Source organism: Bos mutus, chromosome 23 (assembly GCF_027580195.1).
Source record: "Bos mutus isolate GX-2022 chromosome 23, NWIPB_WYAK_1.1, whole genome shotgun sequence".
NCBI lineage: Eukaryota > Metazoa > Chordata > Mammalia > Artiodactyla > Bovidae > Bos > Bos mutus.
Genome location: NC_091639.1, coordinates 1657486 through 1787761, shown reverse-complemented (window position 1 = coordinate 1787761; position 130276 = coordinate 1657486). Strand labels below are relative to the sequence as shown.

The 130276-nt window shown below is 48.9% G+C and overlaps 4 protein-coding genes and 2 non-coding genes across 10 annotated transcripts; 2 read left to right on the top strand and 4 right to left on the bottom strand.

The window, feature by feature from the left end:
• Positions 1 to 26369: 26369 nt before the first annotated feature.
• NQO2 (N-ribosyldihydronicotinamide:quinone dehydrogenase 2) lies at positions 26370 to 42156 on the bottom strand. Of its 4 annotated transcripts, XM_070361186.1 has the most exons (8): positions 41987 to 42156; positions 41156 to 41342; positions 40754 to 40862; positions 38802 to 38966; positions 34336 to 34466; positions 33621 to 33734; positions 32726 to 32827; positions 26370 to 29375 (listed from the first exon to the last, which is right to left on the bottom strand). In XM_070361186.1, the coding sequence occupies exons 3-8, from the start codon at positions 40758 to 40760 to the stop codon at positions 29043 to 29045; spliced, it is 852 nt and encodes a 283-aa protein (XP_070217287.1). In that variant the 5' UTR covers positions 40761 to 40862; positions 41156 to 41342; positions 41987 to 42156; the 3' UTR covers positions 26370 to 29042. The 4 variants fall into 4 exon arrangements, with proteins under 4 accessions (XP_070217287.1, XP_070217286.1, XP_070217288.1 ...); XM_070361185.1 differs by lacking the exon at positions 41156 to 41342 and having other exon boundaries at positions 41987 to 42155; XM_070361187.1 differs by lacking the exons at positions 26370 to 29375; positions 41156 to 41342 and adding an exon at positions 31239 to 31458 and having other exon boundaries at positions 41987 to 42151.
• A 16011-nt stretch (positions 42157 to 58167) lies between these two features.
• LOC102280345 (serpin B6) lies at positions 58168 to 72858 on the bottom strand. Of its 2 annotated transcripts, none has more exons than XM_070360658.1 (6): positions 72686 to 72858; positions 72364 to 72513; positions 61514 to 61631; positions 60404 to 60556; positions 58851 to 58993; positions 58168 to 58668 (listed from the first exon to the last, which is right to left on the bottom strand). In XM_070360658.1, the coding sequence occupies exons 1-6, from the start codon at positions 72848 to 72850 to the stop codon at positions 58264 to 58266; spliced, it is 1134 nt and encodes a 377-aa protein (XP_070216759.1). In that variant the 5' UTR covers positions 72851 to 72858; the 3' UTR covers positions 58168 to 58263. The 2 variants fall into 2 exon arrangements, with proteins under 2 accessions (XP_070216759.1, XP_070216758.1); XM_070360657.1 differs by having other exon boundaries at positions 58851 to 59006; positions 60414 to 60556.
• Positions 62736 to 62840, top strand: LOC138985137 (U6 spliceosomal RNA). Its single transcript, XR_011462396.1, has one exon. It is a non-coding gene; the product is annotated as a U6 spliceosomal RNA (small nuclear RNA).
• Positions 72859 to 89203: 16345 nt separating the features above from the next.
• On the bottom strand, positions 89204 to 97653 carry LOC102288365 (serpin B6). The gene is given in 7 exon segments (XM_070360919.1): positions 89204 to 89451; positions 89454 to 89610; positions 89797 to 89952; positions 91357 to 91499; positions 92433 to 92550; positions 97165 to 97314; positions 97481 to 97653. Coding segments are annotated over 7 exon segments (1137 nt in total). The 5' UTR covers positions 97646 to 97653.
• On the top strand, positions 93654 to 93759 carry LOC138985138 (U6 spliceosomal RNA). The gene has a single exon (XR_011462397.1). It is a non-coding gene; the product is annotated as a U6 spliceosomal RNA (small nuclear RNA).
• Positions 97654 to 112205: 14552 nt separating the features above from the next.
• On the bottom strand, positions 112206 to 120343 carry LOC102275112 (serpin B6-like). The gene is made up of 6 exons (XM_070360920.1): positions 120171 to 120343; positions 118277 to 118426; positions 115457 to 115574; positions 114354 to 114496; positions 112895 to 113050; positions 112206 to 112708 (listed from the first exon to the last, which is right to left on the bottom strand). The coding sequence occupies exons 1-6, from the start codon at positions 120333 to 120335 to the stop codon at positions 112307 to 112309; spliced, it is 1134 nt and encodes a 377-aa protein (XP_070217021.1). The 5' UTR covers positions 120336 to 120343; the 3' UTR covers positions 112206 to 112306.
• Positions 120344 to 130276: the final 9933 nt, after the last annotated feature.

Sequence of the window (130276 nt, the reverse complement as noted above, 5' to 3'; positions counted from 1 at the left end):
GGGCCTAGGTTTGATCCCTTGTCAGGGGAACTAAGATGCTGCAGGCCATGGTGTAGTCAAAAGAAATAATAAGGGATGGATCTAAGATTCAGAAGGACCAGTGACAGTGCTCTTAGCCAAAGTACGTGGAGGACCTCTGCAAAGTTTCCTAATTGAGCCTTAATAGCACCATCAGTGCTTTCAACTTAACCAAAGGATTGAGGGCGGTAAGTGCAGTCAAAGTGTAAAACTGGCCATAGAGTGCACACTTGTTGGAAGTACCTCACCAGTAAAATGGGCTCCTTGATCACTTTGACATTTGAGAATTGTTTCCCAGATAGGAATAATGTTTTCCAAAAGAACTTTTACCACAAAATGGGGTAGTAGCCTCTCTGCAAGGGAAAGTTTCAGTCCAGTGAGAAAACATGCAGACCATAAACAAAATACATCCTTGAGAAGGAAGAAGTTTTTTTTTGCAAGAACTGGAATAGTTCATTAGGCAGTTAAAAATATCACTGAAGATGGTGTGGACACTAGAAAGGCAGGTTAGAAGGCTCAGTTCATTCGTGTCCAACTCTTTGTGACCCCATGAACTGCAGCACGCCAGGTTTCCCTGTCCATCACCAACTCCCAGAGCTTGCTCTAACTCATGTCCGTTGATTCAGTGATGCTATCCAACCATCTCAACCTCTCTCGTCCCTTTCTCCTGCTGTCTTCAATCTTTCCAAGCATTGGGTTCTTTTCCAGTGAGTCAGTTCTTCACATCAGGTGGTCAGAGTATTGGAGTTTCAGCTTCAGCATCAGTCCTTCCAATGAATATTCAGGACTGATTTCCTTTAGGATTGACTAGCTGGATCTCCTTGTAGTCCAAAGGACTCTGAAGAGTCTTCTCCAACACCATAGTTCAAAAACAATTCTTTGGCGCTCAGCTTTCTTTATAGTCCAACTCTCAGATCCCTGCATGACCATTGGAAAAACCATAGCTTTGACTAGATGGACCTTTGTTGGCAAAATAATGTCTCTGCTTTTTAATATGCTGTCTACGTTGGTCCATAGCTTTTCTTCCAAGGAGCAAGCGTCTTTTAACTTCATGGCTGCAGTCACATCTGCAGTGATTTTGGAGCCCCCAAAATAAAGTCTGTCACTGTTTCCATTGTTTTCCCATCTATTTGCCATGAAGTGATGGGACCAGATGCCATGATCTTAGTTTTCTGAATGTTGTTTTAAACCAGCTTTTTCACTCTCCTCTTTCACTTTCTTCAAGATGCTCTTTAGTTCTTTGCTTTCTGCCATAAGGGTGGTGTCATCTGCATATCTGAGGTTATTGATATTTCTCCCGGCAATCTTAGGTTAGCACGCAGAAGGTACCTAAAGCATTTGAAGTTGTAATAACCTGTTTTCTAACAACTTGACTGTTTGCAAGAATGGCAGAAACTAGGAGGGTTTTGGTTTTATTTAGGAGCCTTCCACGGAGAAGGCAATGACAACCTGCTCCAGTGTTCTTGCCTGGAGAATCCCAGGGATGAGGGAGCCTGGTGGGCTGCAGTCTTATGGGGTTGCACAGATTCGGACATGACTGAAGCGACTTAGCAGCAGCAGGAGCCTTCCGTTACTGCAGTTGAAGGTAAGAAATCTGGTAGTCTGCCTTCGTTGTGCCTCATCTAGAGTGTGAGACAGAAGAGTAACTAGATCTGGAGTGGATACAGTTTTCTAGTCTGTTGTGGTCCTTTTTAATAGAAGGGACAGATTCCAGTTCTGCCCATTGATAAACAGAGTTAAAAGCTACCTCAATGGAATCAACGTGTGCAGAAAGATTAGAATTTTCTTTAAAAATAATCTAGAATGGATTCTAATAGTCATGAACTGGTTCATCAGATTTTTGTGTGAAAGTGTGAATTTTGTTCTAATCAACAGGCTTTGGAAAAGCACAGGAATTGGCTGGTTAAGTCACTGAGTGACTGCCAAAGCTTGATCATATAAGTTAGTGGTCAGGTGCTGTTCTGTTCTAACTTGCCTCAATTGTGTCCAACTCTTTGCAACTCTATGGACAGTATCCCACCAGGCTCCTTTGTCCATGGGGATTCTACAGGCAAGAATACCGAAGTGGGTTGCCATGTCCTCCTCCAGGGACTGGCCAAGTGTTGCAGTAGCAATCCTAGGTACCCTTCAGGATTTTGTCAGTTAGTGGTAAACCCAGTGCTGGGCCTGGCTTCACTGACAAGCATATGAACTAGTTGGTATAAGCCAGAGAAACCAGGTTAATAGGTTTGAGTGTCTGTATGAAATTCTTCAGCAAATATGTGAAGGTCTTAAGTTACTTTAGGAAAATCTTTGATTATGGCTTACAGTTCAGCTTTAGTCCATGGACTATAGGAAATTAAGAGTTTAGTCTGTGGATCCACAGAGGCTTAATTTTTAAGGGACAGGTTGTGATAAGTTCAGAAGAAAAGGGGAAGTTTGGTGAGAGAATTAGTATGGGGAAGCTGAGAGTATGGAGAAGATGAAGGTGGCATAGAAGGGAAGGAGGAAGATGGTACTGGTGGTAGGCCCTGGGCAGGAGGAGCAGAAGGAGAAAGACAAGATGGTGCCAGGGGTTGAGTCTGATACAAAGAAGCCAAGGAAGAACTTGAGGTGTTGGGAACTATTTTGTCTTTCTTTTAATTGCCTGCCTCAGTTAAAATCTTATTTTGCAGAAAGGCAATTTTAGGCTCCTGATAATGTTTGGAAGTCTCAAAATAGAACTACTGTTGTGGAATTAAGTAAATTAAATTTGGGGACTTCAAAAATTCCCCATAATGGCCATTGGTATTCTAAATTGCCCTTGCTTGGGTCATTCCGTTTAGTTATAAATGCACATGAGGAAGGATCAAGCAATGTTAACCTAAAGATAGAAGAAAAAGAGAAATAATAAAAATTAGAGGTAAACCTAATGACATTGAAATAAAAAATCAGAGAAAATCAATGAAATAAAAAGTTGTCCTTTGAAAAGATCATTAATCAGTAAACCACCAACCAAGGGGGAAAAAAGAGAAATCACAAATTAATTTCAGAATTCAACAAGAGGTTATCACAACTGATTTTGTGTGTGTGAAAAGTGTAGTAGATCAGTTCAGTCGCTCAGTCGCGTCCAACTCTTTGTGACTCCATGGACCGCAGCACGCCAGGCTTCCCTGTCCATCGCCAACTCCTGAGCTTGCTCAAACTCATGTCCATCGAAAAGTGCAGTAAACAAAGACTAAAAAACCCTATGCCTGCAAACTTAATCACTCAGATGACATGGACCAATTTCTTGAAAAACAAAACTATTGAAACACAAAAATTTAAATAATCTGAGTAGGCATATATTAATTCTCCATAATCTCCAGAAAACAGAAGCAAAGAGATTACTTCTTATCATTTTAAGATGTCAGCATTACTCTAACACCAAAATCAGCTGAAGACATTACAAGAAAAAACTATATCTTTTAAACATAAATACAAAGTAACTCAAAAAATATTTGCAAATCTCAATCCAAAAATGTATACAAAAAATTATACATCATGATCAATTGGAATTTATTCCAGGCATGCATGGGTTATTCAAATTAGAAAATCAATTAAGTAATCTATCACATCCATAAGCTAAAGAAGAAAAATGATATATAATTGATGCAGGATAGCATTTGAGAAAATCCAACACCCAATCATGATAAAGTCTCAGCAAACTATGAATACAGAAGAACTTCCTTAACTTGACATGGACAGAGGAACCTGGTGGGCTGCAGTCCACAGGGTTGCAAAGAGTTGGACACAACTGAAGCAACTAAACACACACACAAAATCTTCAGATAACATCATATTTAATTGTAAGAAACTGGATGCTTTTCCCCTAAGAACAAAAGCAGGGCAAGTTTCCTCTCACCACTCTAGTCAACACTGTACTGCAAGTCTTAGCAAGTGCAGTAGGACAAGAAAAAGAATGAACAACTGAAACTTAATATCATTTATATTAGCATCAAAGAATGAAATAGGTATAAATCTAAGAAAATACGGATAAAGTTTGAACATGGAAAATGACAAAATTCTGATGAATGAAATCAAAGATATAAATAAATGGAAAGATATTCCAAATTCATGGATTGGAAGAATAAATATTCTTAAAATGTCAGTTCTTCTAACTGATCTACAGATTTAATGTAGTACCAACAAAAGCCTAGGAAGTTATTCTGTTGAAATTGACTAATTCTATATGAAAACTATGTTATGAAAATGCAGAAAACCTCAGAGTAGCCAACACAATACTGTAGAAGGAGAATAAAGTTGGAAGACAGACATCACTGGACCTCAAAACTCCACAGAGGTACAAAGGTCAGGACAGTATTGTGCTGATGAAAGAAAACACACATACATCACTGGAACAGAATAGAACACCCAGGAAAAGACCCACCCATTTATAGTCAACTAATCTTTGACAATGAAGCAAAGGTAATTCCATAGAGAAATGGTACTCTTTTCAACAAATGGTCTTGGAATAATTAGAATGATATTCCCCCCAAAATGTAGACACAGACCTTATTCCTTTCACAAAACTAAACAACCAGTCATACGTTTGAAATGCAAAACTACAAAACTTCTAGAGAAAACAGGAAATCTAGGTGACCCTGGGTTTGGCAATGAATTTTTAGGTATAATACCAAAAATATGACCTATGATAGAGAAATTGATAAATTAGACTTTCTTAAAATGAAAAACTTCTGCTCTGGAAACAGACTATTAAGAAAATGAAGAGGTTTTACATATTGTGAGAAAATATTTGCAAAGCATGTATCTGATAGAGGATTTCTATTCAAATATTCTTTAAAAACTCTTAAAACTCAACAGTACAAAATCAAACTACCATATTAAAAATGTACAAAATATCTGGAAAGCCCACTGAGAAAATATGGACCTGGCAAAAAAATATGAAAAGGTGCTTAGTATCATTTGTCATAAAGGAATTAAAGCAGCAATGAGCTGTTTATTATAGCCATCACTATATGCCTTTTAGAATGGCTAAAATTAAAACCATAAAATGTAACAATACCAGTTACTGAAGAGGATATGGAAAATAAGTAACTTTTTCATTGCTGCTGGAAATGTAAAATGGTACAGCTCCTGTGGAAAAAGTTTGGCAGTTTCTTAAAAAGCTAAACACGGTCTTAGCATCAATTATATGCCTACTTGTTTACCCAAATGAATTGAAAAGTCAAGTCTACACAAAAACCTGAACACATGTTTATAGCAGCTTTATTCATAATTTCCCAAAACTGGAAGCAACCAAGATGTCCTTTAATAGGTGAAGGATAAACTGTGGTACATCCATGCAATGGATTATTCAGCAATAGGAAGAAATGAGCTATCAAGCCACAGAAACACATGGATGAAGCTTAAATGACTATTTCTCAGTAAAAGGCCAGTCTGAAAAGGCCACATACTGTTTGATTCCATTCTATGACATTTTGGAAAAGGCAAACTACACATGCAATAAGAAGATCAGTGGTTAAAAAAAAAAAAAAAAAATCAGTGGTTGCCAGAAGTGTGGGCATAGAAGGGGAGGAATGAACAGGTGAAGCACAGGGAATTTCAGTCGAGTGAAACTATTCTATATGACACTATCACGATGAGTACATAAGATCAGACATGTCAAAACCCACAGAACTTGACTACACCAAGAATGAACTTTATGCTCCTAATAATTTAAGAGGTCTGGAGATTAAAAAAAAAAAAAAGACTGTGACAAGACAGCCTAACTATCACAAAAGTACAAAATGACCACACCAAGGAGAGCTGGGGGTGGGGAAGTGCTGATCTCGGTCTCTGTGGAAAGGAGAGGAGTCCCTAAGACTAAAGCAGAAGGAACTGCACACAGGACAGCGCTTCAGGGGATAAAGTCAGTTCCAACGGTGCACCAGTTCACACAGAACAGCCCTTCAGGGGACAAAGTTGGTTACCACGGTGCACTGGTTCACACAGGACAGTGCTTCAGTGGATAAAGTCAGTTCCCATGATGCACCAGTGCACACAGAACAGCGCTTCAAGGGACAAAGTTGGTTCCTATGGTGCACCAGTTCATACAGGACTGCACTTCAGAGGACACAGTTGGTTACCACGGTGCACCGGTTCACACAGGACAGCCCTTCGGTGGATAAAGTCAGTTCCCATGATGCACCAGTGCACACAGGACAGCGCTTCAGGGACAAAGTCAGTTCCCACGGTGTACCGGTTCACACAGGACAGCGCTTCAGGGGACAAAGTCGGTTCCTACGGTGTACCAGTTCACACAGGACAGCACTTCAGGGAATAAAGTTGGTTTCCATGATGCACCGGTTCACACAGGACAGCCCTTCAGTGGATAAAGTTGGTTCCCATGGTGCATCAGTTTACACAGGACAGCTCTTCAGTGGATAAAGTCGGTTCCCATGGTGCACCGGTTCACACAGGTCAGTGCTTCAGTGGATAAAGTCAGTTCCCACTGTGAACCGATACACCAGACAGCGCTTCAGGGGACAAAGTCAGTTCCCATAGTGCACTGGTTCACACAGGACAGCCCTTCAGTGGATAAAGTCAGTTCCCATGGTCCACCAGTTCACACAGGACAGTACTTCAGGGGATAAAGTCAGTTCCCATGGTGCACCAGTTCACACAGGTCAGCACTTCAGTTGATAAAGTCAGTTCCCGCGGTATACCAATTTCACAGTTCTGACGCCATTATACATGTTTGCTGGGTCTGAACAATTGAGCAGATGGATGGTGGATGGTGGAAGCCAGTTTTCTTGTCAGAGAATTTACAGATAAGAAAGGGGGGGAAGCTAGAATAATCCACATGGAAGGGACAGAGTAGACGATGGTAAGAACTTAATGTGGATACAGATGGCTGCACAGAGAAATACTTACAGATACAGACATACACATACGTTGGCTGCACACATACATTTCTTTACTCTGCCAGCTGAGGGAGCCTGAAAGAGCAACCAGCAGGCCCAGTGACCAGAACTTGTTTCCAAAATGGTTCTCAGTGGCCAAAGCTGGAAGACATTGAGCAAGATAACTTAAAAGTTGCGTCAGAGCTTCCCTGGTAGCTCAGTTGTAAAGAACCCAACTGCCAATGCAGGGACATGGGTTCCATCCCTGGTTGGGGAAGATTGCACATGCCAAGGAGCAACCCAGCCTGTGCTTCACAACTACTGAGTCTGGGCTTGGCAGCCTGGGAGCAGCAACTACTGAAGCCCACACTCCCTACGGTCTGTGCTCCACAACAAGAGGAGCCACCACAAGGAGAAGCCCGTGCACTGCAACAGAGAGTACCCCTGCTCTCTGCAGCCAGAGAAAAGCCCGCATGGCAATGAAAATCCAGCAGCCAAAAATAAGTAAATAAATAAAATTATTTTTTTTAAAGTAGCATTGGATTATAACCTAAAGTAGAAAATAACATCCATGAATGCATACTGATACAAATAAATTACTAAATAAATAGGGAAGAAATAAATCTCCTATGCAGAAGAATTCCAAATAAATTATAAATGTATTTATAACTATATAAATCCAAATAAATTATTTACAAACTTACTGTATTTACATACATTAGCCCCCTAGGCTAGCCAAGGGGGAGCATGACTCCCACTCTTCAAGTGTGTCATCCACAAGGTGACTTCTTTCCAAAGCACACACCATGGAAAGGTGGCATACAGAATACAATGGCTTCAGCCAGCTGATCAGATCAGGTTCAATACCAGTCATCATAAATCCTATTGTGAGTATGTACCCTCGACATGATGAGATGAAAATGGCATTCTCCCTCTGATCTTCGTCAAACCATAACTCCAGCCTAGTGACGAAAAAGAAAAAAAAAAAAAAATCAGGCACATTTGATTAGAGGGACATCCAATATAGCTGACCAACATTCTTCAAAACCCTTAAGGTCATTGAAAGTGAGAATCTCAGCATTCTCACAGATAAAAGAAGCCTAAGAAGACATGACAACTAAATACAACATGGTATCATGAACGGAACCCTCGAACAGAAGAAGAGACATTAGATAAAAACCAAGATCATCTGGATAAACTATGGACTTTTAAAAATAATAAGGTATCACTGTTAGTTCATTAATTGTAACAAGCATGCCATATTAAAGTAAGATAATAAAGGCGAGAGTGCCAGGCTGCGATGGCGCAGGAGCTGCCGAGAGGACCTATCCCACGTGCAAGGTCAGGGGCAGTGCCCAAGAGGAGCTACCCCATGTCTGAGGTCAGGGGCAGTGCCCAAGAGGAGCTACCCCATGTCTGAGGTCAGGGGCGGTGCCCAAGAGGAGCTACCCCACGTCCAAGGTCAGGGGCAATGGCTGAGAAGAGCAACCCCACGTCCAAGGTCAGGGACAGCTGCTGAGAGGAGCAACTCCATGTCCAAGGAGTGCGGGCGCAGGAGGGCCAAGAGGACCTACTCCACATTCAAGGTCAGGAGGGGAGACTTGTCCTAGGTAGGGAGCAGTGGCTGCGCTTAGCTGAAGCAGCCATGAAGAGTTACCCCACATCCAAGGTAAGAGAAACCCAAGTAAGACGGTAGGTGTTTTGAGGGCATCAGAGGGCAGACACACTGAAACCATAATCACAGAAAACTAGACAGTTTGATCAAACGGACACAGCCTTGTCTAACTCAATGAAACTAAGCCATGCCATGTGAGGCCACCCAAGACGGATGGGTCATGGTGGAGAGGTCTGACAGAATGTGGTCCACTGGAGAAGGGAATGGCAAACTATTTCAGTACCCTTGCCTTGAGAACCCCATGAACAGTATGAAAAGGCAAAATGATAGGATACTGAAAGAGGAACTCCCCAGGTCGGTAACTGCCCAATATGCTACTGGAGATCAGTGGAGAAATAACTCCAGAAAGAATGAAGGGATGGAGCCAAAGCAAAAACAATACCCAGTTGTGTATGTGACTGGTGATAGAAGCAAAGTCTGATGCTGTAAAGAGCAGTATTGCATAGGAACCTGGAATGTTAGGTCCATTAATCAAGGCAAATTGGAAGTGGTCAAACAGGAGATGGCAAGAGTGAACGTCGACATACTAGGAATCAGTGAACTAAAATGGACTGGAATGGGTGAATTTAATTCACATGACCATTATATCTACTACTGTGGGCAGGAATCCCTTAGAAGAAATGGAGTAGCCATCACTGTCAACAAAAGAGTCTGAAATGCAGTACTTGGTTGCAATCTCAAAAATGACAGAATGGTCTCTGTTCATTTCCAAGGCAAACCATTCAGTCTCACGGTAATCCAAGCCTATGCCCCAACCAGTAACACTGAAGAAGCTGAAGTTGAACGATTCTATGAAGACCTAGAAGACCTTTTAGAACTAACACCCAAAAAAGATGTCCTTTTCATTATAGGGGACTGGAATGCAAAGGTAGGAAGTCAAAAAACACCTGGAGTAATGGGCAAATTTGGCTTTGTAGTATGGAATGAAGCAGGGCAAAGGCTAATAGAGTTTTGCCAAGAGAACACACTGGTCATAGCAAACACCCTCTTCCAACAACACAAGAGAAGATTCTACACATGGACATCACCAGATGGTCAACACCGAAATCAGACTGATTATATTCTTTGCAGCCAACGATGGAGAAGTTTATGCAGTCAGCAAAAACAAGACCAGGAGCTGACTGTGGCTCAGATCATGAACTCCTTATTGCCAAATTCAGACTGAAATTGAAGAAAGTAGGGAAAACCACTAGACCATTCAGGTATGACCTAAATCAAACCCCTTATGATTATACAGTGGAAGTGAGAAATAGATTTAAGGGCCTAGATCTTAGATAGAGTGTTTGATGAACTATGGATGGAGGTTCATGACATTGTACAGGAGACAGGGATCAAGACCATCCCCATGGGAAAAAAATGCAAAACAGCAAAATGGCTGGCTGGAGAGGCCTTACAAATAGCCGTGAAAAGAAGAGAAGCAAACAGCAAAGGAGAAAAGGAGCTATTCCCATTTGAATGCAGAGTTCCAAAGAATACCAAGGAGAGATAAGAAGCCTTCCTCAGTGTTCAATGCAAAGAAATAGAGGAAAACAACAGAATGGGAAAGACTAGAGATCTCTTCAAGAAATTTACAGATACCAAGGGAACATTTCATGCTAGGATGGGCTCGATAAAGGACAGAAATGGTATGGACCTAACAGAAGCAGAAGATATTAAGAAGAGGTGGCAAGAATACACAGAAGAACTGTACAAAAAAGAGCTTCATGATCCAGATAATCACGATGGTGTGATCACTCACCTAGAGCCAGACATCCTGGAATGTGAAGTCAACTGGGCCTTAGAAAGCATCACTACGAACAAAGCTAGTGGAGGTGATGGAATTCCAGTTGAGCTATTTCAAATCCTGAAAGATGATGCTGTGAAAGTGCTGCACTCAATATGCCAGCAAATTTGGAAGACTCAGCAGTGGCCACAGGACTGGAAAAGGCCAGTTTTTATTCCAATCCCAAAGAAAGGCAATGCCAATGAATGCTCAAACTACCGCACAATTGCATTCATCTCACACGCTAGTAAAGTAATGCTCAAAATTCTCCAAGCCAGGCTTCAGCAATACATGAACTGTGAACTTCCAGATGTTCAAGCTGGTTTTAGAAAAGGTAGAGGAACCAGAGATCAAACTGCCAACATCCGCTGGATCATCGAAAAAGCAGGAGAGTTCCAGAAAAACATCTATTTCTGCTTTATTGACTATGCTAAAGCCTTTGACTGTGTGGATCACAATAAACTCTGGAAAATTCTGAAAGAGATGGGAATACCAGACCACCTGACCTGCCTCTTGAGAAAACTATGTGCAGGTCAGGAAGCAACAGAACTGGACGTGGAACAACAGACTGGTTCCAAATAGGAAAAGGAGTACATCAAGGCTGTATATTGTCACCCTGCTTATTTAACTTATATGCAGAGTACATCATGAGAAACGCTGGGCCGGAAGCAGCACAAGCTGAATCAAAATTGCTGGGAGAAATATCAATAACCTCAGATATGCAGATGACACCACCCTTGTGGCAGAAAGTGAAGAAGAACTAAAGAGCCTCTTGATGAAAGTGAAAGAGGAGAGTGAAAAAGTTGGCTTAAAGCTCAACATTCAGAAAACGAAGATCATGGCATCTGGTCCCATCACTTCATGGAAATAGATGGGGAAACAGTGGAAACAGTGTCAGACTTCATTTTTCTGGGCTCCAAAATCACTGCAGATGGTGACTGCAGCCATGGAATTAAAAGACGCTTACTCCTTGGAAGGAAAGTTATGACCAACATAGACAGCATATTCAAAAGCAGAGACATTACTTTGCCAACAAAGGTTCGTCTAGTCAAGGCTATGGTTTTTCCTGTGGTCATGTATGGATGTGAGAGTTGGACTGTGAAGAAACCTGGGTGCTGAAGAATTGATGCTTTTGAACTGTGGTGTTGGAGAAGACTCTTGAGAGTCCCTTGGACTGCAAGGAGATCCAAATAGTCCATCCTAAAGGAGATCAGTCCTTCGTGTTCATTGGAAGGACTGATGCTAAAGCTGAAACTCCAAAATTTTGGCCACCTCATGCGAAGAGTTGATTCATTTGAAAAGACCCTGATGCTGGGAGGGACTGGGGGCAGGATGAGAAGGGGATGACAGAGGATGAGATGGCTGGATGGCATCACCGACTCAATGCACATGAGTTTGGGTAAACTCCGGGAGTTTGTGATGAACAGGGAGGCCTGGCGTGCTGTGATTCATGGGGTTGCAAAGATTCAGACACGACTGAGCGACTGAACTGAACTGAACTGAATAAAGGGGAAACTGTATCCATGGGCGTGCAGAAATTCTGCCCTATCTTTCAATTAGTCTATAAATCTAAACTGTTCTTTTAAATGGTCTATTAATTTTTAAAATGCTAAAAAAGATCAGTCGGCTGTACTTGTGTGGGTGTATCCCTCTCTCTTTAGTTGATCTTGTGTTCATTACTGCAGCTTTAGGGTAAGTCTTCAAGCTGGGCAGTTGGATCCAAATGTATGCTTTCTCAAAACTGTTTTAACTATTCCAGCTTCTTTGCCTTTTTCTATACATTTGAGCATCAACTTCTCTGTATTTACCAAAAATCTAGGATTTTGACTGGAACTGTATTAAATGGATGTATAAGGGAATGTGTAAGGGGGTGGCTGGGGAGAATTGACTTACTATTGATTCTTCCAATCCACAATTACAGTGTGTTTCTATATTTAAGGATCTACTCTAATTTTTTGTTATCAGTGTATAGTTTTCAGCATAGAGACAGTGTTCATGTTTTGTTACATTATTTCATTTTTCTCTCATAAATATTTTAGTTTCAGTTTCCAACTGTACATTGCTATTATATAGAAATACAGCTTGCTATTGTATCTTGTGACCTCACTAAACTCTCTAATTTGTTCTGGAAGTTTTTTTTGTATATTCTTCAAAATTTTTTATGTAAGCAATCATATAATCTGCAAACAGGGACAGTTTTAGTTTTTCCTTTGCTGTGTGTGTAACTTCCATGTCTTTTCCTTGTTGCCCTGACTAGGTCTTCTAGGGTGATATGGAATAGGAGTGGTGGGTGGACATCTTTGCCCTAGTCTTTATCAGAAAAAGTTTAACATTAGCTGTAGGTTTTTGTGAAAGTGAAAGTCACCCAGTCGTGTCCACCTCTTTGTGACCCCATGGACTATACATATACAGTCCATGGAATTCTCCAGGCCAGAATACTGGAGTGGGTAGCCTTTCCCTTCTCCATGGGATCTTCCCAAACCAGGGATTGAACCCAGGTCTCCCAAATGCTCCGTATCAGCTTGCTGCTGCTGCTGCTAAGTCGCTTCAGTCGTGTCCAACTCTGTGCAACCCCATAGACGGCAGCCCACCAGGCTCCCCCATCCCTGGGATTCTCCAGGCAAGAACACTGGAGTGGGTTGCCATTTCCTTCTCCAATGCATGAAAGTGAAGAGTGAAAATGAAGTCGCTCAGTCATGTCTGACTCTTCTCGACCCCATGGACTGCAGCCCACCAGGCTCCTCCGTCCATGGGATTTTCCAGACAAGAGTACTGGAGTGGGGTGCCATTGCCTTCTCTGCTGTATCAGCTTAGGGACATTTCTTTCTATCCACGTTTGCTGAGAAAGTTTTGTTTTTGTTTGTCATGAAGGATTCTACTGTGCTAATTAACGTAATCATTTACTTTTTCTGCATTAATGTATAATGGATTGCATTGATTTTTAATTACTGGACTGCCTTGCATGCCTGAGATATATACCCACATTGTCATGCCATTTATAAATTTGACCTTGGAGTACAAAATGAAGCAGTTCAAAGGCTAACAGAGTTTTGCAAAGAGAATGCACTGCTCATAGCAAACACCCTCTTCCAACACAAGAGAAGACTACACATGGACATCACCAGATGGTCAACACCAAAATCAGATTGATTATATTCTTTGCAGCCAAAGATGGAGAAGCTCTATACAGTTAACAAAAACAAAACTGGGAGCTGACTATGGCTCAGATCATGAACTCCTTATTGCCAAATTCATACTTCATTGAAGAAAGTAGGGAAAACCACTAGACCATTCAGGTATGACCTAAATTAAATCCCTTATGATTATACAATGGAAGTGACAAATAGATTCACGGGATTAGATCTGATAAACAGAGTGCCCGAAGAACTATGGATGGAGGTTCGTGACACTGTACAGGAGGCCAGGATCAAGAAGAAAAAGAAATCCAAAGAAAAAGAAATCCAAAAAGGCAAAATGGTTGTCCGAGGAGGCCTTACAAATAGCTGAGAAAATAAGAGATGTGAAAGGCAAAGGAGAAAAGGAAAGATAAACCCATTTGAATGCAGGGTTCCAAAGAATACCAAGAAGAGATAAGAAAGCCTTCCTCAGTCATCAATGCAAAGAAATAGAGGAAATCAATAGAATAGGAAAGACTAGAAATCTCTTCAAGAAAATTAGAGATACCAAGGGAACATTTCATGCAAAGATGAGCACAATAAAGGACAGAAATGGTATGGACCTAACAGAAGCAGAAGATATTAAGAAGTGGCAAGAATACACGGAAGAAATATACAAAAAAGATCTTCATGACCCAGATAACCATGATCGTGTAATCACTCACCTAGAGCCAGACATCCTGGAATGCGAAGTCAAGTGGGCCTTAGGAAGCATCACTACCAACAAAGCTAGTGGAGGTGATGGAATTCCAGTTGAGCTATTTCAAATCCTAAAAGATGATGCTGTGAAAGTGCTGCACTCAATGCCAGCAAATCTAGAAAACTCAGCAGTGGCCACAGGACTGGAAAAGGTCAGTTTTCATTTAAATCCCAAAGAAAGGCAATGCTAAAGAATATTCAGAGTATCACACAACTGCACTCATCTCACATGCTAGCAAAGTAATGCTCAAAATTCTCCAAGCCAGACTTCAACAGTATGTGAACTGTGATCTTCCCAGATGTTCAAGCTGGATTTAGAAAAGGCAGAGGAACCAGAGATCAAATTGCTAACATCCATTGGGTCATTGAAAAAGCAAGAGTTCCAGAAAAACATCAACTTCTGCTTTATTGACTATGTCAAAGCCTTTGACTGTGTGGATCACAACAAACTGGAAAATTCTTCAAGAGATGGGAATACCAGACCACCTGACCTGCCTCTTAAGAAATCTGTATGCAGGTCAAGAAGCAACAGTTAGAATTGGACATGAAACAACAGACTGGTTCCAAATAGGAGAAGGAGTACGTCAAGGTTATATATTGTCACCCTGTTTATTTAACTTATATGCAGAGTACATCATGAGAAACACTGGGCTGGATGAAACAAGCTGGAATCAGGATTGCTGGAAGAAACAGCAATAACCTCAGATATGCCAGGAGAAGTAAATGGCCACTCCATTATTCTTGCCTGGAGAATCCCATGGGCAGAGGAGCCTGGTAGGCCATGGTCCATAGGGTCACAGAGAGTCAGACACTACTGAAGCGACTAAGCACGCCCGCAGATATGCAGATGACAGCACCCTTATGGCAGAAAGCAAAGAAGAACTAAGTCTCTTAATGAACGTGAAAGAGGAGAATGAAAAAGTTGGCTTAAAACTCAACATTCAGAAAACTAAGATCATGACATCCGGTCCCATCACTTCATGGCAAATAGATGCGGAAACAATGGTGAACAGTGACAGACTTTATTTTTTGGGCTCCAAAATCACTGCAGATGGTGACTGCAGCCATGAAATTAAAAGACACTTGCTCCTTGGAAGGAAAGTTATGACCAACCTAGACGGCATATTGAAAAGCAGAGACATTACTTTGCTAACAAAGGTCAGTCTAATCAAAGCTATGATTTTCCCAGTAGTCATGTATGGATGTGAGAGTTGGACTACAAAAAAGCTGAGCACTGAAGAACTGATGCTTTTGAACTGTGGTGTTGGAGAAGACTCTCAAGAGTCCCTTGGACTGCAAGGAGATCCAACCAGTCCATCTTAAAGGAAATCTGTCTTGAATATTCATTGGAAGGACTGATGCTGAAGCTGAAACTCCAATACTTTGGCTTCCTGATGCGAAGAGCTCACTCATTTGAAAAGATCCTGATGCAAAAAATGGGCCAAAGAACTAAATAGACATTTCTCCAAAAAAGACATACAGATGGCTAACAAACACATGAAAAGATGCTCAACATCACTTATTATCAGAGAAATGCAAATCAAAACCACTATGAGGTACCATTTCACACCAGTCAGAATGGCTGCGATCCAAAAGACTACAAATAATAAATGCTGGAGAGGGTGTGGAGAAAAGGGAACCCTCTTACACTGTTGGTGGGAATGCAAACTAGTACAGCCACTATGGAGAACAGTGTGGAGATTCCTTAAAAAACTGGAAATAGAACTGCCTTATGATCCAGCAATCCCACTGCTGGGCATACACACTGAGGAAACCAGAAGGGAAAGAGACACGTGTACCCCAATGTTCATCGCAGCACTGTTTATAATAGCCAGGACATGGAAGCAACCTAGATGTCCATCAGCAGATGAATGGATAAGAAAGCTGTGGTACATATACACAATGGAGTATTACTCAGCCATTAAAAAGAATACATTTGAATCAGTTCTAATGAGGTGGATGAAACTGGAGCCTATTATACAGAGTGAAGTAAGCCAGAAGGAAAAAACATAAATACAGTATACTAACGCATATATATGGAATTTAGAAAGATGGTAACAATAACCCTGTGTACGAGACAGCAAAAGAGACACTGATGTATAGAACAGTCTTATGGACTCTGTGGGAGAGGGAGAGGGTGGGAAGATTTGGGAGAATGACATTGAAACATGTAAAATATCATGTATGAAACGAGTTGCCAGTCCAGGTTCGATGCGATACTGGATGCTTGGGGCTAGTGCACTGGGACGACCCAGAGGGATGGTATGGGGGGAGGGAGGAGGAGGAGGGTTCAGGATGGGGAACACAGGTATACCTGTGGCGGATTCATTTTGATATTTGGCAAAACTAATACAATTATGTAAAGTTTAAAAATAAAATAAAATTAGAAAAAAAAAAAAAAAGATCCTGATGCTGGGAAAGATTGAAGGCAGGAGGAGAAGGGGACGACAGAGGATGAGATGGCTGGATGGCATCACTGACTCGATGGACATGAGTTTGAGTAAGCTCCAGGAGTTGGTGATGGACAGGGAAGCCTGGTGTGCTACAGTCCATGAGGTCGCAAAGAGTTGGACATTACTGAAAGACTGAACTGATAAGTCACTGGGTCTGATTTGCAAACTTTTTGCTGAGAATTTTTGCTTTTATGTTAAAAACACACAGTGGTATAGTGATATGCCACAGGTATAGTGAGAAAGAATTATTTACTTAATTGCTGTTATGGTAATGTTAGCTTTGTAAAAGGAGTTGGGAAATATTCTCTCTTTTATTTTCTGGATCAGATTGTGTAGAGTTGATTTTTTCCTCATTTAAATAGTTGGTAGAACTCACCAGCAAAACTATATGGAGTTAGAGACTTCGTTTTTGAAAGGTTATAAATTCAGTTTCTTCAGTAATCCTAGGACTATTAATTCTGTCTATTGCAACTTGGGCACATTTTAGTGGTTTGTAGTTTTCAAGGAATTGGTCCATTTCATCTAAAGTTTATGTGTGTAAAAATGTTTATAGTATTATTGGCATCTTAGTTTTTTTATTGTCTGCAGGTTTGTAGTGACATCCTGTCTTTAATAATTGTATCAATAATCTGTGTCTTTTCCTTTGTTGCTTTCTCAGTCTTTCTAGAGATTTATCAATCTCACTATTGTTTTAGAGAACCAGCTTTGAATTTAATTGATTTTCTCCATTGTTTTTTTTTTAATGTCACTTCTACTCCTATCTTTATTATTTCCTTACTTTTGTTTCTGTTGGGTGTATGTAGCTCTTTTTATTTTTACTTCTTAAGGTGGATGCTTAGATTGATTCAAGACCTTCTTTTCTAATATAAGCACTGAGTGCTATAAATTTCTCTCTGCTGCTGCTACTGCTGCTAAGTCGCTTCAGTCGTGTCCAACTCTGTGGGACCCCATAGATGGCAGCCCACCAGGCCCCTCCGTCCCTGGGATTCTCCAGGCAAGAACACTGGAGTGGGTTGCCATTTCCTTCTCCAATGCATGAAAGTGAAAAGTGAAAGTGAAGTCGCTCAGTCGTGCCCGACTCTTAGCGACCCCATGGACTGCAGCCCACCAGGCTCCTCCATCCATGGGATTTTCCAGGCAAGAGTACTGGAGTGGGGTGCCATTGCCTTCTCTGAAATTTCTCTCTAGGCACTTCTCTAGCCGCATCTCACAAATTTTCATGTTGTATTTTCATTTTCACTTAGTTCAAAATATTAAAAAAAAAAATTCTAATTTCTCTCAAGACTTCCTCTTTGACCCATGAATTATTACCGTACTTATTATTTTGGGCTGTTCTGGGTCTCTTGCTTTGCACGGGCTTTCTCTAGTTGTATCAAGCGGGGCCTGCTCTCCCCTGCAGTCAGCAGGCTTCCCATCGTGGTGGCTTCTTACTGTGGAGCACAGGCTCCAGGGCTGGGGGCTCCAGTGCCGCGGCACCCGGGCTCCAGAGCAGGGGCTCAGTAGTTGTGGCACGTGGGTTTGGTTGCCCTGCAGCATGTGGGCTCTTCCCCAAGTGAAGTCTCTGTGTCAGCTCATCCTCACATCTGTGTCCTCTTGGTGTTAGCATCTCTTGATTTTCTTTTCCATGCAATTTGAGATCTTCCTGGTTCTTTGAACTCCAAGCAGTTAGTTTTGAACTGTGTTCTAGCTGAGTTTCATATTATGTCATGAAACCCTGGGTCTTACTGAAATCCCATGGAGAATTCTGTTAGTTTTTTTTTTTTAAGCAGGTAACCAACCTGCAATGAGGGAGACCTGGGTTTGACCCCTGGATTGGGAAGATCCCCTGGAGAAGGGAAAGGCTACCCACTCCAGTATTCTCACCTGGAGAAGTCCGTGGACTGTGTAGTCCATGGGGTTGCAAAGAGTCAGACACGACTGAGCGACTTTTACTTTCCCTTTAAACCTGGTTAGGTTCAGCCCGGTAGTCCCAGAGGCCATCAGTGGGCTGTGGTTCCAGGCCGTGCAGGTCTTAAAACCTCGGCCGGGCTGTTCCGACCCAGCTCGTGTGTGCCACCTAGTGTCCAGTGTGGAACCTGAGCTGTGCTCTGCTCTCAGTCCTGGGTCAGGGGACGGGAGTCAGAGCTACATGGTGGTAGCTTGCAGGTGAGCCCAGGAGTTCACAGGCAACTTGAGGCTATGAATTTCCTGTGCTCCTGTCTCTGCCTCTCCATGGTCTCCCCAGTACTCTGTGGTACTATGGGACCTTATTTCCAGTGTGCAGAGAGAAAGCTGGGACTTTAATTTTCACAGACTCTGACACATGCCCCACTAAGTGCACCCCTGTCTGGGGTCAAGAGATGGGAGGAGACAAATGGAAAGAGTCACGGGGTCTGATCCCAGGGTCTTGGGGCCATGGTGTCACTGACTGGAGAGGAAGGCTTTGGGATATCCCAGGCTTCATTAATTGCCATGGCAGGATTACTTGCAAGCTGGATTGCTAAAGAAAAAGAATGGAATATTTCACACTTCCCTGAAAAGGAGCAATTCTCATTCTTGCCATTCAACCCAGAACCAGAGGGCTTCTCCTGGAGATGTTCTGTCCTTCAACCTATGCCTACTTCAGGGTCTGGGGCTGTGCTGAGTTCAGGGGGATTCCCATTGCCAGGCTGGTAGGACTTCAAGCACTGGCCGTCCCCAATCTGTCTGCAATTTCACTTGCTACACTCCTGTAATAGCTTCTCAAAGCATCTCTCCCTGGTGGCTCAGAGGTTAAAGCATCTGCCTGCAATGTGGGAGACCTGGGTTCGATTCCTGGGTCAGGAAGATCCCCTGGAGAAGGAAATGGCAACCCACTCCAGTATTCTTGCCTGGAGAATCCCATGGACGGAAGAGCCTGGTGAGCTACAGTCCACGGGGTTGCAAAGAGCCGGACACGACTGAGCGACTTCACTTCACTTTACTTCAAGCATCTCTCCAGGCTTTACAGCCGCACTCAGCAGGAGAGACTAGGTAGAAGACTGTGCCTTTCTTACCTAATTCAGAACCATAAAATCAAGCCAGAACTTCACATCCAGATGGTTCTACAGGACAGTTCTACCAAACATTCAAGGAACAAACAATTTCACTCTTAATCAAGTTAATCCAGGATACAGAGAAAGAGGCTGCACTCCCAACTCATTTTTTGCGGTTAAGTTTCATATTAAAATCTGACAAGGAAAGAGGAAAGAAAATTACAGGCTAATCTTAACTCATCAACATAAATGCAAAATCCTCTATTAGCAAACAATTCATAGAGATATAAAAAAGATAATACACAATGGCCCAAGTAGGTTTCCCAAGAAAGCATGGTTAGTTTATAATCAGGAAAGCAATCACTAAAATTTACTGAGTCAAGAGATTGAAGTTTAAAACATGCTTACCTGAATACATTTATACAAATAATGGAGAAATTCATCAATGATTTTTCATACTAATGGTGAATCCTTAAAAGCATTCACATTAAGATTAGTAATAAGACAAGGATGTCCAGCTATGGTATAGGAAGTTTCCCTAAAAACACAAGAAGGCAAAAGTGGACAAGAGTTGGAAAAGAAGAAACGAAGCGATCCTGTCCATGGATGAATGATGCCTCTGGTGGGGGTGGGGGCAGCTCAGAGCTGGCGCTCACAGGGTACCCCCGGGAGGTGCAGAGCTGTGCACCACGGGGACGTGGGGAGATGACGTGTCCTCCCGGTGCCCGGCAGCGAGGACAGTGACAAGCTGCGTGCACCTCTGGCAGAGGAGAGGCAGAGGCGGCACTGGCAGGAAGAGCTCTCTTGCTTGGTTTTCTGAAAACAGACGGACAGTGCTTGTTGCCCAGTCCTCGTACACAAATATGCTTACACACACATGTACACACACATGTACACATTGCACACAGAACAATGCCAAAGCAAACAGGACCACGTCAACAAAACTAGTTTTTCATGCCTTTTTCCTTCTGTCTCCGCGCTTCATGCCTACTTTACATTCTGCTGTTGGGAAGGGCGAGGCCCCAAGGGCACTGAGCCTGCTGAGTGTTCCCCGAGCTCCAGTCCTGTCCCTTCACCCAGGGGCTTCCCAGGGCCGTGTCTGCAGTGGGCGGCTGCCAGGGAGGTGCTAGCATCCCTGTTCAGGAAACAGCAGGCTCGCCTTGGCTTCCTCTAAATGCAGTGACTTCTCTTTTTTTTTTTCCCCCCTGTTTAGGAAGCATAAGCTAGGGTTCTGCTTCTGTAGAGCTGCCCTCTGCCGGTGAAGGCACCCTCGGGAGGGTCTTGGGGAAGGGAGGGGAGGGGGACCCACCACAAAAGAAGGATAAGCTCTAGCACCGCTCTCGCTGTGGGTCACAGCATCCTGTGTCTTGCCCAGAGTCTCACGACTTCTGCCGAAATAGGATGTGACAGGCTGGCTTGTCAGCCCTAGGAGCTGCCCCTTCTTTGGTAAAAAAAGAAAATAGTAAAAGTGTTAGTCACTCAGTTGTGTCTGACTCTCTGTAATCCCATGGACTGTAGCCCCTCAGGATTCTCTGTCTGTGGAATTTTCCAGGGAAGAATACTTGAGTGGGGTGCCATTCCTTTACGCCAGGGGATCTTCCTGACCCAGGGATTGAACCTGGGTCTCCTGCATTGTAGGCAGATTCTTTACTGTCTGAGCCACCAGGGAAGCTCATTCTTCTTCATCTTTTTTTATTTTGATGTATTTCTTTTTCACTGAAGGATAATTGCTTTACAATATTGTGTTGGTTCCTACATCAACATGAAGCCCATTCTTAATGATTGCATAATCCTGCTTCACCTGATTCCAACTCACAGTGAGCAGGTTTCTAGGCCATGAGTAACACCATGTATTTTTCCTCTCAGTTTGTGCCATTATGTCAGTGTGATACAGTGAAACTTGCTTCATCAAATAATACTTAGAATTTTCTTCATTAAAAAAAAAGTAACTTGGTGATTTTTAAACAATGTTCTTCAGATAAGTCCTCAAGAATGAACTTAAGACTCTGATGCTGGGAGGGATTGGGGGCAGGAGGAGAAGGGGATGACAGAGGATGAGATGGCTGGATGGCATGACCGACTCAATGGACATGAGTTTGAGTGAACTCTGGGAGATGGTGATGGACAGGGAGGCCTGGTGTGCTGCGATTCATGGGGTCACAGAGAGTCGGACACGACTGAGCGACTGAACTGAACTGAACGGAATGTTTTCTTCATAAATTCTCATTACTTCCAGAAAGGAGAAACAGCAAGGGTAGAAGAAGACACGGCTCCGCACACGTATCTGTGGTGAGAAATCACCGTAGTGGAGAATGAGGTCCATGAGAGCACCAGACAGCGTCATGGGACGTGAACCCAGGGGCTCCGCACACGTATCTGTGGTGAGAAATCACCGTGGTGGAGAATGAGGTCCATGAGAGCACCAGACAGCGTCATGGGACGTGAACCCAGGGGCTCCGCACACGTATCTGTGGTGAGAAATCACCGTGGTGGAGAATGAGGTCCATGAGAGCACCAGACAGCGTCATGGGACGTGAACCCAGGGGCTCCGCACACGTATCTGTGGTGAGAAATCACCGTGGTGGAGAATGAGGTCCATGAGAGCACCAGACAGCATCATGGGACGTGAACCCAGGGGTCTCTGGAACAGCCTTTGAAGATGTGGAAAGGCTCGACTTGACTGGAAGATATCAATCACCCTAATTCATGGAAGTTTCTGACCATATGGGTTATTGATCATGAAGCCTTTATGTGCAACATGAAATGGAGCTGTCCCAGTGCTATCAGGAGAGTTGGACCATAAAGAAGGCTGAGCGCCGAAGAATTGATGCTTTTGAACTGTGGTGTTGGAGAAGACTTGAGAGTCCCTTGGATCCAACCAGTCCATCCTAAAGGAAATCACTCCTGAATATTCATTGGAAGGACTGATGCTGACGCTGAAACTCCAATACTTTGGCCACCTGATGTGAAGAGCTGACTCATTAGAAAAGACCCTGATTCTGGAAAAGATTGAAGGCAGGAAAAGGAGGTGACAGAGGATGAGATGGTTGGATGGCATCACTGACTCAATGGACATGGGTTTGAGTAAACTCCGGGAGTTGGTGAAGGACAGGGGATCTGGCGTCCTGCAGTCCATAGAGTCACAAAGAGTTGGACGCGACTGAGCAACTGAACTGAACTGAGGAGGTAGAAGGCACATAGGAGGTTAAATAGGAGTTTAACATGAGGAATGTATCAGAGGAGCAATGAAAGAGCGCATGGAAGCCCTCAGCAACTCTCCAGGCGCCCCCGGGCCGAGGGACACAGCCCGCCAGAGCACAGCTGGCGGGGGGTTCAGGCCCAGTGGAGAAGGTGCGCCTCAGGCTGGCGTGGCTCTGGAGCTGCTGGGCGAGCAAGAGGCCACCCTGGGGAGCAGCCCCGAAACCCCAAGTGAGCAGGGCCGAGGCCTCCATGCACGGGCTGCATAGACCCTCCCTCCCAGCCGCAGGTGGCTGGGTGCGACCGGGGGTCTGGTTCCCCTGCGGAGGGGGCCGTGCTGGTGGCATGTTCAGCTCCCTGCTGGGTAGGATCCAGTGGGCGTCCTGACACTGTGCCGTGGACCCCTGGCCTCCCTGGAGACTGCCCCAGAGCCAGTGGCCCCCTCTGTGGGCTGAGTGCCCGGCTGGTTACTGCCCAGGTTATTGGTTATTGTCCTCAGAGGACTGCCAGCCCCGGGGCCACAGTGCCCGTCACTTTCCTTTCTCTGAGGCGGCCTCGGGAGCAAAACTCATGTGACGGCAAGGACCTCAGACGTACAAATGTGCAGCCCACAGCACGGACATCACACAGGACTGTCAGCTGGAACCCCCCCCCCCGCCTCCCCCGCCACGTTCACTCAGAGAAATGAGCATCCCAAAGCCCCTTCAAGACAGGCTGAATGCCCCTAAGCTCAAAGCAGACGCCCTAATGCAGCCTCGCCAAGCAGACCGAGCGGGGTCAGGCCCAGTGCACAGGATGTCCTGGAGTGACGCCTGTGGTTTTTCTGCCTTCTGCCTGCGGCTGAGACCAGCTACGGTCCAGGTCCCATGGAGCAAGAAGGCAGTTTCCCATGGTGGCCATCACACTTCAGAATTCCACTCTCAGAGCCTCCAGCCACCCCCTTTCTGAGCAGACACGCTTCCTCCTGGAGACGGTCTTCTCTTCGGCCTTTGCTCCACGTAGACGTCCTGCATCCTGCAGGGAGCAGCATGAGGTGGCTGCGCTTGGTTCCAGATGCCCTGGGGGCACCATGCTGGCATGTGTCATCCTGCTGCAGCCTCAGCCTGGGGGTGCCTGGTGCACCGCACGTCAGAGAACGCACCCAGAAGGGCTGCCCTGGGCTCCGTCCCGAGGATTCAGGGGGTCAGTGCTCAGCGGGCATCGCTGGAAGGTGCTGTCCTTTATTAGCACAGTGGTCCCCAACCTTGCTGGCACCAGGGACTGCTTTCGTGGAAGACAACTTTTCCCTGGATGGTGTGGGTGGGGGATGGTTTCTGGATGATTCACGTGTATTACATTTATTGTGCAGTTATTACTACATCAGCTCCACCTCCGATCATCAGGCATTGGACCCCGGAGGTTGGGGACCCTTGCTTCAGCACAAAGCTTCACACAGCGCCAGAGAGGAGGCCACGAGGGCAAGGTAGGCGATCACGTCCCAACTGGAGTTTCGTCTTTATGTTCAGATTCAGCTCTTCAAGCTGATGACTGATTGTCCAGGCTGACTGTCAGGGCTGATGGGGGAGGGCCGGCTCACACCCCTGCCGCAGGGAGCAGGGCCGGGAGGAGGTGAGCTCAGTGGGACCTGCTTGGGCTGGGGTGTCTGTCGTGCTGCACCCCTGGGAATGAAGGAGGGAGGGAACAGTTGGGGGAAGAGCCGTGGTGACACCCAGCACAGGGTGTTCATGATAGACTGGGATGGGAGGAACCCAGGGGACGGGGGAGAGTCACGGAGCCCCTCCAGGGAGGCCACCTGGTCCCTGCTCCCTCCAGCACCCGCCACCAGAGGGAAGCAAACGCCCAGCCAAGCCCGTCCCCCTCGGTGCTGGGGAGTGGGTCAGAGGCCCAGGCTCGGGGCTTCCTTCCCTCTGAGTCACTGGAGACCCAGACACCCTGGGGCTCATCTGCTCTTCCACAGGCCCAAGGCCAGGACGTACGGTAGGGGGCTTGCCACAGGGGGCTCCATGGCTTAGGGTGGCCGCACCTCAGATGAGAATTGGTATGTGGGCAGGTGTTGACTCTCTCAGGCCAGTGTCCATGTGTGAAGATCACGAGCAGGGGACAAGCGTCAGGGTGCACAGAGACAAGGGGACTCTCCTCCAATCCTCCAGCCTTGTCGGGCAGGAGTCCTGGGATCCCAGGGACCAGGACAGCGGTGGCAAGGCCAGGTCCAAGCTGGCCACAGCCGGGCGGAAGGAATGCGGCTGACTGAGAAGCCTCAGCTGCGTTTGGCTTGGAGACTCAGAACATCAACTTTGTGGTCCTTGCGGTTCTGACTGTGTCCCCAGGACCACCCTCCCGTGGACTCGGACATCAATAACAACTAAGTGTGGACGCGTGTGAAGTACTAGATGGTGTACGACACGGAATGCCTGCTGCATAGAGACATTCTTTTCTGTAAAATACACAAGCTTGAAGCTTGTCATCTCCATCCTACAGACGCTGACACCAAGCTGCTGAGAAGATGACCTGCTCAACATCCCAGACTCAGCATCTGGCAGGACCAGGATGGCAGAGTCGGAGATCAGAACCATTAGCGGTGGAGCACGTGCCTAAGAGTTTATGAGCATGCTTTGTCTTGAGTGGGCAAAGTCCGAACCTGTTCTGATATCCTAAGTTTAAAACTCTGCTGTCCTTTTTTTTTTTTTTTGGACCTGTTATTTGGATAGGAAAGAGAGAGGGAGAATGACGGAGCATGAGGTCTTGTATTTATGAGAAAACCTGCCCTTATGAGAGCTTCCAGTCACTTGTGACCTACAGGCTCGAGGTATCAGGTAGTGCTGTGTTAATGAACAATGTCGTGTGCGTACACATACTTCATGCAAACGTCTGTGCTAGATGCTCCATCTTTTGAGGACAGCAAACAGAACCAGTACAAGCTGTCGGGTCAGATGAGACTGGTCTAGTCCAGCAGCGCTGAAAGCCCATCTCAGGCCCATGAGCTTGGTCAGTCGGTAGCTCAAAGGGCTCATTTGTCTGCACTTGGACTGGAAACGGATGTTCATGGCTTTGAAATGTAAGGGGGTACCACCAGCTCCTCTCCCTAAACCCCACTCCTGGATCTTGTTTTGCCATTCAACACATGGTCACAGCTGGATAATTTCTTATGAAGAAAAAGAAGGGAAACCTTTAGAGAATGGGTGTAAATATCAACTGTAAACACCAGAGGCATCTTCCCTGCAGCCCTCAGCTCCGCGTCCACCACACAGAGATGGCACGGTACAGCCGCGGCCCTGCCGGCTCAGCTCAGCCACCTCCGGGGCACTTCAGGGATCCACTGAAAGACACGGACAGTGACCACCTTCTTACCTAAATCTGGAAAGAAATCCTCCCGGGAAAAAATTCCTCTCGGTGGTAATTCAAGGAAGAAGAAAAGCATCAGCAGCCTTACTGCGGCCCAGCTGAGCAGGAAGGCTTGCTCAGTGCACACTCTTTAACACAGAGATCGTTCACACTCAGCGGTAACTTGCACTGTTCACTGTCACTCGATTTCACAACACATACACCTGGAAAATAGGACAGCCTAAGTCACATCCTCTCATGATGAAACAAGCAAACCATTAGAAATCTTGTCTAACTTTGTTATTTTAGGTGATCAGTTTTGTGCTCTTCTGAAGATAAAAGAAGTTCACGTTGTAGACCCAGGCTGATGGGGCACTGATTCTGCCCTCAGCCACAGCCACACCCCGACAAGTATCGACCTGATTGTATTGTCTTCTCCTCCAGTCCTGGACTCAACCCACAGTGGGAAGGACTGGCCTAAGCTCCCCGAGACTGAGACCCATTACACTCAGATGGCAGGGTGACCACAGAGGCACAGGACCTGGGAAGGCCTGCAGGCTCGCTTGTCCTGTGCCTCGCTGTCCCAGGCCAGGGGCTCTGGACTCTCGGATGCCCCTGTGAGGATGTTCGTCCTCCCAGGAGGTGGAATGGGAAATACCCCCATGCCAGGGGGCAGCACCAAAGGCCAAACGCTGGGCTGGGGGACAGAGCGATGCAATTACATCATCAATTCTTGTTCTGCATCAGACCTTAAAAAGATAATACATACATAACCCAAAAATGTTTTAGGTCATTCTTCCAAGGAGTTTGAAATTCAAGTAAAATTCTTGTCAAGGCTTTTCATCCTCATCTCCAATAGCCCATGCTTCTAAACCTGCCACCTCTTGGAAAGATGGTTTTCTTCTTCCTGAAGAATTTATTCAGGGTTCCCAAATGGATGTTGCCAAAGGGGCCCTCTGTGAGCTCTGGCTTGTCTGCCAGCCCCAAACCCAGGGCCGTGGGCTGGGAGAGGACGGTCTTCAGAGGAGGGGTGGACAGAAAGGCCTGGGCTGGCAGGGCCCTGCTCCAGCAGCAGCTCAGGCCACCTGCGGCACCAGCTTCGGGCACAAATCCTTCGTGTTCCTCCAGTCAATCCCATGGGTCCTTAAATGCCCTTATTCACTGGGCTCCCCACTTCTACCCAAACTGCACAAAATTCTTGTTTGTTTTCTAGGGGTTTTCACTTATAACCCCTAAGAGGTGAAGGGCTTAGAAGTCTGAACTGCCCGCCAGCACTGTGTCTCTGACCCGGCCATCTGGGGGTCACAGTCAGGTTTGGACTGAGCACAGCCTCTGGACTTAGTCCACTGAGACAGTCACGTCTTAGATGGTTCAGAGCCCACCCAGCCCCTGGGGCTCCCACGGTAGGCTCTGAAAAAGCAACTCTCTCAGCTCATTCCCTCAGAAGGCTTTACAACAGTAAATACCTAGACTGACTCTTGTTACTTTTGCAAATGATTTTGAATGTATAGCTGTCATAGCTGGTTTCTCAAACGTCAGTAAAGACCTTTGTGCCCCTCCCATCACACTCCTATTCTGAATATTTCATTTTCATTCTACCACCTCAGTAGAATCTCCAGATGAGTTTGTGTCTGGCGTGTTTGTACACTTGGTCATGCGATCTTCTGTGACACTCGACATTATGCCTGAAGTGCGTACATCCACTCTCTCTCTATCCGTGTCTAACCAACTGCTTCACCTAGTCACTATTTTTTCAAACCCATTTGGTCACTTTTGAGTGTCTCTTGTTTGCTGCTCAGGTTTGATTCCATTTCCATTTCTTTAAATACCTTATACGCTGTTACTATGTGTTATCTATCTCATAGCACTGATATCTGAAGCTCCTGCGTGGTAAAATCTACCACCTGGTGTTTCTGCTGATTTTCATCTCGTGCAGTCTCTGCATGTATTTGGCCATTTGGGGGTTTCTGTGAGGCTGACTTGCTCAGGGAGCATCCTCACAGGCGTAAGATGATGTTTTTCTCTGGAGCAAATCTGTTGACTTCTTCCTCTACTGAGGACATTGTGAAGTGAAAGTCACTCAGTCGTGTCTCTTTGTGAGCCCATTTGATTATACAGTCCATGGAATTCTCCAGACCAGAATACTGAAGTGGGTAGCCTTTCCCTTTTCCAGTGGATCTTCCCAACCCAGGAATCGAATCAGGGTCTCCTGCATTGCAGGCAGATTCTTTACCAATTAAGTGGGCCCACTTAATTTCTTTAGATTTCCCCTTGCTCTGTAGATGCGGGCAGAATTAGTCCCACTCCAGGACCCCACAGTGCAGGAGAGAGACTCTTCTACCCAGAGCTGAGACGGAGACAGCTCAGCGTCCTGTCTTACTGTGAGAAGGGCCTCCTTCTCAGGTGGGCAGCCCTCTCTATGCGAGGTCTCAGCTGAGCTGCCCCCAGTGCACACACCCAGGGCCTGGTCTCTCGCTTCTTTCTGTGCTGGAATACTGGTACCGTAGAGCACTGCTAGTAGAGAGTACTCATAACACAGGGTATTGGTGTCAGCACGTGACCCGGAAGGTCCGTATTTCTGTCCATTCTGCCGCCAGCAGCTCGTTAGGTGTTGTTATGGGACAAGGCTGCTGTGTGTGTTGTGGGGGGAGGGTGGACAGAGCTGGGACATTTCCCCGTTTCCTAAGATGTGTTTTTAGAAGTGTGGTTCTTGCATTTAAATGGGCTGTGGGGGCAGTGCTGCAGGAGGCCTTTTGAGAAATCTCATATGCCATCTGCCAGGAGAAGGAACTGGAAGTCTCAGTAGGATTTCAGTCTCAGTAGGATTTCAGTCTCAACCAGAAACTCTGTGGAAGCACCCGTATGACCCACAAACATGGGGCCCTTGCTGGGCTGGGCACTTGGCTCAGATTTCCTCTTTCCCCACGATGAACTCGCCATGGGGTCTCTGTACACCATTTCTCAAAAAGGGCCTCTGTTCAGTGCTGCCCCAACCTCTGCCAGGTTTCTGAACCTGAGTGGCTGTGAGCCCAGGTGCCCTGCTGTGAGCCCAGGAGATCCCAGCAGAGAAATCCATCTCCTGGGCAGCAGCCAATGACACCCCCGGAAAGAAGGCTGGTTCCCCGACACTGCTGAAGACATCAGCTCCATACATCAGGCTACCTGGCTTCTCCGTGATGGCGCGTCGGTCAGGTTCCTCTGCAGACACACACGATGGTGTAGCAAAGCCGAGACACCTCTGCAGAGAAAACCCAAACCCCCAACCTCAGGAGCAGGGGAGCAGGGGAGAAAGGCCTTGGGCTGATGGCTGGCTTGTCCCCAGACATCGCAGCAAAGCCTTCCACGCCCTTTCTAGCCAACGCAGCATGACCACCAAGGAGATGATCTTAACAGGAGATGGCGCTGCCGTTTTCTGAAGAGTGAATCACATGTGAACAGCTCCGCATGGAGAAGAAATCAAGTGAGGGCCTGGATACTGAAGGGCAGAACAAGGCTCAGGAGAGGTGCAAGCTCCCCAGGAAGTGGTCTCTCAATAAAAGCCGCAGGACTGTCCCGAGCAAGCTGTGACTGAGCTGTGACCGAGCCAACATCATCAAAGATGCTTTGTTGTGTGGATTCTGAGGATGGTCCACACGTGCTGAAGGGGGCAGAGGAAACCTCCGAGGAGTGTGTCCAAGGTCTGGGCCAGTTAGGAAGCTCCTCCTCTTGGACAGATGTCCAGATACAACCTGTGTCCCAAGGGCACAGAGGAGACTGGTGGCTAGATTCAAACCCTCCATGGGAAGGACATTTGGTGATTCTCACACCTTTGTCCCAGGATGGGACCAGGCTGAGGAGACCCCAAGAGAACGAGGGTCGCTTCAGTGTCCTGAGGCCACAAGGGCAGTCAGTGTTCAAACCCCATCTTTGCTTGAAAGCACAGGGTCTCCTATGTAAGGTCCTGCCTGAACATCCCAGCACACCAGGATGAAGGCTGAAGAAGCTGCAGCAAGCACGGCATTTAAAGAATTGACACATGAAAGATAGAAAACGCAGAAGACGGGAGGTTTTGAAGAAGATGCGTCTGAAAAAGTTGCTCAAAAAGAGGGCCCAAAGAGTGTCTGAAGAAGCCAGTTCCAACGGTTTGAAAAGAACGATCTCGAGAGAACCGAGGCTCAAAAGAGATGATGAAGACAGTCTGGAGGGGACCCTGAGCAGGCACCTGGGGGGACAGCCCCAGAGAGGGTCTGGGATGGTGGCGCTGAAAGAAAACGCGGGGACGCTCTGAAAAAGCCTGAAGAAAATGGTGTCAAGAAAGGCAGAAAGAAATGATCCTGAAAAATCAATCTGATTCGAAGATAACAGCTCTGAGAGAGGGATGAAGATGTGAAGGGAAGCTAAGAACACGGAACACCGTCTGGTGGTGGATCAGGTGAAGAGGAGAAAGAAAATGAGGGTGGAGGAGGGTCTGAAGACACCTGTGGGGCCAGGGGGGTGGACAGGGAGGAGGCAGGTGAGGGCGTGTGACCAGGAGGTGCAGCTGGGAGTGTGATGGGGGTGGTGGTGGGGCTGCTGAGGAGAAGGGCCCCGTCCTGGGCAGTGATGACGACCATGAAGAGGAGGGGCGGGGGGCGGGGAGACACTCTGGCTACATGTGCCCGCACCTCGGGGCCACGGCCAGTCCCATTCCCGGGACTCGTGCACACTGACAGACGCCTTCTCACTAAGGCCGGTGCCCTCACTTAGTAACCGGCCCTCAGGAATTGTAAAGAGATGCTGAGTAGTGCTCAATTAAAACTTAACACTCATGATATAAAAAGAAAAATGCACAAGAAGTTTAAACAGAGCACTACGACACAAGCTGTGAACAGATTACATTTTCCTCTGAAAACAGAAATTCAAGTCAGTTGCAGAATAAAACAAATATCTAACAAATCCAGTTTCGTGCCAAAACTACAGACAAACACTACCTGCGAAGGCTGAATAAAGGAGAAGGAAAGGTATTAGAAACAAAAAGCGAGCCTGGGAGAAGGACCTGCCACCCCTCAGCAGAGAATCTGGGACAGCCAGCGGGGGGTGGGAGCCAGCCCGCAGGACCCTGGAGACACAGTCACACCCTGGCTATCGTGACATCCTTTATTACATGCGCCTGAGTGGCATTACACACGTCACAGCTCCCGTGTGGCCCCCGCAGTGTGGCGTGGCCTCCGTCACTGCCCAAAGTACCACGGGGGCGAGCACTGGATGGGCTCCTCCTCCCAGAGGGTCTTCAGCCTCTGCGCCCAGGAGGCCACCATCCCCTTTCTTTCTTCTTCGGACGCCATTTCAGGACCAAAACTGATCTGAGGGGCAAGGACTTTAAATCCGCAGAAGTGCAGTGTGCCGTGCTACAGCGCAAAGATGGGAGCGCGGTGAGAAGCCGCCCGCCGCTCAGTCACCGGGGGAACGTGCACAGCTGGCCTCCAGGGAGCTCAGAGAACCTCCCACCACCAGGGAGCCGAGAATGCGGGCGCTGCCCTGCAGCCTCAGGGCCTGGCCGCTCCTGGGGGGCAGCGAGTGCTGGGTGGCTCCGACACAGCTGTCTAATCTCTGCTGCTGAGTCGCACACTAAGTTTTATTGTTTTGATTGCTTAGGTAAATTATGGCAACTCATGAAAGGGAAAGTTGCTCAGTCATGCCGGACTGTGCAACCCCATGGACTATACAGGCCAGAATACTGTAGGGTAGAATAGGGTAGCCTATTCCTTATCCAGGGGATCTTCCCGACCCAGGAATCAAACTAGGGTCTCCGGCATTGCAGGTGGATTGTTTACCAACTGAGCCACCAGGGAGCCCTGAATGAGGCTATTCCAGCTAAATGTGCCACCACGGAAGGCTGCTCAAGACACGTGTTAGGTGTAACAACAAGAAATGTGAAGCAGTACTTGCGGTGCACTGTTCATGTAAGAAAAGAAAGAAATATGATAGGCTGAGTCATCAAATGGACATGTGTAAGAACACAGGGCCCTCCCTGGTCCAGCCAGCCCAGTGGCCGGCACTCCATGCTCCCCATGCAGGCGCCTGGATCCCATGTGCTGCAGCTGAGGGTGAGCATGCCACAGCTGAGGAGTCTGCATGCCCTGGTGGAGACCTGGCTCAGCCAAATAAATACGTGGATAAATGTTTTTTAAAAAGAATATACGTGGGCTGTAAGGAAATACATTAAATCATTGAAAGTGATTGTTTTCAAAGGCATTAAGAGAACTGAATTTCTCTTTTTCACAGTCTCTTTGTTCCCATATGTACTTTTGCAAACTGAAACAAATGTGAAGAGTTTTAAAGCAGGAAGAATTGAAGCTCATGACACACGGAGCCACCTCAGGGCTCCTGTTTACCCAGAGTGGATACCAGCCAACCGGGCTCGGCTTGGCCTCTGGCCAAATAGCATCAAAGGTTCTCATGATCACAGAGTTTTCTCCATCAGGCAACCTTTTCAGGGCTGCCAAGTAAAACATCCAAAAGGCTAAGAGGTTATGATATCCTGCTTCCAGGGGAGTCAGCATGGCCTGGCCTTCAGGCCCCCCTCTCACCCGGGAGGAGCTAGGAGAGCTGTGTGTGGGGGGCGCATACCTGGAGGGGCCACAGGAAGTACCGGAAGTCTCCGTTCACCCCAGTCTTGGAGAACATGCTGGCCGTGCCGCCTGTGGTTAAGGACAGGATGGCCAGCTTCCCCTGTGGAGGACAGCACGGGATTGGGCGTGGACCCAGGGACGGTCATCTATAGTGACTGGAGGGAAACCGAGGCCAGCTCCCCCGCCCCACCTTCCCTAATGGACGGACACACACTCCCATCTCTGTCCGGCCCAGCGGCAGGCGACAGCGACATCTGACAGGGCGGGGGAGGGGCAGCCAGAGGGAGTGGGCTGGATGGACAGCGCTAACAGGCCTGAGGCTGGGGGAGTGGGCTTCGGGGGTGTGGGTGCGGGGGTTGGCTGGGAGGGTGCATGACGCCTGCGGCCAGCGGGGCCAGGCTCCCGGGGCTGGTCAGCAAAGGGCTGAGTCTCTTCACGGCCTGAGACGCCTCTCACGTCTCAGCGCTCTGTTTGTGCACACTTGTTTTCTGAGGCTTTTGGAACTTGAACATCATCTGCTTACACAGGAAATCCACAGCTACCACATCCTGTGCAGCGGCTGGGTCCACCATCCACTCGGGTTATCCTACTTTCAAGGTGGGTCCAGGTGCTGAGAGGCGAACAGGTGCATGGCCAGGCACGAGTCCACGCTGCAGGGCAGGTGCCCCAGACCCCTGGCCGAGCACGCCGCCGGACGTGGACACCCTGCACCCTTTGCTGGAGGAAAGGGCTGTGACCCCAGGAACCGTGCTTTCTCACCCGTGTAAGCCCTGCACACAGATGGTGCTCCGTGGGACTTTGGTTAACAAAGGCAAACCAGAGGTGACTTGCTGAGATGCCCCGTCCTTCTCTGATGGACAAGGGTCCCTCATCCCGGTGGGTAGGGGTCATACCTTGAGGAAGCCGTCATCGTAGGAGCCGGGGAAGTCGAAGGCAAAGCCCTGGCAGAGCACCCTGTCCATCCAGCCCTTCAGCACGGCGGGCACGCTGAACCAGTACAGCGGGAACTGCGGGGGAGCAGGAGGGGGTGCTGGGGTGTCTGTCCGCCTGGGGCTTCGGGGGTGCCGCCCCCCCCGGCCTGGGCAGACAGGTGCCCCCTGGGGCCACACGCGTGGGCAGCTCTTCCCCCTGCTCTGAGGTGTGTAGGGTGGCGGCGGCGGCGGGCTGGGCGGGCAGGGCTGACAGTGTTTTGGTGGCTGCCGCAGGTGGCTCTGGGTCCCCCTGACGTCGCGACTGCGGGCCCCTGACTGAGCCTGCTCTGGGGCAGCAGAACCATGATCCCAACCACGGGGCCAGGGGGAGGGTGCGGGAAGGAGCCTGCCCCCTCTCCGCCTGGGGTGAGACGTGGCGTCTGGGAGTTGGGCCCAGAGGTTCTGAGGAGCTGAGCCTGACTCCACACTGCAGCAGGGAGGTCTCCCTGGAGCCACTGTGGTCCCCACAGAAGCCCCAACACCGCGTCCAATGACAGGGAAAAGAGACGAACACAGGCAACAATCCGTTCCCAGAGGGGGAAGGGAACCCGCGCTGGGGGCCGTACACTGTGGCCAGCAGCGTCTCTGGACAGAGTCTGCACACAGAGCCGGTACAGCAACGAAAGGGAAAACCAACCTGGAATATCACCAGGTCGGCCTCCTGAAGCTTCTTCTGCTCCTCAATGATGTCACTGCTCAGAGACTGCTTCTTGTAGGCCTTGTGGGCCTCCACGCCATAGTTGAAGAAGCCAGGGTTGGAGAGGGTGCCTGGGAAGCAGGACAAAGGCTCCCACTCAGCGGGACATCCACGGCCCGCCAGCCCCACAGTGACACTGCTGCCTGGATGCCCCCCAGCAAGGTCACTGAGACCTGACCGGGGGGTGGGCCCTGGGGTCAGACTGTGGACACAGAGGAACAGCTAGGGTCCTCACCTTCGAGGGGCCAGAGTCCAGGAGGGACAAATAACCACATGATTAACACGGAGCACGACAGGGCAGTGAGCTCAGGGCAGCCCCATGGCACACGGACCTCACTGCCCAGACGCGGGGGCCTCGCCCATGTGGGCAGCAGGTGAGCAAAGCGTGACGGGGATTTGACGATGGAGCAGGAGTTCTGCAGGCGGTGTGGAGGACCGGAGGGGAGGGGGCTCCAGTGCGTGATACATAGGGGACCGCAGCGCTGGCCAGAGGCAGGCCTCGGGGAGCTGCCGGGCCAGGGCGGGAGGCCGGGGGCCGCGGGTGGCCTGGCTGCAGGGCTGCAGCTCGGCCACGGGGGCTCAGCTCTGCGTGCACATGGGTTGCAGAGGGGGCCCATGGTTTATGCAGGAAACAGCCATTTTCTCGATTCAGCTCTGAAAAAGCTGTGGCCTCAGCAATTCTGGAGCAGGCCTGGTTGCAGGGGTGGGCTCAGGCAGCAGCAGGGCTGGGCCCTGAGGCAGGACCCCCACAGTTAAACGGAAAGACGAGGCCTCGGTGGGTTCCTGTCCAGCAGCACGACTCGCCTAAGCACTGCCCAGTGTTAACTGGTGGTTGAGGGTCTCCTCATACCTCACTGGGCTCTAACCTCATCATAACAGGCTGTTTCTACCTTTCATAACAACACGAGGGGCCAGGTAATTCCCAAGCGACCAGAGAGGAGTGGGGGGCTCAGGGTGGCCCCCCAGCACACAGGCCTTCAGGGTGGCCTGAGTAGAGCCGGCCCCACCTTTGGGCACCACGGCCGAGAGCATCCCAGGGCCCAGACTCCCCGGGCCTCACCTTCACTCAAAAGCTTGGCTGGGACCCTTCTATGCATGAGGTTGTGTGCTGACCAGAGCCCCCAAGGAGGAGAGCCTGTGTCTCAGGCAGGCTGCCACCCCCAGGTGTGGAGCCCACCGCGGCCTCTGTGTGCTGCTGAGAGTGGTAAACAGATAACACGTGTGTGGGCCACATGTACTCCAGGTAGAGTTTAAAGGTGAGAGCAGAGCAGAGGTGTGCAAGCGTCGGGGAAATGGGGATGTTTTATATGTGTGGGTGTGGATGCACTTTTTAGTAAGGCAGGAAATCCAGAGTCATGCAGACATATTGACTCACAGATTGAAACCAAAGATGGAGACAAAGCTAAATCAACATGGGAACTGGTAAGTTATAACATGTACCCTGAAGTGACACGGTCGTTAATAAGACTCCTGAAAGCTCCTCTGAAGGAGTAAATCCCTGTTTGTACCTGTATCTACAGAGCTCCTAAGCTCTACAGGAATGTGCGCTTTGTTAACATCTGGAGTAAGATCTACAATGAGCCACACCAAAGAGTTCTGCCTGCTTGACCTTGGGGCCGCGGGACAAGGAGGGTGTGTGAAGGGGCTGCTAGTGTTCACCCTCTGCCCACTGTTTACCACACTTAAAATGCTGTTTCTGCAGAGCCCATGTCTTACCTGATTCCCTGAAACGCCAGTGGCCCCAGCACACAATACTCTGTGCCTCCCCAGCCCCTGCTCTGTTGCTTTTCAGTGAAAAGAGCTGTTTGGTTTATTAAAAGGGAAGGAAGACAAGGAGAGGCAAGGGTACAACCATTACCACCAGTACTAAATGCTAAATCTGGAGTCTTGTTAACACAATTGCAAACAGGAGGGACCTAAAGGTATTTAATTTACTGGGAATTACTGGAAAGGCACGGGTGAAATTATTACTTGCAGATGGTTTGACTGTGTATCAGGAAAGACCCAGAGAATTGGCTTAAAACTACAAACAGTGAGAAAGTCGTAGCAGCCGCATGCACGCACGCACACAGACATGCACAGATCAGTCCTCTTCATGTAGAGGAACAAAACCCAGTAAGTAAGATTTATGCAAGATCTGCGTGAAGAGAACTCATAAATACACCTGGAGGGTTGTAAAAGAACGTGATCACATGAGGAACCACGCCTGTTGCTGGAACAGAAAGAAGTGGCACTGAAGTTCCGCTGTAAACAATCCGTTACCTTTAGAATCTTGCCAACTAAAGGCTGGAGCTTGCCATCTGCTCTATAGGGATTAAGTCACAAGCTGCTGTAGCCATTGATCTCCAACACCCCCCTGGAAGGAGTTCAGGGTGGAGATCAGGAATGAGGCGCTCTGTGCTCCGGGAAAAAGTAGAAAAACATGCCTTCAGATAGGTGTTTTCAGAAGATTTTCTGAGCCCAATTCTTGTAAGTCCTCATGTCTTTAAAGCACTAAAATCATTAACGGTGGCATCTGCTCCTCATGGCTAGCAGCAATCTTCTGCCAAAATGAGCGCCTGATGACTGCATGACCCCTCTTCACCAAATCCCACACATCCTGACCTTCCCTCCACCTCTCTGGAGCAGTTTCAGAGATAGCCGAGAGGCCATCTCCCGGGCCATAGTCCTCACTTTACCCCACACAAAACTTAACTCACAGCTGTCTTTCCTGGTGGTTCAGACAGTGAAGAATCTGCCCACAATGCGGGAGGCCTGGGTTTGATCCCTGGGTTGGGGGCGCCCCCTGGAGGAGGGCATGGCAACCCACTCCAGTCTTCTTGCTTGGCGAACCCCATGAACAGAGGAGCCTGGTGGGGTACAGTCCACGGGGTCACAAAGAGTCGGACATGACTGAGTGACTAAGCAGAGCACAGCTGGCATGGTGTGCTTTTTATTTTTTCAGTCAACAATCTGGAAAGATAATTCAAAAAATCTTTATGGAAAAGTCAAAGTAGCTGTAAAAAAAGGTAAGACAAATGAAGGTGACCTAACTCTATGAGATAGTAAATGATTTGCCAAAATAATGAAAGTCACATGGTGCTGAGTCATGGACAGGAAAACAAACCAGCGCACAAAGGCAGAAGACGCCAAAACATGGGAATTCACGTCACAACAAGGGCGGCTTTTAAGTCAAGGCAAACAGCTAGATAATGTAATAAATGGGGATGAGAGCTGAGTACGTACTTGGGAAAAACTGAATCCACACCTCACATCACACATTGAGAGAAATTCTGAGTAGAGAAAGTATTTAACTTTAAAAAGTGGAACCTGCCAAATACTATAGCACCTTAAAAAAAATAAGCTTAGAGTTTATATAACACAAAATGCACCGGTCTAAATTAAAAGAGAAGCCACCACAGCAAAGCCAAAACAAAAATTAGGTATAAATGTATTTACAATTCATATTTCAAACCCTATACCAGAGACCATTTTCCACCTGTCTGATTGGCAGTTATCAAAAACTCGGTAAAACAAGGAAACGAGCACTTGCGAGCACTGTGGGCTGGAGAGTGAGCTGGTACAGCACTCACGGAAAGCAGTTTGATATTTTCTATGAACATTCGAGACACACATTCCCCCTGCCCAGCAGCTCCGTCTACTCGCACATGCAGGAAAGCGCCGGCCACCGTTCTTGCCGCAGTCCTGCTATCACAGCCAAGAAGAGAAGCGCCAACACGGCCTGAGTGCGCACTACGGAAACCGCGGTGCCTCCAGACAACGGGGGTTCTAAGGCAGAAAGAGAGAGCAACACGCAAAACAACTCGTGGGAACGCATGTTCCCATTTTTAAAAAGCGGAGAGAAAAGCCGTTATACTGTGAATTGCTTTAGGCACACCCAGAGACAGCACAAACTCGCCCCAGAAAGATGCAGAGGCGGTGGGAGACCCTGGTTCCTGTGGGAGCAGAGAAGCTGGCTGGCTGGGCGTGCGGGAAAAGCCACGCACTGCAGACCTTTTCCACATGAGAGTTGTACATCACGTCCAATGATGAGTTTTGTTTACAAACTTTTTTTTTAATTAAAAAAATAATTCAAAGAAGGCAAAAAAACTCCTAACAATCTTATTTAAAAACAGGCAGAGGATTTGAACAGGTATCTTTCTGAAGAAAACACAGATGGCCAACAGGCATGTGAAAAGACGCTCAACATCACTGATTATCAGGGACACAAAGCAAAACCACGGCGAGATACCACCTCTTGCCGGTCAGAATGGCCGTCAGCAAGACAAGACACACCCAGCGCTGCTGAGGACGTGGAGGACGGCGGACCCTCGTGCGGCTGGCGTAAAGTGAAGCCACCGTGCGGGACAGTGTGGAGATTCCCCAAGAAAGTTAAAAAAAAAAAACCCAGAGCATTTATGACTCACCAGTGATATCCTTCCCTGTGGCCCTGGGCTCAAAGTTCATGGCATAGAGGTCCGAAACGATGACGCTGCAGCCCTGCTGGCTCAGCTCAGCCACCGCCACGTCCTTCAGGGACCCGTTCAAAGACCTGGGCTCTTGGTGTGCGTAGACGATGAGCACTTTCTTACCTAAACCCAGACAAGAAACCATTTGTCTTGAAGAATAATTCCTCTCTGTCAAAGCTCCACAAGGACCAAGCTGACGAGAGGGCGCACACAACGGTTGAAGCTTAAGTATGGAAGACCAACGCTTTTTACGGGAGACGGCTGTAAAACAAGGAGCATTTTAGGAACCTGGTTGTATCAGCTCACTTGAGTTTACTTGAGTTTACTACTTGAGTTTACTAACACAGGAGTCCAGTTACGACTCCCCAAGAATGACATGACTACATTCTTTCAAAGCCCAATCTACTCTGGTTATCCACCAGGAGACGCTTTAGCCACGTTGCCTAAGCTCAGAATAAGAAACCACTGTGACTAATCTTTTGTGCTAACCCCTTGTTGGCAGGCCAGTCGCTGACACACAGCTCTGCTTCCTTCGTCTCCGCTGAAAACTGACACATAAGGTATTTTTAAAAAAAATCAGATCCTGAGTCCCATGGGAAGGCAGGGCCTGTATGAAGCCCGGCTTCAGTGGACAGCCTAACAACAGAGGCTCCATCCACTGCCTGGCGGTGTCATTCATACCAACAATCTCTGAAGCTGCACGGAGAAGGCAATGGCACCCCCCTCCAGTACTCTTGCCTGGAAAATCCCACGGACAGAAGAGCCTAGGAGGCTGCAGTCCACGGGGTCACAAAGAGTCAGACACAACTGAGTGACTTCACTTTCACGCATTGGAGAAGGAAATGGCAACCCACTCCAGTGTTCTTGCCTGGAGAACCCCAGGGACGGCGGAGCCTGGTGGGCTGCCGTCTGTGGGGTCGCACAGAGTCGGACACGACTGAAGCGGCTTAGCAGCAGCAGCAGCTGAAGCCGCACTGTCCTCCTTCAGGACATTCTCCAAGGTCATGTACCAGTTCCTTCTAGAAGGCAGCTGTGGGGATGTGTTTAAATTTTCTGTGGGAACCTCTTAAGACTAAGATATTTAAACTCTTGATCCACATTATTCTGTTTAGGCCCTTAAGGAGAAAATATAAATGTTAGTTTGAAGCAAAGAGCTTTGGGGCACTCAGCAGAGTGTAAAGGCTGAACTGCACGAGTGAAATTAATGATTAACAGTTTTAACTTCTCAGACTCATTTGTTATAAAGGAACTTGGGGGCTTAACAGGAAACAGGATACAAATGAAATATCCACACTGATGGTTCTCAGCCAGGGAGTGCTACCTCCCAGGGAGTGTTTCACAACATCTGGAGACATTTCTTGGCTGTGGCATCTGGAGGGAGGCGCTGCTGGGTCGTGGAAGACAGAGAGCAAGGCTGCTGCGGAACGCAGCTGGGGACAGGCCCCCGACAGAGCGCTGATGCCAGCAGCGCCGCAGGTGAGAAACCCTAATGTACAACATATGCGTAAAATAACGTGAATTTTTATGTTATGAAATGCAAGGATTTTCATGCTATGGTGTTGAACAAAAAGATGTCACAATGGGATGCCTGAGTCATGCGGTATTTCTAACCATGGTCACTCTTGGGGCTCAGTCACTCCATATCTATTGACTGAGCGGCTATGATGTCCCAAGGGGTCATCCCAGAGGCTGGAGGCAAAGCAAAGACAAGGTAAGCATTCTATTTTGGTGGGGCTGAAATGAACAATAAAACAAGTAAGAAAATACAAAACAAGATAATTCCAGGTAGCAGTCCACATTATAAACAAGTTTTATACACCAGTGTTGTCTGGAGTTTTTATAACAAAGTATTCAATTTCTAATAAATTTTTCTTTTAACAAAGTTTAACTCCCCCATAGCTAATAGTCACCTGCCATGTCCCAGGAAGATGGGTATTTTCTCTCTGAATCCTGCCGAGAGGAGGGTGTGCAGGGGGCCCTGAGCTCTCAGGCACGGTCACGCTCAGTGATGCCAATGACCTAGAAGAGGAAACAAATGCTGAGGGAGGTGGGGAGACACGGTGGGCAGCTGAGCATGCAGCCGTGGGCAGGCTGAGGCAGGGGAACAGCAAGCGTGAGGCAGCGTTGGGACTGGCCTGGGGTGCTCAGAGAGCCTACACGGTGGACATGTGGTTACAACAGAGCTGGGTGGTGGGAGATTCCGTCCAAGGGCTGGGTGGGTCAGTAGTGCAGGGGTGAGGACTTTATCCTGAGCCTAGCAGAAGCCCCCGGAACATGTCCAGAGAGTGATGGGCTGCAGACTCAGGGAGTACCTGGTCCTGAATTCCCCGGGGTCAGGGCCCAAAGACAGTCTGGTTTAGGAAGAAAAGCTTGCATTTCAGTGCTGACAGCAGGGGAGGCATCCCCTTATCGCGCTGCCTGGTCCAGTGTACCTAGTCACGTCACCTGCCAGGCCGCTGGAGGCCTTGGAGTTCTGACTCCTCGTGGGGTCCAATTCTCCTAGTTGTACAGAATGAGAAACTGAGGCTCAAGAAGCAGGCCACTTGCCCAGCACTTCCCCACTGACCTTGCGCCACAGCAGGGAGAGCCTTCTCCTTCCGTGGAGAGGGTGCCCTTATCAGGCCGACAGGAAAACAGAAGCGTGCGGCTGCTAAACTACGTACATCAGGCCACACCAAACGCGCTGACACCTTTTATGCACTCTATTTCGTTCCAGCCTCCTCGATCGCTCCTCTCGTGTTCCCTCCATCCCCCCTAGAACCATAAACATCGGCGCAGGAAGCACACACCACATACATGTCCCACTTCTTGGATTTTCTGGCTGAGATTCTCAGGGACTAAGGTTGGAGAAGCTGAGTTTCGGGTCCTGGCACCCGGGGCAAAGGCCGAGCCGGAACCCCGAGGGCCCAGGCCTGGTCTCCGCGCCGCCCGCTCGCCGACCCCAGGCGGCCCCGCGCCGTCCGCGCGTGGGGTCAGCGCGGGCCGAGTCCAGGGCGGAGGGCAGCGGCTGGGGGCAGTGACGGGCCTGCGCACACCTGCGCCCCAGGCCTCGCAAGTGCAGGGGGAAGCTTGGGCACGCGGGGGTGGAAGCCCGCGGAGACCCAGGTCCCGGGAAGCGGCCCCCGGAGAGCGCGGACACTCACCTCGGCCAAAACGCCCGAGACGACCGGCAGGACGAGACTTCCCTCTGGGAGAACGTCCGGCGTCCACGCCACGATCCGGCCGCGCGGACTACGCACTCGCAGGCGTCGCGAGCGGACAATGCAGACGCTCTCCTCTGGGCAGGACGCGGGGGCAAGGCCGGCGGGGCCCCGCCCGTGCCCCGCCCACGAGCGCCGAGGCCACGCCCCTCCCCTCCTCTCTCCGGAGCGCAGCCCCGCCCCCGACCTGTCTGGACCTCTCCTCGCGCTCGGCGTCCCGCCCCGGCATAAGCCCCGCCCACACGCCCTTCGCTCCGCCCCTGCCCTGTCCTAGCCCCTGGGACCCGGACCGGGTGGCTCCGCGCCGCGGCGGCTGAAGGGATGGCAGTTTTAGTTCTGGGAAGGGGGGGCGCCGTGTCTGCCCCTCCCGCCGCCTCCGCCCCTAGGCCCACTCAGGGTCAAAACACTCAGCCGTAAAAAGGATGAACGATCGGGGCCCCAGCAGCTGGGGCGAATCTGCAGAGAAATACGCTGCATGAAAATCGCCAATCCCTGAGGGTCACCTCTGAACGATCACGTTTATGTAACATGCTTGAGATGAGATTCTAGAAACGGAGAACAGGTTAGTGGTTGCCGGGTTTCTGGTGGGCAGGTGTGATTCTAAGAGGGACCTTGTCGTGTCCCTCTTAGTCGTGTGCTGATGGGAATGTGCGGTGTGTGATCGTTCAGGCGGTGGCGTTGTTCTGTGGTCTGGCCTGACGTTCTTATTGCGGAGTCTGGGGGTAAAGGGCACACAGGCTGGTTCAAGGCCAAGGAGATGCCCGGAAGGCAGAGAGGCACCGAACTGGAGCCTGCAGACATGTGTGGGAGGGCTGCTGGTGGGCACTTTGGGCCAACTGTCTCTTTTCTCTCTTTCCAGCACTTTCTGGCCTGCACCACCTCATTTGTAGACCCCCCTGCCATTGGGACTCACTCGAGGACCCTCCCAAACTCTGCCTTGATTTCTGGTGTCCCGGGATGGCCCTGGGGGCTCTCCTGGTGGCTCAGACGGTAAAGAATCTGCTTGCAATTCAGGAGACCCAGGTTTGATCCCTGGGTCAGGAAGATACTCTGGAGATGTTCATGGCAACCCACTCCAGTACGCTTACCTGGAGAATTCCATGGACAGAGGGTCCATGGGGCTGCAAAGAGTTGGACACCACTGAGCGACTAACTCTTTCACCTTCAGGATGGGCCTAGAGAGCGAAGGCTGGTTCCCCTTGGAGCATAACCTTCCTGATGCAAATAGCTGCAGCGTCCGCAGCGTCTGGGTGGTCTGTCCGAGGCTGCTGTCTTTCTTGGGTTCAGAGTGAGGATGTGGCCTCTATGCGTGACATGCCCTCATGCCAGCAGTGGACAGGCCACCTTGTCTTGTGAGCCTGGGAGGTGCTGGAGGCCGCTTTCATTTTAGAATGACCTTCACCTGAGGGAAAAGTTGTGGAGGCATTTCCAAATGTTCCAGAATGTCCTCAAAGATGAGATCTGGCTTAGTTTTCTTCCCTCTTTCTTGTCAGACTGAGATGATGTCCGCAAATCATCTTTGAGTCACGTGAAATGATTGCGACTAAGAAAGGCGGATGCAGGGACTCTGGGGCGACCTTCCAAGGGGGGTGACTGACGCTGTTGTCCCTTGGGAGGGGGGTTGTTCACGTCTTTGGTGCCGTGAGGTTGTGGTTGTTTATGCAAAGTCGTGTTCAACTCTTGCGACCTCATGGGCTGTAGCCTGCCAGCCTCCTCTGGGATTTCCCAGACAAGAATACTGGATTGGTTTGCCATTTCCTCCTCCAGGGCATCTTCCCAACCCAGGGATGGAACCTGCATCTCCCACTTGACAGGCAGATTCTTAACCACTGAGCCACCAGGGTGGTGTGAGGAAAACAGCCAGATCTCCCGGTGACCGTGGAGCCGCAGGCAACCAGCCCGGGAGCCGTCTAGACCCTGGTGTGTGGGTGGAAGTGCTGGGCCGGAAAGGAGACCAACGTGCGACCCCGCCTCTGAAAACTCGCAGGTGCAGGGAGCTTCTGGGTCCAGCCGCGCTTTGGTCCTAGTCCGCGACGAGGCAGCACCATCTGGCGGCCGCACGCGGGAATCGCAGGTGCGGAGGGGACGTCGCCCTCCGGACAAGGTCAGCTGGCCAGCCGGCAGGCCCTCGCCTGGGTCTTCAGGATGGTGAAAGCGCCAGCGGTGGATTGGATAGGGGCCCGTCTGACGAAGAGAAACATGATTCCCTGCTAATCTGGCATTTACTGCAAACAAGACATTCCTACCGTGAGACTAAGGAGGAGGCGGTGCTATTAAAATGTAGATGTAGCAAGCATGACCTCTAAGGGTCACGAGTGGACTGTTCGTTTCACCTCTTGCGGTGGAGAAATAGGCTTAGGCTTTCCGGCAGGTTGGGGGCGGGGGAGGCAGTTAAGCCAGCTGCATACTTCTTTCCCTCAGCTGCCCCTTATTTTGTGTTTCAGATGAAAATTAATACCGAGGGTTACCTTAAGACTAATCGAAGTAGCTTGAACGTTTTCCTAGAGAAGTAGTTCCTTTTGGTTTTATTTAATAGCTTTTCTTTCCTCTACGAACAGCATCTGCCTTCTTTTGGGAAACAAACTTCCTGAGAACTCAGGTTGTGTTTATAAATATATTTATCCATCTCTCTGCCTGGCCGCACTGGGTCTTGGCTGGGCGTGTGGGATCTAATTCTCCCACCAGGGATCAAACCCCGGGCCCCTGCATTGGGAATGTGGCATCCTATCTCCCGATCACCAGGGAAGTCCCTCTAGTTAATCTTTTTTTTTTATGGTGGTAAAATCTCTGTAACAAAGATCTGTCATTTCAACCATTGTAAGTACACAATGGCATTAATTCTATCCAGTGGCATTAATTACACTCATAATGCTATGCAATGTCACTGTAAGTACACAATGGCATTAATTCTATCCAGTGGCATTAATTACATTCATAATGCTATGCAATGTCACTATTTTTATTTCTGAAAATTTTTCTTCACCCCGAACAGAAACTCAGTAATCCTTAGGCAGTACCTCCAAACTCCCCACTCCCCACCCAGGTTCTGCACCGATAATCTTTCTGCTTTCTGTGAATTTGCCTTTTCTAGGTATTTCATACAAGTGGAATCATACAACAGGCAGCCTTTTGTGACTGGGTTCCTTCACTTAGCCTAATGTTTTCAAGGTTCATCCATATCGTAACACGTATCAGAACTTCACTCCCTTTTACTGCTGACTAATATTTTATTTTATGCATATACCACGTTTTATCCGTTCATGTTGTTTTAACCTTTCACAGGTTGGTGGACACTTGGGTCATTTGGCTGTTGTGAATAATGCTGAAATAATTATTGGTGCACAAGTGTCTGAGCCCCTTTTAAACATCTTTTGGGTGTATGCCAAGGAGCAACATTGCAGTGTCATGTAGTAACGATTTTGCTTTTTAAGGAGCTGCCAAACCGGCTTTCACAGTGGTTCCACTGTTTTGGAGTAGGATCTGGCAATCCACTCCAGTTTCTTGCCTGGAGAATTCCATGGACTGGCTACAGTCCATGAAGTTGCAAAGAGTCAGACACGACCGGGAGACTAACACGTCACGTCCACGGCTTTACATTCCGATTGACTTCACTACATTTCTCATCAGCATTTGTTATGTTGCTTTTTTTATTGTTGTTGTAGCTGCCCTAGTGGTTTTCGTACTGTCTCACTGTGGTTTTGTTCTGCTTTTCCCTGGTGACTAATGATGTTCAGAAGCTTTTCTTGTGCTCACTGGCCATTTGTTTACCTTTGATGAAATAGCTATACAAATCCTTTGTCTATTATGTAATTGGGTTGTTTGTCTATTTGTTGTTGAATAATAGGAGCTCTGTATATATTCTGGATGTTATCAGATTTATAATCTGCATTTTCTCCCATTCTGTAGGTTGTCTTTCACTTTTGGGGGGAGGGTCCTATTCCTCTAAAAGCAATTAACCAGGCTTTTTCTTAGTTCCCTCTTATAGTTACTTCTCTTGATGAAAGTGAAAGAGGAGAGTGAAAAAGTTGGCTTAAAGCTCAACATTCAGAAAACGAAGATCATGGCATCTGGTCCCATCACTTCATAAGAAATAGATGGGGAAACAGTGGAAACAGTGACAGACTTTATTTTGGGGGGGCTCCAAAATCACTGCAGATGGTGAATGAAGCCATGAAATTAAAAGACGCTTACTCCTTGGAAGGAAAGTTATGACCAACCTAGATAGCCTATTCAAAAGCAGAGACATTACTTTGCCAACAAAGGTCAGTCTCGTCAAGGCTACGGTTTTTCCTGTGGTCAGGTATGGATGTGAGAGTTGGACTGTGAAGAAAGCTGAGCGCCGAAGAATTGATGCTTTTGACCTGCGGTGTTGGAGAAGACTCTTGAGAGTCCCTTGGGCTGCAAGGAGATCCAACCAGTCCATTCTAAAGGAGATCAGCCCTGGGTGTTCATTGGAAGGACTGATGCTAAAGCTGAAACTCCAGTACTTTGGCATGATGCGAAGAGTTGACTCATTGGAAAAGACTGATGCTGGGAGGGATTGGGGGCAGGAGGAGAAGGGGATGACAGAGGATAAGATGGCTGGATGGCATCACTGACTCGTTGGACGTGAGTTTGAGTGAACTCTGGGAGATGGTGATGAACAGGGAGGCCTGGCGTGCTGCGATTCATGGGGTCACAAAGAGTCGGACACGACTGAGCGATTGACCTGAACTGAACTGATAGTTGCTTCTAGCTTGCTGCTGAGTTCCCCAGGATAAGACTTGGAAGATGGTTGGAGGCATTGTCTTTGCTCAGGGAACAGGCTGGTTGTCTGAATCTCTTCAGGTTTCTTTGGATATTTCAGGATTAGCAGATGTCTTGTGTTTTCAGGGTGTCCCTTGTCTCCCTTTGAAGATCATCCAAACCCGGAAATTTCAAGAAGCAACATAGTGGCTTTTCTCAAATGTAACTAGAAGACATCGACCTGGCCAGTTTCGTTAGGAAATTAGCTATTATGATGATTCCCTTACAAAACCCCTGGTTTCTGAGAACTTTCACTTCCTGTGGTATTTTGGGAAGACCTGCTGCTTGTCAAGAGTGATCCATCTTGATTCCTCAAATGCTATGGCTGGGATTCTAATGGCAACATGTCATGAACTGGCTTTTTCATTAATAAGTTGTACGTGGATAATGTCCTAACAAAATGGTAATCTGGAGACCAGATTCAAGTAAAAAACTCTGTGACTAACTAGGTTTTTGATGTTAAATGGCCAGTCATGCCATGAATAATTGACTCATTAAAAACGAGAACACAGGCATCTCATATTTTAACTTATTTTAAATCATCGGCTCAATGGACATGAGTTTGAGCAAACTCCAGGAGATAGTGAAGGACAGGGAAGCCTGGCATGCTGCAGTCCATGGGGTCGCAAAGAGTGGGGCATGACTGAGCGACTGAACAATTCAGCAGTTAGTTGACAATCAAATACTGGCAAATTCAACATGCTTTTTGAAATTACTTTTGCATGTGCTTGGACCCAAGCAAACCTATAACTCCATGTTTTTACCCCAAACCAATCGTGTTTTGGCAACTGTAGGAATAGAGATATTAGGCTCTCACGGTACACAGTGATCTATGGTGAGTGAGAGTTTGACTGAAAATTAAAAGTAAAGGGTACTTTCAAGCGTACTACTGGAATTGCAAAGATATTCGAGCAGAATTCTGTTCTATGACTTGTCTTCCTACTTCATGACTCAGTGATGAGTGTTGGATGAGAGGATGTGAATTGAATAAGTCCCTCTGCTATTCAAGGACAAGCTAGAATGGCACTTGATATTTCTGAGTAATTACTAGAAATAAGAACAGTGGGTTCGTGCCATTAGCATCAACACAGCGCTTACTGAATGCCCGCAGTGTGCTGCGTTCTTTATGTGGATTAGCTGACTTAGTCCCAACAGCAGCACCCAATGCAGTTTCTATTGTTATTTCCATTTCACAGATGAGAAAACTGAGGTCCAAAGAGTCTAGTAAAGGTGCAAAGCACCCTAGCTCGAGAGCCCACCTTAAACTATGATACTGAATTAAAGATAAGTGTCCCCAGTGATAGGGCTGAAAGGGGGTGCAGGGACGTAGGAGGTTGTTCATTTCTCATAAGGTTAAAAAAAAGAACATCAGCCCAAACCACATTCCCTGCAACAGTAGAGGCTCGTAGGGGCGGGAGCAGCCTCTGACGTGCATGAACGTGACTCAGAGCACTGAGCGCGCAGCACTCCTGTGCCTGTGTGCATCGTGGGTGGCCCTTAATTCAAGCTTGGTTTCCGGCGTCCCTTACTTTCTTGATAATGTCCTTAGACACATGCAGCTTTTCAATTTTGATGAAATCCAATATATCTATTTTTGTGTGTTTATCTTGAATTTTTGGTGTCATATCTAAGAGCCCATTGCCAAGTCCAAAGGTCCTGGACATTCACTCCTGTGTTTTCTTCTAACAGTTTTATAGTTTAGTTCTTATATTTAGGTTTTTGATCAATTTTGAGTTTTTTTTGTATGGGGAGAACTTCATCCTTGAGTATGGAAATCCAGTTGTTCAGAATCACCTACGGAAGAGAACACCCGTCCCCCATTGAATGAAATCAGTTGACCATAGATGTTTTAAACGAGGTTTCTCTTATTTGTTTTCACAAAATGATCGTGTGTGTTTTTTCCCCTCTTCATACTATTCCTGTGACGTGTGGCAGTGATAGCCTCTCTTATGTTGAGTCACCATTGTGTCCTGGACTAAGTCCCTCGTGGTCATGATGTGTAGTCCTTTTAATATCTTGTTGGATGCGATTTGCTAGTGTCTTGCTGAGGCTTTTGCATCAATATTCATACGGAATATTGTCCTGTAATTGTACTTTCCCCTGGCGTCTGTGTCTTACTTTGGTGTTGGCCTGTGAGTTCACAAGTCCTCCCCACCCGGTTTCCTGTAAGAATTTGGGAAGGGTTAGTGTGAGAATTTGCCAGTGGGCTACTGGTCCTGGAATCTGTTGGGAGGTTTTCCTTTTCCTTTTTAAAAAAACTTAACATTGAAGTGAGATATTTGGTTTGTGGGGAGTCAGTGAGGGAACTTGAGGAGTCAAGAATTATGTGTAATTTAATTCAGGCCCATACGACCTCATAATGATGTAACAGTTTCTTAATTTATTTCCTGTGATAGACTTGCCCATATTCTGGTCGTTCCAAATATTATGGTAATTATGTTTCCTAAATCATTGCTTTTCCTTGTCACACAATACTCAAAAAGCGCGAATGTCTTCCTGTTGCTTGTAGAATTATTCATAATTTTTAAAATTTCATGAATTTTAAACAGATAACTTATTAATTCAAATTAATAATTTTAAAAGTGTAAATAATTGTAGAATTATTAATAATTTCAAAAAATTTTAGCATTCTACTCAATCTTCCTTTTGACTCTTTCTCACCTAACCTCTAAATAAGCTGCTTCTCCTGCCCTTATGGGAACTGTGTTCCAGGGAGACTGGTTCATTCATTCTCACTTCCATAACTACTTCTTTCTGGTTAAACCTGAAATAAGGAAGTGTTTAAGAGCAAAGCCCTACCAATTATAAGCCATGATCTTGAGCAGTCATCCCAAAGATACATATGTGTGCATTTTTAATTCACATTGGGCTTTTTAAATAAAGAGGCTTTAAGTGGAGACTCTTATGCTGATGTTACGTGTTCTGCCTCAGTGCAAATGTACATTGCCTGTGTTTTTCCCAGACCTTAGGAACAGAAGCTAATGATCAGGCTCTGCGAACGCCTTTTGTTCCCAGGGAGAAGTGAAACGAGTTTAGTGTAATGTCTCCGCCATTCATCTGCCCGTGTGTTGGCAGTCTGAAAGTCCCGCTGGAGCCTCCTTCCCCTCCCTCCTTCCAGCAACTCCGGGCCTGACCAGGTTGCCCTCATCAGCTCTTCCTTCCAGGCCCCAGGCCCCAGGCACGGCCCTGCTCACCGCCTGCCGCCTTTCCTCTGAAGCATCGCTGCACGGACACCCCGCGCCCAGGGAGCAAACCTCCGCCTCCCCACCCCGCGCTGCTGCAGAGCCATCTTCCCGATGCACCTCTCTGCTGTGTGACCCCAGCGCTCGGAATCCTCCAGGGACTCCCGCTGCCCGTCAGACAAAATACACACGTGTAGGCTGACAGACGAGGCCCTTTGTAGGTGTCCGGCCCGAACTGCCTCATATTTGTGGCCCAGCAGTAGTGACTTGTGTGTCTCCCCAGCCACGTGCACTTTTCCGTTTTCCCATCGCTGGTTTGGAAGCCCCTCCTCCTGTGCGGGCCTCTGGGCTCATCCTCCTCTTCGCATCTCCACTGAGGGCAGTGGGTTCAGGACCCCTCGCTGAGTCTCCAGCCAGGCTTCTTGCTGTGTCTACTCACGCTGCCCCTCAAACGCAGCGTCATCACAGCACTGTGGTTTAGTTGCTAAGCCACACCACGTCAAATGCCGTTTATTTGCATGTCTGTGAGAGGAAAAACCTCAGTTCAGTCTTTCCCTAAATGGGGAAGAACCCAGTTCCTCCCTCCCAGGGTCTCTCTTCCTTATTCCTCACACAAAGCACTTCCCTGCTGACTCTTCTGGTGACCAAATGCGTGGAAGGCTTTCCCATACCAGTCAGTTCTCACGACACCAGCTGGGTGTCCTACAGTTTAAGTCGATTCCGACACTTTGTACCTGGAGACAGGGTCAGATCCCAGAGGCTAAGGGCTCAGCCCCGCAAGGCCGCTCGCTTGTCCCCCAAGTACCAGTCTGTCGCAGGTGACCCAGGGCTCCTGTCTGATATGACAACAAATCAGAGGTTCCCACGGCCCCCTCCTGAGGCTTGATTAACTTGCTAGAATGGCTCCTAGAACTCAGTGAAAGGCTTACTCATCTTTACCTGTTTACTAAAGCATGTGATAAAGGACACTAATAAAGAGCCACCCACGGTGAGGTCTGGGTGGGTCCCAAGAGTCTGTGTCCCCATGGACTTAGGGTGCGTCCCCTCCCCATGTGAATGTGTTCATCCATCTGGAAGCTCTCCAGGCCCCACACTATTCGGATTTTATGTGCAGAGGCTTGATCAATTATTAACTCCATTTTCAGACCTTCTCCCTTCTCAAGAGAATGTGGGGGTGAGGCTGAAGTTTCCAAGCTTCTCATCATGGCTTGGTCTTTCTGGGGAGCAGCCCTCATGCAGGAGCTCCACCCAGAGTCATCTCATGAGAACTGAAGACACTCCCATCAACCAGGAAATTACACGGGTTCCAGGAGCTCCATGTCAGCAGCTGGGGTCAGAGACCAAGACACTCCCAGTGTTCTTATCACTTAGAAAATTACCAGAGTTTCAGGGACTCTGTGCCAGGGGCTGGTGGCAGACACAAATCACGTATTTTTCTACTATCTCACAATATCTATCTGGTATCCTGAGGCCGGGACTATGTCTCTTACCATGGCGTCCCCAGACCCCAGGGCAGCTCCTGGCCTACAGCGGGTACTCAATAGCAGGCTGTGGAAGGGGGCCTTCCCTGGGGGTCCCGTGGTGAAGAATCTGCCTTTCAACGCAGAGAACTCGGGTTCAATCCCTGGTTGGGGAACTAAGATCCCACCCACCTCGGGGGCAACCCTGCACACAGCAACTAAGACTCCATGTGGCAGAATAAATAAAATGAAAAAGAATAAAAGAGAAGTTCTGTAAGTTACACATTAAAAAAAAAAAGTTTGTGGGATGAATGAAATAATTAGTTGTCGCACCGGCTGGTGTTGTCACCGTGGGCATTTCATGAATTCTGGGTGTTCAGGTAAAAAGTCATTGAGGGCGACGCAGTCACGCGTCATCTGAGAATAGTCTGTAGACGAGCCCAGGGCTGGCCGCGGCCCAGACGGCTCACAGGAGGAGCGGCCCCAGGTCCTCGCGCAGGTCCGCGCTGCCTTTGGAGTCGGGGAGCCCCGGAAGCGGGGGCAGTGCGTGCGCTGCTGCGACTTGGCGGGGAGGGGAGGGCGGCCCCGAGGCCAAGGCAGAGCACTTCCCGCCCGCGTTGCGCTCTGTCCCCTCCTGACGAGGGGCTGGCGGGTGGGCGACCTACGGGCGCATGGGCACCTGGAATGTGCTGAAAGTGCTTGCTTTCTTTAGAAAGAAGGAAAATGTTCTGAGCACCCTCCCCAAGCAGGAATAAGGAAAAATGCGTATCTCATGTCCCTTTTGGCTTCCGTCCGGACGCCTGTGAAACTTTAATGAATGGAAACCCTGGGTAGACAGACAGGGGTCCAGCAGGGGGCGCTCTCGCCCTGCAGCCACAGCGGAGCCCCACAGTGGAAGGGACAGTCCCCTTCCTCCCCGCCAGGACTCCACCGTGAGAAGCCCAGGCTCTGTTTACCCAGCCGGCCCGGCCCGTGTCCCCTCTATGAAAGCTGCTCCTTCCCTTGCCGGGTGGGGTCTTGCATGTGGCCGCCACGGCAGAGAGCCTTAAGTGCAATTCCCTGCTGATCCCGAATTGAATAAACCCAACTTTGCTGCAGAAACACCTGCGGTCTGTTTGCTTCAGGTCAACAGACGCAAGCTTGCATTTTGGAATGTAACCTCCTGCCCTTTGTGGGAAACCCAGCAAGTCTTCAAGGCCATCCCGCTCCCGGAGCACTAGGCCTGGCCAAGAAGGCACCCCCCTGAACCTCCAAGCCCATGCCCTACAGAGCAGGTCCCATTTCAGGCCCCGTCCCCAGGGCACCACCTGCTGGGGTGGCAGCATCTGGGCGGTCTTGGCGGAAATTGGCCTAGTAACAGCTGAGCCCTGCTTGCCACAGCTTTTGTTCGTTTAGTTTTGGCAGATTCGTTGCTGCAGGGCCCGGTGAGGACTGCTCTGATCAAACCACTAGGTCTCTCTTGGCATTTGAGGAGGCAGTTCTTGGAGCTTCTCACGAAGATTCACCCAGCTCCCTTCCGTGACGCTGCCCGGTGGCGGGCCCCATCCTGGACAGCGGGCCCTGGCTCATCTTGCTCTTCACTTCTTGTGACATGAGTCACCCAGGTGATTCCAGAGAAAGTGAGTGTCTCTAGATAAGAAAAGGAAAGAGAAAAAAGTAAGGGTGGGGGACCTTCTATTCAGTTATTTCACTATTTCTTAAAATTTTATGATCAGCAATGTTAAAAAATCTTGAGTAACAAGATTCCCTTAATTTAACTCAGATTTTAAGTGAGAGCATAACTGCAAAATAGATGACAAGTGAATAACTGGATCCAGTAAAATGGTGAGACCCAGATTCTGAAGGACCTCTTCCAGGTTTCAGGTGATTCAAGCCCAGGTAAAGCCCCTCTGTGCCTCACAGACCTTGCTGTGGGCACCTGTCTTTCAGATGCTGGGTTGACATGTACAGCTGGAAAGTACAAGTTTCATCTGAGCCACTAGATTAAGGACCTAAAATAATGACAAATACTTACCAAGCTAGAAAAAGCAGGGTTACTTTGCTTTGCTCTTGTGAAAGTGGAAGTTGCTCAGTTGTGTCTAACTCTTTGTGACCCCAGGCACCATAGCCAGCCAGGTTCCTCTGTCCGTGGAATTCTGCAGGCCAGAATACTGCAGTGGGTAGCCATTCCCTTCTCCAGGGGATCTTCCCAACCCAGGGATGGAACCCAGGTCTCCCGTATTGCAGGTGGATTCTTTACCAGCTGAGCCACCAGGGAAGCCCAAGAATACTGGAGTGGGTAGCCATTCCCTTCTCCAGCGGATCTTCCCAATCCAGGAATCAAATCAGGGTCTGCTGCATTGCAGGCAGATTCTTTACCAGCTAAACTACCAGGGAACCCTGGCTCTTGTACTCTTGACAAAATAATCATTTTCCGGTTTAGATTTTCCTAATTTCCTAATATTTTACAGTTGTTTCTGATTGTCACCATTCAGAAGGCAAGCGACACGCTCCTCTCCATTCTGTCCTTAGAACACAACCTTCCTTCCAGTTCCTGCGGCTCCGGCCAGCATGCTCCCTCTCCCTCCTCCCTCTCCCTCCTCCCTCTCCCTCGGATTCCCCGATTCTGGGGCTTGTAGGGCAGTGTTGATCTGTGGTGAGGAGCAGCCCCTCACCCTCCTAACTCTCCACTTCCTCCTCAATTAAAGCAGACAGTACCGGCCCCTTCTGGACACTACAGTCCAGCTTCCACCTGCCCTTCTCCTCCTCAGTCTTCCTGGCTAGGTGCCCTTTCCGCTTTTTAACTGCTGATTAGCTCAGCTGAAAAAGAATCTGCCTGCAGTTCGGGAGACCTGGGTTCAATCCCTGGGTTGGGAAGATTCCCCTGTAGAAGGGAAAGACTACCCACTCCAGCATTCTGGCCTGCAGAATACTATACATGACCACACAGTCCATGGGGTCGCAGAGTCGGACATGACTCAGTGACTTTCACTCGCACTCTGGCGGAGCCTCAGCTTCTGTCCTCAGCTATGACTCTGACACACAGGCGCAGCTGGGCCGGTGAATCCCACACGGGGCTCCTGCACCTACGTTCCATATCCTGTTCTGTTCCTACTTGTCTCCTGGACACCTTCACCTAATGCTCCGCAAGCACCACGAGTCCTCTTTGACAGAAGATGCGGGTTTGATCCCTGGGTCAGAATTCCCTGGAGCAGGAAATGAAAATCCTACGGGTGGATTTTCAGGCCATGGTGGGCGACAGTCCACAGGGTCTCAAGGAGTCCGCTGACGACTGACGACTGACGACTGACGACTGAGCACAGCAATGCTATGTTACACCCCTGACCCTCCCCTTCCCCGGGAGGCTCTCTTTCAGTTAATCACATCACAATGAGTACAGATACCTGAGTTACACTAGTAACTGGCACCTGCATCTCCACTCCTTTCCTGGCCCCTTGCCCCCAGTCCACCTGGTTCTCACATCCTGTGATGCCCGCCCTCATCAGCTCTGGGCAGCATCCCGTCACTGCTGCACTGCCCAGGCTCAGGCCCGCCTGGCTGTGCCCTGGTCCCCAGAGCCGAGTCCTAGGGGTCCCTGGGTCCTCTCCCCTGCACCCAGTCCATCCTGAGGGCCGGTGCTGGAGTCAGAAAGGAAACGGGAGGGAAGGAGGGGAGGATATGGATGAATGAAGGAATCACATTACTCGTCCAGTTTCAATCTTACAATGGTTCCCAATGTTCTTGTTCAGTCCCTCAGTCGTGTCTGACTCTTTACAACTCCGTGGTCTGCAGCACGCTAGGCTTCCCTGTCCATCACCATCTCCCGGAGCTTGCTCAAACTCATGTCCATTGAGTCAATGATGAATCCAACCATCTCATCCTCTGTCGTCCCCTTCTTCTCCTGCCTGCAATCTTTCCCAGCATCAGGGTCTTTGCCAATGAGTCAACTCTTCACATCAGGTGACTAAAGTATTAGAGCTTCAGCTTCAGCCTCAGTCCTTCCAATGAATATTCAGGATTTACTTCCTTCAGGATTATCTGGGTGATTGCCTTGCAGTTCAAGGACTCTCAAGAGTCTTTTCCGACACCACAGCGCCATGACTGACGGATAAAACCCCAATTCCTCAGAACGGCCTCCAGGTTCTTTCCAGTCCAGCCCTGCTCAATCCTTCCAGCCCGCCTGCCTCACCTTGGGCGCTCCCCGGCCCACACCCTCTGCCCGGTACTGAGTGTAGCTCCTGGGAGCGGGAGCCCTTTCCCATCAATGACTTCGCCTGGTTGTTCCTCCTCCAGCCGCCCCTGGACCTCACCCCTCCCCCGGGCTCGGCTCCTCTGTCACCCGGGGAGCCCAGCCCACGCCCCACCGCATCACTAGCTCTGACCCTCTGGCCCCTTCGGGCCGGGTACATGCCCATCAGAGCCTCCACCCGCTGCACAGAGACACAACCTCTTTCCTGTCCCTCTGAACCCACAGAAGAGGAAGAGCGTGTTTGATCAGTTCTATCCCTCACCTCCTTTGTGACCAGACAGAGTCTTCCATACAATCAGCTTCCAACCCATAGAGCGTGGGGATTTCCAGCTCTGCTACCTAGTGGGGCTTCGGGGGTAGGAAGATCTGTTGCTCCCGGTGCAGGTCTGTCTGTTGCCCCGCCCTCCTACATGGCCCGGCCCGCCACGCCCCTCCCGCTCTGCCCCGCCCTCCTACATGGCCCAGTCCTCCCCGCCCCTCCCGCTCTGCCCCGCCCCCCGGTCCTCCCGGCCCGCCCCGCCCCTCTGGTCGCGATATTTGGGCCCCCGCCCAGCCCGCTCCTGTCGCACTCCAGCATATGTGTGGGGCGGTGGGGCCGCGGCAACTGCCTGTGCGAGGCGGAAGGCGGGCGGACCGGGCGGGAACTCGCACTGGGCTGGGTTTCCTTTCGGACCCGGGTGGCCGCGACAGACGTCGCGACGCTGTGAGTGTGGATCCTGGACCCCCGTGCCCGCTCGGGATCCTGGTGCAACGTGTATGGTTCTTACTGGCATGTGCATGCAATGCAGAAGAGCTGTCCCTGAATGTAAAAGTCCCACTAGATGGTTTATCGGGTTTTTTTGATATCTGCAATGTCTTTATGATAAACTGCTTAAATTTGGTCCCAAGTTTTTTTCTTTTTTAGGATAAGACTTCTTTAATCTTTTTATGATTGACTAACCCTAACCCTAACCCACTCCAGTACTCTTGCCTGGAGAATCCCATGGACGGAGGAGCCTGGTAGGCTGCAGTCCATGGTGTCGCTAAGAGTTGGACACGACTGAGCGACTTCACTTTCACTTTTCACTTTCATGCATTGGAGAAGGAAATGGCAACCCACGACTGAAGCGACTTAGCAGCAGCAGCAGCAGTAAGGATTTTTATGTTATTACAAAGTGATCATGAAAGTCAGCTTATGATTATGTGACAGGTTATTTTCAAATTCACGGCTCAGGACAAACAAGAAGGATCTTAGTAAGTGGTACTCAGTGTTTGGAGATTTATTTCACAGTTGACAGAGGAACTAGGTAATGAACGAAGAAGTGGTTTTTAAACGTGAAAGTATTGTTTTCCTCTGCTCATAAAAGTAGTTTGTAGATGTGTGACCATGTGTTTAGCTTCTGTCTCTCGTGTTGTTCAGTCGCTCAGTCATATCCGACTCTTTGTGACCCCATGGACTCCAGCCCGCCATGCCTCCCTGTCCTTCACACACTCCCGGAGTTCATCCAAACCCAAGTCCATTGAGTCAGTGATGCCATCCAACCATCTGATCCTCTGTTGTCCCCTTCTCCTCCCGACTTCAATCTTTCCCAGCATCAGGGTCTTTTCAAATGAATCAGTTCTTCGCATCAGGTGGCCAAAGTATTGGAGCTTCAGCTTCACCATCAGTCCTTCCAATGAATATTTAGGTCTGATCTCCTTTAGAATGAACTGGTTGAAACCTTAGCTGCCTCTTTATCTCCAGTACCAGCAGCAGGATGGAAAGTCACCCGGTGTACATCCATGACGTGGTCAGAACCGACCCCATCTCGTGAACAGGACCTGTCTGCTCATCTCTGACCCCGGGGGCAACTGAACATGCTCAGGGAGTGTGCACGGTCAAGCACTTGAACACGCCTCTGACCACAGATCCTCCAGTGCAGACACAGTGGCTCATTGATGGACATCTCCCGGTCTGGGTTCATGGCCCTCCCCTCTTCTGCTGCTTTATGGAGGGCTCACATTTGGTCTCCCCTCGGCTGCCATAGCCTCTGCTTCGCTCTGGTCTCAGGAGCAGGGCCACTGAGCAGAGGAGAAAGGGAAGCCCCGCTCATCCTTCCAGGCCTGGAGCAGACAGCGCTCTCCCCGAAGGCCTGGACGGGGCGGGCGGAGGGAGGACCCAGAGAGCAGGCAGCCAGTGCTCCCCACCGGCATGACCACCAACCACCCACCTCCGATGGCATCTGCAGTTCTGAGAAGGCACGGGACACGAGAACACATGGGCACACGCACACGCACACAGACACACACAGGCGCGCCCACACACACACATACAGACACATACATACACAGACACAGACACACAGACGTACACACACACACAAGTCACACACACAGACACACACAAAGACACACACACACAGACACACACACAGACACACACAGGCACACGCGCACACACACACACACAGACACACAACACAGACAAACTCACAGGCGGTCTCAATCAGCCCTTTATTTGTGGACCTTCACCAAGGTCACCGGGGTTCCAGCTCTTCGCAGAGATCGGGGAGAGCGGTGAGGGGCACCGGGGGCCCCAACACCTCGTCACGGCGAGCAGAAGCGGCCGCAGAACAGGATGGCCCCGGTCCTGCTGTGCTGGATGAAGAAGAGGAAGGGGTGGTCGGCACAGAACCGGGGCACGATCCTCAGGATTCTCGGGGTGATCCTGGCCACTGTGGCGGCTGCGGCCTCTGTGCCCTCTTCAGTGACCTCCACGAAGGACTTGTGCACGATCTTGGACAGATGCAAGTCTTGCTGGCACGACATCCCGCTGAAGTCAGCCTGGGCCGCCTCGAAGGCGTCGGTCACGCCCAGGTCTCGGAGGACGCACTCCATGTCGTAACTCTCCTCCAGCGTGAAGCGGGGCAGGAACACCTCCACCTCGTCCTCGTCCATCACATCCAGCTTCGTCCAAGTGACGAATTTCTCATAGGTCAGGGCCTTCTCCACCTGGAGGAGAAGGTAGAAGATCTCAGGGTCTGCAGCAGCGCTGCCCCGGGCACCTTCCACTGTGACCCGCACACTGTGCCTTGCGGGCCCGGGGCAGCCTGCCGGCTGCACACGAGTTCCCAGAGCCCAGTGCCCAGCATGGATCCCAATGAGACCCCACGGGGCCACGGCTGGCTGGTTACCGTGTTCAAGTCTGTGCTCTCACTGGGCAGCAGGATGACCATGTTCAGTTCTTTGCCTACGTAGGGAAGCACCAGAATCTGGGTGCTTATTTCTCCAATGTAGGTTGATTTAAAGGTGGACTTCTTGAACATCATTTGCACAGGTTTCTCCATGTTCTGTAAAAGGAATAGATAAATGTTAAGTTGAAACAAGACCTGTGGACACGCTGGACGAGTCATCAGAGCCGTCCACCTGAGCCCACACATTCTGTCCTGTCTTCCAGACCCACCCCAGCTCCGTGTCGTCAGCTCGTCTGCACGGCTCCAGCTCCCACCCCTGGTTCCCAGCACTCAGGCCTCAGGCTGCTGTTCTCCTGCTGACCCAGGAGGGCTCCACACAGACTTACCCAGCAGGACCTCTTCCCCGGCACCTGCCCACCTGACATCTGCATCTGGACACAAAGGAGCCTCCAGGTCGGCTCCCACACTGGCGGCTCGTGTTCCCCTCCACCTGCTCCATCTACACCTTCCCATCTCTGCTCGTGCCGACACCACTCATCCCGCCGTCAAACCCTGGAGAGTCCTGGGCCCCTGTCCTTCTCACCTGATAGCTGACCCATGAACAACCATGTTGGCTCTACTTTTAAACACAACAGGGCTGCCCTGGTGGCTCAGGGGTAAATAATCTGCCTTCCAATGCAGGAGACACAGGCTCCATCCCTGGTCTGGGAACACCCCACAGCCCAGGGGCTTCTAAGCCCACGGGCCACAACTACTGAGCCTGGGCTGAGAGCCCGGGAGCCGCAGCTCCTGAAGTCACGGGCCTGGAGCCTGAGCTCTGCACCAACAGAAGCACCGGCAGGAGAAGCCCGAGCACCGAGCCAAGAGGGTCTCTGCCACGGCAGCTGCAAGAAAGGCTCTGCGGCAACAAGACCCTGCACAGCCAAATAAATAGATACAATTATTAAAAAACAAAACAAAACAATCTGACTTGTGCTTCCTACCCCCACCACTCTCAGCCCAGCCATGGTCATCAGGAAAACTTCCAAGTAACCTCCCTGGTCCTGCACACGGGCCCGCAGGGCTCTGGGGGATCAGAGCCACTGTGAGAGGCCATGGGCTCTGTGAGAGCTCAGAGGAGGGACACAGGAACCAGGAACCTGGGCTGCGGAGACCGCTAGGAAGGTTTCTGGACAGCCCTGCAGAGAAAGGCGTCTGTGTAGGTAGCTCCTGACGGGAGGGGGACAGACGGTAGGATCCAGGCCCATGGAGCGTCACAGCCACGGTCTGAAGTTTGAACTGGATCTCAGGGGTTCTAGGACGCCCAGAGAGACCTGCGAGCTGCCCCGTGGGATGTGTGATACAAGATGGAACACCGGCCGCATGGACCTCCCCTGATGATACAGCAGAGGAGGAGCAGGGGGCGAGGAAGCCAGGGTTTGCCCAGGTCTACATCTGGGCTGCCAAGGCCACAAGAGGCACACGTTCCTTGAGGTCGGCCTCCTGGCAGGCTCCGTAAACCAAGGGGTTCCCAGGGACCGTTTCCAAGAACCTCCTCCCTTATTATGACACATTCTTGTTCACCTTGCTGACTCTGAAAGGCCTTTCCTTGGTGTGCTCTTTGTTAAACTGTGTGTCCCAGTTCCCTTTGAAGTAGATGGCATTCACGAGAATGAGACGTGTCATGGGGTTAACTGAATTTGCAGGGAGCAAGTCTCTAATTTTACCTGCAAAGAAGATTTAAAGACACAGTTAGCTAACAGGGTTTCCTGGTGGAGGTGCTGGGCACAGTACTTACTGGTCCGTCCCCTGGAGGAGTCAGTGCACAGACCAGAGGGTTCCCTGTCCCCCATACAACCACGTACAGGGAGTTGTCTGTTTACTCGTTAAGTTGGGTCCCACTATTTGTGACCCCATGGACTGTAGCCCACCAGGCTCCTGCGTCCATGGGATTCCCTAGGCAAGAATACTGGAGCAGGTTTCCATTTCCTTCTCCAGGGGATCTTTTGACCCAGGGATCCAACCCGCCTCTCCTGCATTGGCAGGTGTATCTTTACCATCCGAACCACCAGGGAAACCCATGCAGGGAGCCTGGCCCCTAAAGCTAAATCAGCGACAAAAACCTTAAAGTCTCTGCTCAGTAAAATACCATGAGTTGCATAAAACACATACAATGAACAAATAATAGGGCAGGATAATTCACAGTGACAGAAAAAGGAATGTTTGGTCTACAACGTGAGGGGACTGTCCTGAAGGGGAGAGGCCGAAGCCAGCGTGCAGAGCACGAAAACGAAGAAGCGCAGGTGGACGAGGGCTTGACCGAGTGTCCTGCAGTGATGCTCAGCGACCCGCAGAGCACGCGCTCTGCTGCACAGGCAGGGAGGTGGAGCCCAATCCAGAGTCTTCCTTCCGCCCTTTTTGAAAAGGCAGACTATATGAACATTAACTGCAACAGCCAAAAGTCAAAGTGTGATTGCTCTGGAAGAGGTGCACCAAATATTGATGAGGAGGGGGGAAGCTAGAGAAATTGATTACTGATTAAATTTCAGAAGTGGATTTGAAAGTTTCCAGTTCTTTAGAGAAAAAAGCCATTTCTGTTTACATTTGATGGTCTTGGGAAGGAACTTGTGGAAAATAAGACTGATTCAAATACTGTGTGAACAGAAGTCGTGACACGTCCTCACCTTCTGTCTTTTCGGCTACCCAGGTGTTTATGTGCTTCCTGGACTCCTCCGTAGCGCAGACAAAGTCCAGCTCTTCCATCTCTGCTTGGTAGAATATGCGGCAGGAATCTTTGAAAGACTAGGAGAGACGGGATGACAGAATCACATGGCTACAGAAACAGACAACACCAACAGCTTACTTCTTCACCGCGCCGACCTCAACACCGATCATTTGACGGTTACTTGTGTAGTGTACAAACGAATGTGCAGAATTAACCTTCAATCTGGTTTCTCAGTTTTCAGCTACATTGAATAAATAACTGAGTAAAATCACAGGCTTCCCAGGTGGCACAGTGGTAAAGAATTCGCCTGCAAACGTTGGAGACAAGGGTTTGATCTCGTGCGCAAGATCCCCTGGAGAAGGAAATGGGAACGCACTCCAGTATTCTTGCCTGGACAGTCCCACGCACAGAGGAGCCTGGAGGGCTACAGTCCATGGGATCGCAAGGAGTCAGACACGACTTAGCGACTAAACAACAACAACACAGCCGTTCAAGAGAGGCGATGCGGCAACGCTGCCGCCAGCACACGTTCCGGGCGTCACTGCCGCGTGACCCTGGAAAGGTGCAGCGTCTCTCTGGCTTCCTCGCCCCCTGGAAGCAAGGACGCAGCAGTAGCTACGCCTCAGAGGTGCTCTGAGGACCAGGAGGACTTGGCTCTGCCAATGTCACGTGGCTGAGTTCTCCGCACACTGTGGATCCTGCATTTCGTGGTCCGGGTGCCTCATTTCATAGAACCCTCACATCATTCAGGCTCTGCCAACCTACTGCTCCACTTCTTAATCAGGGCTTTTGGAAAAGATGTCAGTCTCCCAGTCTAAGAAAATAGTCTGGAAGCAAAGTGGTCACCTACAAGTCGATACCTCATCATACCCTTGGTGATTTCAACAGCTTTTAAACACATCTGAAAATAAGTGCCTGCTTCTTAAAATACTATTTAGTAAGTAATGAGCAGTCAAAACCAAACTAAAGCAATATCTAATCAAACATTGTGATTGGTATTGGATTCTTGGATACTTGATCAGTATGAAATAACTGACAAATATTTCTCATCTTTTGATTTTATATTCCATACCAAAATAATGTTCTAAATATCAGTGCTTTTCTTGGGATTTCCTAAGAAGGCAGAGGAATAGGATGGGGAGACCACTTTCTCCCCCACAAATTCATCAAAAGAACAATGAGTGCTCACTTCGGCAGCACATATAGTAAATGGAACGATACAGAGAAGATTAGCATGGCCCCTGAGCAAGGATGACACTCAAATTCGTGAAATGTTCCATATGTTTACCCAAAGCAATCTATAGGTTCAATGCAATCCCTATCAAACTACCAACGGTATTCTTCACAGAGCTAGAACAAATAATTTCACAATTTGTATGGAAATACAAAAAAGCTCAAATAGCCAAAGCAATCTTGAGAAAGAAGAATGGAACTGGAGGAATCAACCTGCCTGACTTCAGGCTCTACTACAAAGCCACAGTCATCAAGACAGTATGGTACTGGCACAAAGACAGAGATCTAGATCAATGCCACAAAATAGAAAGCCCAGAGATAAATCCACACACTTATGGACACCTTATCTTTGACAAAGGAGGCAAGAATATACAATGGAGAAAAGACAATCTCTTTAACAAGTGGTGCTGGGAAAACTGGTCAACCACTTGTAAAAGAATGAAACTAGAACACTTTCTAACACCATACACAAAAATAAACTCAAAATGGATTAAAGATCTAAACGTAAGACCAGAAACTATAAAACTCCTAGAGGAGAACATAGGCAAAACACTCTCTGACATACATCACAGCAGGATCCTCTATGACCCACCTCCCAGAATCTTGGAAATAAAAGCAAAAATAAACAAATGGGACCTAATTAAAATGAAAAGCTTCTGCACAACAAAGGACACTCTAAGCAAGGTGAAAAGACAGCCTGCAGAATGGGAGAAAATAATAGCAAATGAAGCAATGGACAAAGAACTAATCTCAAAAATATACAAGCAACTGCTGCAGCTCAATTCCAGAAAAATAAATGACCCAATCAAAAAATGGGCCAATGAACTAAACAGACATTTCTCCAAAGAAGACATACAGATGGCTAACAAACACATGAAAAGATGCTCAACATCACTCATTATCAGAGAAATGCAAATCAAAACACAATGAGATACCATTTCACGCCAGTCAGAATGGCTGCGATCCAAAAGTCTACAAGCAATAAATGATGGAGAGGGTGTGGAGAAAAGGGAACCCTCTTCAACTGTTGGTGGGAATGCAAACTAGTACAGCCACTATGGAGAACAGTGTGGAGATTCCTTAAAAAACTGGAAATAGAACTGCCTTATGATCCAGCAATCCCACTGCTGGGCATACACACTGAGGAAACCAGAATTGAAAGAGATGCCTGTACCCCAGTGTTCATCGCAGCACTGTTTATAATAGCCAGGACATGGAAGCAACCTAGATGTCCATCAGCAGACGAATGGATAAGAAAGCTGTGGTACATATACACAATGGAGTATTACTCAGCCATTAAAAAGAATACATTTGAATCAGTTCTAATGAGGTGGATGAAACTGGAGCCTATTATACAGAGTGAAGTAAGCCAGAAAGAAAAACACCAATACAGTATACTAACGCATATATATGGAAGTTAGAAAGATGGTACTGATAACCCTGTATGTGAGACAGCAAAAGAGACACAGATATATAGAACAGACTTTTGGACTCTGTGGGAGAGGGTGAGGGTGGGATGATTTGGCAGAATGGCATTGAAACATGTATAATATCATATATGAAAGGAATCGCCAGTGCAGGTTTGATGTAGGATACAGGAAGCTTTGGGCTGGTGCACTGGGATGACCCAAAGGGATGGTATGGGGAGGGAGGTGGGTTGGGGATTCAGGATGGGGAACGTGTGAACACCCATGGCGGATTCATGTTGATGTATGGAAAAACCAATACAATATTGTAAAGTAATTAGCCTCCAATTAAAATAAATAAATTTATATTAAAAACAACACAAAACAGAAGAACAATGAATACTGAGTAAATTCCACAAAATAACTTCTGAATGCTGGCAGAGGACATCAGGCACCCAGAAGAGTAGCCTATTGTCTTTGAAAGGAGGTCGGAAAAAAATACAAAAGATAAAAAGAGAGACAAATGAGGTAGGTACGGAGATCCATCCCAGGAAGGGAGTCTTAAAAGAGAAGTTTCCAAACACCAGGAAACACTCTCACTGGAGAGTCTGTGGCAAGCTTTGGAACTTCAGAGGGCAACATAACTGGGAGGAAGAATAAATAAATAATTAAAACTCACAGATTACGTGCCCAATGGTAACTGCAAGCGGAGGAGCAGCGCAGACGCCTGCATCGCCACTAGCAAGTGGGGGCTGGGCAGGGAGGTGCGGGCTGCATTGATTAGAGTAAGGACCGGGCCTGAATGCCCCGAGGACAATCTGAGGCAACTAGCTTGAGATAGCAAACCAGACTGTGGGATAGCTACCCCGCGAAAAGCTCTCACCTAAGACACCGCCAGGCCCGCTCACAGGAACAAAGGAGTGACTAGAGCTAGCCGGCTGCGGACCAGCCCATCCCCCGTGGAGACAGGCAGGTGAGGGCAGCCAGACCCAGACGGGGGCAATCATGGCCCCAGAGAGGCATCATCTACCAAAATGCAAGCAGGCCTCGTCGCTAACCAAGACTTCTTGGGATTCTGGACGGTCGACATCTGCTGGGAGGGTCGCAGCCAGAGATCAGCTCCCCAGAAGAGACACATGGCACACCTGAGAAGGCACACCTACTGTACACCCAGAAAACAGAGCAGCAGGGATGGGGGAGGCAATAAGTCGCAGCCTTCAACTGGGGGCGACTGCTCGCCAAGCACCTGGTCACCTGAGCTGCTTGGACCTGGGAAGGGCACAAAACACAGGCCCAACCAAGTCTGTGCCTTTGAAGAGTATCCAAGTACCCAAATCTGAGCGGCTTAGACCTGGGAGGTGCATGCAGCCCAGGGCCAGCCTCAGACAGTTCCCGGCAGAGCAACCTAGAGCCTAAGCAGCATAGACAGGGAAAGCACACATGCCGTGAGCGGTGGCAAACCCAGTGTGGCCGAGACACGGCGAGCACTCCCCACACACGCCAGTGATATTTGATTTCAGCGTCCCTCCCTCCCCACAGCACGACTGAACCAGTGAACCTAAAAAAGTGTCCACTACCGTCCCCTTGTGTCAGGGCAGAAATTAGACACTGAAGGGACCAGCAAATAGAAGAAGCTAAAACAGAGGGAACCGCCTTGGAAGTGACAGCTGCAATAGATTAAAACCCTGTAGTTAGCACTGACTACATAGGAAGGGGCCTATAGATCTTGAGAAATATAAGCTGGATCAAGGAACTATCTGAAAATGAACTGACCCCACACGTCCACAACAACACCAGAGAAAGTCCTAGATATATTTTTACTATTATCATCCTTTAAATTAAAAAAAAAATTGTTTTTAAGTCCTCTATTACTCCTTTAATTTTCATTTTTATAACCTACTATTACTTTGCAACAAAAAAGGCCATATTTTTTAAAGGAAACTTCATATATATCTATTTTATAATTTTTGTGACTTTTTTGTCCTTTAATATTGTATTTTTGAGAATCCAACCTCTACTCTTGATTTTAATCTTTGCTTTTTGGTATTTGTTATCAATTTTGTACCTTTAAGAACCCAATCTTCAATACCCATTTTTACCTAGGAGCAAGATTACTGGCTTGACTGCTCTCTCCCTTTGGATGCTCCTTTTTCTCCACCAGGTCGCCTCTATCTCCTCCCTCCCCCTTCTCTTCTCTACCCAACTCTGTGAATCTCTCTGTGTGTTCCGGATGGTGGAGAACATTTAGGGAACCGATTACTGGCTGGATCTGTCTCTCTCCTTTTGATTCCCCCATTTATCCTCCTGGCCACGACTGTCTCCTTCCTCCCTCTTCTCTTCTCTGTGTAAATCTGTGAACATCTCTGAGGGATCCAGACTGTGGAGAGCACGTAGGGATGTGATTACTGGCTAGCTTGCTCTCACCTCTTTTGATTCCCCTTCTCCTACTGGCCACCTCTGTCTCCTTCCTCCCTCTTCCATTCTCTGTATAACTCCATGAACATCTCTGAGCAGTCCAGACGGTGGAGAGCACATAGGGACGTGATTACCAGCTAGCTTGGTCTCTCCCCTTTTGATTCCCCCTCTTCTTCTCCTGCTCACCTCTATCTCCCTCCACCCTCTTCCCTTCTCCATGTAACTCTGTGAACCTCTCTGGGTGTCCCTCACCATGGAGAAACTTTTCATCATTAACCTAGATGTTTTATCATCGGTGCTGTATGGATGGAGAAGTCTGAGGCTACTGTAAGAATAAGACTGAAAATCAGAGGCAGGAGGCTTAAGTCCAAATCCTGAGCACACCAGAGAACTCCTGACTCCAGGGAACATTAATTGATAGGACCTCATCAAACGCTTCTGTAACTACACTGAAACCAAGCACCCGCCAAGGGCCAACAAGTTCCAGAGCAAGACTTACCACGCAAATTCTCCAGCAACACAGGAACATAGCCCTGAGCTTCAATATACAGGCTGCCCAAAGTCACTCCAAACCCAGTGACATCTCATAACTCATTACTGGACACTTCATTGCACTCCAGAGAGAAGAAATCCAGCTCCACCCACCAGAACACCGACACAAGCTTCCCTAACCAGGAAACCTTGACAAGCCACCCGTCCAACTCCACCCACAGTGAGGAAACTCCACAATAAAGAGAACTCCACAAACTGCCAGAATATGGAAAGGCCACCCCAAACACAGCAATATAAACAAAATGAAGAGGCAGAGAAATACCCAGCAGGTAAAGTAACAGGATAAATGCCCACCAAACCAAACAAAAGAGGAAGAGATAGGGAATTTACCTGGTAAAGAATTACAAATAATGATAGTGAAAATGATCCAAAATCTTGAAAACAAAATGGAGTTACAGATAAATAGCCTGGAGACAAGGATTGAGAAGATGCAAGAAACGTTTAACAAGGATCTAGAAGAAATAAAAAAGAGTCAATATATAATGAATAATGCAATACATGAGCTCAAAAACGCTCTGGAGGGAACCAACAGTAGAGTAACAGAGGCATAAGATAGGATAAGTGAGGTAGAAGATAGAATGATAGAAATAAGTGAAACAGAGAGGAAAAAAGAAAAACGAATTAAAAGAAATGAGGACAATCTCAGAGACCTCTGGGATAATGTTAAACACCCCAACATTCAAATCATAGGAGTCCCAGAAGAAGAAGACAAAATGAAAGACCATGAGAAAATACTTAAGGAGATAATAGTTAAAAACCTCCCTAAAATGGGGAAGGAAATAATCACTCAAGTCCAAGAAACCCAGAGAGTCCCAAACAGGATAAACCCAAGGCAAAACACCCCAAGACACATATTAATCAAATTAACAAAGATCAAACACAAAGAACAATATTAAAAGCAGCAAGGGAAAAACAACAAATAACACACAAGGGGATTTCCATAAGGATAACAGCTGATCTTTCAATAGAAACTCTTCAGGCCATAAGGGAATGGCAAGACATACTTAAAGTGATGAAAGAAAATAGCCTACAGTCCAGATTACTGTACCCAGCAAGGATCTTATTCAAATATGAAGGAGAAGTCAAAAGCTTTATAGACAAGCAAAAGCTGAGAGAATTCAGCACTACCATACCAGCTCTCCAACAAATGCTAAAGGATCTTCTCTAGACAGGAAACACAGAAAGGGTATATAAACTCAAACCCAAAACAATAAAATAAATGGCAATGGGGTCATACTTATCAATAATTACCTTAAATGTAAATGGGTTGAATGCCCCAACCAAAAGACAAAGACTGGCTGAATGGATACAAAGACAAGACCCCTATATATGTTGTCTACAAGAGACCCACCTCAAAACAAGGACACATACAGACTGAAAGTGAAGGGCTGGAAAAAGATATTCCATGCAAATAGAGACCAAAAAAAAAAAAAAAGGAGTAGCAATACTTATATCAGATAAAATAGACTTTAAAACAAAGGCTGTGAAAAGAGACAAAGAAGGACACTACATAATGATCAAAGGATCAATCCAAGAAGAAGATATAACAATTATAAATATATATGCATCCAACATAGAAGCACAGCAATATGTAAGACAAATGCTAACAAGTATCAAAGGGGAAATTAACAATAACACAATAATAGTGGGAGACTTTAATACCCCATTCATACTTATTGATAGATCAACTAAACAGAAAATTAACAAAGAAACACAAACGTTAAATGATACAATAGACCAGTTAGACCTAATTGATATCTATAGGACATTTCACCCCAAAACAATGAATTTCACCTTTTTCTCAAGCACACATGGAACCTTCTCCAGGATAGATCACATCCTGGGCCATAAATCTAGCCTTGGTAAATTAAAAAAAAATTGAAATCATTCCAAGCATCTTTTCTGACCACAATGCAGTAAGATTAGATCTCAATTACAGGAGAAAAACTATTAAAAATTCCAACATATGGAGGCTGAACAACACGCTGCTGAATAACCAACAAATTACAGAAGATATAAAAAAAGAAATCAAAATACGTGTAGAAACGAATGAAAATGAAAACACAACAACCCAAAACCTCTCGGACACTGTAAAAGCAGTGCTAAGGGGAAGGTTCATAGCAATACAGGCATACCTAAAGAAACAAGAAAAAAGTCAAATAAATGACCTAACTCTACACCTAAAGCAACTAGAAAAGGAAGAAATGAAGAACCCCAGGGTTAGTAGAAAGAAAGACATCTTAAAAATTAAGGCAGAAATAAATGCAAAAGAAACAAAAGAGGCCATAGCAAAAATCAACAAAGCCAAAAGCTGGTTCTTTGAAAGGATAAATAAAATTGACAAACCATTAGCCAGACTCATCAAGAAACAAAGGGAGAAAAATCAAATCAATAAAATTAGAAATGAAAATGGAGAGATCACAACAGACAACACAGAAATACAAAGGATCATAAGACACTACTATCAGCAATTATATGCCAATAAAATGGAAACTTGGAAGAAATGGACAAATTCTTAGAAAAGTACAACTTTCCAAAACTGGACCAGGAAGAAACAGAAAATCTTAACAGACCCATCACAAGCACGGAAATTGAAGCTGTAATCAGAAATCTTCCAGCAAACAAAAGCCCAGGTCCAGATGGCTTCACAGCTGAATTCTACCAAAAATTTAGAGAAGAGCTAACATCTATCCTGCTCAAACTCTTCCAGAAAATTGCAGAGGAAGGTAAACTTCCAAACTCATTCTATGAGGCCACCATCACCCTAATACCAAAACCTGACAAAGATGCCACAAAAAAAGAAAACTACAGGCCAATATCACTGATGAACATAGATGCAAAAATCCTTAACAAAATTCTAGCAATCAGAATCCAACAATATATTAAAAAGATCATACATCATGACCAAGTGGGCTTTATCCCAGGGATGCAAGGATTCTTCAATATCCACAAATTAATCAATGTAATACACCACATTAACAAATTGAAAAACAAAAGCCATATGATTATCTCAATAGATGCAGAGAAAGCCTTTGACAAAATTCAACATTCATTTAAGATAAAAACCCTCCAGAAAGCAGGAATAGAAGGAACATACCTCAACATATAAAAGCTATATATGACAAACCCACAGCAAACATTATCCTCAATGGTGAAAAATTGAAAGCATTTCCCCTAAAGTCAGGAACAAGACAAGGGTGCCCACTCTCACCACTACTATTCAACATAGTTTTGGAAGTTTTGGCCACAGCAATCAGAACAGAAAAAGAAATAAAAGGAATCCAACTTGGAAAAGAAGTAAAACTCTCACTGTTTGCAGATGACAAGATCCTCTACATAGAAAACCCGAAAGACTCCACCGGAAAACTACTAGAGATAATCAATGAATATAGTAAAGTTGCAGGATATAAAGTCAACACACAGAAATCCCTTGCGTTCCTATACACGAATAATGAGAAAATAGAAAGAGAAATTAAGGAAACAATTCCATTCACCATTGCAATGAAAAGAATGAAATACTTAGGAATATATCTACCTAAAGAACAAAAGACCTATATATAGAAAACTATAAAACACTGGTGAAAGAAATTAAAGAGGACACTAATAGATGGAGAAATACACCGTGTTCATGGATCGGAAGAATCAATATAGTGAAAATGAGTATATAACCCAAAGCAATCTATAGGTTCAATGCAATCCCTATCAAACTACCAACGGTATTTTTCACAGAGCTAGAACAAATAATTTCACAATTTGTATGGAAATACAAAAAAGCTCAAATAGCCAAAGCAATCTTGAGAAAGAAGAATGGAACTGGAGGAATCAACCTGCCTGACTCCAGGCTCTACTACAAAGCCACAGTCATCAAGACAGTATGGTACTGGCACAAAGACAGAGATCTAGATCAATGCCACAAAATAGAAAGCCCAGAGATAAATCCACGCACCTATGGACACCTTATCTTTGACAAAGGAGGCAAGAATATACAATGGAGAAAAGACAATCTCTTTAACAAGTGGTGCTGGGAAAACTGGTCAACCACTTGTAAAAGAATGAAACTAGAACACTTTCTAACACCATACACAAAAATAAACTCAAAATGGATTAAAGATCTAAACGTAAGACCAGAAACTATAAAACTCCTAGAGGAGAACATAGGCAAAACACTCTCTGACATACATCACAGCAGGATCCTCTATGACCCACCTCCCAGAATCTTGGAAATAAAAGCAAAAATAAACAAATGGGACCTAATTAAAATGAAAAGCTTCTGCACAACAAAGGACACTCTAAGCAAGGTGAAAAGACAGCCTGCAGAATGGGAGAAAATAATAGCAAATGAAGCAATGGACAAAGAACTAATCTCAAAAATATACAAGCAACTGCTGCAGCTCAAATCCAGAAAAATAAATGACCCAATCAAAAAATGGGCCAATGAACTAAACAGACATTTCTCCAAAGAAGACATACAGATGGCTAACAAACACATGAAGAGATGCTCAACATCACTCATTATCAGAGAAATGCAAATCAAAACACAATGAGATACCATTTCACGCCAGTCAGAATGGCTGCTATCCAAAAGTCTACAAACAATAAATGATGGAGAGGGTGTGGAGAAAAGGGAACCCTCTTCAACTGTTGGTGGGAATGCAAATTAGTACAGCCACTATGGAGAACAGTGTGGAGATTCCTTAAAAAACTGGAAATAGAACTGCCATACGACCCAGCAATCCCACTGCTGGACATACACACTGAGGAAACCAGAATTGAAAGAGACACCTGTACCTCAATGTTCATCGCAGCCCTGTTTATAATAGCCAGGACATGGAAGCAACCTAGATGTCCATCAGCAGACGAATGGATAAGAAAGCTGTGGTACATATACACAATGGAGTATTACTCAGCCATTAAAAAGAATACATATGAATCAGTTCTAATGAGGTGGATGAAACTGGAGCCTATTATATAGAGTGAAGTAAGCCAGAAAGAAAAACACCAATACAGTATACTAACGCATATATATGGTCCTACAGGCAATGACCAAACGGTTCCAGGAAGCGTGAGGTCGTGACTGGGGTCCCACACCCCACCCTCCGTGTGGGTCTCAGCCCACAAGGCCAGTCTGCAACACAAGGCCCGCCTCCCGTCTCCACACGACCTCGGTCTCTATCTGCTTCGGGCAATCAGGAGTATGACTTACCGAGAGGAAATCGTAAGTCTTCTCTCCAAAAAGCCTGTTCGCGGTTCTGAGCAAGTACTGTGTGTCCGTCCTATTAACTTCCGTGAGAAGGTTCTGGAAACCCTGGTGGACATCTTCACCTCCCCCACTGCTCTTGTTTAGAGAAAGCGTCTGAAAAAAAAAAAAAAAAACAGATAAAAAAGCACAAGTGCAGTACGCCCTGACTACAGGAGAGCGAGGCCTGTCTGCTGAGCAAGGCCTTTGGGATTCGGATCACGGACACCGGCTCACGGGCCAAGGAAAGAGCATCGGCCGCCGCCCAGAACTGGCTTCCCGAACGTACCTGGCACATCTGGGCTGCGGTGTTGCCCCTGGCTCCCATGAGGACCATGGCCAGGGCAGAGGAGATGCTTAGGGGCGAGATAAACACATTTTCCGAGCTGCCCTCACCCAGCTTTTTCAGAAGGGTCAAGGCGAAGGTGCCGTTTGCTTCTGACAGCGCATCCATGGTGGCGAGGCTGAAAGGATGGATTTAAAATCAGTGTCACGCAAATTCAGGCCACAGGTCGGCCACGTCTCACTCAGCTCTTAACTGTTGTTAGCACTGACCCTCTGCTTGGACGAGCAAACAGGTACATGCACAAAACTCGGTTTCCTCGGGGCCTCAGACCCCCCTGTGGGCTTCTAACACGTGAACACGGCTGAGACATGCTGCTGACACACAGAGTGTGCTGGGACACGGCCTGGGAGGGTCGGGAAGGAGCTGTGGGCTTTTGCTCCCATTTCTAGATTGTTCGGTGTGTTTGGGGCCTATAGGTACGATTTTATAACAAGAATCATTCAAAATGATCAATCAAAATGCACAGTTACACAAGTTGGACATTATGTAAAGAGAGAGAAAGACCCCAGCCTTGAGATAAAAGAAGTAAATCCCGTACAAAGAAGCATGAAAGCCTCAAAGACAAACCTCCTGACGCCCATGTCTCCTCCTATGGGACCTCCACCTGTGCCAAAGCCTGAATCCAGGGCCCTGTGCCCAGGCCCAGGGTCTGCTCACCCTGCTTGGGACAAGGGCTTGGGATGCCCCCATGTCCCCCTCCAGGGCCCGGCCTCAGAGGTCAACAGCCCCGCCACGGAGGGCGTTTGGTCCAGAACAGGACACTGGGGGGAGGGACGGGGGTACGTGAGGGTTCAAGGCCTCTCTGCCTGGTGGGAAGGGATGACAGCTGAGAGATCCCCAGTTCTTCAACAGAAAGCAGCGTCAGTCCTAGATACCGACGTGGGAGAAACAAGCAGGTGAGCCCGAGGAAAGGGCGCAAAGCCGCAGGGCGTGCAGGCTGGCAGCCCCGCTCCGGGCCCTGCGTCAGCTCCCTGATTTCTGCTCCCTGCATGAGGACGGGGACGCACCAGGTAATCTGTGCTCCTGATGGCGTGCAGGGCAGCTTACCCCAAAACACTCCACAGCAGCACACTGATTGCTCTGAAGTAAAGAGACTTGAGAAACAGCTGGTGCAAAAAGCGTGCTCTGCCCTTCTTCTGCTCACCCTGAAAGCTGAAAATAAATCTCCATGTGGAAATATCGTCCCTGTACCAGGAGGTAGAGAGACATCTTTATGGCCAAAGAGGGAAACAAAAGGCTGAAAAGGCTGTACAAGGAACCAGCAAACCCTGTTTCTTCACAAACTTGCTCCCCAGGCAAAAACCCCTTGTTTTGTCAAATCTTCACACACACACAAAGCTGCCTGCCTTGTCACTTCTTGAGTCTTATATCTTCGAGGTTCACACAAAATTCAGTGGCGTTGGTTTTTTGCTATTGATTTGTCTTAGGTCAATTTAATTTCTAGACCAGCCAGGAAGAATGTAGAAGAGAGGAAACACTCCCCCCACACACATTCTCTTCCATCTTTAATATCCAATTTCTTGCTTAGTAGCTAAGTCATGTCTGATTCTTTTGTGACTCCATGGACTACAGCCTACCTGGCCCCCCGTCCATGGATTTTCCAAGCAAGAATACTGGAGTGGGTTGCCATTTCCTTCTCCAGGGGATCTTTCCGACCCAGGGATTGAACCCGTGGCTCCTGCATTGCAGAAGAATGCTTTCCACTGAGCCAGCAGGACAGGCCTTAATATCCAATACCTTAACACTAATACAGAAAAAAGCAGAGTGCACTTGTCTTCAAAGGCCACAGCGATGCTGGTGGTAGTTCTTTCTGCCCACTGACAACAGTTGCTGATGGTCATTAAAGGTGAGCGCACACCCACTCCCTGTGAAACCGCTAAACTGAAAAGGAAGGAATGAAGACGTGAGGCCCAGAGGTTTGTTCAGGGTACTCTGACGGCAGAAAATACGTCAATCGCGAGATATTGAACAGCCCACGCTGATACAGGCCCCGAAATCAGACTGGAAGCGGTGCTTCGTGCACTCCCTGGGGCACTGAGACAGAACACCAGAGGCAGCACCGTGCTCCCCAGGCAGGAACTCGGGAGGGTCCTGTACCCAGGGCTGGTGTGAATTGCTCTGATAGTTCAGGCCCTGCAGACTCAACTCAGGAAACAGTGCAAAGGAAAGTTATCAGAAACAACACAAAATGAGCATAATTAGCAAACTATGTGATAGCTGACCTGCAGAGCAGCCAGAATCAAGGAAGTAGTCTTAAAACAGGAAAAGAATGGAGCAAAACCAGCTCCAGAAATAGCTGATTAAAAGCAGCTTAGCTCTGCTGGGCTCCAAGGAACAGAGTGAGAGCTGAGCGCCAGGTCATGACTCTGCAGTCCAGCCTTCATCATTATGGCAGCGCCCCCTCCCCAAAAAGACACATGGAGAGAGAGGGGTGGAGAGCAAACCAAAACACCCTTTTTCAAACAGAAACGTGAACAGGTTGAGAACCATTCGTTTCCAATACTGACAAAGTAAGACAGGGATTCTTCTCACCCTGTGCAAGTGACGCTATAAAGTGCTGCCCCAGTGTTTCCAGTGTAATTAAGAATTGCTGTTGCTGTTCAGTCATAAGTCGTGTCCGACTCTTTGATGACCCCGTGGGCTACAGCCTGCCAGGCTCCTCTGTCCATGGGATTCTTCAGGCAGGAATACTGGAGTGGGTTGCCTCCTCCAGGGGATCTTCTGGACCCAGAGATCAAACCTGAGTTTCCTGCACTGGCAGGTGGATTCTTTCACACTGAGCCACCTGGGAAGCCTCAAATACATTTCAAAGTGCAGAGAACAGCACAGCGTCTATGAAATGCATTTCTGCAGCTGTGCTCAAGTCAAGTGCAAAGAAAGGTATTCGTGAAAGTGAAGGTGAATGTCGCTCAGTCATGTCCGACTCTCTCGACCCCATGGACTATACAGTCCATGGAATTCTCCAGGCCAGAATACTGGAGTGGGTAGCCTTTCCCTTCCCCAGGGGATCTTTCCAACCCAGGGATTGAACCCAGGTCTCCCACATTGCAGGCGGATTCTTTACCAGCTGAGCCACAAGGAGGCCCAAGAATCCTGGAGTGGGTAGTCTATCCATTCTCCAAGGGATCTTACAGACCCAGGAATCGAACCAGGGTCTCTTGCATCGCAGGCAGATTCTTTACCAACTGAGCTATCAGGAAAGCTCATTATCACCTTTAGGGAAGGTATACGAAGATATAACAAAGATAAGATAGTCCCATGGACTTCCCTAGTTGCTCAGTTGGTAGAGAATCTGCCTGCAATGTAGGAGACCCCACTTTGATCCCTGGGTCGGAAAGCTGTGCTGGAGAAGGGATAGGCTACCCACTTCAGTATTCTTGGGCTTCCCTTGGTTCAGCTGGTAAGAATCATTGTTTATTAACAGTCTCACGACTTGGTGAGACTGTTAATGAGATATTTCAGATGAGATGAGATATTTCAATTAGCTTAGATAGATAATGAAGTTGGACTTCCCTGGTGGCTCAGATGGTAAAGAATCCTCCTGCAGTGCAGGAGCTCCAGGTTCGAGCCATGGGTGGGGAAGATCCCCATTAAGGGGCAGCTCTTCTCCATTCAATGCACATGCCAGTAAGAAGCATACACATTTCACAGGACCCCAAGAGAGCGCAGGGGCCAGGATCCACACTCACAGCGTCGTGACGTCCGCCGCTCCACCTGGTCCGAAAGGAAACCCAGCCCGGTGCCAGCCCCCGCCCAGCCCACTGCCTTCTGCCTCGGGCAGGCCGGTGCCACGGCCCCACCGCCCCACACGTACCAAGCACGGTAGGAACAGGCTGGGCAGGGATGGAGGCGCTGGGGCCCAAATACCTGGGCTGGAGGGGCGGGGCTGAGCGGACGACGGGAGATGTGGGCAGAGCGGGAGGGGCTGGGCTGACCCAGCCATGCTGGAGGGCGGGGCAACAGCCCTGCACGGGGAGCAACAGCATCTTCCTACCCTGCACCCCACTAGGTAGCAGAGCTGGAAACCCCACGCTCTATGGATTGGAAGCTGATTGTATGGAAGACTGTATCTGGTCACAAAGAGGCGAGGGATAAAACTCATCAAACACGCTCTTCCTCTTCTGTGGTTTCAGAGGGACGGGAAAGAGGTTTTGTCTCTGTGCAGTGGGTGGCAGCTCTGATGGGCAGGTAACCAGCCCAATGGGGTCAGAAGGATGGAGATAGTGATGCAGTGGGGCTTGGGCTGGGCTCCCCGGGTGACAGAGGAGCTGAGCCCGAGGGAGGGGTGAGGTCCAGGGGCGGCTGGAGGAGGAACAACCAGGCGGAGTCACTGGTGGGAAAGGGCTCCCGCTCCCAGGAGGTACACTCAGGCCCGGGCAGAGGGTGTGGGCCGGGGAGCGCCCAAGGTGAGGCAGGCGGGCTGGAAGGATTGAGCAGGGCTGGACTGGAAAGAACCTGGAGGCTCTTCTGAAGAATTGGGGTTTTATCCATCAGTCATGGCCCTGTGGTGTCGGAAAAGACTCTTGAGAGTCCCTTGAACTGCAAGGAAATCAACCCAGACAATCCTAAAGGAAGTAAATCCTGAATATTCATTGGAAGGACTGAGGCTGAAGCTGAAGCTCTAATACTTTAGTCACCTGATGTGAAGAGCTGACTCATTGGAAAAGACCCTGATGCTGGGAAAGATTGCAGGCAGGAGGAGAAGGGGACGACAGAGGATGAGATGGTTGGATTCATCATTGACTCAATGGACATGAGTTTGAGCAAGCTCCGGGAGATGGTGTGCTGCAGTCCACGGGGTTGCAAAAAGTCAGACACGACTGAGGAACTGAACAAGAACATTGGGAACCATTGTAAGATTGAAACTGGACGAGTAACGTGATTCCTTCATTCATCCATATCCTCCCCTCCTTCCTTCCTGTTTCCTTTCTGACTCTAGCACCGGCCCTCAGGATGGACTGGGTGCAGGGGGAGAGGACCCAGGGGCCCTTAGGACTCGGCTCTGGGGACCAGGGCACAGCCAGGCGGGCCTGAGCCTGGGCAGTGCAGCAGTGACGGGATGCTGCCCAGAGCTGATGAGGGTGGGCATCACAGGATGTGAGAACCAGGTGGACCGGGGGCAAGGGGCCAGGAAAGGAGTGGAGATGCAGGTGCCAGTTACTAGTGTAACTCAGGTATCTGTACTCATCGTGATGTGATTAAGTGAAAGAGAGCCTCCCGGGGAAGGGGAGGGTCAGGGGTGTAACATAGCATTGCTGTGCTCAGTCGTCAGTCGTGCCGGACTCCTTGAGACCCTGTGGACTGTCGCCCACCATGGCCTGAAAATCCACCCGTAGGATTTTCATTTCCTGCTCCAGGGGAGCTTGCTGACCCAGGGATCAAACCCGCATCTCCTGTCAAAGAGGACTCATGGTGCTTGCAGAGCATTAAGTGAAGGTGTCCAGGAGACAAGTAGAAACAGAGCAGGATATGGGACGTGGGTGCAGGAGCCGCATGCGGGATTCACCGGCCCAGCTGCGCCTGTGTGTCAGAGTCATAGCTGAGGACAGAAGCTGAGGTCCCGCCAGAGTGAGAGTGAAAGTCACTCAGTCGTGTCCGACTCTGCGACCCATGGACTGTGTGGTTCATGTTTAGAATTCTGCAGGCCAGAATGCTGGAGTGGGTAGCCTTTCCCTTCTACACGAGATCTTCCTGACCTAGGGATCGAACCTGGGTATCTGCCATCGCAGGCCAATTCTTTACCATCTGAGCCACCAGAGAAGACCCAAAGAGATACATAGGGGGCATGAACTCCTTCTAACAATCAGTTAAAACTCAAAAGATTTTGAAATGTTATCTTTTCCAACTAAATTTTCCTTATGTGCTTACTTTTAAGAACGTAGCATTGTATCTGAAAAATATTTCCCTGTCTGGTTGAATCTGAAGGATCCTGACAAAAAAAAGAAAAAAAGAAAAACAGGGCATTGAACTTCCCGACCCAGGATGCAGTGAGTAGAACCATAGTGTCAGTGCAATCAACACTTACAAGAGGTCTTCTGGAAGCTATTTCAGAAGTTTCCCAACACTGTCCAGAAGGGAGGAGGTTTCCACGTTTTTCAAAGGCTTTATTTCATGATCTGACTTTCAGCTCTAGAGAAGAAACAGAGTTGGTTCTGGCAAGCGCACCCCAACAGGTCTGGGTCACCCGTCAGAGCACCATCTCCCACCACCACCAAGGTCAGTCCCTCTTGGCCTCCTAACTCTCAGCCCAGTGAGTCCTGTCCGGGTATTGTTAGCAAAAGACCGTGCCTGCTGCTCTGCCTGCGGGCACTCAGATGCCATTTCTCAGCAGCCTACAAAGAGCAATGCTGAGCACGGCCCTGTTCTGCAAAGGTTTCTGGAACTTTGAAGGCCTTTCTCCCTCTAAACTTGGTTTTTCCTTAACTTTGAAGACCTTTCTCCCCCTAAACTTGGTTTTGCTTTAACTTTCAAGACCTTTCTCCCTCTAAACTTGGTTTTGCCTTAACTTTGAAGACCTTTCTCCCCCTAAACTTGTTTTTTCCTTAACTTTGAAGACCTTTCTCCCTCTAAACTTGGTTTTTCCTTAACTTTGAAGGCCTTTCTCCCTCTAAACTTGTTTATTCCTTAACTTTGAAGACCTTTCTCCACCAAAATTGATTTTTCCTTAACTTTGAAGACCTTTCTCCCTCTAAACTTGGTTTTTCCTTAACTTTGAAGACCTTTCTCCCCCTAATCTTGGTTTTGCCTTAACTTTCAAGAACTTTCTCCCTCTAAACTTGGTTTTGCCTTAACTTTGAAGACCTTTCTCCCTCTAAACTTGTTTATTCCTTAACTTTGAAGACCTTTCTCCCTCCAAACTTGATTTTTCCTTAACTTTGAAGACCTTTCTCCCTCTACACTTGGTTTTTTCTTAACTTTGAAGACCTTTCTCCTTCTAAACTTGGTTTTTCCTTAACTTTGAAGACCTTTCTCCCCCTAAACTTGTTTATTCCTTAATTTTGAAGACCTTTCTCCCTCTACACTTGGTTTTTTCTTAACTGTGAAGAACTTTCTCCCCCTAAACTTGGTTTTGCCTTAACTTTGAAGACCTTTCTCCCTCTACACTTGGTTTTTCCTTAACTTTGAAGTCCTTTTTCCCTCTAAACTTGTTTATTCCGTAACTTTGAACACCTTTATCCATCTACACTTGTTTTTTCCTTAAATTTGAAGACCTTTCTCCCTCTAAACTTGGTTTTTTCCTTAATTTTGAAGACCTTTATCCTTCTAAACTTGGTTTTTCCTTACCTTGGAAGACTTTTATCCCTCTCAACTTGGGTTTTCCTCAATTTTGAAGACCTTTATCCTTCTAAACTTGGTTTTTCCTTACCTTGGAAGACTTTTATCCCTCTCAACTTGGTTTTTCCTTCATTTTGAAGACCTTTCTCCCTCTAACTTCTTTCTTCTGTAACTTTGAAGACCTTTGTCTCTCTAAACTTTTTCTTCCTTAACTTTGAAGAACTTTCTCCTGCTAAACTTGTTTCCTCCATGAGTGGTCCACCCTTGCTTAATGAAGATTGTTACCTCAAGTAGCAGGGAAGTCTCAGCCTCTCCCATGAATGTGGTACTGGGCTGGGCGCTGGGCACCTGGCTGAGGACACAACCTCCGACCTGAGGTGCCTTACAGGTGATGAGAACACCAGAAGTGCTCAGAGGTATTTCCTAGATCTTATGAGAAAACATCCAGATGGTGGCAGCCACACACAAATTCCCCAAGAAAGTCCCCGACAGACACTTCACTCCAGACGGACTTTATGGAGGAGCTTCTGTGTTCCCCACTAGGTAACCAGCCTTAGGACAGCCTCATTCTCCTTGACTTGATTTTGTGTCCGTACCATCAACTGCAGTGACTGGACTGATTTCTAAAGGGATGGTGAGGCTTCCTGAAGGATGCGATTATGCACAAATGTTAAAGCTCTTCAGCCAGACGCAGAGGGAAACAGCATTTTAGATCTGGGTCTTCCCGGTGATGTCAGAGAACAGGTCCTCTGAGAATGACCTGGGAGGTCCCGGGAGGTGGCCATTGGGGGATGGGGGCATGTGTTCAGGAGGGGATTGAGGAGAAGTCGGTGGCAGGAAGGAGCCTTGAAATCCAAGTCAGCCAGATCGGGAAGGGCCTGCACCCAGCACACGGAACCCAGAGAAGGGCGCCCGGTGGTTCCGGGTTTCCGCACATAAAGTGCTGGGCAGTCGGCTCCCCTGCTCCCTGCAGCCCTGTCCTCAAGTGTTTTAGCTTCTGTAAAGAAACAAGAGGTGGCCAGGAGGAGGGGACCCGAGCCCAGGAAGGTGTCCCAGTGTTTGGCAACACTGAAAGACAGATCAGGCTGATGGATAAAAACGAACGTTGATTAACCAGGAGATTCCTGGATCCCGAGGCTGACCCAGCACCACCCCCAGTGAGGTCAAGCCCCCGAAATGGCACCAGGAGCTGAGAGGAAGGATGTGTGAGTCACAGAGGTGCTCTTGGCTCTGCAGCCCAGTCAGAGGGCCGGGACCCCTCCTCTGGCTCACTAATCTCCCCACCCCCACCACGCTGCGTGTCACATGGCAGAAAAGCGGAACTTCAAGTATGGCCGTTCGGAGGGTTTTTTCCAGACCAAGGAATTTTATGAAAACTACACAGATTGAAAGCTTCAGTTTCACAAGAGGCTTCTCTCTAAAAACCCTGTTCAGTCCTAATGTGGATTTATGACACAGAGGAAAGGACCAGGTTGGACCTAAAGAGACACTTAAGAAGCAAGTCAAATGATAGGGGTAAAATTCCCTGAGACTCAGAACTGAAGCAATCGCAGTGTGCCTCAGAAAGAGGTGAGAGGTCCTGGGTGGGCGGTGAGGGTGGCGGTGACCTGCCCAGGAGCGGAGAGCTGGGAAGGGAGGACCCAGGGTGGTCCTCCTACAGGACAGCGGGAACAGGGAGTCGGGGGGACGCACAGGCTGGGCTGCATGGGGTGGGTGTATTGGGAGTGACGCCAGGGAGGGGGCTGCAGAAACAAGAAAGGAGGCAGACATAATTCAGAAGCAATATTAAAATGCAAGATCAGAGTCAGACGGGTATCTCTCAGCCCGCGTTTAAGACATGTGCTAGCGTTGCTGGTATTTCCTTTTCACGAATGTCTGAACCTGACTTCCTGACAGCATTTACACCTATTTGCTCCACAGAGTTGGTGGGCAGTTTCCAGAAGACACTGCGTGTCACGTTCGTTAACTTCAGTGAGAAGTGATGGGAAGCTTGGTAAACATCTGCCTCCACCACTGTTGATGGGAAATACCACCACTGACTTTGCACGACACCCACTAGGCCCCCGAAGAGAAACCTCCAGACACACCGCTGTGCTGGAGATGTGGTGGGTTCCGACGTGAAAGGGGCCCGATTCCGTGTCCGGCCAGCATTGCTCACAGGCAGCACGGCTGACGAGTGGGGTCAGATGACCGTTCCTGACGTGGCTCCTGTGCTCCTCCACTAGAGGCTGCGCCTCCCTCCATTATGACAACAAAAATACCTCCGGGCGCGCCACCTGTCTTCAAGGGGGGACAGTGCCCACCAGCTGATAATGGTGTCACAGACTCATTCAGCCCAGGAGGGCATAAGTCATGATAACCGGAGGAAGACAGGAAAAATCTCTTTGGGACTGAATCTAACCTGGCCTGGGGAATACAGGGAAGAGCATATGTAGAAATGAAAGTGAAAATGGTTCACCAGCAACTTCATAGAATTTTCCAGACCCAGCGGAGACTCTGTCACAATGAGAGTATAGGTGATTCCTGTATCCCCCACCACCCCGACCCCCACCCTGGCCAGAGATTACCTGCTCCATGAGCAGAACCAGGACCCCGGGGAACCCCAGTTGGGTTCCCTGGATGCACCTCAGGTGAATGTGCACACACCCTGGCACTGACTGCTGTTGTTGATCATATTACATGTGAATTATACACAGGATATCGAGCATATGTTAACATCGTGCATATGGCGAGGTTCCATGACACATTCACCCTGATTTGTGGTGATCGGTTATCGGAAACCAAGACACCTGATTACTCACAAGCAGCCAGTCGTGGCTGCCCGGGCTCATAACCGGTGACTCTGGGCATCAGGCCCTGGTGGGCGAGCCCCTTTCCTGTGCACCAGCCGCCAACACTTCTCTGAGCCGGAACCACGCACACTCAGCTCTTAGAACCTCACAGCCTCAGAGCCACATGCCCGGACAGGGCAGGTGTGACCCAGCTGTAAGCAGGGGAGATGTGGCTGAGGAAGCAGGTGAGTCTGAGCCGAGAACCGCAGAGAGCCCCGACTGCTGCTGGCTCGCCTTCGGGTTGCTGTCTGCCCTACCATCCAGGACAGAGTTCTGCAGATAAAGAGCGCAGTTCTCCGCAAAGAAGAGCCATATTTAAATCCCCATGTCCTGAATTGGTTTGCCAGAAGTTTTACCTTCATTTTCCTTTCGAAGGATTCCTTAACAAGGAAAATCCCATGTTCTGTTCAGCTCAGCCCCTCAGTCATGGCCAACTCTTTGTGACCGCATGGACTGCAGCATTCCAGGCCTCCCTGTCCATCACAAACTCCTGGAGCTTGCTCAAACTCATCGAGTCGGTGCAACCATCTCATCCTCTGTCACCCCCTTCTCCTCCAGCCCTCAGTCTTTCCCAGCATCAGGGTCTTGTCCAATGAGTCAGGTTTTTGCATCTGGTGGCCAAAGTATTGGAGCTTCAGGTTCAACATCAGTCCTTCCAATATTCAGGACTGATTTCCTTTAGGATTGATGGGTTTGATCTCCTTGCAGTTAAGGGACTTTCGAGAGTCTTCTACAACACCACAGTTCAAAAGCATCAATTCTGTGATGCTCAGTCTTCTTTATGATCCAACTGTCCTATCCATATATGACTAATGGAAAAACCATAGCTTTCCCTATATGAACCTTTGTCAGCAAAGAACGTCTTGCTTCTTAATATGCTGTCTAGGTTAGACAAAAGTTTTCATCCACGGAGCAAGCGTCTTAATTTCACAGCTGCAGTCACCATCTGCAGTGATTTTGGAGCCCAAGAAAATGAAGTCTCTCACAGCTCCATTGTTTTCCCACCTATTTGCCATGAAGTGATGGGACCAGATGCCATGATCTTCCCTTTTTGAATGCTGAGTTTTCAGTCAAATTCTCCTTCTTCTCTTTCACTTTCATCAAAGGCTCTTTAGTTCCTCCTCGCTTTCTGCCATAAGGGTGGCGTCATCTGCATATCTGAGGTTATTGATATTTCTCCCGGCAATCTGGATTCCAGCTTGTTACACACAAATAAACAGGTTTAATTGTCAATAGATTCCTTGACTTAATTTCAGCATGCAGGTATAAAAAGAAAAGAAATAGAAACCATAGAGAGAAGTGACAGCACTCACATCACCGAGGTGGGTTCCCAGCCGACCTCCAGACTGGAGTTTCCCTGGGAAATGCCGAATGAGGTCGGTCTGGACCCCCAGCTAGGAAAGGATCCCGGGCTGTTGAGACTTCACACTGCACTTATGGGGGCTGCCATTTATAATCCCAGGCTGCACATTGATATCATCATCGGCTCAGTGAAAAAAACGCAGCTCCGGTTTTTTCTTTAACTGTGACAATGCTGTTTGTTTCACCTTGTGAGTCAGAAGATTCCTTAGACTGGCGCCTAACATCAGGAGCTAAGAAATTCCAAGGCCCATGCACTTTCGTATGTAAAGTGCCCCTTGACTTGCTGGTAACGATTGTCATGCTTGCAGGCAGGTATGAGGGACAGCAGGGTCCAGGGTCTGAAGTCGGTCAGAGGTATGCTGCCCTTTTCCTGAAGCCTGAACCAGGCTACCTCCACTTTAATTTAAACTCGGGAGATTGTGGAAGAAAGGGAGGACAGATTTTGGCAAGAATGTGAGTGGGATCGCACAGGATTTGTTCTTTTGGACGGGTGTGTTTCACTTGGCGTCACATCCCCAAGGGTCATCCGTGTCAGAGCCTGTGTCCGGCTCACCTTCCTCTTAAAGGCGGGTGCATCTCCGTTGTGTGGAGACCACACTCTGTTACCGTTTGTCTCGGATGGACAGGTGGGAGGCCTGCAGTCCTGGCTGCTGAGAATAACACTGCTGCAGACACGGGGCTGCGAGTGTCTGTCTGAGACCCTGCTCTCAGTTCTTCTGGGGACACACCCAGAGGTGGAACTGGGCCTCATGCGGGCCTTCTGTGTCGAGGCTGTGAGGAATGGCCATATTGTTTCAGCCCCATTTTCACAAGCAGATGATCATCATGGGATCTTTCCTCCAGATTCCCAGTGGATGGCAAAGCGCTTGGCTCTGCGGTCCTGAGACCACTCCATGAAGCCGGGGAAGGGCCATCTGTGCCTCTGGGGGCACCTGAGGACAAAAGCAGGGCTGGGTGGGTAAGACGGGAACGGGGGTGTGACTGTGTCAACCGGCACCTCTCTGCTCGAGGCTTTATCTTACTTGCTTTGCTCAGTCGCTAATTTGTGACCAACTCTGCGACCCCGTGGACTGTAGCCCACCAGGCTCCTCTGTCCACAGGGTTTCCCAGGCAAGAATCCTGGAGGGGTAGCCATTTCCTCCTCCAGGGGATCTTCCCGACCCAGGGATCAACCCTTCATCTGCTGCACTGGCAGGCGGATACTTCACCGGAGAAGCCCACAGGAACGCTGAGGGTGAGCCCAAGGCCAGAGGGACACTGACACGAGGATGCTGGCTCAGAAGAGGAAGATGACTGTTCCTGCCAGGAGCCGGGGAACATGCTACCTGCACCTTGACCTCAGATAACCAAGGAAAGTTGCAAATAGAGGCAGAGCGAGCTGCCAGGACCATCCGCGTCCTCCTTCCGGGAGGCTGTGAGTGAGTGGTGGAACTACAGGGCTGGGCATTGCAGGCGCTAAAGCAGACAGCCACCATTTTCCGGGCGATTTCTCAGGTTTGAACACAGAGAGAGGAAGGGACGGGGGAGACTGTGCCCTGCTGCAGGAGGTGGGGGAAGGGAAGGGTTCTGTGCAGCCTGAGTCCACAGGCCTCTGGAGGAAAGCGCCTCTTCCTTAGGGGACCTCAGTCACGTTCAACTGACTGGACCAGGCCCACCCACGTGCTGGCGGCCAGTCTGCCTTACTCAAAGTTGACTCATTTAATCCTCATTTCCTGTAAAAGCTACCTTCACAGAAACATCTTGATTGGTGTTAGACCAGTTAACTGGTCCTCTGGCCCAGTCAAGGCGACACATAAAATCAATGGTCACGCTGGGCTGCCTCATCTTTCCCATGCTCACGTGTGGATGGGAGAGCTGGACATAAAGAAAGCTGAGTGCCGACGAATTGATGCTTTTGAACTGTGGTGTGGAGAAGACTCTTGAGAGTCCTTTGGACTGCAAGGAGATCCAACCATTCCATCTGAAAGGAAATCAGTCCTGAATGTTCATGGAAGGACTGATGCTGAAGCTGAAACTCCAATACTTTGGCCACCTGATGCGAAGAGCTGACTCACTGAAAAAGACCCAGATGGTGGGAAAGATTGAAGGCAGGAGGAGAAGAGAAGGCAGAGGATGAGATGTTTGGATGGCATCACCGACTCGATGGACATGAGTTTAAGCAAACTCTGGGAGTTGGTGATGGACAGGGGTGCTGGCGTCTGCAGTCCATGGGCTTGCAAAGAATAAGACACGGCTGAGCGACTGAAATGACCTGAACTGGGCTACTTCTTTCTCTCATGGAAACACATGCTGTGTGGAGTTCAAAAGCCAACTATGGAAATATCCCGACCAAAATGTGTATATATTTTAATGTGGAAACAGTGGATTGAGAAGATCTTTCATTTCTCAGGATTTGCTTTGAGCTTACCTGGTATTCAACATCTGAAAAAAAGACTATTTTTCTCCATAAAAGGTACTATAGTCCACGGCAGGACTGGCTCCGTAATTTGCAGGGTCTGGAGCAAAATGAGAATGCAGGACCCTCTGCTCAAAAGCTATAAAGGATCTGAAGACAATGAAAGCAGAGCACTGAGCCGGGGTCCTTCTGGGGGGCTCAGGAAGGCCCACCAGCCACTCCTCCTTGAAGCCGAACTGGTCACAGACAAGATCAACTGGGAGGAAAGTAAGTGAGAGTGAGAAGGCTCGGCCACGTCTGTCTCTGCGACCCTGAGTCCGTGGGATTCTCCAGGCCGGAATCCTGGAGTGGGGAGCCAGTATCTCCCGGGGACCTTCCCAAACCAGGGATCGAAGCCCGATCTCCCGCACTGCAGGCGATTCTTCCCGGTCTGAGCCACCAGGGAAGGACTATGACGAGGACAGGAATTCCAAGTTTATTGATCACAAACGCACGGAAGATTATAAGGCAATTTTATTTTAAAATTTTAATAAGATCAATTGAAAAATACAGTTTTGAGAAACTGCAGATGACATTTAACGCAGTAGATCCAGCTAAGAAAGAGATGGGCAGGGGCCAAGCTGTGTGACAGGCTCTGTAACACACAGGCCCACTGTGTCCATCATCACAGCATCCCACTGACGGCCTGGTGGGGACAAAGGACAGACGCCTCAGACCCTGGAGGGACAGACAGCTCATTTCAGGTGACAGTGGTCCAGGCTGGGGCGAGGGGGGCGCTGACGCCGCTGGCCCACCCGCCCCTGCTCCCAAGGGCAGCATCTCTGCAGCCTGTCTCTCCTCACGGCTCAGGTGCTGACTTGGGCATCAGAGACAGCGGACTAGAGACAGGCTGAGAATGTTGGTCACACCATTAGGTTAGAGGGAGCCCAGCTCCTGATGACACCACAGGAAGCCAGTGGACACCCCACCACTTTCCACCCAAACCTCAGCATTGGCTGGGCGTGGGCCCCACGTCTCAGCAGGGAACATGGGCAGCTGCAGAAAGCTTTGTGCAGTTCAGTTGCTCAGTTGAGTCCGACTCTTTGTGACCCCATGGACTGCTGCACGCCAGGCCTCCCTGTCCATCACCAGCTCCCGGGTTTACTCAAACTCATGTCCATCGAGTTGGTGATGGCATCCAACCATCTCATCCTCTGTCATCCCCTTCTCTTCCTGCCTTCAATCTTTCCCAGCATCAAGGTCTTTTCAAATGGCTCTTCTTCGCATCAGGTGGCCAAAGTATTGGAGTTTCAGGTTCAGCATCAATCCTTCCAATGAACATTCAGGACTGATTTCCTTTAGGATGGATTGGTTGAAACCTCAGCCGCCTCTTTATCTCCAGTACCAGTGGCAGGATGGAAAGTCACCCAGTGTACATCCATGACGTGGTCTGAAACGCCCCCATCTTGTGAACAGGACCTGTCTGCTCATCTCTGACCCCGTGGGCAACTGAGCATGCTCAGGAGTGTGCACGGTCAAGCAGTTGAACTCGCCTCTGACCACAGACCCTCCAGTGCAGACACAGTGGCTCGGGGATGGACTTTTCTGGTCTGGGTTCACGGCCCTCCCCTCTTCTGCTGGTTTCTGGAGGGCTCACGTTTGGGGGTCTCTGAGGCCTGCTCCTCCTGCCTGTGGCTGCCATAGCCTCTGCTTCGCTCTGGTCTCAGGAGCAGGGCCACTGAGCAGAGGAGACAGGGAAGCCCCGCTCATCCTTTCAGGCCCAGAGCAGACAGTGCTCTCCTCAAAGGCCTGGACGGGGCGGGCAGAGGGAGGACCCAGAGAGCAGGCAGCCAGTGCTGCCCACCGACAGGACCACCGAGCACCCACCTCCGATGGCAGCTGCAGTTCTGAGAAGGCACGGGACACGAGAACACATGGGTAGGCACACACACACACACACGCACACACACACACACACACAGACACACACAGACATACACACATCACAGACACACAGACACACACACAGACACACACCCATAAACAGACACACACACAGACACACACGCACACAGGCGCGTGCACACACACACACATACAGACACACAGACACACACACAGACATACACACACCAAAGACAGACACACACAGACACACACGCACAGATACACACAGGCGAGCACACACACACAGACACACACACGCACACTAAAGAGACACACACAGACACACACAGACACACACAGGCACATGCACACACAGACACAAGCACAGACATACACACACCAAAGACAGACACACACACAGACACACACGCACAGATACACACAGGCGAGCACACACACACAGACACACACACACGCACACTAAAGAGACACACACAGACACACACAGGCGCATACACACACACACACGGCACACACACACAGACACACACAGACACACAGGCATGCAAACACACACACAGACACACCCACACACACACACACACACAGAGACACACACAGGCGGTCTCGATCAGCCCTTTATTTGTGGACCTCGCCAGGTCACCTGGGTTCCAGCTCTTCGCAGAGATCGGGGACAGTGGTGAGGGCCAACGGGGGGCCCCAACCACCTCGTCACGGCGAGCAGAAGCGGCCACAGAACAGGATGGCCCCGGTACTGCTGTGCTGGATGAAGAAGAGGAAGGGGCGGTTGGCACAGAACCGGGGAACGGTCCTCAGGGATAGCCCCCTGATCCTGGCCTCTGAGGCGGCCACGGCCTCCGTGCCCTCCTCGGTGACCTCCATGAAGGGCTTGTGCACGACCTTGGACAGGTGCAGGCCTGGCTGGCACGACATCCCGCTGAAGTCGGCCCGGGCCTCCTGAAGCCGTCGGTCATGCCCAGGTCTCGGAGGACGCACTCTTCCATGTCATAACTCTCCTCCAGCGTGAAGCGGGGAAGGAACACCTCCACCTCCTCCTCGGCCAGCATGTCCGGCTTCGTCCACATGACAAATTTCTCATAGGTCAGGGCCTTTTCCACCTGGAGGAGAAGGTAGGAGATCTCAGTGTCTGCATCAGTGCTGCCTCTGGGACCGTCCGCTGCGACCAACGCTCCGCGCCCTGTGGGCCCGGGCGGCCTGCCAGCTGCAGACAAGTTCCCAGAGCCCAGTGCCCGGCAGGGATCCAGATTAGACCCTGGGCCCCGGGGCCATGGCTGCCTGGTTACCGTGTTCAAGTCCGTTCTTTCTCTGGGCAGCAGGATCACCATGTTCAGCTCTTGGCCTACGTAGGGAAGCACCAGAATCTGGGTGCAGATTTCTCCAATGTAGGTTATTTTAAAGGTGGACTTCTTGAACATCATTTGCACAGGTTTCTGCACATTCTATAAAGGAAATGGATAAACGTTAAGTTGAAACAAGACCTGTGGACATGCTGGAAGAGTCATCAGAGCCGTCCACCTGCGCCCACACACTCTGTCTTGTCTTCCAGACTCACCTCAGTTCTATGTCATCAGCTCATCTGAACGGCTCCAGCTCCCACCCCTGGTTCCCAGCACTCAGGCCTCAGGCGCTGTTCTCCTGCTGACCCAGGAGGGCTCCACATGGACATTCCCGGCAGGACCTCTCCCCCGGCTCCTGCCCACCTGACATCTGCATCTGGACGCAAAGGAGCCTCCAGTTCGGCTCCCACACTGGCGGCTCGTGTTCCCCTCCACCTTCTCCATCTATACCTTCCCATCTCTGCTCGTGCCGACACCACTCATCCCGCCGTCAAACCCTGGAGAGTCCTGGGCCCTTGTCCTTCATGCCCCACAGGTGACCCATGAGCAAACCATGTTGCTCTAGTTTTAAAGACAACAGGGCTGCCCTGGTGGCTCAGGGGTAAACAATCCGCCTTCCAATGCAGGAGACACAGGCTCCATCCCTGGTCTGGGAACACCCCACAGCCCAGGGGCTTCTAAGCCCACGGGCCACAACTACTGAGCCTGGGCTGAGAGCCCGGGAGCCGCAGCTCCTGAGGTCACGGGCCTGGAGCCTGAGCTCTGCACCAAGAGAAGCACCGGCAGGAGAAGCCCGAGCACCGAGCCAAGAGGGCCTCCACCACGGCAGCTGCAGGAAAGGCTCGTGGCAAGAAGACCGGGCACAGCCAAGACAAATAGATACAATTATTAAAAAAAAAAAAAAAAACAAAACAATCTGACTTGTGCTTCCTACCCCGACCACTCTCAGCCCAGCCACGGTCCTCAGGAAAACTTCCAAGTAACCTCCCTGGTCCTGCACATGGGCCCGAGGGGCTCTGGGAGATCAGAGCCACTGTGAGAGGCCACGGGCTCTGTGAGAGCTCAGAGGAGGGACACAGGAACCAGGAACCTGGGCTGGGGAGACCGCTAGGGAGGCTTCTGGATAGCTCTGCAGAGAAAGGCATCTGTATAGGTAGCTCCTGACAGGAGGGGGACAGATGGTAGGATCCAGGCCCATGGAGCGTCACAGCCACGGTCTGGAGTTTGAACTGGATCTCCGGAGTTCTCGGAGGCCCAGACACCTGTGAGCTGCCCCGTGGGATGTGTGATACAAGACAGAACACCGGCCGCATGGACCTCCCCTGATGATACACCAGAGGAGGAATAGGGAAGAGGAAGCCAGGGTTTGCCCAGATCCACATCTGACCGCCAGGGCCACAAGAAGCACAAATTCCTTAAGGTCAGCCTCCTCTCAAGCTCCATAAACCAAGGGGACCCCAGAGACCATTTCCAAGAACCTCCTTCGCTTGACACATTCTTATTCACCTTGCTGACTTGGAAAGGCCTTTCCTTGGTGTGCACTTTGTAAAACTGTTTGTCCCAGTTCCCTTTGAAGTAGATGGCATTCACGAGAACCAGACATGTCATGGGGTAGACAGAATTTGCAGACAGCAAGTCTCTAATTTTACCTGCAAAGATTTAAAGAACCAGTTAGCTAACAGGGTTACCTGGTGGAGGTGAAGGGCACAGTACTTACTGGTCCGTCCCATGCAGGAGTCAGTGCACAGACCAGAGGGTTCCCTGTCCCCCAGACAACCACAAACAGGGAGTTGTCTGTTTACTCACTAAGTTGGGTCCCACTCTTTGTGACTCTGTGGACTGTAGCCCACCAGGGTGTTGCATCCATGGGGTTCCCCAGGCAAGAATACTGGAGCAGGTTCCCATTTCCTTCTCCAGGGGATCTTTCTGACCCAGGGATCCAACCCGCCTCTCCTGCATTGGCAGGTGTATCTTTACCATCCGAGCCACCAGGGAAACCCATGCAGGGAGTCTGGCCCCTAAAGCTAAATCAGTGACAAAAACCTTAATGTCTCCGCTCAGAAAATACCATGAGTTGCATAAGGGTAGGATAATTCACAGTGACAGAAAAAGGAATGTTCGGTCTATAACGTGAGGCGACTGTCCTGAAGGGGGGAGAGGCCGAAGCCAGCGTGCAGAGCACGAAAACGAAGAAGCGCAGGTGGACGAGGGCTTGACCGAGTGTCCTGCAGTGATGCTCAGCGACCCGCAGAGCATGTGCTCTGCTGCACAGGCAGGGAGGTGGAGCCCAATCCAGAGTCTTCCTTCCGCCCTTTGTGAAAAGGCAGACTATATGAACATTAACTGCAACAGCCAAAAGTCAAAGTGTGATTGTTCTGGAAGAGGTGCACCAAATATTGATGAGGAGGGGGGAAGCTAGAGAAATTGATTACTGATTAAATTTCAGAAGTGGATTTGAAAGTTTTCAGTTTTATAGAGAAAAAAAGCCATTTCTGTTTACATTTGATGGTCTTGGGAAGGAACTGATGGAAAATAAGACTGATTCAAATACTGTGCAAACAGAAGTCGTGACACGTGCTCACCTTCTGTCTTTTCGGCTACCCAGGTGTTTATGTGCTTCCTGGACTCCTCCGTAGCGCAGACAAAGTCCAGCTCTTCCATCTCTGCTTGGTAGAATTTGCGGCAGGAATCTTTGAAAGACTAGGAGAGACGGGATGACAGAATCACATGGCTACAGAAACAGACAACGCCAAGAGCTTACTTCTTCACCGCGCCAACCTGAACACTGATCATTTGATGGTTACTTGTGAATGTACAAACGAATGTGCAGAATTAAACTTCAATCCGGTTTCTCCATTTTCAACTACATTGAATAAATAACTGAGTAAAATCACAGGCTTCCCAGGTGGCACAGTGGTAAAGAATTCGCCTGCAAACGTTGGAGACAAGGGTTTGATCTTGTGCGGAAGATCCCCTGGAGAAGGAAATGGGAACGCACTCCAGTATTCTTGCCTGGACAGTCCCACGCACAGAGGAGCCTGGAGGGCTACAGTCCATGGGTTCCAAGGAGTCAGACACGACTTAGCGACTAAACAACAACAACACAGCCGTTCAAGAGAGGCGATGCGGCAACGCTGCCGCCAGCACACGTTCCAGGCGTCACTGCCGCGTGACCCTGGAAAGGTGCAGCGTCTCTCTGGCTTCCTCGCCCCCTGGAAGCAAGGACGCAGCAGTAGCTACGTCTCAGAGGTGCTCTGAGGACCAGGAGAATTGGCTCTGCCGATGTCACGTGGCTGAGTTCTCCGCACACTGTGGACCCTGTATCTTGTGGTCCAGGTGCCTCATTTCATAGAACCCTCACATCATTCAGGCTCTGCCAACCTACTGCTCCACTTCTTAATCGGGGCTTTTGAAAAAGATATCAGTCTCTCAGTCTAAGAAAATGGTCTGGAAGCAAAGTGGTCACCTACAAGTCGATACCTCATCATACCCTTGGTGATTTCAACAGCTTTTAAACACATCTGAAAATAAGTGCCTGCTTCTTAAAATACTATTTAGTAAGTAATGACCAGTCAAAAAGCAAACTAAAGGAATATCTAATTATACATTACGATTGGTATTGGATTCTGGGAATACTTGATCACTATGAAATAACTGACAAATATTTCTCATCTTTTGATTTTGTATTCCATATCAAAATAACGTTCTAAATATCAATGCTTTTCTTGGGGCTTCCTAAGAAGGCAGAGGAATAGGATGGGGAGACTACTTTCTCCCCCACAAATTCATCGAAAAAACAATGAGTGCTCACTTCGGCAGCACATACAGTAAAATGGAACAATACAGAGAAGATTAGCATGGCCCCTGCGCAGGGATGACACGCAAATTCATGAAGCATTCCATATTTTACCCAAAGCAATCTATAGGTTCAATGCAATCCCTATCAAGCTACCAACGGTATTTTTCACAGAGCTAGAACAAATAATTTCACAATTTGTATGGAAACACAAAAAGCTCAAATAGCCAAAGCAATCTTGAGAAAGAAGAATGGAACTGGAGGAATCAACCTGCCTGACTTCAGGCTCTACTACAAAGCCACAGTCATCAAGACAGTATGGTACTGGCACAAAGACAGAGATCTAGATCAATGCCACAAAATAGAAAGCCCAGAGATAAATCCACACACCTATGGACACCTTGTCTCTGAAAGGAGGCAAGAATATACAATGGAGAAAAGACAATCTCTTTAACAAGTGGTGCTGGGAAAACTGGTCAACCACTTGTAAAAGAATGAAACTAGAACACTTTCTAACACCATACACAAAAATAAACTCAAAATGGATTAAAGATCTAAATGTAAGACCAGAAACTATAAAACTCCTAGAGGAGAACATAGGCAAAACACTCCGACATACATCACAGCAGGATCCTCTCTGACCCACCTCCCAGAATATTGGAAATAAAAGCAAAAATAAACAAATGGGACCTAATTAAAATTAAAATCTTCTGCACAACAAAGGACACTCTAAGCAAGGTGAAAAAACAGCCTTCAGAACAGGAGAAAATAATAGCAAATGAAGCAACGGACAAAAAACTAATCTCAAAAATATACAAGCAACTGCTGCAGCTCAGTTCCAGAAAAATAAACAATCCAATCAAAAAGTGGCCCAAAGAACTAAACAGACATTTCTCCAAAGAAGACATACAGGTGGCTAACAAACACATGAAGAGATGCTCAACATCACTCATTATCAGAGAAATGCAAATCAAAACCACTATGAGGTACCATTTCATGCCAGTCAGAATGGCTGGGATCCAAAAGACTACAAGCATAATTGCTGGAGAGGGTGTGGAGAAAAGGGAACCCTCTTACACTGTTGGTGGGAATGCAAACTAGTACAGCCACTATGGAGAACAGTGTGGAGGTTCCTTAAAAAACTGGAAATAGAACTGCCTTATGATCCAGCAATCCCACTGCTGGGCATACACACTGAGGAAACCAGAAGGGAAAGAGACACGTGTACCCCAATGTTCATTGCAGCACTGTTTATAATAGCCAGGACATGGAAGCAACCTAGATGTCCATCAGCAGACGAATGGATAAGAAAGCTGTGGTACATATACACAATGGAGTGTTACTCAGCCATTAAAAGAATACATTTGAATCAGTTCCAATGAGAGGGATGAAACTGGAGCCTATTATACAGAGTGAAGTAAGCCAGAAAGAAAAACACCAATACAGTATACGAATGCATATATATGGAATTTAGAAAGATAGTAACAATAACCCTGTATGCAAGACAGCAAAAGAGACACAGATGTACAGAACAGTCTTTTGGACTCTGTGGGAGAGGGCGAGGGTGGGATGATTTGGGAGAATGACATTCAAACATGTATAATATCATATATGAAATGAATCGCCAGTCCAGGTTTGATGCATGACATAGGATGCTCCAGGCTGGTGCAGTGGGATGACCCAGGGGGATGGTGTGGGGAGGGAGGTGGAAGGGGGTTCAGGATGGGGAACACGTGTACACCCATGGCAGATTCATAAGTATATCGCAAAACCACTACAATATTGTAAGTAATTAGTCTCCAATTAAAATAAATAAATAAATATCAATGCTTTTCTTTAAATATCCACCAGAAAAAAAAAAGAAGTTAGGGAAAATTAGCCAATTCTTTTTGTTTAATGGAAATTTTGCTTTTCTGTATATCTAAGGCTCATACAAAGAGATAATAAAATAGCATGTAGCTAAGACTGATAAAAACAAGTAAACCAGGTTGTAAAAAAAATTCACACCGAGCTGTACAAAATTACCAATATTTGACCTCATGGTGACTACATTCACTTTACACCACCTGTTTTAAAACAGTTAATTTAGAGTCTGAAACAAGTGTGGAAAATAATGAAAAAAGTCATATAACAGAATAGGATTGCTATCCTAAACATACAAAGAACTAATTTTTTTTTAAAAAGACATAAACCCCAAAAGTAAAACTACACAAAGGACATATAAATCGGCACTTTCAGAAAAGATACAAATTTTTGAGTGACATGCAAAGCTGCTCAGTCTCGTGAGCAATCAGAATGTTAAAGGCTGAGCACCTGCAGTGCTGAGCAGAGGGTGGACGTGCCCACCTGCTACCCTTCCTGAGGATGACGGGAAGGGCTGCAGCCATCGGAGTGGGAATGAGGCAGAATTCACTGAGATCTGAGAGCCTCCCTCTGTCCCTTCCCTCTAAAGTCCATCTGGAGTAGCACGTACACACAGGACAGAACCACACACACAGGGTCCCTGCCGGCTCGGCCCAGGCTGGGCCCCACCCCACGCCCACCCGGGGCTGGCGGCTGTGTCTTGGTACAGCCACCACTGAGCACGCCGCCCGCCACCGTGAGGAAGGGTGAGGTGGACACACGCTGCTGCCGAGGCTGAAGCCCCATCACTGTGGCCACAAGATACGAAGAGCCGACCCATCGGAAAAGACCCTGATGCTGGGAGACATCGAAGGCAAAGGAGAAGGGGGGACAGAGGACGAGGGGTTGGATGCATCACCGACCCAATGGACGTGACTCTGAGCAAACTCTGGGATGCAGTAGAGGACAGAGGAGCCTGGGCTGCTGCAGCCCACGGGGTCAGAAAGAGTCGGACACGGCTCAGCGACTGAACAGCAGCCACACAGGTAGTGAGATGCAAAGCCTTTCTCTAGGTACGGGGGACAAGCCCTCAGACTGGGGGTGGGGGCGACGTGGAAGAGAGTGTGGGAGGACTCTGGCTCTGTCTGCGTTTTATATAATAAGAACACACTCACAGGTTACTTGAGGTGTGTATGAAAAAAATTTAAAAATCATGAAGCACTGTAATTAAATAGAAACAGAGTCAAATAGACATAAACTTAAAAAAAAATTCTGCACAGGAAAAGATAATCAAAATATTTACATGTATAAAAGAATTGAGCAAGTCTCACAATGCACAAAATACTTCCAACATGTGAAAAACAACACCAGAAATATTCTATTTAATCACGTCTTTCTTTGGGCCAACTCCTCTGCAATTGTGGTATGATCCGTGTTAGTCCTCTGACAATCATCTCACTGAAGCTTCATGAATATGTGAACAAGGCTGTTACAGGGCTCCTCTTACAGCCAATGACCAAACGGTTCCAGGAAGTGTGAGGTCGTGACTGGAGTCCCACACCCCGCCCTCCGTGTGGGTCTCAGCCCACAAGGCCTGTCTGCACCACAAGGCCCGCCTCCCGTCTCCACACAACCTCAGTCTCTATCTGCTTCAGGCAATCGGGAGTAGGACTTACTGAGAGGAAATTGTAAGTCTTCTCTCCAAAAAGCCTATTGGCAGTTCTGAGCAAGTACCGTGTGTCCGTCCTATTAACTTCGCAGAGAAGGTTCTGGAAACCCTGGTGGACATCTTCACCTCCCCCACTGCTCTTGTTTAGAGAAAGAGTCTGAAAAAAAAAAACAGATAAAAACACACGAGTGAGGTACGCCCTGACTGCAGGAGAGCAAGGCCTGTCTGCCGAGCAAGGCCTTTGGGAGTCAGATCGCGGACACTGGCTCATGGGCAAAGGAAAGAGCATCGGCCGCCGCCCAGAACAGGCTTCCCGAACATACCTGGCACATCTGGGCTGCGGTGTTGCCCCTGGCTCCCATGAGGACCATGGCCAGGGCAGAGGAGATGCTTAGGGGTGCAATAAGCACATTCTTCGAGTTGCCCTCACCCAGTTTTTTCAGAAGGGTCAAGGCAAACGTGCCGTTTGCTTCTGACAGCGCATCCATGGTGGCGAGGCTGAAAGGATGGATTTAAAATCAGTGTCACGCAAATTCAGGCCACAGGTCGGCCACGTCTCACTCCGCTCTTAACTGTTGTTAGCACTGACCCTCTGCTTGGACGAGCAAACAGGTACACGCACAAAACTCGGTTTCCTCGGGGCCTCAGACCCCCCTTGTGGGCTTCTAACACGTGAACACGGCTGAGACATGCTGCTGACATACAGAGTGTGCTGGGACACGGCCTGGGAGGGTCGGGAAGGAGCTGTATGCTTTTGCTCCCATTTCTAGATTGTTCGGTGTGTTTGGGGCCTATAGGTACGATTTTATAACAAGAATCATTCAAAATGATCAATCCAAACACACAGTTACACAAGTTGAACATTATGTAAAGAGAGAGAAAGACCCCGATTAGCATAACCTGAAGCCTTGAGATAAAAGACACGTAAATCCCGTACAAAGAAGCATGAAAGCCTCAAACACAAACCCCCTTATGCCCAGGTCTCCTCCTATGGAACCTCCACCTGTGCCAAAGTTCAAATCCAGGGCCCTGTGCCCAGGCTCAGGGCCTGCTCACCCCACTCAGGACAAGGGCTTGGGATGCGCCCACATCCACCTCCAGGGCCCGGCCTCGAGGTCAACAGCCCCGCCACGGAGGGCGTTCGGTCCAGAACAGGACACTGTGGGGAGGGGCGGGGGTGCGCGAAGGTTCAGGGCCTCTCTGCCTGGTGGGAAGGGATGACAGCTGAGAGATCCCCAGTTCTTCAACAGAAAGCAGCGTCAGTCCTAGATACCGACGTGGGAGAAACAAGCAGGTGAGCCCGAGGAAAGGCGCGAAGCCACAGGGCGTGCAGGCTGGCAGCCCCACTCCGGGCCCTGCGTCAGCTCCCTGATTTCTGCTCCCTGCATGAGGACAGGGACGCACCAGGTAATCTGTGCTCCTGATAGCGTGCAGGGCAGCTCACCCCAGAACACTTCACGGCAGCATACTGATTGCTCTGAAGTAAAGAGACTTGAGAAACGGTGCAAAAAACGTGCTCTGCCCTTCTGCTCACCCTGAAAGCTGAATATAAATCTCCACGTGGAAATACCCTCCCTGTACCAGGAGGCAGAGAGACATCTTTATGGCCAAAGAGGGAAATGAAAGGCTGAAAAGGCTGTACAAGAAACCAGCAAACCCTGTTACTTCACGAACTTGCTCCCCAGGCAAAAACCCCTTGTTTTGTCAAATCTTCACTGACGGGGTCCACCCCCAGCAGGATCCAAGGGTATCCTCGGGAAGGATGGCATTGGTGATAGAGATAACATGGGTCTTATAATGAACTGGAACCTGATGACCCGGGATTGAATGATAAGAGAATAAAGGAGAAAGAATAAAGAGAAAAAAGGAGCCTGATATTCCTTGGTTTACACAGAAAGCCAATAAAGCCCCCGGCACGGGACTTGCTCTGTTCACGGAGGCCACAGGCGCCGTCTCGGTGGGGTGAAGACGCAGGACACCTTCCCGATTTGGTCTTAGAAGCCCGGGCAAAAAAGTGAACTCAGAGAGCCTCTGTGCTCCAGGGAATCAGCCTGGAAAAAGAAAGAGAGAGAGAGAGAAAGAAAGAATGACACAGGGAGACTCAGCTTAGGTGGAATGGGTCTGTAACTTTATTTTCAAAAGGGGCTTTTATACCCTGAGTCACACATTTCCAGAAGTGAAAGATACAAAGTCATGCAGAATCAGCCCAACATTACATCAGTTTTACCTTTATCAAAACCAGGACATTTTTTGCATAGCTATTCATAAACAAGGGTCTTATGTTATGTCTGGCCCTGCGGCCTGTTAACATTTCATGACTCTTTCCTGATAAAGGGTGATCAGCCAGAAAACTTGTTTTCCCCTAAAGTGTTTTTTCTTTATGTCTCCCAGCCTCAGAAAGTACTAAATAAAGTTACATTCTCACGGAGCAAAGGTGCAGTGGGTCACAACAAAGAAAGAACGTACTAGCTCAAAGGTATGATGCGGTTAACACCAAGGCTGCTGCTTGTTTTCTTACATTCCAGCTACATTAACTAGCGCACTCCCAGGTGCAAATGGACAGGGATATGGGGGGCCTGGCAGCAAGCCCTGGCCCGACAATGAAGCCCTTTACCAGTACTGTTCTAATAACCTTTCATCCCTCAAAGGGCTCTGTGCTCATTAGGACTTTTAGAATGCCTAGGCTTCCCGTGCCTTTCATGGTTGGGGAGTTGTGAGCAATGATGTGCGTTAGTTGTAAGGGCACGGATAAACCTGCCAAGCAAGCTAAAATGCGAACAGAGAGGTTAGGGTTGAAATACTCCTTTCAAGCCCAGGAGACTATAACTAGAGCCCTAAGTTGATTCTTTTTTCAGCGAAAGGTGGTCAGGGAGAGCCCCCTGCTAATGTCACAAGAGTTGGTGAAAGGCATAGTATACTAAACAGTGGACAGACAGACTTCGGTTTCAGGGCAGATGCTCCAGCAGGTCCGGGGGTCCCTCGAGTCCTGATCCGCCTTTGCCTGTCAGGTCTCCTCTGCATGACCTTTGTCACGGGTGGGATCTCCCGTGGTGGCCCCCGGCACTTCAAACACACAAAGCTGCCTGCCTTGTCACTTCTTGAGTCTTGTATCTTCGAGGTTGGCACAAAATTCAATGGCGTTGGTTTTCTGCTATTGATTTGTCTTAGGTCAATTTAATTTCTAGACCAGCCAGGAAGAATGTAGAGGAGAGGAAACACTCCCCCCACACACATTCTCTTCCATCTTTAATATCCAATTTCTTGCTTAGCAGCTAAGTCATGTCTGATTCTTTTGTGACTCCATGGACTACAGCCTACCTGGCCCCTCTGTCCATGGATTTTTCAGGCAAGAATACTGGAGTGGGTTGCCATTTCCTTCTCCAGGGGATCGTTCTGACCCAGGGCTGAACCCAAGGCTCCTGCATTGCAGAAGGATTCTTTCCACTGAGCCAGCAGGACAGGCCTTAATATCCAATACCTTAACACTAATACAGAAAAAAGCAGAGTGCACTTGTCTTCAAAGGCCACAGTGAGGCTGCTGGTAGTTCTTTCCATCCACTGACAACAGTTGCTGATGGTCATTAAAGGTGAGCGCACACCCACTCCCTGTGAAATCGCTAAACTGAAAAGGAAGGAATGAAGCAGTGAGGCCCAGAGGTTTGTTCAGGATACTCTGACGGCAGAAAATATGTCAATCGGGAGATAAGTGAACAGCCCACACTGATACAGGCCCGAAATCAGACAGGAAACGGTGCTTCGTGCACTCCCTGGGGCACTGAGACAGAACACCAGAGGCAGCACTGTGCTCCCCAGGCAGGAACTCGGGAGGGTCCTGTACCCAGGGCTGGTGTGAATTGCTCTGATAGTTCAGGCCCTGCAGACTCAACTCAGGAAACAGTGCAAAGGAAAGTTATCAGAAACAACACAAAATGAGCATAATTAGCAAACTATGTGATGGCTGACCTGAAGAGCAGCCAGAATCAAGGAAGAAGTCTTAAAACAGGGAAAAGAATGGAGCAAAACCAGCTACAGAAAGAGCTGATTTAAAAAGCAGCCTAGCTCTGCTGGGCTCCAAGGAGCATAGTGAGAGCTGAGCACCAGGTCATGACTGAGAGAGTTATTTCCTAGACAGGTTGATAAGGAGTCTAGGGGTCCCCAAGGAGAGAGGGGTCTGGAATTCTCAAGGAGGAAGAAAGGACAAACCTTTTTTCCTTCTCTACAGTCCTTAGGATTATATAACAATAATGTATCCTGCCTGAGGATAGTCGAATCCAAAACAATAAAGTAAATGGCAACGGGATCATACTTATCAGTAATTACCTTAAATGTAAATGGGTTGAATGCCCCAACCAAAAGACAAAGACTGGCTGAATGGATACAAAAACAAGACCCCTACATATGTTGTCTACAAGAGACCCACCTCAAAACAGGGGACACATACGGACTGAAAGTGAAGGGCTGGAAAAAGATTTTCCATGCAAATAGGGACCAAAAGAAAGCAGGAGTAGCAATACTCATATCAGATAAAATAGACTTTAAAACAAAGTCTGTGAAAAGAGACAAAGATGGTCACTACCTAATGATCAAAGGATCAATCCAAGAAGAAGATATAACAATTATAAATATATATGCACCCAACACGGGAGTGCCGCAATATGTAAGACAAATGCTAACAAGTATGAAAGGAGAAATTAACAATAACACAATAATAGTGGGAGACTTTAATACCCCACTCACACCTATGGATAGATCAACTAAACAGAAAATTAACAAGGAAACACAAACGTTAAACGATACAATAGACCAGTTAGACCTAATTGATATCTATAGGACATTTCATCCCAAAACAATGAATTTCACCTTTTTCTCAAGCGCACATGGAACCTTCTCCAGAATAGATCACATCCTGGGCCATAAATCTAGCCTTGGTAAACTCAAAAAAATAGAAATCATTCCAAGCATCTTTTCTGACCACAATGCAGTAAGATTAGATCTCAATTACAGGAGAAAAACTATTAAAAATTCCAACATATGGAGGCTGAACAACACCCTGCTGAATAACCAACAAATCACAGAAGAAATCAAAAAAGAAATCAAAATTTGCATAGAAACTAATGAAAATGAAAACACAACAACTCAAAACCTATGGGACACTTTAAAAGCAGTCCTAAGGGAAAAGTTCATAGCAATACAGGCATACCTCAAGAAACAAGAAAAAAAGTCAAATAAATAACCTAACCCTACACCTAAAAGCAACTAGAAAAGGAAGAAATGAAGAACCCCAGGGTTAGTAGAAGGAAAGAAATCTTAAAAATAGGGCAGAAATAAATGCAAAAGAAACAAAAGAGACCATAGCAAAAATCAACAAAGCCAAAAGCTGGTTCTTTGAAAGGATAAATAAAATTGACAAAACATTAGCCAGACTCATCAAGAAACAAAGGGAGAAAAATCAAATCAATAAAATTAGAAATGGAAATGGAGAGGTCACAACAGACAACGCAGAAATACAAAGGATCATAAGAGACTACTATCAGCAATTATATGCCAATAAAATGGACAACGTGGAAGAAATAGGCAAATTCTTAGAAAAGTACAACTTTCCAAAACTGGAACAGGAAGAAATAGAAAATCTTAACAGACCCATCACAAGCACGGAAATTGAAACTGTAATCAAAAATCTTCCAGCAAACAAAAGCCCAGGTCCAGACAGCTTCACAGCTGAATTCTACCAAAAATTTAGAGAAGAGCTAACACCTATCCTGCTCAAACTCTTCCAGAAAATTGCAGAGGAAGGTAAACTTCCAAACTCATTCTATGAGGCCACCATCACCCTAATACCAAAACCTGACAAAGATCCCACAAAAAAAGAAAACTACAGGCCAATATCACTGATGAACATAGATGCAAAAATCCTTAACAAAATTCTAGCAATCAGAATCCAACAACACATTAGAAAGATCATACACCATGACCAAGTGGGCTTTATCCCAGGGATGCAAGGATTCTTCAATATCCGCAAATCAATCAATGTTATACACCACATTAACAAATTGAAAAACAAAAACCATACGATTATCTCAATAGATGCAGAGAAAGCCTTTGACAAAATTCAACATCCATTTATGATAAGAACTCTCTAGAAAGCAGGAATAGAAGGAACATACCTCAACATAATAAAAGCTATATATGACAAACCCACAGCAAACATTATCCTCAATGGTGAAAAACTGAAAGCATTTCCTCTAAAGTCAGGAACAAGACAAGGGTGCCCACTTTCACCATTACTATTCAACATAGTTTTGGAAGTTTTGGCCACAGCAATCAGAGCAGAAAAAGAAATAAAAGGAATCCAAATTGGAAAAGAAGAAGTAAAACTCTCACTATTTGCAGATGACATGATCCTTTACATAGAAAACCCTAAAGACTCCACCAGAAAATTACTAGAACTAATCAATGATTATAGTAAAGTTGCAGGATATAAAATCAACACACAGAAATCCCTTGCATTCCTATACACTAATAATGAGAAAACTGAAAGAGAAATTAAGGAAACAATTCCTTTCACCATTGCAAGGAAAAGAATAAAATACTTAGGAATATATCTACCTAAAGAACAAAAGACCTATATATAGAAAACTATAAAACACTGGTGAAAGAAATCAAAGAGGACACTAATAGATGGAGAAATATACCATGTTCATGGATTGGAAGAATAAATATAATGAAAATGAGTATACTACCAAAAGCAATTTATAGATTCAATGCAATCCCTATCAAACTACCAACGGTATTCTTCACAGAGCTAGAACAAATAATTTCACAATTTGTATGGAAATACAAAAAAGCTCAAATAGCCAAAACTATCTTGAAAAAGAAGAATGGAACTGGAGGAATCAACCTACCTGACTTCAGGTTCTATTACAAAGCCACAGTTATCAAGACAGTATGGTACTGGCACAAAGAGAGAAATATTGATCAATGGAATAAAATAGAAAGCCCAGAGGTAAATCCACGCACATATGGACACCTTATCTTTGACAAAGGAGGCAAGAATATACAATGGATTAAAGACAATCTCTTTAACAAGTGGTGCTGGGAAAACTGGTCAACCACTTGTAAAAGAATGAAACTAGAACACTTTCTAACACCTTACACAAAAATAAACTCAAAATGTATTAAAGATCTAAATGTAAGACGAGAAACTATAAAACTCCTAGAGGAGAACATAGGCAAAACACTCTCTGACATACATCACAGCAGGATCCTCTATGACCCACCTCCCAGAATCTTGGAAATAAAAGCAAAAATAAACAAATGGGACCTAATTAAAATGAAAAGCTTCTGCACAACAAAGGAAACTATTAGCAAGGTGAAAAGGCAGCCTTCAGAATGGGAGAAAATAATAGCAAATGAAGCAACGGACAAACAACTAATCTCAAAAATATACAAGCAACTCCTACAGCTCAATTCCAGAAAAATAAATGACCCAATCAAAAAATGGGCCAAAGAACTAAATAGACATTTCTCCAAAGAAGACATACAGATGGCTAACAAACACATGAAAAGATGCTCAACATCACTCATTATCAGAGAAATGCAAATCAAAACCACTATGAGGTACCATTTCACGCCAGTCAGAATGGCTGCGATCCAAAAGTCTACAAGCAATAAATGCTGGAGATGGTGTGGAGAAAAGGGAACCCTCTTCAACTGTTGGTGGGAATGCAAACTAGTACAGCCACTATGGAGAACAGTGTGGAGATTCCTTAAAAAACTGGAAATAGAACTGCCTTATGATCCAGCAATCCCACTGCTGGGCATACACACTGAGGAAACCAGAATTGAAAGAGATGCCTGTACCCCAGTGTTCATCGCAGCACTGTTTATAATAGCCAGGACATGGAAGCAACCTAGATGTCCATCAGCAGACGAATGGATAAGAAAGCTGTGGTACATATACACAATGGAGTATTACTCAGCCATTAAAAAGAATACATTTGAACCAGTTCTAATGAGATGGATGAAACTGGAACCTATTATACAGAGTGAAGTAAGCCAGAAAGAAAAACACCAGTACAGTATACTAACGCATATATATGGAATTTAGAAAGATGGTAACAATAACCCTGTGTACAAGACTGCAAAAGAGACACCGATGTATAGATCAGTCTTATGGACTCTGTGGGAGAGGGAGAGGGTGGGGAGATTTGGGAGAATAGCATTGAAACATGTATAATATCATGTATGAAACGAGTCGCCAGTCCAGGTTTGATGCACGGTACTAGATGCTTGGGGCTGGTGCACTGGGACGACCCAGAGGGAGGGGAGGGGAGGGAGGAGGGAGGAGGGTTCAGGATGGGGAATGCGGGTATACCTGTGGCGGATTCATTTCGATATTTGGCAAAACTAATACAATATTGTAAAGTTTAAAAATAAAATAAAATTTAAAAAATAAATAAATAAAAAGCAGCCTAGCTCTGCTGGGCTCCAAAGAGCAGAGTGAGAGCTGAGCACCAGGTCATGACTGAGAGAGTTATTTCCTAGGCAGGTTGATAAGGAGTCTAGGGGTCCCCAAGGAGAGAGGGGTCTGGAATTCTCAAGGAGGAAGAAAGGACAAACCTTTTTCCTTCTCTACAGTCCTTAGGATTATATAACAATAATGTATCCTGCCTGAGGATAGTCTCTGGATTAAACTTTCTGGCTAATTCTGTTATCTTAAAATGTAAATTATGGGAGTAGGTCTGGTGAGGTCTTTACAACCTCCAGACATTCTTTGGATTCATTGGAGAGTATATAACTTCATTGCTAACACTACCAAGGGGGTACTCTTTCTGCCCCCTTCTGATGCCTATGTCAGAAGCTTTCTCTATCTCCTTTATACTTTAATAAAACTGTTACACAAAAGCTCTGAGCGATCAGGCCTCGCCTCTGGCCCCAGATTGAATTCTTCTCCTCCGGGGGCCAAGAATCCCAGTGTCTTCGTGTGATTCAAAAACAACCTTTCATGACTCTGCAGTCCAGCCTTCATCATTATGGCAGCGCCCCCCACTCCCCAAAAAGACATAGAGAGAGAGAGGGGTGGAGAGCAAACCAAAACATCCTTTTTCAAATAGAAACATGAACAGTTCAAGAACCATTCGTTTCTAATACTGACAAAGTAAGACGGGGATTCTTCTCACCCTGTGCAAGTGACGCTATAAAGTGCTGCCCCAGTATTTCCAGTGTAATTAAGGATTGCTGTTGCTGTTCAGTCACTAAGTCGTGTCCGACTCTTTGATGACCCCGTGGGCTACAGCCCGCCAGGCTCCTCTGTCCATGGGATTCTTCAGGCAGGAATACTGGAGTGGGTTGCCTCCTCCAGGGGATCTTCTGGACCCAGAGATCAAACCTGAGTTTCCTGCACTGGCAGGTGGATTCTTTCACACTGAGCCACCGGGAAAGCCTCAAATACACTTCAAAGTGCTATGAAATGCATTTCTGCAGCTGTGCTCAAGTCAAGTGCAAAGAAAGGTATTCGTGAAAGTGAAGGTGAATGTCGCTCAGTCATGTCCGACTCTTTCGACCCCATGGACTATACAGTCCATGGAATTCTCCAGGCCAGAATACTGGAGTGGGTAGCCTTTCCCTTCTCCAGGGGATCTTTCCAACCGAGGGATCGAACCCAGGTCTGCCACATTGCAGGCGGATTCTTTACCAGCTGAGCCACAAGGAGGCCCAAGAATCCTGGAGTGGGTAGTCTATCCATTCTCCAAGGGATCTTACAGACCCAGGAATCGAACCAGGGTCTCTTGCATCGCAGGCAGATTCTTTACCAACTGAGCTATCAGGAAAGCTCATTATCACCTTTAGGGAAGGTATACGAAGATATAACAAAGATAAGATAGTCCCATGGACTTCCCTAGTTGCTCAGTTGGTAGAGAATCTGCCTGCAATGTAGGAGACCCCACTTTGATCCCTGGGTCGGAAAGCTGTGCTGGAGAAGGGATAGGCTACCCACTTCAGTATTCTTGGGCTTCCCTTGGTTCAGCTGGTAAGGAATCCGCCTGCTTATTAACAGTCTCACGACTTGGTGAGACTGTTAATGAGATATTTCAGATGAGATGAGATATTTCAATTAGCTTAGATAGATAATGAAGTTGGACTTCCCTGGTGGCTCAGATGGTAAAGAATCCTCCTGCAGTGCAGGAGCTCCAGGTTCGAGCCATGGGTGGGGAAGATCCCCATTAAGGGACAGCTCTTCTCCATTCAATGCACATGCCAGTAAGAAGCATACACATTTCACAGGACCCCAAGAGAGCGCAGGGGCCAGGATCCACACTCACAGCGTCGTGACGTCCGCCGCTCCACCTGGTCCGAAAGGAAACCCAGCCCGGTGCCAGCCCTCGCCCGATCTGCCCGCCTTCTGCCTCGGGCAGGCCGGTGCCACCGCCCAACCACCCCACACGTACCGAGCACGGTAGGAGCAGGCTGGGCAGGGATGGAGGCGCTGGGGCCCAAATACCTGGGCTGGAGGAGTGGGGCCGGGCGGGATGACCTGAGATCGGGGCAGAGCAGGAGGAGCGGGGTGGGAAGGGCGGGGCGGGGCGGGAGGGGGATGCAGTGGCGGGCGTGGTGGGGCGGGGCGGACCGGGCCATGCCGGAGGGCGGGGCGACAGTTAGACCTGCACAGGGAGCAACAGCATCTTCCTACCCCGGAAGCCCACCTAGGTAGCAGAGCTGGAACCCACAAGCTCTATGGGTTGGAAGCTGATTGTATGGAGGACTCTATCAGGTCACAAAGGAGGCGAGGGATAGAACTGATCAAACACGCTCTTCCTCTTCTGTGGGTTCAGAGGGACAGCAAAGAGTTGTGTCTCTGTGCAGCGTAACGGGCCCGATGGGGTCAGAAGGTCGGAGCTGGTGATGCGGTGGGGAATGGGCTGGGCTCCCGGGGTGACAGAGGAGCTGGGCCCGAGGGAGGGGTGAGGTCCAGGGGCGGCTGGAGGAGGAACAACCAGGCGGAGTCACTGGTGGGAAAGGGCTCCCGCTCCCAGGAGGTACACTCAGGCCCGGGCAGAGGGTGTGGGCCTGGGAGCGCCCAAGGTGAGGCAGGCAGGGCTGGAAGGATTGAGCAGGGCTGGACTGGAAAGAACCTGGAGGCTGTTCTGAAGAATTGGGGTTTTATCCGTCAGTCATGGCGCTGTGGTGTCGGAAAAGACTCTTGAGAGTCCTTGAACTGCAAGGCAATCACCCAGATAATCCTGAAGGAAATAAATCCTGAATATTCATTGGAAGGACTGAGGCTGAAGCTGAAGCTCTAATACTTTAGTCACCTGATGTGAAGAGCTGACTCATTGGAAAAGACCCTGATGCTGGGAAAGATTGCAGGCAGGAGGAGAAGGGGACAACAGAGGATGAGATGGTTGGATTGATCATTAACTCAATGGACATGAGTTTGAGCAAGCTCCGGGAGATGGTGATGGACAGGGAAGCCTAGCGTGCTGCAGACCACGGAGTTGTGAAGAGTCAGACACGACTGAGGAACTGAACAAGAACATTGGGAACCACTGTAAGACTGAAACTGGACGAGTAACGTGATTCCTTCATTCATCCATATCCTCCCCTCCTTCCCTCCCGTTTCCTTTCTGACTCTAGCACCGGCCCTCAGGATGGACTGGGTGCAGGGGGAGAGGCCCCAGGGGCCCCTAGGACTTGGCTCTGGGGACCAGGGCACAGCCAGGCGGGCCTGAGCCTGGGCAGTGCAGCAGTGACGGGATGCTGCCCAGAGCTGATGAGGGCGGGCATCACAGGATGTGAGAACCAGGTGGACTGGGGGCAAGGGGCCAGGAAAGGAGTGGAGATGCAGGTGCCAGTTACTAGTGTAACTCAGGCATCTGTACTCATCGTGATGTGATTAAGTGAAAGAGAGCCTCCCGGGGAAGGGGAGGGTCAGGGGTGTAACATAGCATTGCTGTGCTTAGTTGTCAGTCGTGCCGGACTCCTTGAGACCCTGTGGACTGTCGCCCACCATGGCCTGAAAATCCACCCGTGGGATTTTCATTTCCTGCTCCAGGGGAGCTTGCTGACCCAGGGGTCAAACCCGCATCTCCCATCAAAGAGGACTCATGGTGCTTGCGGAGCATGAAGTGAAGGTGTCCAGGAGACAAGTAGGAACAGAGCAGGATATGGGACATGGGTGCAGGAGTCGCATGCGGGACTCACCGGCCCAGCTGCGCCTGTGTGTCAGAGTCATAGCTGAGGACAGAAGCTGAGGCCCCGCCAGAGTGCGAGTGAAAGTCACTCAGTCGTGTCCGACTCTGCGACCCATGGACTGTGTGGTTCATGTTTAGAATTCTGCAGGCCAGAATGCTGGAGTGGGTAGCCTTTCCCTTCTACATGAGATCTTCCTGACCTAGGGATCGAACCTGGGTATCTGCCATCGCAGGCCAATTCTTTACCATCTGAGCCACCAGAGAAGACCCAAAGAGATACATAGGGGGCATGAACTCCTTCTAACAATCAGTTAAAACTCAAAAGATTTTGAAATGTTATCTTTTCCAACTAAATTTTCCTTATGTGCTTACTTTTAAGAACGTAGCATTGTATCTGAAAAATATTTCCCTGTCTGGTTGAATCTGAAGGATCCTGACAAAAAAAAGAAAAACAGGGCGTTGAACTTCCCGACCCAGGATGCAGTGAGTATAACCATAGTGTCAGTGCAATCAACACTTACAAGAGGTCTTCTGGAAGCTATTTCAGAAGTTTCCCAACACTGTCCAGAAGGGAGCAGGTTTCCACGTTTTTCAAAGGCTTTATTTCATGATCTGACTTTCAGCTCTAGAGAAGAAACAGAGTTGGTTCTGGCAAGCGCACCCCAACAGGTCTGGGTCACCCACCACCACCAAGGTCAGTCCCTCTTGGCCTCCTAACTCTCAGCCCAGTGAGTCCTGTCCGGGTATTGTTAGCAAAAGACCGTGCCTGCTGCTCTGCCTGCGGGCACTCAGATGCCATTTCTCAGCAGCCTACAAAGAGCAATGCTGAGCACGGCCCTGTTCTGCAAAGGTTTCTGAAACTTTGAAGGCGTTTCTCCCTCTAAACTTGGTTTTTCCTTAACTTTGAAGACCTTTCTCCCTCCTAACTTGTTTCTTCCATAACTTTGAAAAATCCTTCTTTAAACTTTTTTCTTCCTTAACTTTGAAGACCTTTCTCTCTCTAAACTTGTTTCTCCATGAGTGCTCCATCCTTGCATAATGAAGATCGTCAACTCAAATAGCAGGGATTTCTCAGCCTCTCCCACGTCATGGCACTGGGCTGGGTGCTGGGCACCTGGCTGAGGACATGACCTCCTACCTGAGGTGCCTCGCAGGTGATGAGAACACCAGAAATGCTCAGAGGTACTTCCTAGATATTATGAGAAAACATCTAGATGGTGGCTGCTGCTGCTAAGTTGCTTCAGTCGTGTCTGCCTCTGTGTGACCCCATAGACAGCAGCCCACCAGGCTTCCCCATCCCTGGCATTCTCCAGGCAACAACACTGGAGTGGGTTGCCATTTCCTTCTCCAGTGCATGAAAGTGAAAAGTGAAAGTGAAGTCGCTCAGTCACGTCCAACCCTTAGCGACCCCATGGAATGCAGCGTACCAGGCTCCTCCCTCCATGAGATATTCCAGGCAAGAGTACTGGAGTGGGTGCCATCGCCTTGTCCACTAGATGGTGGCAGCTACACACAAATTCCCCAAGAAAGTCCCCGGCAGACACTTCATTCCGGACGGACTTTATGGAGGAGCTTCCGTATTCGGTGTGGTTCCCACTAGGTGACCGGCCTTAGGACAGCCTCATTCTCCTTGACTTGATTTTGTGTCCGTACCTCAACTGCAGTGTCTGGACACATTTCTAAAAGGACGGTGAGGTTCCTGGGGGATGCGATTAAGTACAAATGTTAAAGCCCTTCAGCCAGAGGCAGAGGGAAACAGCATTTTAGAGCCGGGTCTTCCCGGTGATGTAAGAGAACAGGTCCTCTGAGAATGACCTGGGAGGTCCCGGGAGGTGGTGGTGGGGGGAAGGTACATGTGTCCTGGAGGGGACTGAGGAGAAGACAGTGGGAGGAAGGACCTTGAAATCCAAGGCAGATTGGGAAGGGCCTGCACCCAGCACACGGGACCCAGAGAAGGGCGCCCGGTGGTTCCGGGGTTCCGCACACAAAGTGCTGGGCAGTCGGCTCCCCTGCTCCCTGCAGCCCTGTCCTCAAGTGTTTTAGCTTCTGTAACGAAACAGGAGGTTGCCGGGAGGAGGAGCCCCGAGCCCAGGAAGGTGTCCCAGTGCTCGGCAACACTGAAAGACAGATCAGGCTGATGGATAAAAACGAACGTTGATTAACCAGGAGATTCCTGGATCCCGAGGCTGACCCAGCACCACCCCCAGTGAGGTCAAGCCCCCGAAATGGCACCAGGAGCTGAGAGGAAGGATGTGAGTCACAGAGGCAGCCCAGTCAGAGGGCCGGGACCCCTCCTCTGGCTCACTAATCTCCCCCCACCCCCACCACGCTGCGTGTCACATGGCAGAAAAGCGGGACTTCAAGTATGGCCGTTCAGAGGGTTTTTTCCAGACCAAGGAATTTTATGAAAACTGCACAGACTGAAAGCTTCAGTTTCACAAGAGGCTTCTCTCTAAAAACCCTGTTCAGTCCTAATGTGGATTTATGACACAGAGGAAAGGACCAGGTTGGACCTAAAGAGACACTTAAGAAGCAAGTCAAATGATAGGGGTAAAATTCCCTGAGACTCAGAACTGAAGCAATCGCAGTGTGCCTCAGAAAGAGGTGAGAGGTCCTGGGTGGGCGGTGAGGGTGGCGGTGACCTGCCCAGGAGCGGAGAGCTGGGAAGGGAGGACCCAGGGTGGTCCTCCTACAGGACAGCGGGAACAGGGAGTCGGGGGGACGCACAGGCTGGGCTACACACACACACACACACAGACACACACAGACACAGACACACACACACACACACGCACAGACAGAAACTGACACAGACAGACACACAGACACGCACAGACACACACACAGGCGGTCTCGATCAGCCCTTTATTTGTGGACCTCGCCAAGGTCACCTGGGTCCCAGCTCTTCGCAGAGATCGGGGACAGTGGTGAGGGGCACCGGGGGGCCCCCCCACCTCGTCACGGCGAGCAGAAGCGGCCGCAGAACAGGATGGCCCCCGTCCTGCCGTGCTGGATGAAGAAGAGGAAGGGGCGGTTGGCATAGAAATGGTGCACGACGCCCAGGCTTCGCCTGATCCTGGCCTCTGAGGCGGCCACGGCCTCCGTGCCCTCCTCGGTGACCTCCAAGAAGGACTTGTGCACGACCTTGGACAGGTGCAGGCCTGGCTGGCACGACATCCCGCTGAAGTCGGCACGGGCCGCGTTGAAGGCGTCAGTCATGCCCAGGTCTTGGAGGACGCACTCTATGTCGTAACTCTCCTCCAGCGTGAAGCAGGGCAGGAACACCTCCACCTCCACCTCGGCCAGCACGTCCGGCATCGTCCACGCGACAAATTTCTCATAGGTCAGGGCCTTCTCGACCTGGAGGAGAAGGTAGGTGATCTCAGGGTCTGCAGCAGTGCTGCCTTGGGGACCGTTCACTGTGACCCATGCTCCGCGCCCTGTGGGCCTGGGCAACCTGCCAGCTGCACACGAGTTCCCAGAGCCCAGTGCCCGGCAGGGATCCAGATTAGACCCTGGGCCCCGGGGACACAGCCGCCTGCTTACCGTGATCAAGTCAGTGCTTTCAAAGGGCAGCAGGATGACCATGTTCAGCTCTTGGCCGACGTAAGGAAGCACCAGAATCTGGCTGCAGATTTCTGCAATGCAGGCCGTTTTAAAGGTGGACCAGTTGTAAATCATTAGCGCACGTTTCTGCACGTTCTATAAAGGAAATGGATAAACGTTAAGTTGAAACAAGACCCGTGGACACACTGGACGAGTCATCAGAGCCGTCCACCTGCACCCACACACTCTGTTGTGTCTTCCAGACCCACCCCAGCTCCGCGTCGTCAGCTCGTCTGCACAGCTCCAGCTCCCACCCCTGGTTCCCAGCACTCAGGCCTCAGGCTGCTATTCTCCTGCTGACCCAGGAAGTCTCCACATGGACATTCCCAGTAGGACCTCTCCCCCGGCTCCTGCCCACCTGACATCTGCATCTGGACGCAAAGGAGCCTCCAGTTCGGCTCCCACACTGGCGGCTCGTGTTCCCCTCCACCTGCTCCATCTACACCTTCCCATCTCTGCTCGTGCCGACACCACTCATCCCGCCGTCAAACCCTGGAGAGTCCTGGGCCCCTGTCCTTCATGCCCCACAGGTGACCCATGAGCAAACCATGTTGCTCTAGTTTTAAAGACAACAGGGCTGCCCTGGTGGCTCAGGGGTAAATAACCCGCCTTCCAATGCAGGAGACACAGGCTCCATCCCTGGTCTTGGAACACCCCACAGCCCAGGGGCTTCTAAGCCCACGGGCCTGAGCACCGAGCCAAGAGGGCCTCCACCACGGCAGCTGCAGGAAAGGCTCTGCAGCAAGAAGACCCGGCACAGCCAAAATAAATAGATACAATTATTAAAAAAAAAATACAAAACAATCTGACTTGTGCTTCCTACCCCCACCACTCTCGGCCCAGCCACGGTCCTCAGGAAAACTTCCAAGTAACCTCCCTGGTCCTGCACATGGGCCCGAGGGGCTCTGGGAGATCAGAGCCACTGTGAGAGGCCACGGGCTCTGTGAGAGCTCAGAGGAGGGACACAGGAACCAGGAACCTGGGCTGGGGAGACCGCTAGGGAGGCTTCTGGACGGCCCTGCAGAGAAAGGCGTCTGTGTAGGTAGCTCCTGATGGGAGGGGGACAGACGGTAGGATCCAGGCCCATAGAGCGTTACAGCCATGGTCTGGAGTTTGAACTGGATCTCAGGGGTTCGAGGAGGCCCAGAGACCTGCGAGCTGCCCCGTGGGATGTGTGATACAAGACGGAACACCGGCCGCACAGACCTCCCCTGATGATACAGCAGAGGAGGAGCAGGGGGCGAGGAAGGCGGGTGTGCCTGCATCCACATCTGGGCCGCCAAGGCCATGAGAGGCACACGTTCCTTGAGGTCAGCCTCCTGGCAGGCTCCGTAAACCAAGGGGACCCCAGGGACCGTTTCCAAGAACTTCCTTCGCTTTATGACACATTCTTGTTCACCTTGCAGACGTTGAATATCCCTTCCATGGTGCGCCCTTTGAGAAATGGTTTAGCCCAGTTTCCTTTGAAGTAGACGGCGCTCACGAGAACGAGACGTGTCATGGGGTTAACTGAATTTGCAGGGAGCAAGTCTCTAATTTTACCTGCAAAGATTTAAAGAACCAGTTAGCTAACAGGGTTACCTGGTGGAGGTGCTGGGCACAGTAGTCACTGGTCCGTCCCCTGCAGGAGTCAGTGCACAGACCAGAGGGTTCCCTGTCCCCCAGACAACCACGAACAGGGAGTTGTCTGTTTACTCACTAAGTTGGGTCCCACTCTTTGTGACCCCGTGGACTGTAGCCCACCAGGCTCCTGCATCCATGGGGTTCCCCAGGCAAGAATACTGGAGCAGATTGCCATTTCCTTCTCCAGGGGATCTTTCTGACCCAGGGATCCAACCCGCCTCTCCTGCATTGGCAGGTGGATTCTTTACCATCTGAGCCACCAGGGAAACCCATGCAGGGAGCCTGGCCCCTAAAGCTAAATCAGCAACAAAAGCCTTAAAGTCTCCGCTCAGAAAATACCATGAGTTGCATAAAACACATACAATGAACAAATAATAAGGGCAGGATAATTCACAGTGACAGAAAAAGGAATGTTCGGTCTACAACGTGAGGGGACTGTCCTGAAGGGGAGAGGCCAAAGCCAGCGTGCAGAGCACAAAAACGAAGAAGCGCAGGTGGACGAGGGCTTGACCGAGTGTCCTGCAATGATGCTCAGCGACCCGCAGAGCACGCGCTCTGCTGCACAGGCAGGGAGGTGGAGCCCGATCCAGAGTCTTCCTCCCACCCTTTGTGAAAAGGCAGACTATATGAACATTAACTGCAACAGCCAAAAGTCAAAGTGCGATTGCTCTGGAAGAGGTGCACCAAATACTGATGAGGAGGGGAAAAGGTAGAGAAATTGATTACTTACTGAATATATTTCAGAAGTGAATTTGAAAGTTTCCAGTTCTTTAGAGAAAAAAGCCATTTCTGTTTACATTTGATGGTCTTGGGAAGGAACTGATGGAAAATAAGACTGATTCAAATACTGTGTGAACAGAAGTCGTGACACGTCCTCACCTTCTGTCTTTTCGGCTACCCAGGTGTTTATGTGCTTCCTGGACTCCTCCGTAGCGCAGACAAAGCCCAGCTCTTCCATCTCTGCTTGGTAGAATATGCGGCAGGAATCTTTGAAAGACTAGGAGAGACGGGATGACAGAATCACATGGCTACAGAAGCAGACAACGCCAAGAGCTTACTTCTTCACCGCGCCGACCTCAACACTGATCATTTGACGGTTACTTGTGTAATGTACAAACTAATGCGCAGAATTAACCTTCAATCTGGTTTCTCAGTTTTCAGCTACATTGAATAAATAACTGAGTAAAATCACAGGCTTCCCAGGTGGCACAGTGGTAATGAATCCACCTGCCAGTGTTGGAGACGAGGGTTTGATCTCTGTGTGGGGAAGATCCCCTGGAGAAGGAAGTGGCAACACACTGCAGTATTCTTGCCTGGACATTCCCACGCACAGAAGAGCCTAATCCACGGGATCGCAAGGAGTCAGACACGACTTAGCGACTAAACAACAACAACACAGCCGTTCAAGAGAGGCGATGCGGCAACGCTGCCGCCAGCACACGTTCCGGGCGTCACTGCCGCGTGACCCTGGAAAGGTGCAGCGTCTCTCTGGCTTCCTCGCCCCCTGGAAGCAAGGACGCAGCAGTAGCTACGTCTCAGAGGTGCTCTGAGGACCAGGAGAATTGGCTCTGCCGATGTCACGTGGCTGAGTTCTCCGCACACTGTGGACCCTGTATCTTGTGGTCCAGGTGCCTCATTTCATAGAACCCTCACATCATTCAGGCTCTGCCAACCTACTGCTCCACTTCTTAATTGGGGCTTTTGGAAAAGATGTCAGTCTCCCAGTCTAAGAAAATAGTCTGGAAGCAAAGTGGTCACCTACAAGTCATTACCTCATCATACCCTTGGTGATTTCAACAGCTTTTAAACACATCTGAAAACAAGTGCCTGCTTCTTAAAATACTATTTAGTAAGTAATGACCAGTCAAAAACCAAACTAAAGCAATATCTAATTATACACTACCATTGGTATTGGATTCGTGGAATACTCGATCACTGTGAAATAACTGACAAATATTTCTCATCTTTTGATTTTATGTTCCATATCAAAATAACATTTTAAATATCAATGCTGTTCTTCAAATATCCGCCAGCAAAAAAAGGAAGTTAAGGAAAATTAGCCAATTTTTTGTGTTTATTGAAAATTTTGCTTTTTTGTACATCTAAGGCTCAAAGATGACAATAAACTTGCATGTAGCTAAGACTGATAAAAACAAGTAAACCAGGTTGTAAAAAAAAGTTCCCACCAAGCTGTACAAACCTTACAAATATTTGACCTCATGGTGACTTTGTTCACTTTACACCACCTGTTTTAAAACAGTTAATTTAGAGTCTGAAACAAGTGTGAAAAATAATGTAAAAAATCATATAACAGAATAGGATCGCTATCCTAACACATGATTAACTCATTAAAAAAAAAAAAAAGACATAAAGCCCAAAAGTAAAATACACATAGGGCATATAATAGGCAATTTTCAGAAAAGATACAAATGTTTGATCACCATGAAAAGCTGCTCAGTCTCGTGAGCAATCAGAATGTTAAAGGCTGATCACCTGCAGCACTGAGGGGAGGGTGGACGCGCCCACCCCGCTACCCTTCCTGAGGACGACAGGAAGGGCTGCAGCCGTCGGAGTGGGAATGAGGCAGAATTCACCGAGATCTGAGAGCCTCCCTCTGTCCCTTCCCTCTAAAGTCCATCTGGAGTAGCACACACACACAGGACAGAACCACACACACAGGGTCCCTGCCGGCTCGGCCCAGGCTGGGCCCCACCCCACGCCCACCCGGGGCTGGCGGCTGTGTCTTGGTACAGCCACCACTGAGCACGCCGCCCGCCACCGTGAGGAAGGGTGAGGTGGACACACGCTGCTGCCGAGGCTGAAGCCCCATCACTGTGGCCACCAGATACGAAGAGCCGACCCATCGGAAAAGACCCTGATGCTGGGAGACATCGAAGGCAAAGGAGAAGGGGGGACAGAGGACGAGGGGTTGGATGCATCACCGATTCAATGGACGTGACTCTGAGCAAACTCTGGGACGCAGTAGAGGACAGAGGAGCCTGGGCTGCTGCAGCCCACGGGGTCAGAAAGAGTCGGACACGGCTCAGCGACTGAACAGCAGCCACACAGGTAGTGAGATGCAAAGCCTTTCTCTAGGTACAGGGGACAAGCCCTCAGACTGGGGGTGGGGGCGATGTGGAAGAGAGTGTGGGAGCACTCTGGCTTTGTCTGCATTTTATATAATAAGAACACACTCACAGATTGCTTGAGGTGTGTATGAAAAAAATTTAAAAATCAGGAAAGCAGTGTGATTAAATAGAACCAGAGTAAAAAACACAAAAATTTAAAAAAATTTCTGCATAGGAAAAGATAATCAAAATGTTTACATGTATAAAAGAATTGAGCAAGTCTCACAACGCACAAAATACTTCCAACACGTGAAAAACAACATCAGAAATATTCTATTCGATCACTTCCCTGTTTGGGCCAACTCCTCTGCAACTGTGGTATGATCCGTGTTAGTTCTCTGACAATCATCTCACTGAAGCTTCATGAATATGTGAACAAGGCTGTTACAGGGCTCCTCTTACAGGCAATGACTGAACGGTTCCCGGAAGCGTGAGGTCGTGACTGGGGTCCCACACCCCGCCCTCCATGTGGGTCTCAGCCCACAAGGCCTGTCTGCACCACAAGGCCCGCCTCCCGTCTCCACATGACCTCGGTCTCTATCTGCTTCGGGCAATCAGGAGTATGACTTACCGAGAGGAAATCGTAGGGCTTCTGTCCAAAAAGCCTGTTGGCAGTTCTGAGCAAGTACTGTGTGTCCGTCCTATTAACTTCGCTGAGAAGGTTCTGGAAATCCTGGTGGATATCTTCACCTCCCCCACTGCTCTTGTTTAGAGAAAGCGTCTGAAATCAAAAACAGATAAAACCCACCACTGCAGTAAGCCCTGACTACAGGAAATGGACACAACACTAAAGTCAGCCTAAGCACCACACTGATCCTCACCGCAGCTTAAAACAAGACTCACCCAAATAAAGGCACAGTGGCTCTGGGAAGTCCCCCAGCCTGCCTCCCGCAGGGGCTCAGGCAGCGACAGCGGGCGCAGAAATGCCCCTTGAGAGCCTAGGGCCCTGTGCTCACGGTCTGCCTGCAGACAGGGCCGTGGACAGGCCTCCTGTCTCTGCACAACAGGCCACATCTTTGGGTCTGGACTGGCCTTGGGACGGGCTCCGACCAGGGGGACACAGAAGTGGCTCTTCCGGGCCTGGGCTTTCGTAAAGGCCTGGCACCCCCACGTTCGTGTCTTGCCCCCTGTTGCCAGGGCGCAGAAATGCCCAGCCATCCTGCTGGGGCCTTGTGACAACACGGCAGAGCAGACACACGGAGGAGAGCACCTCGCGGGATCGGGGCCGCTCCTGGACCATGAGGAGCCCAGCGGGCACCATGCGGCCAGGCCACAGAGTGCCAGGCACGGTCCCGGTCATTCTGGGTCATGGGAGGTTTGTTTGGGAGCCACCAAGAGAAGGTCCAGACAGACATTCGGCCCGGTTCCGCTGTAACACGAACCTAAAGCCTGGGCAAGGGCTTTGCACCCAGTGACCAGCCGAGGCCGGAGGGCCGGGGGGCACCACTGCTGGAGGAGAGGAGCTCAGGCAGGAGCCCTGGAGAGACCCCCATGCAGGGCGGGAAGGCTGGGCCTCCCCCTAAAATCGGAATCTGCACAGGAGGTGCCCAGAGAGAGGGCGGCCCCTTCAGAGTTGGGAGAGTGGGAGCGGAGACAGTGCCGAGCTCAAGAGGGGACTGCTCCCTTTTCAGCAGAACTTAAAGGGAACACACGCGTCTCCCAGGCGGCACAGTGGTAAAGGATCCAGCTGCCAGTGCAGGAGACTCAAGACTCGTGGGTTCGATCCCTGGGTCGGGAAGATCCCCTGGAGGAGGACATGGCAACCCACACCAGTGTTCTTTCTGGAGAACCCCATGGACAGAGGAGCCTGGAGGGCTACAGTCCACGGGGAAGCAGAGAGTCAGAGATGACTGAGCACGAGCACCCGCATATTTGCGCCCTAACACTTGCTGGGTGGAGGGTGCCAATGTTTCTCACTCCCAGCCTCTCCAGCTGGCACAGGACCCTGAAAGTGATGGCCTTAGGGCAAAGGTCAAACTCAAGGCCCAGGCTCAAGGGCGGGATCAGGACTCTGTTAAACCTGGAGACCCTCGGACCCCAGGCAATTGGGAACGGTAAGGGCACCCCACGTGCGGGAAGGCTGTGACCCCCAGGGGGCCAGAGGTCAGCGCCCCGAGGCCACTGCAGCCCAGGAGCTGGCGTCCACACCCTGTGCAGCCTGCCCGGGGCCGGCTCTGGGCGTCTCGGCAGGACGGGCCTCGGCCAGCAGGGCCTTGGGCAGCGGGTCCGAGCAGAGGCTCGATGACGCTTGCTCGTTCAAGCCTGTCCTGCTGGAATCGGGTGCTGCGCGGTCAGGAGCCCCAGACCACCAGCCAGAGAGACGCTGAGGGGACGCCCAGGGACGGGGCAGACGGGGGAGTAGGCCTGTCTGTCGAGCAAGGCCTTTGGGATTCAATCATGTACACCAGCTCACGGGCCAAAGAAAGAGCTTCAGCTGCCGCCCAGAAGCGGCTTCCCGAACGTACCTGGCACATCTGGGCTGCGGTGTTGCCCCTGGCCCCCAGGAGGACCATGGCCAGGGCAGAGGAGATGCTTAGGGGTGCGATAAGCACATTTTTCGAGTTGCCCTCACCCAGCTTTTTCAGAAGGGTCAAGGCAAAGGTGCCATTTGCTTCTGACAGCGCATCCATGGTGGCGAGGCTGAAAGGATGGATTTAAAATCAGTGTCACACAAATTCAGGCTACAAGTCGACAGCATCTCACTCTGCTCTTAACTGTTGTTAGCACTGACGCTCTGCTTGGACGAGCAAACAGCTACACGCACAAAACTCAGTTTCCTCGGGGGGCACTCAGACCCTCCTGTGGGCTTCTGACACGTGAACATGGCTGAGACACGCTGCTGACACAGAGAGGGTGCTGGGCCTGGGAGGGTGGGAGGGAGCTATTGGCTTTTGTTCTCATTTCTATTGTGTTTGGGGCCTCTAGGTATGATTTTATACCAAGAATCACTCAAAATGATCAATCCAAACACAATTACACAAGTTGAATGTTTTGTAAAGAGAGAGAAAGACCCCACTGAGCATGATCTGAAGCCTTGAGATAAAGGACAAGAAAACCCCGTACCAAGAACACAAAAGCCTCAAAGACAAGCCCCCCTGACGCCCAGGTCTCCTCCTCTGGGACCTCTGCCTGTGCCAAAGTCCGAATCCAGGGCCCCGTTCCGAGCCCTTGCCGCCCCAGGCCCCAGCCCTGTCACCCCGCTCGGGACAAGGGCTCAGGACGCGCCCACGTCCACCTCCAGGGCCCGGCCTCGGAGGTTGACAGCCCCGCCACGGAGGGCGTTCGGTCCAGAACAGGACACTGTGGGGAGGGGCGGGGGTGCGCAATGGTTCAGGGCCTCTCTGCCTGGTGGGAAGGGATGACAGCTGAGAGATCCCCAGTTCTTCAACAGAAAGCAGCGTCAGTCCTAGATACCGACGTGGGAGAAACAAGCAGGTAAGCCTGAGGAAAGGGCGCGAAGCTGCAGGGCGTGCAGGCTGGCAGCCCCGCTCCGGACCCTGCGTCAGCTCCCTGATTTCTGCTCCCTGAATGAGGACGGGGACGCACCAGGTAATCTGTGCTCCTGATGGCGTGCAGGGCAGCTCACCCCAAAACACTCCACGGCAGCACACTGATTGCTCTGAAGTAAAGAGACTTGAGAAACAGCTGGTGCAAAAAGCATGCTCTGCTCTTCTTCTGCTCACCCTGAAAGCTGAAAATAAATCTCCATGTGGAAATACCCTCCTGTACCAGGAGGTAGAGAGACATCTTTATGGCCAAAGAGGGAAACGAAAGGCTGAAAAGGCTGTACAAGGAACCAGCAAACCCTGTTACTTCACGAACTTGCTCCCCAGGCAAAAACCCCTTGTTCTGTCAAATCTTCACACACACACAAAGCTGCCTGCCTTGTCACTTCTTGAGAATTGTATCTTCAAGGATCCTACAAAATTCAGTGGGGTTGGTTTTTTGCTATTGATTTGTCTTAGGTCAATTTAATTACTAGACCAGCCAGGAAGAACGTAGAGGAGAGGAAACACCCCCCTCACACACATTCTTTTCCATCTTTAATATCCAATTTCTTGCTTAGTAGCTAAGTTGTGTCCGACTCTTTTGTGACTCCATGGACTACAGCCTATCTGGCCCCTCTGTCCATGGATTTTCCAGGCAAGAATACTGGAGTGGGTTGCCATTTCCTTCTCCAATGCATGAAAGTGAAAAGTGAAGGTGAAGTCGCTCATTCGTGTCCGACTCTTAGCGACCCCATGGACTGCAGCCCACCAGGCTCCTCCATCCATGGGATTTTCCAGGCAAGGGTACTGGAGTGGGGTGCCATGATTTGTCTTAGGTCAATTTAATTACTAGACCAGTCAGGAAGAAACTAGAGGAGAAGAAATACTCCCCCCACACATATTCTCTTCCATCTTTAATATCTAATTTCTTGCTTAGCAGCTAAGTCATGTCTGATTCTTTTGTGACTCCATGGACTACAGCCTACCTGGCCCCTCTGTCCATGGATTTTCCAGGCAAGAATACTGGAGTGGGTTGCCATTTCCTTCTCCAGGGGATCTTTCCGACCCAGGGCTGAACCCGAGGCTCCTGCATTGCAGAAGGATTCTTTCCACTGAGCCACCTGGCAGGCCTTAATATCCAATACCTTAACACTAATACAGAAAAAAGCAGAGTGCACTTGTCTTCAAAGGCCACAGCGAGGCTGCTGGTAGTTCTTTCTGCCCACTGACAACAGTTGCTGATGGTCATTAAAGGTGAGCGCACACCCACTCCCTGTGAAACCGCTAAACTGAAAAGGAAGGAATGAAGAGGTGAGGCCCAGAGGTTTGTTCAGGGTACTCTGACGGCAGAAAATACGTCAATCGCGAGATAAGTGAACAGTCCACGCTGATACAGGCCCCGAAATCAGACAGGAAACGTTGCTTCGTGCACTCCCTGGGGCACTGAGACAGGACACCAGAGGCAGCACCGTGCTCCCCAGGCAGGAACTCGGGAGGGTCCTGTACCCAGGGCTGGTGTGAATTGCTCTGATAGTTCAGGCCCTGCAGACTCAACTCAGGAAACAGTGCAAAGGAAATCTCATTATCAGCTTTAGGAAAGGTATAAGAGCATATAACAAAGATGAAACAGACCCATGGACTTCCCTAGTTGCTCAGTTGGTAGAGAATCTACCTGCAATGTAGGAGACCCCACTTTGATTCCTGAGTTGGGAAGATCTGCTGCAGAAGGGATAGGCTACCCACTCCAGTATTCTTGGGCTTCACTTGTGGCTTAGCTGGTAAAGAATCCCCCTGCAATGTGGGAGACCTGGGTTCGACCCCTGGGTTGGGAAGATCCTCTGGAGAAGGGAAAGGCTACCCAGTCCAGCATTCTGCCCTGGAGAATTCCATGGACTATATAGGCCATGGGGTCTCAAAGAGTCGGACATGACTGAGTGACTTTAACTTTCACTAAGGTGACAGTGGCAGCCCACTCCAGTGCTCTTGCCTGGAAAATCCCACGGATGGAGGAGCCTGGTGGGCTGCAGTCCATGGGGTTGCTAGGAGTCGGACCTGTCTGAGCGACTTCACTTTCACTTTTCACTTTTATGCATTGGAGAAGGAAATGGCAACCCACTCCAGTGTTCTTGCCTGGAGAATCCCAGGGACAGGGGAGCCTGGTGGGCTGCCGTCTATGGGGTCGCACAGAGTCGGACACGACTGAAGCGACTTAGCAGCAGCAGCAAGGTGACAGTAAGGCTTGTTTTAATGACTCTCTGGGCTTAAAGTAATCTTAAGGCGCTATCCCTCGCCACACAGGGCACTGTGCCATCCCAGCTGCCCCCAAGTCACCCTGACTGCCAGGCACAGCTGAGGAGGAGGTGGGTCTTCTGAGCTTAGGTTCCCCCTTCACTCGGATTTTACCAGGCCTCGACCAAATACTGATTTTCAGTTCCTTGCAAACCGATGTCTTTCCTTAAAATGAAGTTTGTGTGTCCCCCTATCTGGGTTGTGTAATGCAGGGTTCCATTGTATAAAGTGGCTCTGAGTCTCTTAGTTTAAATCTTGGGCCTTTAGGTTGGTTGATGTAACTACTGTGCTTGTGAGCCTCGCAGTCGGGAATAAGCACTTGTACGCAGCAATCACAGAGGGGTCTCAGGCAGCATTTCCTGGAACAAGACTGAAATCTTCTTGTGCCTTTTCAGAGCTCATCTTGTTTCCTTCATCCTGAGCTTATTAAGAGTCTCACGACTTTTTACAAACGAGATATTTCAATTAGCTTAGATAGATAATGAAATTGCACTTCCCTGGTGGCTCAGATGGTAAAGAATCCTCCTGCAGTGCAGGAGACCAAGGTTCGATCCCTGGGTCAGGAAGATCCCTTGGAGAAGGACACGACAACCCATTCAAGTATGCCCGGAGAATTCTCTGTCCATGACAGAGGAGCCTGGAAAGGTACAGTCCATGGGGTCCCAAGGAGTCACACTCGACTGAGGGACTAACCCCTGCCTTCTTCAACCTGGCAACTCAAGAAACTTCCCCTACCCCTTCCCCTCTGGGAACTTTTAAGGCCCCTGTCACCCCTGTGGACTGACTGTTCTTCTCTGCACCTCCTACCAGCCGGCGCAGAAGCTGCTATCTGCAGGGCACTGGGCAAGGCATGGCTGCCTGCTGCAGGCAGAGAGCTCTGCTCTCATCTGCCTCCCTCTCCTGCATTTTCCATCTCATTTTCTGGAAGACACAGTTGACTTTCTCTTCCAATTTTTCTAGTGCTTTTCTCCAACCTTAGCCATTCTATCCCTCATTGCTAAAGACTCCGAGTCCTCTGCTGTTCTTTCCTGCCCTCCGCTCCAGTTCCCTGGAGGATGTCAGTCACAGGCTGCTGTGTTGTCTTCTGCTCCTCTCATCGTCTCTCTTCTCCTGGGGTTTTGCTGCTGTGGTTGGTGTTTATAATACTTGGCTCTCTTTCATACACAGGCTTTCCACAAATGCCTGACAGTTCTGGGATGTTCGTTATATTAAGGAGAAAACACAAAACAAGGTTGGAAATTGTTTACATGGCAGGATGTGAGTGATCTAGGGGTGAGCAGTTTTTTTTTTTTTTGCTAAGGAACCAGCAAATGGAGGAGCCCCCTGGTCTGGCGGCAGGCAGGGTAGAGGCTGGGTGGTCCACAGGACCTGTAATCCCCTCCTTTCAGTATGAAGCAGGGCAAAGGCTAATAGAGTTTTGCCAAGAGAACGCACTGGTCACAGCAAACACAGGCGATGGCAAAGGCAGAGGAGCCAGAGACCAAATGCCAACATCCGCTGGGTCATCAAAAAAGCAAGAGGGTTCCAGGAAAAGATCTGTCTCTGCTTTATTGACTATGCCAAAGCCGTTGACTGTGCGGATCACAATAAACTTGAAAATTCTGAAAGAGATGGGAATAGCAGACCACCTGACCTGCCTCTTGAGAAATCCGTATGCAGGTCAGGAAGCAACAGTTAGAACTGGACATGGAACAACACACTGGTTCCAAATAGGAAAAGGAGTACATCAAAGCTGTATATTGTCACCCTGCTTATTTAACTTATATGCACAGTACATCATGAGAAATGCCGGGCTGGATGAAACACAAGCTGGAATCAAGACTGCCAGGAGAAACATCAATAACCTCAGATATGCAGATGACACCACCTTTATGGCAGAAAGTGAAGAAAAACTAAAGAGCCTCTTGATGAAAGTGAAAGAGGAGAGTGAAAAAGTTGGCTTAAAGCTCAACATTCAGAAAACTAAGATCATGGCATCTTGTCCCATCACTTCGTGGCAAATAGATGGGGAAACATTGGAAACAGTGGTTGACTTTATTTTGGCGGGCTCCAAAGTCACTGCAGAAGGTGATGGCAGCCATGAAATGAAAAGACACTTACTCCTTGAAAGAAAAGTTATGACCAACCTAGACAGCATATTAAAAAACAGAGACATTACTTTGCCAACAAAGGTCTATTTAGTCAAAGCTATGGTTTTCACAGTAGTCAGGTATGGATGTGAAAGTTGGACTATAAAGAAAGCTGAGCGGTGAAGAAGTGATGTTTTTGAGCTGTGGTGTTGGAGAAGATTCTTGAGAGTGCCTTGGACTGCAAGGAGATCCAACCAGGCCATCCTAAAGGAAATCAGTCCTTAATATTCATTGGAAGGACTGATGCTGAAGGTGAAACTCCAATTCTTTGGCCACCTGATGGGAAGAATTGACTCCTTTGAAAAGACCCTGATGCTGGGAAAGATTGAAGGTGGGAGGAGAAGGGGATGACAGAGGATGAGACAGTTGGATGGCATCACCAACTCAATGGACATGAGTTTGGATAAACTCTGGGAGTTGGTGAGGGCAGGGAGGCCTGGCGTTCTGTGGTCCATGGGGTTGCAAAGAGTTGGACATGACTAAGCAACTGAACTGAACTGAACTGAGATAATCCAGGATTATCTCATTTCAAGATCCTTGATCACATTTGCAAAGACCCCCACTCCCAAGAAGGTCATGTGCACAGATCACAGGTGAGTCTCCTGAAGGGGCAAGTTTGGGTCTGTCACAGTGTGTGTGTGTGTGCTGACACAATCACACCGAGATACAGAGGGACATTGGAAGTATCTGATCAGGGCAGAGCTTGCACACTTATATGAGTTTGGATAAACTCTGGGAGTGTGTGAAGGACAGGGAGGCCTGATGGGCTGCAGTCCATGGGGTCGCAAAGAGTCGGACGCGACTCAGCGACGGAACGACAACACGAGAGACAAGCTAAACACATGGTCACACGTCTACAAACTCTTTTTTGAGCAGAGTAAAACAGTACTTTCATGTTTAAAAACCACTTCCTCGCTTAATACCTGGTTTCTCCGTCAACTGTGAAATAAATCTCCAAACACTGAGTACCATTTACTAAGATCCTTCTTATTTGTCCTGAGCCGTGAATTTGAAAATAACCTGTCACATAATCATAAGCTGACTTTCTTGTTCACTTTGTAATAACATAAAAATCCTTACTAGTCAATCATAAAAAGATTAAAGAAGGCTTAATCCTAAAAAAGACAAAAAAAAGGACCAAATTTAAGAAATTTATCATAAAGACATTGCAGGTATCAAAGAAAACGATAAACAGTCTAGTGGGACTTTTACATTAAGGGACAGCTCTTCTGCATTGCATGCACATGCCAGTAAGAAGCACACACATTTCACAGGACCCCGAGCGGGCGCGGGGGTCCAGGATCCACACTCACAGCGTCGTGATGTCCACTGCCCGGCCACCCCACCTTCCGCCTCGCGCAGGCCAGTGCCGCGGCCCCACTGCCCCACAGGTACAGTAAGGAGCGCAGTCAGGAGCGGGCTGGGCAGGGACCCCGGCGCTGGGGCCCAAATACCTGGGTTGGAGGGGCGGGCAGAGCAGGAGGGGCGGATGGATTGAGCCATGCCGGAGGGCGGGGCGACAGTTAGACCTGCACAGGGAGCAACAGCATCTTCCTACCCCCGAAGCCCACCTAGGTAGCAGAGCTGGAAACCCCCATGCTCTATGGGTTGGAAGCTGATTGTATGGAGGACTCTATCAGGTCAGAAAGGAGGCGAGGGATAAAACTGATCAAACACGCTCTTCCTCTTCTGTGGGTTCAGAGGGACGGGAAAGAGGTTGTGTCTCTGTGCAGCGGGTGGAGGCTCTGATGGGCAGGTAACCAGCTCGATGGGGCAGAAGGTCAGAGCTAGTGATGCAGTGGGGCGTGGGCTTGGCTCCCGGGGTGACAGAGGAGCTGGGCCTGAGGGAGGGGTGAGGTCCAGGGGCGGCTGGAGGCGGAACAACCAGGCGGAGTCACTGGTGGGAAAGGGCTCCCGCTCCCAGGAGGTACACTCAGTACCGGGCAGAGGGTGTGGGCCGGGGAGCGCCCAAGGTGAGGCAGGCAGGGCTGGAAGGATTGAGCAGGGCTGGACTGGAAAGAACCTGGAGGCCGTTCTGAGGAATTGGGGTTTTATCCATCAGTCATGGCGCTGTGGTGTCAGAAAAGACTGTTGAGAGTCCTTGAACTGCAAGGCAATCACCCAGATAATCCTGAAGGAAATAAATCCTGAATATTCATTGGAAGGACTGAGGCTGAAGCTGAAGCTCTAATACTTTAGTCACCTGATGTGAAGAGCTGACTCATTGGAAAAGACCCTGATGCTGGGAAAGATTGCAGGCAGGAGGAGAAGGGGATGACAGAGGATGAGATGGTTGGATTCATCATTGACTCAGTGGACATGAGTTTGAGCAAGCTCTGGGAGATGGTGATGGACAGGGAAGGGGTCGACTGGAAACAACAAGGTTCAAACTGGATGAGTAACATGATTCCTTCATTGATCCGTTTCCTCCCCTCCCTCCCTCCCCTTTCCTTTCTGACTCCAGCACCAGCCCTTAGGATGGACTGGGTGCAGGGGGAGAGGCCCCAGGGGCCCTTAGGACTCGGCTCTGGGACCAGGGCACAGCCAGGCGGGCCTGAGCCTGGGCAGTGCAGCAGTGACGGGATGCTGCCCAGAGCTGATGAGGGCGGGCATCACAGGATGTGAGAACCAGGTGGACTGGGGGCAAGGGGCCAGGAAAGGAGTGGAGATACAGGTGCCAGTTACTAGTGTAACTCAGGTATCTGTACTCATCGTGATGTAATTAAGTGAAAGAGAGCCTCCCGGGGAAGGGGGCGTCAGGGGTGTAACGTAGCATTGCTGTGCTCAGTGGTCAGTTGTGCCGGACTCCTTGAGACCCTGTGGACTGTCGCCCACCATGGACTGAAAATCCACCCGTAGGATTTTCATTTCCTGCTCCAGGGGAGCTTGCTGACCCAGGGGTCAAACCCGCATCTCCTGTCAAAGAGGACTCACGGTGCTTGCGGAGCATGAAGTGAAGGTGTCCAGGAGACAAGTAGGAACAGAACAGGATATGGGACGTGGGTGCAGGAGCCGCATGCGGGATTCACCGGCCCAGCTGCGCCTGTGTGTCAGAGTCATAGCTGAGGACAGAAGCTGAGGCCCCGCCAGAGTGAGAGTGAAAGTCGCTCAGTTGTGTCCGACTCTGCGACCCATGGACTGTGTGGTTCATGTTTAGAATTCTGCAGGCCAGAATGCTGGAGTGGGTAGCCTTTCCCTTCTACATGAGATCTTCCTGACCTAGGGATCGAACTTGGGTATCCGCCATCGCAGGCCAATTCTTTACCATCTGAGCCACCAGAGAAGACCCAAAGAGATACACAGGGGACATGAACTCCTTCTAACAATCAGTTAAAACTCAAAAGATTTTGAAATGTTATCTTTTCCAACTAAATTTTCCCTATGTGCTTACTTTTAAGAACGTAGCATTGTATCTGAAAAATATTTCCCTGTCTGGTTGAATCTGAAGGATCCTGACAAAAAAACGTAAAAGAAGGCATTGATCTTCTCGACCCCGGAATGCAGTGATTATAACCATAGTGTCAGTGCAATCAACACTTACCTTATAAGAGGTTTTCTGGAATCTATTTCAGAAGTCTTCCAACAATGTCCAGAAAGGAGAAGGCTTCTGCGTTTTTCAAAGTCTTTATTTTCATGATCTGACTTTCAGCTCTAGAGAGGAAACAGAGCTGGTTTCTGGCAAGCACACCCCAGAGGGTCTGGGTAACCCAGCAGAGCACCATCTCCCACCACCACCAAGGTCAGTCCCTCTTGGCCTCCTAACTCTCAGCCCAGTGAGTCCTGTCTGGGTATTGTTAGCAAAAGACCGTGCCTGGAGCTCTGCCTGGGGGCACTCAGATGCCATGTCTCAGCAGCGTACAAATGGCAATGCTGAGCAAGGGCCTGTTCTGCACAGGATTCCGGAACTTTGAAGACCTTTCTCCCTCTAAACTTGATTTTCCTTAACTTTGAAGACCTTTCTCCCTCTAAACTTGATTTTCCTTAACTTTGAAGACCTTTCTCCCTCTAAACTTCTTTCCCCCATGAGTGCTGCATCTTCCATGAGGAAGACTGTCAACTCAAACAGCAGGGACGTCTAGGCCTCTCCCACGAGCGTGGCACTGGGCTGGGATCTGGGCACCCGGCTGAGGACACGACCTTTGGCCTGATGAGCCTCCCAGGTGATGAGAACCCCAGAAGTCCTCAGAGGTACTTCCTAGATGTTTTGAGAAAACATCTAGATGGGGGCAGCCACACACAAATTCCCCAAGAAAGTCCCGGGCAGACACCTCACTCCAGACAGACTTTATGGAGGAGCTTCCATATTCTGTGTGGTCCCCACGAGGTGACCGGCCTTAGGACAGCCTCATTCTCCTTGACTTGATTTTCTGTCTGTACCATCAACCACAGCGTCTGGAAAGATTTCAAAAGGCATGGTGAGGCTTCCTGGGGGATGTGATTATGCACAAATGTTAAAGCTCTTCAGCCAGACGCAGAGGGAAACAGCATTTTCGATCCAGGTCTTGCCGGTGATGTCAGTGAACAGGTCCTCTGAGAATGACCTGGGAGGTCCCGGGAGGTGGCGGTGGGGGATGCGTCCTGGAGGGGATTGAGGAGAAGACAGTGGCAGGAAGGAGCCCTGAAATCCAAGCCAGGCCAGATCGGGAAGGGCCTGCACCCAGCACA

Excerpts from the sequence above, each read along its gene's own strand:
- LOC102280345 (XM_070360657.1), bottom strand. The coding sequence starts at position 72,850 with ATGGATGCGCTGTCAGAAGCAAACGGCACCTTCGCCTTGACCCTTCTG. Across the intron at positions 61,632-72,363 it reads AGACTTACGATTTCCTCTCG|TCTTTCAAAGATTCCTGCCG; the intron begins GTAAGTCATACT and ends CGTCTCTCCTAG. Across the intron at positions 60,557-61,513 it reads GGTAGCCGAAAAGACAGAAG|GTAAAATTAGAGACTTGCTC; the intron begins GTGAGGACGTGT and ends TCTTCTTTGCAG.
- LOC102275112 (XM_070360920.1), bottom strand. The coding sequence starts at position 120,335 with ATGGATGCGCTGTCAGAAGCAAATGGCACCTTTGCCTTGACCCTTCTG. Across the intron at positions 118,427-120,170 it reads CCGCAGCCCAGATGTGCCAG|ACGCTTTCTCTAAACAAGAG; the intron begins GTACGTTCGGGA and ends TTTTGATTTCAG. Across the intron at positions 114,497-115,456 it reads GGTAGCCGAAAAGACAGAAG|GTAAAATTAGAGACTTGCTC; the intron begins GTGAGGACGTGT and ends AAATCTTTGCAG.
- NQO2 (XM_070361186.1), bottom strand. Across the intron at positions 34,467-38,801 it reads CACAGGGAAGGATATCACTG|GCACCCTCTCCAACCCTGGC; the intron begins GTGAGTCATAAA and ends CCTGCTTCCCAG. Across the intron at positions 33,735-34,335 it reads CCGACCTGGTGATATTCCAG|TTCCCGCTGTACTGGTTCAG; the intron begins GTTGGTTTTCCC and ends GCTCCCCCGCAG.